This window comes from Seriola aureovittata, chromosome 22 (genome assembly GCF_021018895.1).
Source record: "Seriola aureovittata isolate HTS-2021-v1 ecotype China chromosome 22, ASM2101889v1, whole genome shotgun sequence".
Taxonomy (NCBI): Eukaryota; Metazoa; Chordata; class Actinopteri; order Carangiformes; family Carangidae; genus Seriola; species Seriola aureovittata.
The window spans coordinates 11,945,109-12,089,287 of record NC_079385.1 but is presented as its reverse complement, the minus strand read 5'-3'; the positions used below and the strand labels follow the sequence as shown (position 1 = coordinate 12,089,287).

The 144,179-nt window shown below is 40.1% G+C and overlaps 5 protein-coding genes across 19 annotated transcripts in view; 3 read left to right on the top strand and 2 right to left on the bottom strand.

Moving 5' to 3' along the window:
- The window catches only part of cpsf6 (cleavage and polyadenylation specific factor 6), a 17,233-nt gene extending 11,361 nt beyond the window's left edge, over positions 1-5,872 (top strand). For both annotated transcript variants that reach the window (XM_056367436.1, XM_056367435.1), the window contains one exon: positions 2,884-5,872. The gene's annotated coding sequence lies outside the window, so the exon portion shown is untranslated. The remainder of the gene's footprint in view (positions 1-2,883) is intronic.
- Positions 5,873-6,332: 460 nt separating this feature from the next.
- Positions 6,333-8,705, top strand: yeats4 (YEATS domain containing 4). Its single transcript, XM_056367437.1, has 7 exons — positions 6,333-6,563; positions 6,692-6,811; positions 6,976-7,042; positions 7,289-7,383; positions 7,721-7,810; positions 8,052-8,139; positions 8,320-8,705. The coding sequence occupies exons 1-7, from the start codon at positions 6,513-6,515 to the stop codon at positions 8,487-8,489; spliced, it is 681 nt and encodes a 226-aa protein (XP_056223412.1). The 5' UTR covers positions 6,333-6,512; the 3' UTR covers positions 8,490-8,705.
- Positions 8,706-9,435: 730 nt separating this feature from the next.
- Positions 9,436-19,576, top strand: napepld (N-acyl phosphatidylethanolamine phospholipase D). Of its 2 annotated transcripts, none has more exons than XM_056367597.1 (10): positions 9,436-9,691; positions 12,860-12,935; positions 13,238-13,348; positions 13,885-14,025; positions 16,215-16,439; positions 16,568-16,671; positions 16,834-16,999; positions 17,124-17,272; positions 17,892-18,006; positions 18,472-19,576. In XM_056367597.1, the coding sequence occupies exons 1-10, from the start codon at positions 9,549-9,551 to the stop codon at positions 18,601-18,603; spliced, it is 1,362 nt and encodes a 453-aa protein (XP_056223572.1). In that variant the 5' UTR covers positions 9,436-9,548; the 3' UTR covers positions 18,604-19,576. The 2 variants fall into 2 exon arrangements, with proteins under 2 accessions (XP_056223572.1, XP_056223573.1); XM_056367598.1 differs by lacking the exon at positions 9,436-9,691 and adding an exon at positions 10,562-10,867.
- Positions 19,577-23,783: 4,207 nt separating this feature from the next.
- On the bottom strand, positions 23,784-39,359 carry LOC130163412 (proline-rich protein 5-like). Of its 2 annotated transcripts, none has more exons than XM_056367595.1 (10): positions 39,107-39,359; positions 36,439-36,528; positions 33,669-33,854; positions 32,652-32,732; positions 31,600-31,706; positions 30,135-30,226; positions 29,902-30,042; positions 25,494-25,638; positions 25,013-25,309; positions 23,784-24,649 (listed from the first exon to the last, which is right to left on the bottom strand). In XM_056367595.1, the coding sequence occupies exons 2-10, from the start codon at positions 36,462-36,464 to the stop codon at positions 24,297-24,299; spliced, it is 1,428 nt and encodes a 475-aa protein (XP_056223570.1). In that variant the 5' UTR covers positions 36,465-36,528; positions 39,107-39,359; the 3' UTR covers positions 23,784-24,296. The 2 variants fall into 2 exon arrangements, with proteins under 2 accessions (XP_056223570.1, XP_056223571.1); XM_056367596.1 differs by having other exon boundaries at positions 33,669-33,851.
- A 7,869-nt stretch (positions 39,360-47,228) lies between these two features.
- On the bottom strand, positions 47,229-137,704 carry wnk1b (WNK lysine deficient protein kinase 1b). 12 transcript variants are annotated; one of them, XM_056366988.1, is made up of 38 exons: positions 137,115-137,704; positions 132,545-134,267; positions 98,334-98,506; positions 93,137-93,357; positions 91,961-92,118; positions 86,890-86,978; positions 85,917-86,056; positions 85,498-85,577; positions 85,072-85,344; positions 84,648-84,717; positions 83,623-83,816; positions 78,318-79,760; positions 75,518-75,610; positions 74,506-74,580; positions 71,377-71,634; positions 69,950-70,020; positions 69,622-69,775; positions 69,146-69,262; positions 68,681-68,791; positions 68,254-68,305; positions 68,020-68,160; positions 65,920-66,847; positions 65,400-65,728; positions 65,249-65,310; positions 64,840-64,896; positions 63,165-63,248; positions 63,005-63,041; positions 62,823-62,902; positions 62,396-62,680; positions 61,960-62,231; positions 61,667-61,742; positions 61,444-61,573; positions 60,632-60,829; positions 60,058-60,150; positions 56,349-56,390; positions 54,470-54,642; positions 53,528-53,584; positions 47,229-53,427 (listed from the first exon to the last, which is right to left on the bottom strand). In XM_056366988.1, the coding sequence occupies exons 2-38, from the start codon at positions 133,493-133,495 to the stop codon at positions 52,996-52,998; spliced, it is 8,199 nt and encodes a 2,732-aa protein (XP_056222963.1). In that variant the 5' UTR covers positions 133,496-134,267; positions 137,115-137,704; the 3' UTR covers positions 47,229-52,995. The 12 variants fall into 12 exon arrangements, with proteins under 12 accessions (XP_056222963.1, XP_056222967.1, XP_056222965.1 ...); XM_056366992.1 differs by having other exon boundaries at positions 60,079-60,150; XM_056366990.1 differs by having other exon boundaries at positions 75,518-75,607.
- Between the last annotated feature and the right edge of the window lie 6,475 nt (positions 137,705-144,179).

Here is a 144,179-nt window from a genome sequence, read left to right as displayed (position 1 = left end):
AGTATGGCTATTTGTTGTGTCCGCAGATATGCTTTAACACTGTTTTATCTGTTCATATTGCCATGGGGGAATGCACAGTGTTTGTACCAGGCTGAAATTACTTTTTATACTGGACTCAGTCTGATTGCAGGTGTATTTGTGCTGGGGATCACAGCATACTATTTGCTCATGTCAAACCAGGGTCAAACAGAGTTTCAGCACAAGGTTGACAATAAACCTTCATGCCCATTTAAATAACAGGGTGAAAATGAATGGTATAGTTAATATAGCTGACTGAGAGATGGTCTAAGGTAGAACAAGACATGTTTTAATAACGTTTCGTTACCAGGTTATTACAGTCAACAAATGTTATGTAATCACATTGAGTGGAATTGCAAGAGAAATTTAGTTATCATTAAACTATTTTCTGAAGATGTGATAATTGACAGTGGAAATAAAGGTGATACCCACAGAAACTACTACAATGTCAGAATGTAATCTGATTTTTTAAAGAAGCTATTTGTAAGTTTTGCTATTGCTACATAGCCAACATTAACAGCTGTTTACTTACTAGTCTATCAGGAACATCGCAAGTTCAGTGTCAAACTTTCAGTGGTGGAAAGCAACAATATTGTTTTGCTTCTGTTTCAGGCTGTTTAATGAACTGCTTGACCCTGGTTTGGCTCTGACCTGCTTCATTTCCTTGCTGTTAGCTGAAACACTGCTATACATTTGAATGTTTTCAATGAATTATAATATTCTACACTGATCAAGGGTTCAATAATATGGCATATCTTGTAATATGACAAAAGATTTGTTAGTCTGATAGTTGGATGCAATTTGACCATTGACAAAAGTTCAGTCATGCCCATACCCATTTGTACTGGATGTTTTAGCCACTTCTGAATAATGGTGTGACAAGCAGTACCATGTAGTTTGACTACTGTGATGTAAAATATTGTTATTGTTGGTTAAACTGTTTTTGTCTGCACCTTGTAAAACAAACACCCTTATACAGCAAAAACCTAAACAAGTTCAATATGCATTTAAATCTTTGAACCATGTAAAATTATCTGTACTGATTTGACCTGGTGCCTGTAAGTGAGGCCAGTTCTATTTGGCATCTCTGTACCCTGTAAAGTAAAGCCTCTTGTCATCAGGGTCCAATAAACTGGATGTTAGATTAATAGACACCTGACCAGTTAGAGTCGACTTTCTGTATCAGAATTGTTGTCATTTCATCTGAAAAATGTAACATTTCTGTTAAGAGGGATTTTGAATGGGCAGGAATATAATCAGGTCAGTTGATCATTGTTGGTAGTCCGATTAAGCCTTGTGGCTGCCATTTCGAATATGAAAAGATTGCCTTCCTAGTTACCTGTATCTCTCATACTGGACTTTGTCTTTTTCAGTGACTATTGCTGCTTATTCACTGGCATTATGTTAAGACCGTACAGGGGTATACTAAATCAAATTGACATTAAGAGGCTTTTTTCTGTTACATGTAAAAGTCCTAAGATGCTTTTGGCAACCACATCACCGTACCAAAGTATTATCTGCTGTGTCTGAGTCCGATGCGTGCCTTTTGTAGTTTTGTATTTTGATCTACTGTCCCTTTGCTGTGTTTTACTCCTACAATACTTAATTACCTAAAAACCAATCATGCTCTGTTTGTTGAAATGATGGTATTTGACACAGGTTGGAGGCACATTTTTCACATTCTCTTTTTGCTTGAGTCAAGTTAATAAATGGTGAGGGATTTGGGCGGGGTGAAAAGTTTTTAGGTCTTTATCTTGTTCCTAGCATTTCGATGGGGTTGAAAAATATTAACAGGGTGTTCCTGATGTATCTGGATCCATTTTGATTGGTTTGCAAAAAGGGAATACCATAAGAATATATTGAAAACTCACAATATAAACATTTAGGTAATAATGACACAAATAATTAAAAGCTTGAGGTTTTAAAATATCAGCTTTAAAAAAAACCCTAACAGTAAAGGGGAGGAGGCAATGGAATTGTTGAATAGAAAATAACATGTACATATACATGACTTGCCATAGATAATAAATATTTTCAATCAATTTCTAATACTTGACCCTTTTCCCAGTAAATTTCATAATTTGTGCAAAGCACAGTAAAAACATATGATTGTACATAAAGCAGAATTGCCCTGTGAAGCCACACTATAACTACATGCTCACTTAAGCTGTCCACAATGGAGAATGAGCCATTTTCACCTCAGCATAGCTTTTCTTTTTAGAACAATAAACTTTTCCCTCATGTCCATCCCTGATTTTGTAATTCAGTGAACACTGTAGACAGCTCTGTAACAATGTCAAACTTCAGTGTCCCAAGATAAGTTTTATATATGGATCCCATTGACTGTCTGTCTTCATAACAATGTAATCAGCAGACGTTTTTACTTCACATACAGAATGAATAGTTTATAATCCACTTTTCAGTAACGGTGATAAATTGCATTTAATGTTGTTGGATGTTTTGCTGTGTACAAGCAGATAGACTTCACCTCTGCTCCCTCGATATTTCCTGTTCAATTTTGCATGACATGTTTCTCTGTGTCTGTGCCAGGGTTGGGGGCAACACACATTCAACTGAGAATTTTCAGAGCCAAATGTTAATGTACTCAAAGAAAATTGAGACTGTGTTTTTCACTTGTCCTTTTTCCTGATCACTCAACCCTTGTCACAACAAAATGTTAAGTAAGTTTACTTGGATGAACTCCAGCCTTGTGACTCAAATGATGGTGAATTGAACCCAGCCCTGGCGTGCACTTTTTATGTGTAGTGTAGAGGTTTATTGGTGGGTGGATGGGGGGGGGGGGGGGGTATTCACTGTTGGGCTGCCTCGAAACCAAACTCCACCCTTCGTTTTGACACCTTTCAGCTCACGTGGATCAAGGATGGATGGAAGGAAAAGGAGGAACGCTTTCAGTGCACCACCACCACCACCACCTCCTCCCCACCCTGCATGACCGGACAGGATTACAACCGCCACCTCTCCTCCACCCCTCCATCTCTCTTCTCCTCTCCTTCTCCACCCATCCTTCTCTCTGTCTGTTCATCTTGTCTGCCTGACTAAGAGCAGTGGATGGAAGACCCAGACCTGTGTAAGGCTATGTTATCCAAACACCTGTACTCATGGTAACTAAAGATGAAAGAAAAGAAACTTTCCAAACAGCTCTTTTATTTTTATGATGTTTTATTTGACATGAAGATGAGTATGTGTGATGCTTTTTGCAAAGAAACAATAAAATGGCCTGCACAACCCCCCCAAATAGAAGACACAAACATTACATCCTATTTGTTTTTTATTTTCCTTTGCCCGCTGTACTGTGTACATTCAGTTTAGAGATCCGTTTTTATAGGGTACATGTTTGATGTTTTCTCCCCACCTCTCCTGCTCATTCTCATATATTCTTTTCATGGTTAGTATGTTTGTAAATGTCTCTGCTTTTGATTAAAAACTAGATGGTGTTGTAATAAAAACTGTTTACTGAGGTACATTTGGCATTTGGTGAATTCCTCTACATGTTTGGCTCATTTATATTAAATGTACATTTTGGAGTGCTAAAATGTTTTTCATATTGAATTTGTCTACTCTTAGATTATACTTTTTAGCTGTCTACGTGAGTGGTTTTATTCCTTTTTTTATTTTGCTTTGGTTTTGTTTTTTTTCTTCTTCAAACGGACACATTTTACCAGGTAAGAGAAATTAAAGAATGCACTATTTTGCAATGTGCTCTGATTGATGGATGGGATTAAACAATATATAGACCATGAACATTTGGAGGTCTATATGTTCTTGCACCTTTTTGGACGATTTCAGATAAACCAGTAAAAAACACATAATGTTCACAAAGTGGTGTCTGATGTTTGATGTATGTGTAATCACAGTGAATAGCCATCACAATATTTCTAAACCAAATTGTCTTTGAGTTCTGTTGTGTTTTGTTAATGTGAATTGCATTCATTCTTACACTTAATTCATATTCATTTAAGCAGCCATTGTAGTTACATCTTAGATGGAATTCAATTAATTGAAAAATTTCCATTTCAAGTGAATATTACTTTTTTGCTCTTATGTTTCACACGTAAAATGTTTTTGTTGATTTTTAACATCCAAACACAACAAAAGGAGCAAAGTCAGTACAGCTGGTAGTTCCAATGCAATTTGTTAAAGGTACTGCAACACTAACTTTGTCATATTATCCACTGCAACACATCTTTTATTCAACCACCCGTCATATTCATGTCTTGCATTTTTGTTGAAATAGGCTGTGATTGTAAACACTTTGTGATAACAAGCTTTTAGATTGTAATGTTGAATATAATGGGTTTGGCAAATAAGCACTGAGTTACATGTATGTTTTTTTTTTTTTTTTTTTTTTTTTTTACTGTCTCAGATCAAAACTTCAGTTATTAAAAAAAAAATATTAGACTTAGCTGTCCTAACATATATCTGATTTTGAACCATAAGCCCAGACAAGTTTCTGAAATTGCGTAAATAAAAATGTAAAAATTCTGTGAAGTTTTGCAGGAAAAGTGTTTTAACAGGGGTGCCATATTGCTGTTCGTTTCATTTGTTCTTCAAAACAATGGAATATGGACAAATTAACTAACACCAATATTAATAAGACGGCAAACAAACTTTTGTTAACACTCTACTGTTCAAAATGAAAAATCCTATTTTGCGTTTGTTTTTTTAGTTTGTTTTTTTTTTGTTTGTTTTACTTGTGAAGGTGAATGTTTTATATCCATCATGTCGGTTCAAATTTCCATGACCATCCCCTAAAATACTGCATCTCCACAGGTATTTGATGTAAAAATTGTGGACCCTAAACTCCAACTAGAGGAATCCCTGACCTTTGATAAATGAAAAAATGTTAATCAGATTGTAGCAAAATCCAAATATTTTTTTTTAAAACCGTCATGATTTCCTTGGAATGTATTTTTCTAATGGTATACTTTTAAGAGTGTTTTATATACACAAGGGTTATTGATATGAAGAACAATGTGGAAAAAGTGGGGCATGAAAGAGAATGCCATTTCTCTTGATTCCTTAAAAATGTTAATGCAGTTAAAAACCCCTACACACCCCTGCTTTTTAATTATTTTGGGTTGTGTGTGTGTGTGTGTATGTGTATGTATGTATGTATGTGTATGTGTGTGTACGTACAGATAATGCTTCTGTCCGCAGCACTGAAGGTAAGTGTTTTCAGGTCTACATGTACTGCAGAAGAAGAAACAGTCCAATCCAGACAATGTCTGGCCAATTCTGCTGCAGCAAGCCAGACCAACATTTTTACATCATGCAAGATATTGGAAAGTATCTTTTTTGTGTTTGATTTGTTTCTTTCAGTATTTTACTTGAATAGTATAATGTAAGATTTTCTCATTATTCATTAATTGATCTTCACCTACTTTTTCATTGTTTGGAATAGACTAAACAAATGTTTCAAAGTTAGCCGAGTGTGACCACAAACTAAAACTAACTAAGGTGTAAGTGGTGAAAACTATCAATGATTGGTAATTTGCAATTCAGTTTTTTTCTGGCTGCAAATGTAATAATTGATCAGCACAGTTAGTGCAGACCAAATCAAAAGCAGGACTACTACTCAGCAGTTTTACAACAGTTGAATGAATGCATTCGGTCTTATTAGTGCCTATGATGAGTTGAGCTTTGAGTTTGAGTTTTACATATTGATTGAGTTAATTCTAGTTTATTTTCGCTGTGGGGTTGTTACCCTTTGTAACTGCCAGTAATATCTAGTTATGATTACACTTTAACACACGTCCTGTCAGGGAGAGGCACATGGTTGCCAAAATAATCAAATGGTTGTTTTTGTCTCAAAAATAAAAACATTTTAAATTGATTTTGGTTTTGTGGCTTTCCTTTGAGCGTACATCTAATTAGCGTTATAATGGATGTAGGTTAATTAAAATGTAAATCAGATCAGATTTTGGTCCAAAGTTCTGCATTAGGTTACTGCTCAGTTAAAAAAAATTTCCCCCAAAATGCTTTTGTTGAGGTTTAATATAGGGAAATGAACAAATGATCAAAAATAATGGATAGAGATGGTGACATTTAGTAGAAACAGTCTCCTAAGTCTTGTGGGTAAACTTCACTTATGCCAAATACTGATAGAAGCTTGAACCTAACGAAGAACCTAACGAAAGCTAAAACTGCGTTTGCAGCTTGTGACAGTAAACTATTATCCAGATTATCCTATATTTTTAAGATGTGATGCAGGCAGTAGTCCTGTCCTGCGATATTGCCTCCTTTAACCCGGAACCTTAGTGTCTCTAACACACGCCTATCGGACAACGAAACCCGTTACACTTAATACTTCCGGCGCTTGTTTGGCTGGCGGTTTGAAATGAGATTGCTGCTGTAAAAAAACACACTTTTCGTGCTTAAATGGCAGGTCTATTAAGAGATATTATACGCTGCGGAGCAAGGAGAGTATTATAGAGCGTAATACTGGTTCAACTTCACTCTCGCTTTACTGTACTATGTTCAAAAAGATGACTGAATTTGGTCCAGATTCCGGGGGGCGAGTTAAGGTAATGTAACGTCACACTAGACTAGTTTGGGTGTTTTTTTTTTTAAATAATTAATTCACTGCATGACTTTTAAGTAGTTTATATAACCAAGTGGACACGTCCATGTGTTTTCTCTCTGTTAACTGCAGGGAGTGACTATTGTGAAGCCCATAGTGTTTGGGAACGTTGCCCGCTACTTCGGGAAGAAGAGAGAGGAGGATGGACACACACATCAGTGGTCTGTCTATGTGAAGCCTTACAGAAATGAGGTGAGACATCTAGATTTGTAACAGGCTTTAACCAAGTCTATTAAAATACTGCACTTCATATTCACGCACTAATTGGTTGAAAAGATCATGACCAACCACTGGCCACTGTCAGTGGAAGGTATTTACTTGATTTTATATATAAATACTTCCCATTGTCCTTCCAGGATATGTCAGCTTATGTTAAGAAGATCCAGTTCAAGTTACATGAGAGTTATGGTAACCCACTGAGAGGTGAGTAGACCTTTACATTAGTTTCTGTTGGCAAAGGAGAGGCATTATTTCCTGTAGATTGAACTCAGTTGTGTAAAAATGAAAATATAACGATTGTAATGAGAATAAGCAGAAAATATAAATGGAAATGAATAGTACGTCATATTAACAGATATATAATGCCTGTACCGCTTTTTTTTTCCCGCCTGCTTCAGTTGTGACTCGGATTGAATTGTCTGTCTAATTTACCATTTCTCTGCCTCCCAGTGGTGACAAAGCCTCCATATGAGATTACAGAGACGGGCTGGGGCGAGTTTGAGATCATCATTAAGATCTTCTTCATTGACCCCAATGAGAGACCTGTAAGAGCCGCAACTTGTAGACACAGTCATTCCAAATAATGTGCTCCAGCACCATACTAAATACCACAAATACACACTGTGCTGATCTTCATAGTGTTGCTATATGTTCTTAAATGTGATTAGCTGCTTTGCATCTTAAAGTACACTTGAATGTACTACATAGTTGACATATCAACATATGGTGTGAATTGGTATTTATTAAACACACAGTCATTTTACTTTAATTCCCTGTGTGTATGCTTTTTGATATTGATTTATCTGTGTGTGTGTGTGTGTGTGTGTGTGTGTGTGTGTGTGTGTGTGTGTGTGTGTGTGTGTGTGTGTGTGTGTGTGTTAGGTGACTCTGTACCATCTATTGAAGCTGTTCCAGTCAGACTCCAGTGCCATGCCTAAGAAAACAGTTGTCTCTGAATTCTATGATGAAATGGTATGACTACTTTTTGTGCTGCAGTCCACAACCCCAGTTACTATGCTGCATTAATGGTCTCTCCTCCCTGTTAATGGTAAATGACATTAATGATTAATGATTTTACATGAAGTGCATCACAATGGCATGACCGCAGGTAGTAAGTAGTAGTTTGATGTAATCGATTAAATGAGTCGTGGAGGTTTGGCTTTACAGAACTGTGTGAGAGTGAAAGAGATATACTTGATGTGTTTTCTTTCAGATCTTTCAGGATCCTACAGCCATGATGCAGCAGCTACTGACCACATCAAGACAACTCACCCTTGGTGCATACAAGCATGAGACAGAGTGTATGTACACAATAATAAACATAGAGGCACAAGTGTGTGCATAGAGACTAGTTTTGTGACATTAACCCAATTTGGAAATCTGGAACCTGGAAATCATAGCATGTGCCTCTGTACTGAAGAGCAGCATTTACATAATCACTGTCATCATGCTTATGTGTGTTTGTCTGCCTGTGTCCACAGTCAGTGAGTTGGAGCAAAGGACCAAGGAGAAAATGGAAGCGGCAAAGAAGAGAACCAGCCAGGAGATCGCAGAGCTGAAAGACAAATTAAAAGCCAGCAGAGAAAACATCAACCACCTGAAGTCAGAGATCAGGAAACTGGAGGAGGACGGAGACCACAAGGAGCACTGAGAAATGGACAAACACAGCACACACGTGAACGTGATCATTCGGCATGGCTCCTGACCCCATCTCTGATTTGAAAGAAACAAATGCATTTTTGTGATCTACTTTGTGTTCAAAGTAATGGTAAAAATTCATTCAATTCAATTTTATTTGTTGTTGTTTTTTTGTTTTGTTTTTTACTGATCTTGCCATTTTGTATCTAAAGTAAATATGTTCACAACATTGCTTGTGTAAGTTTCCTCTATTGTGACCATTCAAGCCCAGACCAGTGTTGATATGCTGGTCAAGGTCCATGAGAAATTTTCACCAAACCTTGTGCACTGCTAAAGAATGTTTTTCGGTCACATTATAATATAAGTAAAAGCTAGTCTTTAACAGCACATTACTTTCCAGATATACAGCAAAACAGGTTAATCACCTCATGTAAAACAGAGCAGAGTTTGACTTGCTTCTCTGTTTTGTTCCTTCCTAGGTTTACTTTGTAGAGTCCACCCATGTACCGTGGACAGTCCACATGTTCATACACCGGATAACTAGCTGGATATGAAATGGCTTTAACAAGCAGTAAGAAGGTTCCGGAATTCATAATCTATTAGCTGCTGCAGTGTGACGTTATATAACATAAAAAAACTGATTTAAAAGGTGAAATTTCTTGGTTCAAGTAACTATGATAATACCTAATAGTACATAGTGCTTAGTGCTCAAGAGTAAGAATCTATTAAGTCAATTCTCTTTAGGAGACCGTTGGTATTTAATCAACAGCTTTCTGTGTGCAAAAGCAAAGCAAGAAATTTACTTAAAATTTACTTTGAAACTGCGCTGTATCTTTGTAAATGGTTGATAAAAAAAACTACTTTGCATCAAACCCCGACATTTGAAGTGTCAGATTTCCGAGAGTCCATGAAGGCGTCTGGCAGGAAGTTCAAACAACTTGCTGTCCGGATTCCGCAACTTCCCTCGAGCTGTACACTCATGTAGCGTAACTGTCAAGTAACTTGGCCTCCACTGGCTGTTCTTTATTAAAAAAAACCTTTTAGCAAATATGCTGAAACGCAAAGACCTAGAATGGAAGCGTTGTTGTGCAGGTCTGTACGTTTGTTACTGGCGTGCAGCTGTAAGTTTAGTAAATACCCTGGGCTACTGAAAAAAGCGAGTCTTCTCGGGTCAAAATCCCCCCAGGTGTCTCTCATTAGGAGGAGGAACTCGAGGTAAGTTTACAATGTCTCGTTTTGCATGAATAGTACTAATACGTAGTGACATAAGGTCCTCCTGAGAGCAGAGTAGCCTGGCAGAGTGTTTGTCCAGGGTTTTGAGCCGTTATTCCAAACCTTTTCTCCGTAAGTATTCAAATTAAACTCATTCAACTAAATAGAAATGTGCACGAGCAACAAGTCTTTACTCTTTGACATTGCCAGTGCTGATGACACAACACTTAAGCAGTGAATGAGAGTGGGTATGGATTATTAGTTTACTTAAATGTAATGATTTATTAGAAGACCCTTATAAACGCCACTCATGTACAAGTAGATGAAAAAACAATGGCGATTAGACCCTTTCAAAAGTAGTGCTTTTTTGAGTGGTCACGCTATAAACTAGCACTAACTTTTAAATGTTAAACATGTACAGCATGAATATATGAATAACAAACTAGATAAGCCAAGATTAGAAAAGCGTACAATTTATTAAGAATGAATATATACTATTGAATTAAGAAGCAGTAAATGAAATTATTAACTGAGCAATGTATATATATTAAATTAAATCAGTCATTCAACTTTTTTTTTTCAAATTATTTCTTATTAGTAGTATCAGTTATAAGAATGGCAATTTTCTTTACAAAATTATTCGAGAACTTACCTGTACAGTAGTGGCGGTTGCAACAAGTAATGAGATAGTAAATTTAGAAAAAAAAATTTAAATAATGTTATTATTATTAATTTTACCGCACTACAAATGATTTGACTTTTTGTGACTATTTTTAGTCAGTTTTTTGATTATTTGTAAAACTGCCTGCAGTCATACCAGGAGTTTCTCGGCGGTCACGTGATCAGAGGCTTTTCGCTCAGACGTCACAGACGCAGAGCTGGTACCGACTAATGATCCTCACGGTCCTGCTGCATGATTCGAAACTCCACGTCTTACCTTCATAAAGACATCCTGCCGACAGCTTTTACTGCAGCCGTTAAGTTTCTTATTGATACTTGCTAAAAGATACGTTATTGTAATGTAAACTGTATTGGAAATGCTCTGCGAACCGTATAGCTCCTAATAATGATACCCTGCTCCTCGAATTAAAACAGTGTATGGCGCAAACGTAAATGAAACAAACATGTCTCCTTGCTGAGGTAACAACTGGTGGTATTCTTTTGCGTTCAAGTTTTCAGGTAAGTCGGCTGAAAATGGTCATAACTTGCACGATGTGTAACATGTACCGAAGCTTGTGGTACTCGAAAGTGAGTGTATGGTTGCCTCATGGTTCCCCCAGTGGCATTTTAATCTCTGTTTAATGCTATCACTATTGTTCCCCTAGGACACATTTTGCTTGGCTGGCTTTTGTTTAAATTTGTTAGTTTGTTTACTATATTGCTACATTACCTATCTTTGTTTTGTAAAAATGTTAATAATAGAGCATGTGTTTGTAGCAAACATCGTTGTTCTTTCCTGAGTGTGCAAACATGTCAGAAAGGAAATAATTGAAGAGTAAGTTAAGTTGTGAAACCTGTTGTTTATCACTTGAATTTACAGTCAGTGTCACTGGGACAAGACTAATTCATGTTATAATTCATATCCAGACTTGTGTGTGATACTGTCAGGACACTTTTAGAGACACTTGACTGTTTTCAGGAGGTGAATCTGAGTAGTATTTGAATGTGATTATCTGTAACTGAGTTTCATGCATATTTATGTCCTGTGTTTCTCTTTTGAAGAGCTGTGAGACAGCCCTGTCTGCTAACTCCATGCAGATCTTATTTAGCTTAACTTCAGAGATGAGAGGGAGTCTGACTTCAGGCTGTTAGTGTGTTTGTTGTTTATATGACCACATCAGGCATGCTTGGTTGTCTTCCACAGAGCTCCATTGTTGTCCCGGTGTCTGTGTGTAGTGTGTAGTTAAAGTCCATTCATGAGGCTGAGTGCATCATGAAGACACTATAGCTGTAATGTATGGAGTTCCCCAAAGAGGGGAAGTGCACAAATGACTTATGTTGCATTACTGTATTAATGCTTTTCTCCACCATCCGCTCTGTTAATGCGGGGTAGCAAACAAATGCATTTTCTCATGAAGTATAAGTGCATGAAGGAGTCACTCACAAGTGGAGTAGTTAGTGAGGGTGTGTGCTACAAAGTGATTGCTGTGGATAATAGCAGGATAAGGAAGGGCTGTGATCTAGCTCTGGAAAGTGTGAAGGTGTCAACATCTCTTTGTGTGTATATTAAATGTAGGTTTTTCTAAACTAAAATATCAGATTCACTCCCCCTTTTTTTTTTTTCCAACTTTTTCTACAGGAAGAAAAATTCCCTTTTACCACACATTCAGTTCAGGACTCATGTTTAAGAAGTTTTACCTGGGTCACCTCTGCTGTGAAGCAGGCCTGTAGCTTAGTGGAGGGCTTAACTCATGGTTTAATGTTGCACCACCATTTTTGAGGTGGACATGGTCCAAGAGGGAAGTAGCCCAAGCCATTTCAGCTGTTGCACTTGGACTGTACTGATGTAACAATATGAGTTGTATGAGTGCAGTCTGTCCTCATCACACCAGTTAATCATGTGCCCTTTTTTCCTTTTTTTTTCCTTTTTATTTTTTTTTTTACATGAAATACCTGCATAGATTTTGTAGCCTGCATGAATCAGCATGCTAGTTACTTCCTAATCAGTATTACCCAAGAAAAACAGTAACTGTTTGTGTCACACCCACAAGGAAACACATGTCTTAATCTTTCCTGTCAACAATATGTTAAGAGATAAAAGTAATGTTAAAACCAGACACATATTAGCTCATCTAGCAAGGTTTGAAACACAGTTTAACCATTGAACTTAGTGCACTGTGGAAGCACTAAAATGTCACGTCTGATAGTAGTTTGATTTGAATACAGTGAAGATGATCCTGCTGTCTGTCTGAATACCATCTTTCTGTTTCATATGCAAACCATTATGATTCAACTGTCAGCTCTTTAATGAGCTGTTATCATTGCAGTAGTGTTCGGTGGAGTGAAAGGAGCCAACTTTTGACTTGGTTGTTGGTGTGAACATGTATGACAGTCCCCACCCTCAGCAACTTCTTCTTTAAGCAAAGCATGTGACCCCTGACTGCTCCAGAAGAGCAGCTTGAGGTCCGCCAATGAAAAACTGAAACTTAAGTGTGTTTGTGTTCATGCCAGGTGCTGTGGTGTGCCCATGGAGAAGCCATCATCTTCAGGTAGAGCAGCTCTGGAGGAGAGAAAAAGCCTAGTGGAGGTAATGCATCCTGCTCATCATCTTAAAATGAGATGGTGCCAAGCTGTAGTCTGGCTAATTATAACTTGTTTGACAGAATAAAGAAGAGGTTCATTGCACTCAAAGCTGCAGCAGAAGCTAAAAATGATTAAAAAGTTATTATTAGTATTAAGCATTTTACAGGTCCTTGCTAAGATGTTGGAGCACAACATAATGGCTTAATGATGGCTGGCTATATGGTGCTCATTTCTTACACCTCAAATGCCTTGGCGACTTCAAATTGACTCCATCACTACATGTGTGTGTTTGTACCTCTACTGCAGGATGAAGTGATAAGAGGAGCTGAGGGTGGAGAGGTGGATCCTCAGACCCCGAGGAAGAGCAGCTCCTCCCGCTCTTCCCGCAAGAGCTTCCGCCTGGACTATCGGTTGGAGGTAAAACCTCCCTTTTCATTATCCTCCTGTTGCCTAAAACCTGCTGCTCACACACACACACACACACACACACACACACACACACACACACACACACACACACACACACACACACACACACACACACACACACGCTCTTCACCTCAACTCACCTGAAACCTCTTAATTTCCATAAACTCCTTCCGTCAACATGGCATCTCTCCAGTTCTCTGTCTATTGTGTGTTGTATAGAAAGTTTTATCTTAAACTCTAATCTGACTTTTGAAATTACTTTCTTTAACAAGCGCCCTACCCAGTACCTGGCTCTTAAAAGGAAGTTTTTACCTTGCCATTGTCACCTAGTGCTGTTCTTGGTGGGAACTGTTGGGTCTCTGCAAATGATATTATAGAGAGAAGTACTAGACCTGCCCTATTTGGAAAGTGCCTTGAGATAACTTATTGACTATTAACTAATTGGCGCTATACAAATAAAAATTGACTTGACTTCAATTGACTTGAACAAGTGGCTAAAATGCCATTGTTTACTTTGATTGCAGGAGGAAGTTACAAAGTCCTGTCGAGACAAACATGGCCGCTGGATCAACCCCTGGCCCACATGGCGGTTCCCTTCCTACTCAATGCTGCTGAGATTCTTCTTGTTGGATAAAAATCACAGCAATGTGCCAACTAGTAAAGAGGTGGGTATTTATTAGACTAAAATCTAAAAATATTAACCATTTTTATAAATATAATCACCCCAACTTAATATATACCTTACTATACACTCACCAGCCACTATTAGGTACACCTTGCTAGTACTGGGTTGGACCCCTTTTGCCTTCAGAGCTGCCTTAATTCTTCATGGCATAGATTTAACAAGGTGCTGAAAACATTCCTCAGAGGTTTTGGTCCATATTGACATGATAGCATCACGCAGTTGCTGCAGATTTGTCGGCTGCACATCCATGATGCGAATCTCCCGTTCCACCACATCCCAAAGATACTCTATCGGATTGAGATCTGGTGACTGGAGGCCATTTGAGTACAGTGAACTCATTGTCATGTTCAAGAAACCAGTTTGAGATGATCTGAGCTTTTTGACACGGTGCATTATCCTGCTGGAAATAGCTATCAGTAGATGGGTACACTGTGGTCATAAGGGGATCGACATGGTCAGCAACAATACTCAGGTAGGCAGTGGCATTTAAACGATGCTCAATTGGTATTAAGGGGCTCAAAGTGTGCCAAGAAAATATCCCCCACACCATTACAGCACCACCACTAGCCTGAACTATTGATACAAGGCAGGATAGATCCATGCTTTCATGTTGTTTATGCCAAATTCTGACCCTACCATCCGAATGTTGCAGCAGAAATCGAGACCATCAGACCAGGCAATGATTTTCCAATCTTCTATTGTCCAATTTTGGTGAGCCCGTGCGAATTGTAGCCTCAGTTTCCTGTTCTTAGCTGACAGGAGTGGCACCCGGTGTTTTCTTCTGCTGCTGTAGCCCATCTGCTTCAAGGTTCGACGTGTTGCGCGTTCAGAGTTGCTCTTCTGCATACCTCGGTTGTAACAAGTGGTTATTTGAGTTAGTGTTGCCTTTGTCAGCTCGAACCAGTCTGGCCATTCTCCTCTGATGTCTGGCATCAGCAAGACATTTTCTCTTTCGGACCATTCTCTGTAAACCAAGAGCTGGTTGTGCGTGAAAATCTTAGAAGATCAGCAGTTTCTGAAATACTCAGACCAGCCCATCTGGTACCAACAACCATGCCACGTTCAAAGTCACTTGAATCACCTTTCTTCCCCATTCTGATGCTCAGTTTGAACTTCAACAGATCATCTTGACCATGTCTACATGCCTAAATGCATTGAGTTGCTGCCATGTGATTGGCCTATGAGATATTTGCGTTAACAAGCAGTAGAAGAGGTGTATCTAATAAAGTGGCCGGTGAGTGTATAGCTGAGGGATATGAAAGACAACCTCACACAAAACTCAACTTCTGTAACACTTTCAGGAAGCTGATACACACTGAAATCTATTGTTACTAAAAGTATGGATTGGACTGTTGTCTGTCTGATAACAGAGCTGAAATTTAGTCTGATGGCAGCAGTCTCTCATACTGTCAGATGACTGAGCTGAGTTAAATATTTTAGTTTTTTCCATTTAAAAGTGATGCATCAAATTTTTTTCAAGCCTATGTAAGATTGTAGTATTATGAGCACATCTTTCTAACGCCTGTATGTAGAAACATTGCCCTTTGTTGACTTTCACAACCACACAGTATTTATAGCAACTAGTGGAAACCTTGCTGAGCTCAGTGGGGGCTTAACAGGTTTCAAAGGCTGCTTTCACGCAGCAATAGAAAACTGGTTAACCCCTCATTTGCACAGATTGCACAGTGTTTTGTTGTTGGATAAAACCTAGAAAAATAGGCCTACTAATCAACTACCAGAAAGGTCATAGGTCAAAACTGCAATGTGACAACATTCTCTAAGCATATAGTGTGTTAGGATGTAGCCTTGTAAACTACATGTACAGCATAACTACTGTAAAGAGAGAAGTTAAACAAGTCACACAAAAGTAAGTTGGTCATAAACATTTATTAGTGTATAGCCAGAGTATTCATGTAAACATGGCAACAAAAACATGATAACTGCTGTGTTTCAAGAGCAGTGACTTTCTTCTTAGGGTGAGAGGGGATAATGGTTTATGATTGAAAAGTATGATCAGACAAAGCGATCAGACTGAAACAATATATTCCTCATAATAAGAATGTGATTGTTTTATTTGATGCAAACGCTGCCTGCTTCCCCTTCATCTGTGTTTCTGTTTGCTTTCCTCTGTCAACCCCTTTCTGTTGCTGGTCCATCCTTTTCCTCCAGGTTCTGGACAGTGAGCTCCCAGTGATGGAACCGTACTTTGTCCAGAACCCAGACCTCTCTGACTCTGGTCCAGGTCTGAGAGTCACCTGGCTGGGTCACGCCACAGTTTTGGTTGAAATGGATGGACTCAATATTCTGACAGATCCAATCTTCAGCCAGAGGGCCTCACCTTTCCAGTTCATGGGGCCCAAAAGGTACAGAGGGCCTCCCTGCACCGTGGAACAGGTTCAGTACTTCCTGTTTTTAATTTTCCCTTATTTCAGCAATCCCCTTTAATTAAAACAGTAACAAAACAAAATTTGTTTATTTGATTCTTTCAGACCTGTGTTTTCTCTTGTCCTCTTCTCCAACAGCTGCCCAGGATCGATGCTGTTGTGATCAGTCACTCTCATTTTGACCATCTGGATGCTGGATCTGTTGCCAGCCTTAACGCACGCTTCGGAGGGGAGCTACGCTGGTACGTGTGATCGGCAGTCATTGTTGTGATCAAGATCCACACTCTACTGTATTTATTGCCTGTTGAGTTGACATTCTGATCCACTGTCAAAGTGCACTTCTGCGTTTGGGGAAAAAAAAAGTCAAATGTACCTTTTTAATAAGAGCCGTGTGTGTTTTGTAGGTTCGTGCCCCTTGGTTTGATGGACTGGTTGGTGAAAATGGGCTGTGAGAATGTGATGGAGTTGGACTGGTGGGAGGAGAACTGTGTCCCAGGTCATGATGAAGTGACATTTGTCTGTACACCATCTCAGCATTGGAGCAAACGCACAGCTCTGGATGACAACAAGGTAATTATTTTCTCTCTCTAATAAAATCATACACATATTTCTTAGGTCAATTTTAATCAAGTAGAAACTTTAAAGCAAATTCAGTACAATACAAATATGTTCATTTCCTGGTTGTCTCTTTCAGTCTTTATGGGGCAGCTGGTCTATTTTGGGTCCAGACCATCGATTCTTCTTTGCTGGTGATACTGGCTACTGCGCTTCCTTCCAGGAGATAGGAAGGCGCTTCGGGCCATTTGACCTTGCAGCAATCCCCATCGGAGCGTATCTGCCCAGGTATAGATTCTGTCTTACTAACTTAGAGTAATAAAGAAAGAACCTAGTAGAAATAAGGTAAAGAAGATTGTAAACTCTTATTTCCTATATTCTTGATCCTTACTTACTTTTCTGGATTCTTAATATCTAATTAGATAGTAAGAAAAGGGAACTAGAAAGAATATAGGAAATAAGAGTCTAGAGTTTTTTGGTTTTTTTTTTAGTATATTTTTTGGGCTTTTGTGCATTTATTGGACAGGATAGTAGAGAGAGACAGGAAATGGGGAGGCAGAGAGAGGGGAAATGAAATGCAGCAAAGGCCGTCCGATGCGGGACTCGAACCGGGGCCAACTGCAGCAAGGACTGTAGCCTCTACACATGGGGCGTCTGCTTAGACCACTACGCCACACAACGCTCCTCTAGGTTCTTTTTTAAAATAGATTCTTACTAACTTAGTAAGAAAAAAATCCAGAAAAGTAACTAAGAAATAAGGTAAAGATTGTAGACTCTTATTTCCTCCATCCTTTTTTTCTAGATTATCATTTTTACTAACTCACTTACTTTACTTACACAATATGACATTTATAAAAGGACCACACACAGCCAGACCTGTAACATTGAAATATTCCTGGTGTTTAAGGGACGTTATGCAGGGGCAGCATGTGGATCCAGAGGAGGCTGTTCTAATTCACCAGGACCTTCAGGCCAAACAGTCTGTGGCCATTCACTGGGGGACCTTTGCTCTCGCCTATGAGGTAGGAATGCACAGAGATACAGTAAGTTATTCATGTTTTGTCTCTAACAAAAAGGCACTACCGTTCAGCTGCACCACAAACTACCTCCTCTAAAATGACTACAGTTGAATCAATACATCTCTAGAACAGTTTACAATATTGAACATTAGTTCAGTGGCCCAAAGAGCTGCCGTGTGTGTGTGAGACTGGTCTCAGAGAGGGGTTATTGAGGTAAAAACATGCCCAGACAGTATATTATGTTCTGGCAACACAACATAACAAAGGTGTCATTGTTTGTAAAGCTGAAAGACTTTTCCTGCAGTGGTCGTGGTTTATTGGCCTCTGGCTCACTGCTCTGCTTCAGTGTTAGAGACTAGCTAACAAAAGCGCTGAGCTAAAAATTAACCTGTTTTTAGGTTCATATATGGCAATGTTCAATGATGGTCTTTAATACTCACTTTTTCCCTGGTCCCCTCCTTCGTCCAGTACTATATGGAGCCGCCGGTTCGTCTTAGAGAGGCCCTGGAGCAGAAAGGACTGAAACCAGACTCCTTCTTCACTTTGCATCATGGGGAGTCTCGCCTTATAGCTTCACGGGAAGGAGACGTCTTTGAATGATCCTCCACTCTGCAGTGTGCTGTGGGCTGAACTTACTGTAGATTTCTGTCTGTAACAAAGTGAACATTTTATCATATATAGATGGACTCCAGTGATTAAAGTATGAAGTGCATTTGTATGCAGCTTATTCCAACTTAAAATTAAAATGTTTGATACTGTTTACATACTGAATGTTTGCCCTGCCATCACATGGTCATTGGTGAACCGTACTACCTGGAGGAGCTGTGACTGTACTCTGTGTGAAAAAAAAAAAAAAAAGGGTTTGTTAGGTTTACACAATAAAAAAAGTTTTTAATTCTTAGCTCAGTCAGTGTGGTATGTACAGTTGAAAGGTTATTGTATTAGTGTGAGAAAAAATCAGTTTTTTGTAATCTCAAACTGTTATAAATAATCATATTTAGAACATGGTCTGCACACTGGCTGGAGAAACTTTTCAGCCCTGAGGAGAAAATTATGCACAAACAAGTTAAAAACAACCACTGAAAAGAAACCTGTGTGCTTAATATCACTGGTTTGTGGAAGCTTGATCATCAGTTGACCAGGATTGTTTTTCTGATTTTATTTACATCAGAAAGTCAAATCAGAATTTAAAAAAAAGAGATGCAATGAGAATTAAACTCAGATGGAGTGAATGGTGCTGGTACCAAGTTACTATAAATGGCTTGAACTTTTAAAATGGAGATATTCATGCAGGTGAAGTTTGGCATAGGGAACAATGACAAACCTTCACGATGAAGCTGGGCAGGAGACTGCAGGCACTGTGTTGCATCTTCATGTTCACACAGAGCTGGACATAACTTCTTGTGGTCTGAAATATCAAAGAGAAAAACTGTTAGAAAGTTATTTTCCAAGAGTGGTGATAGCTAATGCCAGATTGCAGTGCTATATTTTTGTTTGTTTCAGAATGTATCTTAGCTGATCCAAAACTACACAAGACAAAGTGTTAGAATAAATCTGTTTTTGTTGTCTGTGATCTTAACTCCCATCACCTGTATGCTTCTAGAAAATGCAGCTGAAGTGTTGTCAGGTTAACAAGTTGAGCTGGGTTCAACTTCGTGCATTGCAGATGTTGTGCACTGTTCCTGTGTCAGACATTTGCTTTTGATGCTCTGAAAACCACAGCACAAAAGACCTTTTTCTTTTCTTTTAGTTAACAGGTATGTTTGCTTCAGAGAGCAACAGCAGAATCATTTTAGTGCTTAAGGGATTTTATTATAATTATTATTTTTTTATGTTGTATTTTTTAATGCCACAACTTTTTTTTTTTTTTTTTAAAGCTAGAATGTAAGAACTGTGCAATGTTGAGTTAATTTAATAGCCTGGTTATAACTACATGGTCAAACAGGGCTAACTGTGGTTTACATTGGATCCAAGTCACTGAATTTCCCATTAAAGACACCATACATTTAAAATATTTGTCTTTTGTTCTTGTTGTCAACAGCAATATAGCGCAGGACTAACCAAACAGTAAAATACAGAATTATTATTAGAAAATATAGTTATGTCTAATGGAAAGAGATTTAGGATATCATAGAAAGTTATTTCAAAAATCCCTTTAAAGTATACTTTAGTTTTCTATTTCAATGAGTGCACTATTCTGAGTAACATCATTATTTAGCAGCAAATCTTCAGCCACTGTGATGATCAATGCCATGATGTGAAATTTAAAGTGCTACAATCAAAAAAGAAAAATAAGATCAGATAGCATTTTGAGTCAATCAGCAACAATTAAGTTAATTTTATATTTAACAACAAACCTGAGGTTCTACTCTTTCGATTTCTATTTGTCTCAGTATTTAAACTGTGGGGCCTGTACGCTGCCAGAGTAACTGCTCCATGTACTCATTGGGCTGATGTGTTGTATTAACACTGTTGGGACCAAACACACTAAATGAAAGCACTTCTGATTAAAGGATCTGTTCCTACATTGAGGAAATAATGTCAGAGGTTAAATCTACTTTAACAGAACAAATAACTGCAAAAAATGAAAGCAACTTAAGGAGATAAAATAATTTAAGTCCTTATTTTAAGTAGATGTACACTACATTGTAAAGTGTTGAACCTACAATGTGTGATTTTTCTTTCTTTGTGTTGTTTTACTGGCATTTTACTCTAATTAGTGTATTTATACAACACTAGATGTACAGAGTGCACTCTACATGTGTAGATATTAAATGTGTCACTGTTGCCATAGATATGAGGTATTTATCGGGTAAAGATTATAGTTTTTCTCAATCGCTTCGATGCAATTCACTCATCAGAAACATCATTCACATTGTCACCAATAAACTAAACCTAACCACCAGTGCCTCAAGACTTAGAATGTTTCGATGTTTTGATAAAAACATGAATGACTTTAGAAAAAGAGAATTGCAGAAAATATAGAGTAAAAAATGTTCAGACACAACACTGTACTAGTGTTACAACAGTAACATTTTGGGAAAAATTGTGTTTCATTTTGCAGCAGATTTGTAGCACTTTGCATTTTGTGTGTGCAATTTTTGGATTCGTGTGTAGGGTTTTGAAAAAATGAGACCTAGTTTAGAAAATGTGTGAAAGCAGTTGAAAAAAAATTGTATCTGTAAATTCACACAATGTAACTGCTTTAACTGAGGAAAGCTAAATAATAAACGTGGAACTATGCATCGGAAAATAGCACACAAAACATCAACACAATGAGAAAACACCTTTAGTAGTGAACTATGTGTGGATAAAAAGGAAGTTTGTACAAATACAATGAGAATTGCTTATTTGTGTGGGGAAATGAACTGTTTTGAGAATTACTTTAAGAATTATGAGAATGATGTTTCTGATGTGAGAATTGCTTCAAAGCAATTGAGAAAAACTGTCATACAGATGCATTTAGTAAGAGTGAGGTGATTATCATCACATACAGGTAGACAATTAAATGTTTAAAACTAGAAATTGATCAGTGTTCTCCAGTGTTACTTACATTGACTTCTCAGTTTGGTGTTGAAGATCAGATGCCTCACAACATTTTCTATGAACTTTCCTCCTGCACTTCTCTTTTAGCAGAGAGAAACTGGATAAACTCATATATCTTAAACATCTCCACAGTGCTCCCACTCCTCTTTGTACTGCATTTGTTTGTTTCCCCTTCCCCCGTGTCACAGGTGTATCTCATTAATTACTCACCCTCCTCTCCTGCCAAGGTTTTAAAGGGCCATGCCACCTTCTCCTCCTTTCTGCCACTCACAGCACCTGCTTGAAAGTAAAGAAAATACCACATACACTGTGCACAGTGTTAATGATGACACAAGGTGGCAGTGTCTGCAAAGTTTCCTCAACTTGAATTTAAAAATATGGACCTGAACAGAACTATTGCCTAACAGTATTGGTTTATATCAAGGTACTTATTTTATTACAAAGCTGATTATGAGGAGTGAACCATATGCCTAATATCTGTATGAATTTAAACACAATGTATAAATTATTACTTTTTACTGTTAACTAATAATATATGGGTAATATAAGGATATTTTTCAAAAAGTCTATTCTTAAATTGAAAAGCCAGATTTGATTATTTGGTAAACCACATTGATCTCATTGTTTAGAAGTATTAAATTGGGTCCATCATTTGTAGCACAGCACAGCACAGCACACATCACATCTCGTTAATGGTTACATTCATGCAGAAAAAGGAAATGTATGTGGTCTGGATGCGATTTCTTTTTCCCCAGGAAAAACAGTTGGTTGTCCCTGCTTGGACAGACTTGAGAAGAACACACTATAGTTGTATGAGAGACATACATACATACATACATACATACATACATACATGTGCCTGTCTGCTATTTTAAGTGTGTACCAATATAATGTGAGAAGAGCTGAGATAAGCCCAAGGTTCATTTTAGTCTCTGGCAACATACCTTTAGTCTGAGAGTCAGGAGTGGACCCTGCATGTTCCTGTGAAAATATCATCTTTCAGTAACATTTGAATTTTTTTTTTTTTTTAAAAACACACAAATAATTATCATTAAAATAAACAATAAAACACTGTCCTCTGGGGATAACTTTGTCAATACAACAAGTTCTAATGGATTTTTACAAAAAAACACTTTCTTACAACTAAAACAAGTCACCAATATCTACTTGATTGAAGAGACACTGACTGACTTAACCACCCACTCACACATCCTCCATGCGCTGACGCAGAGGCAGGTTTCAGTGAGGATTCGATTTGACAGGAAGCGGAAGTCCAAAGTCTCAAAACAGTAGAATTACACCAAAACTATGATTGGATGAAGGGTGGCTGTTGTCTTCTTGGCAAGCTGCAAAGACTGAATTCATCCTCATTTGATAACCTTAACTACCTTTAAGAAAATATCTTGCCCAAATCTTTATTCAAATGAAAGAATCCTAAAAAGTAAAAATAATCTTTGTTCACAGTGCTTACAGCTCAGGTCATAAGTTGTGATGAGGGCTAAGAAATCAAAAAGGTTGGGAACCAGGGAGAAGTTACTGTGAGACGAACGGAAGATGTGACTTTGATAGCCCTGTGTGATAAAAAAATAAAGTCCTGTCTCTTAAAATTCAGTTGATTAATTGGTCCGTACTAATTGAAATATAATTAGACCAAATGAATTTTTATGTCTTCTAATAAACTAGCCCCAGTTTGTGCCCATAATTTATCAGCATATATCGAATCAAAGACGTAACCATCAGGTTCTCTAATAAAATTTGATAATAATAACTAACTGGTGTTGTCTAAAAACCCAGACAATCATTCAAAAACACAAACATTTATCTGAACTTATTTCCAGAAACCCTAAAGACTCTTTAAAAGCTCATTTTAACTTAAACCTACAGTGACTTCAGCTTCACTGAGGCCAGCTTTTATTTTGACGGTACCAGGCAAAACGTATTTGCTCTGACATCAAAGCAGCATTAAAACGATTGGACGTGGAATTACTCATTCATCTTATGTAGAGGAGGTTTAAAAGCAAAGCAATTGAGATACAGTGGAACCATTTCCAGTCCCTTCTTCCCTTGAGATGCTAAATACACCATGAAGCACTCTCTCCTGACACGAGTACAAGCCTCTCTATAAATACTACATACTGTATATTAAATACTATTATCTTTCCCATGTGTAACTACTAAATAAGGGGTTTTGATTAAAAGGAGAAATGCAGAAACTAGCAGGTTTAGACTAAAAGTAAAAAGTGCAAAATACATATTTAATACAATATCTTAAAAATCAAGTAATAAAAGGTTCAACCAACAATATAGATATGTCAAGTTATTGGAAAGTTTGTTTTGTAATTGAAATGTTAAATGCTTCAATAGCCCAAGGAATTCAATAGCCATAGCAAAGGGGAAAATCACTTATGAAACAACCACTGTTGTCTACATTACAATAGTTTGAGTTATAGTTTAGTTTGAAAGTCAAGTGATCAGTGTGATTGTAGCTTCCCAGAGAGGCCGGTGCTGATGTTTCCAGGTGTGGGCAAACATCTCAAAAAGTGCCAAATTGAAATATTTACTGGTCATCATGAGTATGGACTCGTTTTTAGAAATAGAAAACATTACATAGAAAAATAATTCAGTTTGACAGAATCCCTGATGAAATGTCAGAAAACAGCAGGGGGCATCACAGGGTGTAAGGAATGTCAGTAATGGCTCAGCATTGTTTTCACATGCGTGTCTCCTTAGATAAATGTTTGTGTGTGTCACGCCACACTCTGCCTGCTGCTGTCTCTGCTGTGTGTTGACCCTCCAGAACAACTTTGTGAGAAGTCCACAAAGATGCCATCTTGCTCTGGCTCTGAGTCCAAAGACTCCAGGACGTGATCCATCATGATCTCCGGACTGGATGACGGACTGGGACCCGAGCTCGTGTCCTGAGCCAGCACTCCGGAAAACGTGGGGGAGTCCCACGCCAGCAATCCTCTGCCGTGTGTGTCCTCACCTGGGGAAGGTTCAGGGAGGATGCCTGGGGAGTGATGGTGTGGCTGGAGAAGGTGGGAGCCCGCGGGACTGTCAGCAACTCTGGGCTGGGGTCCCTGGCTGGAGGTCACAGTGTCTGAACCAAAGACAGTAAAAGTTTTAGAGGTAATTTAAAGATTAATATGTTAAACATGATAGGAAGTCTTTGGGGCCTTTGTTGATCAGCTTCCTGTTTATTCTTTCCTGTGGAGAATATGGTGGCATTATTAACTTACTAAATTCATAAATTTTTTGAAACATTTAAAGATAAAAAAAAATATGTTTGCATGAAGCTAATTCAGATGGAAACAGTTTTTCTTGGACGTTCTCAAACGAAAGTTTGATTTTAAAATCAGAAATTCAACACATCGCCAAAAAGGTCATCTGAAAAAATCTCTTCCTCCAGAAAGAGTTAACTATCTAATCTTGAAAGTTGCAGATGATTTGTTATACTTTCTACCTGAAAGTGCAGCAGATTCTGTGGAAGCTGGGGAGTGGTTGGCGAGGATGGATGTGCTGGTGGTACCGGTTGCGTTGGTGGTGGATTCGACCACAGAGCCGCTCTCCTCCACACAGGAAGTCATCTCACAGACGGAGTGTCGTCTGATACCTGTGCCACCTCCTATGGAGGAGTCCATGTCATATTCCACCACAGGGGTCAACATAGGGACATTGTAGCTTTTCGACCGTACCACTGGATTTTTGGCAATGGGGGAGTTGCCTGGTTTGGAGGGCCAGGAGCGCTGCAAACGCTTTTCTAAAGAGAGTGAGAGAAAAAAAAACAAGAAAAAAACGTTTTAATCCTGATTACTTTATACTTGAATACATACCACAAAACACCACAGAAAGCCTCAAGTACAAGAGAACACACAAACTCAGAAATGTGGATCTTTTAACATTTAGACGCACACACACACACACACACACACACACACACACACCTAATAGGCAGGAGGAGCAGTGCAGATTGGAGGATCCATCTCTGGAATATAAACCATGAGTCCCGAGGTAGGGAGAGACCACCTTCTGGATAAGAGACTCCAGACGCAGGTAGTCGTCTGTTGCACCTTTAGATTCGTGGACACCCTGCATCAAACAAACACACAAACACAAGGTTGTGTTAGCCAGTAATTGCTACTTGTTGGGCAGTGGTAATGGAAACTTCAAAAGCCATGGAAACATTTGTGGGAAAGAAAGAAAGAAAGAAAGAAACTTGGCTTTCTGTGATTTTATCAAACATTCGGTTTAAATTGGTCTCCATCAAAGGTTTTGGATAAGTTTGATGAATGTTAATATTGTTTCAAACATAATGGGGTGACGGCTGCCAATAGAAGACACTATGCTTTCATAAACCCAGCCAGAACACAACATGAGTAAAACAGCAGAGAGTGTTGAGTCAATTTCGTCCCAGTCTCAGACTTGTATAAACATGCTCGGATAAGAAAAACTTCAACAGCAGTGTTCAATTTAAATAAAGAGAGACAGACAAAATAAACTGATGTCACTGGTTCAATATTGACAGATTTTCTGTCTGAAAAGTGAACAATGGATGTAAACTTCATGATGAAAAACATCACAAAGAATGTAAACTTTGTACTGCCATTATCTTTCTCATTATTGGATTAAACTTTACAAAGCACTTCACTGCAGAAAGAATGATGAGTCCACAACATCAGAGCAGCGTGTGTTACTGAAAATGATGAACATCCTTAGACTAAAGAACTTAGTTTCCTGTGTGGTAATGGTGTGAAAAGTGTAAGAGTACAGGGAGCTTAATGACCCTCGGAGAAAGTAGAGTTCTGCTAACTCAAACCTAACAGGTCCCCTCTTTGGGTGTGGTTCAGTTTCATGTTTTTAAATTTTCAAATGTCTGTCTGTCTGTCTGTCTGTCTATGTGTTTCAGGTGTTACAAGTAGATGTGCCCAGCGCAAGAAGGGAAAGACACAAAGCGTATTAGTCAGGCAAGCAACACTGACACGTGATCATCACATAGAGTTGAAATCTTGATCATGTAAGCTAAAAGTCCCAGAAACATTACCATTATTTTGTTTTTCTACTACATGATGATGAATGTAAGTTATAATATATATATGTAATATTTACTTTCCTTTTAGCCCTGGTTTGGTCTCCATTCACGCTAACTATCTGGCTCTGTCTGGCTTTCGCTGCAAAATGCCCTGCTATGTTCACGAGCTCATCGCTAACTGTCTGTCTGTTGTTTGGTGCTGGGTATTTAGACTACAGTGAATTTTTTTTAGAACTTTTTGTTTGAAAAAAGCTGCTTCTACTGGAAACACTGCTGAGAGAGGTAAAATTGAACAAAAATTAAAAAAAAGTCGTCGCCTATAAAAACCAAAAAACAATGAGCTTACATTCATTAAGTTTGCTGAGGGGAACTGCAGAGTCAAGCTTCAATTCTCTATAGATTCATTATTACAGGTGACACCTTTTACATTACACATAGTCATTTGATCCATTGTTAATATCCAAAACATTGATTAGAGTAGCTGAGGTGTAAGTTTTAGAACCATGCAAAACACTACTATAAGCTAAGAAGATGAATAAGAAAAGCTTGGGACATCTGCATCTGCTTGCACACCACAATCACAATCAATTTCCTTAATGGAATAAAGGAGGCCTTTCTTCCACTGGAGGGAAGCCTGTACCTTTAGGATGCATCCAGCTTCACCGTACATCCACTCTGCATATATGGCATCCTTGTTGCCCTGTTTATTGATGGTTCTTTTTGTTTCATGGGACCGAAATAATTGTTTTCGCACTGTCGCCAGGAAACACAGGCATTACATTTACTTTCATCTCAACAGCAAAGCTCAAACCCACTGTGCATTTGATGTTAGTGTGTTTTCAAGTAGATCACTTTCAAATAAATTACCCTCATAATCAAGATGCTGCTGTTTTATGAACTCAGAGCAGTCATGAATAACAAACAAGAACTTTGCAGTTTGAAAGGTTCAGGCTCTTTGTTTCTGTCTAGTTAAAGCCACCCGCTCCTGATGCTGTATTTCCTAATTAGGCGACCTCATAAAAACACTTTTAGAAGTTGAATTTAAACAAATTTTCACATTGGAGGGGTGTAATATGTCTCCGGATAACAAAGCAGAGATCAATCAAATTTCAACATTCTGAATCACTGAGTCCATGCATCAAAACCACAGTGCAGAAACAAACCACATAAATAGAACAGACTTCAGTGAATTGGCGTCACAGCATCTTAACAGAATGAAAGGGAAATTACTAACAGATGAAACAAGAAGTAGCAAACAGCCAACATCCACTGCTGAATTTAATCTCTCTCAGACTTTTTTCTTAGCTGCCCTGCTTTCCTGTCTGCTTTCATATCCTAGACTCTACCTGTTTTTCTCTTCCTATTTCTCTCCTTTCTGTTGATTTTATGTTCATCACGGACAAACAAAAAACAGATCAATTAAAATTACTCTGCAGTACACATCTGTGCACAGTGCATTAAAGAAGAAAATAAATATATCCTGTTTTATATTTGTGTCTTGTCTGTTTTTTTAGTCTGTTTGAGTCTGGGAGCTGCAGATTTGGGTCAATGAGTCACTACAATGATGTCCAAGCTAACCCAAACACACACACAGAAACAGACAGACTATCGCAGACTCACAGCTCACACACACACTTGAGAGCACATTTAATCCACTTAATTCACTCCCTGACCCACATCTTGCCTCTGACCAATACATTTCGAACTTTAAAGCAATATACTCAGTTTTTGGAAGATTGGCATACAGGTTCAATTTTAGCTGTTAACACCAAAATCATCCACTGAACTTTGATGGGTTAGTCCACTGCTCAATAAACTATAGAGACTGCCTCTTAACCTTTAGTCTTTCAGAAGCTTAAATCCTACACAGAAAAACACTCATGGATGAATGTGCTTTTAGAGTTACTCTTAAAAAAGTTTCTACATAGCCTGATTCCCTCTCAGATTACTGAGTAGGTATTTCAAGATAATTTGAAACCCTTTCTTCTTCTTAATCATGCGGATGATTGTGGTGCTGTTAAAACATCAAAGGTTCACTGAAAAGCCATTTTATCAGCCGAGGTCTCTAGAGGAAGCCAGAGTTTGTATGCTTCGTTTCAAACTATAAGAAAGAGCTAAGGTTAGGGCTTGTGTTAACTCTACAAATAAAATCGTTCATTCTTTTCTTTCAATGCCTTAAATAAGATATTTAGGAAAATATTCAGAAATGACCTAAATGGGCATTCTTATTTTATGATTTTTACGTTATCTTGTTTTATATGTTCCAAGAAACGGGGTGAAATTCAGAGCGAGTACCTCACCTCTAAGCTTTCTTTCCACCTTAAAAATTTGCACTTCATCTTGATCTTGAGCAATTCAAACTAAGGATGCTGTGGTTATTTGGTGTTCACATGCTCAGTTTTTCATGTACTTTCTCTTCTGTACTCAGAAACAAGACTTTCCGTCATCTTCTGAGAACTGGAGCACTGACTATTGTGATGCAGTAGTTACAAACCTTTAATTTTAACTTTTGAAACTAGTTGTATGTCTGTATGTTGTGAGCAGTTCACTCAAATATGTGATTTTTCTCTTTTTGAATTATTTTACAGGCAGGTAAAACTGCATAGTTTTAACCTATACAGTTGAAAAGAATCATGAATGTATCCTTCAACAGTGAAATACGGATTTGATCAACAAGGAGTGAAAATCCAGGTATGGAAAGTGTGCACAGAAGTGTGCACAAAGAGTAGAAAAACACCATAGTTAAATGACAAGTAAACAACTCTTTCTGTTCCCATAGGAAATTAAGGTAATGGACAATTTACTGTGTGCAGCTGTGCATCACTACACAGTGGATGAGTAACTAAACCAAATAAAACTAGTTCAGTTATATACAGTACATATATATATAAAATTATGTGAAAATATCCACAGGGGACATATGAATGTCTGTGCTCCCATTACTTAAACAAGAACAAGACTCTTTGCTTCAACATGAATCTACATATAAGAATGAACTTTTGGCTAATGAGGTCTGATAAGCTCTATTCATAAATGACTTGCATCAAACACAAACTCTCCCTCAGACAGACACACACATATAGACAGACAGATATGGTGCAGAGGGTACTGCGTGGTCATGGGAAGACTGTGCTCTATGTTCACACTGAGATTACTTCCTGTGAGATCCCTTTGCAGAAAAAAAAAATCTCAACCTCTTTCCCCATCTGTTGTCATTTATCCTCTTCCCTCACCCCACATCAGTCATGGATGTGTGTTTGACTGCGTGTGGATGACAGTGAGGGGGGCATAAGAAAAGAGGGCTTGTGTGTGTGTGTGTGTACCTGTAGTATTAGCAGCATCTGTATGATAGAAGGAGGAACTCTGGCTCGGGGTCGAGAGAGAGCCTCATCCAGTTTCAGGTTTAGGGTAATGATGTTCCTGAAGTGGAGCAGAGCCAGCTGACGCACTGATGGCTCCTTTCCCTGAACACACATACGTGTCAACATAACAGAGACAGAGTTGTGTGAGGAGAACATTAATGTCTGAGTGTGTCCATGGGTATCTGTATCTGTACCTGTACAGGATAGAAAATGGCCTGCAGCATGGACAGAACATCACAGAAGAAGAAATCCCATGTGTCAGCCAGAGAGTCCAACAGCTTCTGACCTATTTGGCACAAATAGCAGAAAATAACAAAGTACAGCAACAAGACTTTCTGGCGTATGCACTGTCACAAGAAGATATTTAAGTCTACTTGTGGATTATTTGTGTGGTTGTCTGTCCCATACAGATACATACATGTGATGTCGAACATGACAAAGGCTGTAATTTGTTTAGTTAAAATTCACACCATGTGTAAACTGGCCTGTATTCCTTGATTTTTCTGTGCGTTTCTCTGCAGTGGAAACTGTAAGAGACTTAAGAAGCATGCATCAGCATGGTGACTCCATTCCACATAAACACACATGAACAACTATTGATTGAGCCAGAACAAAGGGTCTGTGAGACACTGTGGTCTCTCTTAAGTTTCATACTGACTGAATGATGTGTAATTGACGTAAAGCATCACTTCCTGTGACGATATCGTCAGTGTGTGCATGTGTGTTTTACAATTTTACAGGTGCTTCAAATAAAGGTCATACATTTACCACAACAGACAGAACAAAAAAAAATTCTTGTCAGTTCATCTATTCAGGCTCTCTCTTTCACTCTGACTGTGTCTGTGTGTGTGTGTGTCTGTCTGTGTGTGTGTGTGTGTGTGTGTGTGTGTGTGTGTGTGTGTGTGTGTGTGTGTGTGTGTGTGTGTGTGTGTGTGTATGCATACATACAGGTGTGTACTGCAAAAATGTCCTTCACTAGGAGCGATGGTGGAGAGATAAAGCCCTGTCTGTTCTCACAGTTCAATCTAATAGTTAAATGGTTTACTCTGAATCTGGAATTTTAGTCAGTTATTATTTTTCCCTGCTAGACGTGTGTCACGTTGAGATAAAATCTCTGAACATTCATGTCTGAAGTTAAAAGAAATGAATCACTGGCACTGGGAATGCTCTTTAAAGCCGGAAACTGGGTTAGTTCAGAAAAATCTAAAATGCAGGACCCTTTTCACCCCTTTTAGTCATCGAAATTTTGCTTCCCTGGAAATCTGCGAGTAACCGTCCTTTCAGATATATTTAACAACCGACAGACTCTTCGTTCCAATGAAAATGCTTTTATATATCATTCTTTACAAAACAGCAACAGATGTAGCTTTAATATTCAGATGTTTATATAACTACAGGCTTGTATGTACGTTTAATGTCTGTAAATTTGGCCCAGTGTCTCAGAGCTGAAACTCAGCAAGTAAGAGATGTCAATGAGGTTATAAATCTGTTTTTGTTCTTGTTCCTTTCTTTCTCTCAGTTATAAGAATAAGACATTTTTGTACGTTATATTTGTACATAATCGTCTTTGAACATAAATATATTACCTGCATATATATACCCTATTCAATGGATGTGAGTGGATGTGATTTTTATTTTTTTACGTGTGTTAATGCATACCTTCATAGAAGCGGATCTTGTCTCTCAGTATGACCATGCCTTTAGTGAGCAGCTGGTTCTGAAGGTATTCAGTGAAGAAGGAGCCCAGCTCCGTCTTCAGCAGCTGCCTGCAAAAAAGTGCATATGAGTGTACACATATGAAGAGAATGGCAAATCCCCACATAGACAAACAAGCCATCACTGATGCATCCAAAGGCTGAACATGAACCAGAAGTAATGAGATCGTGTACGCAAGCTGCAGTGTTTAAACAGCAGCAGACTCAGGAAATGAGAAAATATGTTCATGCTGAAAATAAAGGTTACACAAACATCTGAACCCTTCAACAACAGGATTTTACACTGATAACCATTTAACACACACACACACACACACACACACACACACACACACAGTGTACAGATTAGTATGACGGCTCAGTTGCTGTTATAGGAGAGGAAGAGTTGTTTGTCTCTTATCAAATACAGAACACAACATGATTACTGCTGTGTGAAGATTCATTCATATTGTGCGTGCATGTGCATACTTTATATCATGTATTATATTTACTCTACATGACTGGAGTCAACTTTGACAGTCCTGTGTCAACTGCCCTCAGCTACACTGTATTTAAACACCAAACACAGCAGTGACCCCTCTGTAACCTCAACCTGTCATTTCCCCTCTCACACAGTTTCAGGTGTTTCTGATTGAGTAGACAGTACATAGTCAAAAACAGCAGGAAGAAAAAAAAAAACATATTACACATGGTGCAGCTGAGAATGATGCCACCATAATAACTGTTACTGGGTATGTGTTAATGTTTCAGTGATGACTAAATTTAGCATGCTGAAGCTGTCATTGTGTGTATATGGGAGAAAGAGTATTTGTGCCTGCAGGAAATCTGCAGCTACAGTGAAGGAAGATGAGAAATTACAGAACAAAACATTATAATTTAGTCAAACGTCCTAAAATGCAAACCAGCTCAAGCTAAAAATTAAGCACACTTGTGTGAAAGTTGTGTAAGAAAAACGGACAAATGAAAAACAGATGGAGGAAGAGACGCGGAGCTAACCTGACACCTTCATTCAGAGTGTAGAGTTCATTTTCTCCCAGATCCTTCCTCTGGAAAACAGAGATCACTGCATTGTGGATGCTGCAAATTAAAACACAGGAAAGCATTAAGTATACACTTATTTACAAAGAGTAATGAATAATGTGTAGCCCATTTAGTTAATCAACAATATGCTGCTTCATGAGGCAAAATTTAATATGAAAAATCAAGCTTTAGAATCAAAAATAATTTTACATATGTGAGTGCAAATACCATATAGATGAAATACCTCAGGGAGTCTACTACTACACCAAATACAGAAGAAAGGGAAGTAAACCGTGTAAATTTAATTCTGCACAAGTGCAGAGCATTGAGCATGAAGTAAACAAAATCTTAAGTATAAACAAAGTAAAAAAAAAACAAAACAGCAGAAAACAAACCAGGAATGTAGGATATAAGAGGTCAGAGAGGGCATGAACTTGTCCCACTGTAGGATTCAGTCCAGCTCTTGTGGTTCATGCAGCTTTCCAACCACCCAGCAAACTGAGAGCTCTTGCTCTTCACTCAGTGCTGTCTATTTTCAAATAAAGCTGAAAAACCATAAAAATAACCAGAGAAAAGAGAGAGAAGAGCCAGGAAGAAAAGAATCTATGAGGCAGAATAAGATAAAAAGAGGAGTGAGAGATGGATGGAGGTAAAGAGTGATTGTGATGGACCCTGAGGGGAGCGAGACAGAAAGAGTTGATGCTTATGTGCATGAATGTGTGTTTGTGTGTGCGTTAAAAAAAAGGTTCCTATTCATAGCATGAATAATGGCAGCAAGACAGCTTTCTTCTGGTGATGTTTATTCCAACATGACATCGCCAGTAAAAAAGGCATACACACACAAAAACACGTGTATGTAAAAATAAGCATGGGAGCTTGAATAGGGACACATGGAGGACCAAAAAAACCCAACATATTTTCACATTCAAGTAAACCAACATGGCTCACACTTCAGACATTGAATACACACGTCAATCTCTCTCTTACACTGACCTGTTCCAGGTGGCGTTGGCCCCAGCCCTCCTCTGCTGGGTCCCTTTGTCCTTGCTGCACTCCTCTGCCAGCCCCCCAGCTGTCCCCCCCTTCTCCCCACCTCCCCCTGCTGGGATTTTTGCCTGCGAGAGGTCAGTCAGACTGGAGGATGAGCTGCTGCCCAACCTCAGTTTGCTGTGGAGACTCCTCGAAATCCAAAAGGAAGAAAGAGAGAAACAATAATAACCAAAGTGCATTCAGGGTTGGGACTGGACAACACCAATGTGGAAAGTGGAGTTGGTTTCATTCATCCGAGTTAAACACAATAGTAGCTGTATGTTTTTAAAAGCTTCGAGTGAAAACAGATGTTCTGTTTTAAAATAATGTTTCATAATGTAATTTTTCCAGATTTTAATAGCCGACAACATAAGCATTTATTGAGGAGTGATTAGTTTTTATTAGCCATCTGTTAATGTTTACACAAGCTGATTTTCTACACCGCTCTGGAGACATATAGTGAAAGAGCAGGTACAGGGAGCAAACCCCCAGAATTGTAAAGTAAGTCAACCTGAAGGAGGATAGAGAGAGATGAAGTTCAAGTAGAGAGCAAGAGAGAGAAAGGATGATGTAAAAGGGTGGGATGAAGGGAGGTGCGAAAAAAAAAAAAAAAGAGCGGGGAGAGGAACAGAGATTGACAGAGCGGACATGACAAGACAAGAAAGAAGAAGTGTAGCGTATTTATTAAAGAGGAAATCAGGAAATGAAACTGGTGTTAAACTGCTAAATATGTCAAGTACGCCTACTATAAATGTGAAAATATAATTATATATAAAGCTGGAAGCTTTAGTTGAGTGAATTGATAAAAAATTATCTGCATCAATTTTGATAAAAGATGAATTCGTTATCATGCAAAAAGTGGGGAGAAAATTGTGGCTCCAGCTATTTAAATGTGAGGCTTGCTGCTTTTTTGTTTTGTAGGATAGTGAATAAGTGAGTGATAGTAAGTGGAATATCTTTTGAGCTATTGGTTGCACAACAAGCAATTTGAAGAGGTATTTTTACTATTCTTTGTTATCTTATAAACCAAATGATCAATCAGTTAATCATGAAAATAATCCACAGTTGAATCGAAATTGAAAACAATCACTAATTGCAGCCCTGATGAAATGATTTTGGATTGTCTGTGTACTATATACTTTACATCTGCAGGTAAGCATAAAGATAAACACTAGAAAACTTTTTATATTACAGCTGCAGTGTCTCTACAGTCCCACGCATGAAAATTAATTCACATTCATTCATTAAAAACAACCAAAACCAGCTAAATCTGTAACACACACACACACACACACACACACACACAAAATGTACTTACTCTAATAACTGAAAAGGTACCACATATCCCCACTCCATGAGTGTGTGTGTCGCACTGATCTGAACGAGAGGTGGATGAAGGAGAGGGTGAAGACACTGGAGGAGAACAAGTGTCTTTGTCCTCATGGGTCTCTAACTTTTTCACATTCTCCTTTTCTCTTTCTTCCACTTTTAAATTCCTCTACATCTCTACTCTTCTCCACCCTCCTCTCTCCCACTTTACTTCTCTTTCTCCCTTAGCCAGTCTGTGCCAGTCGGTGGCAATGTGACCCTGTGAGCTCCTGTGCCAGGCGAACAAAGGAACCCTTTGAGGTTCAAGAGCTGCCAAATGGGGGGGGGGGGGGGGGGGGTTTTTTAAAGGTGACACACATTTCACTTCCTTCTCCTGTGTCTCTCTGTGTGGGGCCCAAGACAGATAGGAGTTGTATTCAAGCTGGTGACCTAAATCCCTGATCGCTGTTCAATATTTCTTTATTTATCATATTGATTTTGTCTGGTTTTACTGCCATCTGCTGAGAAATTATTTGGTTTTCAGTACATTTAATTATCCATACCCAATGAACACTGCTCACGTGGATGGAATTAACTGAACTGAACGTAACTTTGGACATAAAAAGCAGAAGAAAGAGAAAAAGAAGTGGAAGGAGAGAAAGTTAGGAAGAGAAAAAAATAGAGGATGGAAAATCAGAGGCATGTAAAAGAATATGGCAGGGAGGAGGAGAGACAGTGTGTGTATGTGTGTGTGTGTGTGTGTGTTGTAGGTCTGTCTGTCAACCTGGATCTTAGTTCAACTCCACATAAATAGGTCAGTGTGAGAAACAGGAGCCCCGGGCTCAGTCACACACACGAGGAGACATACTCACACTCACACACAGCTCATGTCAAAGTGAGAGAGTGTTTCCAAATTCTCTCAGAAAAGAAGGTGCAGTGTTGTACCTAGTGCCACGGAATCTAGAGACAATCAGTCAAAAGTTTTCTCCTGAAGAATGGATAATGCCGAACACAAAATAGAGGCAGAATATACAGGGACTCAAAAATGGTGAGTTGCAAAAAGTGTCTAAAGACAAAAAGCTATTTATTTCTGCATTTGCATGAATTAAAGGATGTGGATTTAACCCAGGAGTTAGATACTTTTTGTTTTTGGCTTTGAAACAACAGGAAGAGTTGAGAGAGAAAAGGCTGTGGTCTAATTACTAAACAAAAGAGGATAAGGGCATGTTTGCATGAATGAAAGAATGAATGAGGTCATTCAGGAATGTGTGTGTGTGTTTCACTTTCATCCATCTTTGTCCTTCCCAAAGGACCGAAACAAAGAGAGAAAAGGGAAAAGAAAAAGTATTACAGCTGCAGTGAAACTCCTGCATTAATAAGACCTGCTGGTTGCTGTGTGCGAGTGCGTACGTGCATGCGTGTTTACCTCCGGAATGAGCCCTCTCTTTCCATGTTAGCCTTGACAGACAGCTGCGACCTAGTGACCGCCCAGTAATTGCCACCAACCGAGCAGCATCTGAAAAAGAAAACAAACAGAACTACTTGTTGAGAACATCCTTGTCATCAAGTCTCATCATTTTAGTGATTTACACAAACTTTCACTTCTGGAAACCAGGAAATAAACAAGCTAAATGCAGCTAATGAACAAAGTTGATTTTCTAGTTTGAAATCCATGTGAACATGGTTTTTTGTCTGAGGATATTTGGAGATGTCACAGTGTAGTTTTAATAAAATGATTGATGGTTGACTTGGTTTTACCTGCTTCAGTTTGCTGCACAGAGCTGTCGTTAATGTTATCAGTTACAGCTGCATCTTTCATACTTTGTCAAGTTAAAATGTCTGCTGTGGAAAGTTACACCGCATATTTTAAGAAAACAGTCAATTCAGTTTGAGCAACTTGGAAAAGAAACTTGCTTTAAACTGGAAAAGTTTTGCAGAAAAAGATAGAGTGTAAAGGTGAAACCACAAACATCTACATGATGATCGTTCTATTTGTAGTTATGGTTTACCGACTGAAAGAGCTCTCCTACATTGTCTGCTGATCATGAAACTTAGCATGTTTTTCTATACTAGTGGTTGAGTTTTGGTAAAAACATTTTCATTTGTGAAAGATTTAACAGCTGAAAGCTGCATCTCAGTCTGGTTTTATTAAGCTGCTATGAATAGGATTTGAACTTTGTCGGATCCCAGTGATTCTATCAAAAAAAGACATTGGCAGCAGAATTGCACAGCGATACCCCTGTGGATCTGACCCTGGGATGAATGGGCTGAAAACTGAAAACTTGTCATAATTTGAAAGATTCTTTAATTGCAACATGTGCAGTGGCTTGAAAGACAAGTCCGTGTTAAAATATGAGATGCTGGGATGTAAGTGTTGCAGTAAAATACGGGCGTTCTCAGGGAGATGCAGTCGACTCACTGGAGACAAACAGGTGTCAACTCACCTAACTCACTGGCTAACAAGACAGTATTCTAATCAAATTACAGTAAAGTGGTTGAGAAAGACATTTGATCCTACCGCGAACTCAAATGCCCCTACTCGCTCATTCGCTCTCTCTCTCTCACACTCACACACTGATAGAATGACACATATTGTATATGAGGCAGGTTTGTAGTACAGGACCAAACAGTGTAAGGCTGATGCTTCCTCGTGACCTATATCCTGACCAAAACATTTTTGCTCTTTGTTTTCCTTGCTCCACACAGCCTTGTAACAAGACTGATAAAATATGAAACATTAAAGTGTTTGTGAATTACAGTGATAGTAAGATTTTTGGCTGAGCAAAAGCAATAATTAAAACTGTTTAATTTTTTACAATCAGGGCAATCATTGTCTGTTTAGATTAAAACGGTGATGTGTGTTTGGCTGCATGGCCAGTAATGACTCTCCAGGGGTTCAGGCTTTACTTCCTGGAAAGTGTATTTGTCGCTATGCAATATAAACCATGATCTAATGTGGTCTGGCAGCTGCAGTACAGATATTACCAGGTCTATCCAATTTATTCATTTTAATTTCTTAGTTTTCTTTTGATTTCTTTGTGAAGCACTTTGGAAACACAAATGTGCTCCTGACATAAATTTACTTGATCTGAAAACATGAAAATAACTTGAACCTTCTACTTGGAACAAGTCCACGTGAACCTGCTTTGAGACGCTGATCTGAGACCAGAAAGGCACCACTTTCACTTGTCAAAGTTTGTGTATGGTAAAAAGGTGAGTAATATTACAGTTGTAACTCTATCTATAGGGATGTCTCTGGCTCACTATGGCTCTGGTAAATCAAACTTGGCCCTGCAGAGTGAAATGATGACACACAATGCACTGCATACTTTCTCTCTTTCTTAAACCTCAGTGTTTTAATGCCTTGCTTAAGGGCTCTTAGACTGTAGTGACATGGAACATGGTTATGGGAATTTGAGAGTGATTCTAATTCAGGCTCCGGACAGATATTCATGAGCAGCAAACTCCCACTCATTTCAAACCTGACTTCACTGAGCATAAAGCCTCCTCCCACCTCTCTCTGAGCAGCAGACAGTTTACATTGTGAGTAGATATCAGGGACTCCACTGCTGAAAATTAACACCCATAATCTGCTTCGCGTTGAAAACAACGCACGCACGCACGCACGCACGCACGCACGCGCGCACACACACACACACACACACACACACACACACACACACACACACACACACACACGACAGGGAAATTACCACCCTGCACCAGACTAAAGTAAAGTAAATGCAGCAGGTTCGTCTGCTTCACCAGACTCACGAGCAGAAAACCAAACCACAAGTTGGAGGTCCTGCAGTAAAAAAAAACTGTGGGCAACTAGCGTTAAGTACGACACTTTCTGCAATGCACTCTAAATCTGGGCTATGGTACATGAAGCTGGTAATTAGCTGTATCAATAACACCTGGTACAATAGAAAATTCCCTTTAGGGAAATTCATATTCTTTTATGGAATTAAAATGTAAGAAGTTTTCGGTTACTTTTAGAGATTTAAGACAATAACAGGCTTTTCTTATCTGAGAATATCGTCGTTTTGTTCTTCTGTTATTTTAAAAGTTTGGAGTTGATACTGTATACTCACTTTTTCAGAAGTCTTCCTCGCTGCGTTTTATAGCTTCTGTGTCTAAATCGCTCAATAAAGCCAGAATTATCTCCCGTGTTTCTGTGAGGACTGGAGGTCTGTTCGCGGTGGTGAAACGTTCTACCGTCGCTGCTCTGTCAGCGCAGGTAACAGCGCGTGAAGGCTGCGCACGTTCTGAGAAGATCCGACGTCTGTGCTCTGAAGCCCGAGTGAGCTGCCTGCGAGCTGTCAGCGCGCCTTTCAGGACTGTCCGCGAGCGTCAGAGAGAGAGAGAGAGAGAGGGGTGGGGGGCTGGGGTGGGGTGGGGAGGTTTGAGAGAGAGTTAAAGAAAGCTCAGTTTGACAGCGACGGTGTATGTGTGTGTGGGTGTGTGAACACGAAGCTTTGTGTTTAAAGGGGTCGATGGGTGAGAATTAAGTCTATGGAACGTGTTTGTGGTTTTAATGTGTGTTTGTGTTGAGTGTGTGTGTGATAACACACTTGCTGAGAGCTGTGGGAAAAGACAGATGAATATCAAAAACAAAGAATTACCACGACTGCTACTTTTGTCTGCTAGCACATGTGACCAATAGCTATAGCCACATAAATCTGGCCTCAGCGAGTCCCTTCTCCTTTATTATACATCCATTCTCATGTCTGTACAGATAACTGTATCAACAAGTGCACGTGCAGTGGTTTGAAGGCCATAACTAGAGTTAAGAAAGTGTTCTGAAACTGCTACTTCATTTATAAGCAAGTGAACTATTTCAATATTAGTTAGTTCACAATATTAAACCATTCAAAAGCAATACTAAGTTGTGTTCACAAAAGTTGTGGATGGTCCTGGGACTCCCCTCACTACTAAGCCCCTGCATATGACACCTAATTCCAGTGGTGAAAAGTACCTATACATTTACCGTAGTACTGTAATACAATGTTGATGTACTTGAACTTAAATCAAGTATTTAGTTTTGTGTGGCAAAGGGGTAGTATGCGGTTGCCATGGGGGATGATGGGTGAGGCCTCCTAAAATAAAGACACATACTACTTCTGCGGTTGAATTACAACAGCAAATAGCCAATAACATGTTATTTTACCATGTGAAATGGTTTGTTACTGCACTGAGACCCACATAAACAGAGAGCAGGCACACAGCACCAATAGGTCAATCTGGGTTTGGATCAAATCAATACACAGTAGTGATAGCCTACTGGGAGCAAAAATGTTCCCAGTCTATAGTGAAGAAGTAGCATGTTTTTGTAAGGGGAGTGAGAATCTGTGAACCTGCCTATAAGCAAAGGTCCAGGGCTCACCAAACGCTTCATTCATTCTCTGGGTATCATGAATGTTAGTATAAAATTTAATGGCAATTCATCCAATAGTTGTTGTGATATTTCAGTCTGATCCAAAGTGGTGGACCAACGAAAAGAAGGAAAGAAATGAAGAAAGAAGCCTCCTCCTAAAATTCAGACTGCCTGAACTTGATGTTTTAGTGCAGAGTAGAAGCAGCTTTGTAAGCAGGTTGAAAACATTGGGAGTCTTTGTTGGTAGCAGATTGGACTGCATCATGTTTAATTCATAGTGAAATAATACACAGCCAGACCACTACAACGGCAGCCCACTGAAAACACTGGACATTACACTGAGCGCTTTTACTGCCAGCAGAGACGGCCACTCAGCAGCTACACAGGCTTTTGTGTGTGTGTGTATACGTGTTGCCACTTCAGAGCCAACTTGCATTTACAAGTTATTAGCTCTGGGTCCATTAGCTGCACACTGTGTCTAATGTACAGATCACTACATTAACTACAGAGCTCACTGTGTCGCATTAGACAAACTACACTCTTGTCTGCAGAGACCACATGCATATACAACTCTACTCTGCTGATAGTACACTTCCCTTCCTCCCACACACACACACACACACACACACACACACACACACACACACACACACACACACACACACACACACACACACACACACACACACACACACACACACACCTTTAGCCCTCAATCTCCACTGCTCCTCCCCCTGTAATAAGGAACAGGTTTATAATAACAAATTCTACTGGTCAAGGCCAGATTGTATCTTGAGGGTTCTTAGGACTATAAAACATAAAACACACACACACACACACCTGGAAAAACACAGCTCGCCCAGAGTTCACTAATCACTTAACATTATATAAACAGTGTTACTATAGTCTGTGTGCACGCACACACACACACACACAATCAATATATATATATATATATATATATATATATATATATATATATATATAAAATATATATATATATATATATAAAAAAAAAATATATATATATATATATATATTTTTTTTTTTTTTTTAAACTTGAGATACTTTATTATTATACCTTTTATTATCCTAATTATTGTGATTCTTCTGGCTATACTTTCAATGTTGGAGGAAAGGATTAAAGTTAGCCAGGAGAATCTGCTCATCTGAATTCTGATGGAAATTTATTTCTGCAGTAAAGTAGCAGTTACACTGCTTTTCTGTTTCTCTTTCACAACCTCTTTCTGATATGGTTTATGGCTGGAAATGCACACTTTTTACAGCAAGGAAGGTTTAGGTGCAAAAACCACAGTTCACACTGTAAGAGTGTTCGACACTATGCGGGATAATACGAGCCGCATTCTGCTTATTTCCTTCAGAGAAACTCTGAATATAACATCGTTAGATAATCACATGTGGGTGTTTGAGGCAGAACATTTTTGAAACTTTTGTGTGGTTCCTTATGCGTGTGAAATGTAACTCATCAGAATGAGTTGCTCTCACTCTTCCCAGGTTTTGTATTTCATTTCCTCTCCCTCCCTCCCACACACACACACACACACACACACACACACACACACACACACACACACACACACACACACACACACACACACACACACACACACACACACACACACACACACACACACACACACACACACACACACCTCACTCTTTAAAACATTTAATTTCAGGTGATTTCATACAGAGGGGGCTTCCCCTTCCTGGTTCTTGTTACTATGGCAAATGAAGTGAGGAATCAAAAGAGAGAGGAACCGTTGTGGATTTATGTTGTCATGATGTTTCAGCTGTGTAGAGAAGCTTAAAGCAGCTGTAACTTACATGTTTTTCCAGTGAGTTCACAGATGGAGGTTCAGTTCACTTTTGCATGATTCGGTGTCTGTTCCTGTGACCTCTTGGCTGCTGGATGGATGGTCTGTATGGAGATACACAGTGTTTGTTTGTGTTCAGCTACACTCCAGCTCCTCCAGTCTATTTAAACACACAAAAAAAACTCACATTAGACTGACACAAACAAACGCACATGGAGGACACGTACACACACGTTCGAGACCACAGGTGGGTTTTTTTTGTGCCAAAAATGTGCTGAAATACACATGTACACAGACACCCATTTAAAACCCAGTGCCATGTTAATCTAGGCCGTGTAAACAGACGAGGGGAGAGAAGCTGCTGCTCTTAGGCCACAGGAAACAGCAGCAGGAACTTGTAATGACTCCACTCAGGAGCCAACATTGCCACAGCTACGTGATTACAGTAAACAGGCCAAGGTTACCACATCATCGCTACTGCATGGGGGACGGATGGGATTTTGCTTAAAAACTAGTCCAACACACATTTTTTCTTTTCTGTGTTTTACATTGAAACACAGAGAGGGATGTGTCTCATGTTAACATTTGAACCAAATAATATGGGTATCTCATACCAATCACTCCACCAATCACATGAAATCTGCTTGGAGTTTACAAAAAATCACCCTAAGGACTCTCAAACTGTGACGAACAAGATTCTCTGGTGTGATGAAACTAAGATTGAAGTGTTTGCCCTCAATTCTAAGCGTCATGTCTGGAGGTAAACGGACATGATGCTTAGAACTGGTTGTCCCTCTGGAAGTTTCTCCATCTCCACACAGGATCTCTGATCTCTCAGCCAGAGTGGCCATCAGGTTCTTGGCCACCTCCAGTACCAAGGCCTTTCTTTCTCCAATTTCTCAGTTTTTCTATGTAGAGTCCTGTTTGTTCCACAATTGCTATTGGGAACCTTCAATGCAGAAATGTTTTTCTAGCCTTCCCCAGATCTGTGCCTCAACACAGTCCTGTCTCTGAGCTGTGCAGGCAGTTCCTTCCACCTCATGTCTTTGTTTTTGCTCTGATACACATTGCCCAGCAGTGAGACCTTATATGGACAGGTGTGTGTCTTTCCAAATCATGTCCAATCAACTGAATTTACCACCGGTGGAATTCAATCAAGGGGCACAAACATCTCAAAGATGATCAAGAGATACGGGAAGCACCTGAGCTAAATTTCAAGTGTCACAGCAAAGTGTGACATTTCTGTTTTCACTTTGTCATATCAGCTTGGATGAGTATGTAACATCATCAAGAGAACAAGAAACCAAGAACGAGAGCCGTTCTGCTTTCGTTTTAACCACTCCTGAGCAAAGTACTAACCTGCAGATCTTAAATCAGCAAGAGTGTTCCACTTCACTCACATCCTGGTCCACACTTGTCATGGCCCAGCTGTAGTTCTAAGGTTAATATTCTTTATTCAAGGGCAGCCGAAGGTAAGTGGAGGGCAGATGTCAGATTAATGAGCGACTAAATGAGTAAAAAGAGAGAAAAAGGGGGTGAGAACAACAAGGAAAAGACACTTGATTCCACACACTAAGGGCATGTTTGCAAGGACAAAAAATGCGAGGGTGATCGCTGTTTAGTAAACACACACACACATACACACACACACACACACACCATCATTAGACCCTTATGGAAACTCTCAGTCAGCTATAAAGGTTATGTAAGAGATATTTATCTGTGTTTATAAATATTAGAAAAATCAGTGGTTATTCTCACCAAAGCAACAACAAGCAGCTCAGACATATGACACCACTGTAGTGAATCTTACCAAGTTATCATTATAACTGTGACTTAGTCTCATGCTATTTGTGTTTAGCTGACGATGGAGTTTACACTGGAGTTACACTCACAAAATTATACTGCGCACTATTACATGTTTGTGTGTTATTGTTAAACAGCAAACTATCACTGTCAAATGAGCTGTAGTAAAGACTACCTCTCCCATAAAACCTGTCTCAAAGAGAAACAGATTGTTATGTCATGTGATTGCCTCTCCTGAAGAAGACATCATATAACCCACAGTTTCCTTTATTTGCTCCTTCATCTGATATTGTGAGGCAGTCAGTAAAGTAGCTGTCCGACTTGTTGCACACTGTGGTGTACTGACGCTCAGGCTGACTCCTTCTCCGTGGTTCACCTGGTCATTTTATAAAAAATATTTTTGGTAATATTCTTGGTAGAGACATTCATGTTCCCCTCAGGATGATTTGCATCAACTCTGATGATCCCCCCAGCAAATTGCAGTATGCTAACACGGAAAGCTAAGATGGTGAAGATTATACCATGTTAAGATCAGCACATTAGCATTGTTAGCTTTTAACTCCAAACACCACAGTACGGCCTCACAGATGTGATCGCATGTTGTCAGACACAAGGGCTTTTTGCTTAAATGCTACATAAACCTTGTTCTAACTGTTAATTGGTTGAACGAGCCTGTTATTTCAGTATGATTATTACTATTAAAATATTTGTTCATGCAGTAGACTGCTGACCTGGCTACAGGATATCACAGTGTTGTAGCAGTTATCTGGTGGATGTCTGATGATTACATGCACTTTCAGTTTATGTCATAAGTGAACCACACGTCTCTGCAGTGTGGAGTTAAGCAGACCTCTCAGCGGTGCTTGTAGTAGGGTATTGATGGTAACTGTAAAAGTGCTTCAATCGTAATATGACAAATATTTACTACTACTATATATGACAACACAAGACATAAGAAAGATGAAGAGATAAAGCATCAGACTGAGCCCTTCTGATTTACGTGCAGTCTCTAGATACTGTCAAGATAAGAAATAAAACATTTGAAGTTGTAATGCATTTATCCTGTAGATTCATACAGTGAAATGGATTATAACATTTACATGAACTGAAGCAAAGAACTGGTTGTTCTCTCTGTCTGCAGTCTGTGCATTTGTAGCTTCTCCCACACACATGACATCCAAAGACCCCCCCCATCTTTCTCTTTCGTCTTACCACCATCTCTCTCTGCTCCCTCGCTTTCTCTCTCAGAGTCCTTTCATTTCACCCTGCTGTAGAAAAAAAAGAAAAAGAAACAAGCCACTCTACTAATTGGCCATAACAACAAGCTGAATACATGATAAGTACTGTACACATACACACACACTTATTTAGGTTGACAACACAAGCTGATTTCCTTGTTTCATTCACATCCTGTTCATTCACTTCTCCTCTTTAACATTTTTTTTTTGCTCAATTACTTTCTTTATTCCCACATTCATGTAGTTCAATTATTCTTGGGACTTTGCAGAACAGAGAGAGATGACTTCCTGTATTTATATGTAATTATGTTGTGTGAGGGGACTGTTTACATGTACTTTGTGTGTGTGTCTCTCTCAGAGTATTTATCAGCTCAAGTCCTCTGTTCAACAGCAGATAGTGTCTCTGCCTTTTACTACGCAGTAAAGATCATGGATGATTACCTTGTCTTCAGTGCTCCATTAGGTGCTCAGTGACTGCTACTTAATCATTCACCTGTGTTTCTGGTGCAACCACGGTCATTGTTGTCCTCGGGCCACACAGTGAAGGGTAAATCCCAAAATTCACAAGCCGCTCAGTCCAACAGGACCCCAAATGTCTGTAGTTTTCTGCCAGATTTAGAAGCACAAAAAGGGATTTCCACGCATGAGTAAGAAGGCATCACGCCATTTTCTGGCTGCAGTCAGAGTCAAAATGTACCAGCATGTGGTGGATGATTGTTTTCTCTCACTTTGCGACTGCCTCCTGTAAAAGTTGACACACAGTGGAAAAAAAAAAAAAAAAAACCCAGAAGAAATATAATTTGCATTATTCTTCATGGATGCAAATGCCATTCTTTTGACCTTTACGAAGACAAATATATGTGGGAGATTTGTGTTTAAGGGGCAATGTAACACCTTGTTCATGGTGTCAGCAGCTCACATGTGAGTGAGAAGTTGTAGGGTTGGCTTCTGCTCATGATTGTCACATTTAGTCTCCATCTTATCTGATCTTTACTCTCTGTACAATCCAATGGAACAGAGAAGCCTTTGTTTTTTTAAGAAAAGTGGTTTTGGGCTGGAGGATTTAAATGGAAGTGTGTTTTGTCCTCAGGCTAAAAGATACGACTCTACATGACTACGACTGTGATTCACATTAGGCTGAAAATCAAGCCTTTCCCTGCAAAAAATGACCAACTACTCTCTGGGAGTCAGGCTCATTTTGCTTTTTACAGGTCATGTATGTGCAAAATTTCTTATATTAAAGTAAAAAAAAAAAACAAGTAATAAGTGTCAGTGTCAGGACAAGGTAAAGTTTCATTCCTCAGCACTAAAACAAATGAGTCTGACTGGACTATTGAGATGATTGGAGGCAATTATTTAAACTGCAATAAACTTTTTTAAACATAATTTTTTACAGTGAAGTATTCGTATCAAAGCAGGAAAAGAGCTTGATGGAAATTTATTGTTATAATCTACCGGTAAGTCTCACTTTCCTTCCTCCCTTCCTTCCTCAGGCCTCTTTCTCTCCGGGCTGACTATGTTATTCTCACTGTATCCATAGTGACAGGTAATAAACCCAGGATTCACACCTCACAACAAGCTGTTTCCTGATTGGCCTTGAAGCAAGAAGCTATTTGAAAGGAGACCAGACTATACAGTAAATCCTGCAGGATACACAGTAAATACAGATAAGTGCTGCAGCCATGTGGTGAGGACAAGTACTGCAATGACAGAGAAACAAAACTGTAGTGAGTTATTCTGATACTGTATTTATCCAGTTAGGTGTTTAAAGATGAGAAAAAGTTGTCATGTCATTGCGTACCTGTTCGTCCATCTGTTTGCCCTTTATCGAGGTTGTTGTGGTGCTTCATCGTGACCCCGGGGCTTGTTAAAAATCCATTGTTCTTCATATTAAAATCTAAAAAACAGACATAATTTCCTCTAATTCAATCACTTCATATAAGTCCAGTCACTCCCATTCATTTAAACAACTTTTATTTATTAAGTTTTTACAAATAAAGTAACAAATTTCATTGTATTGTAGCGCAAAGCGCAAAGTTTTTTTTTTTAATATGAAGCTTGAACACTCTATACTTAGTGCAAAACATACCATTAAAGGCTGCCGATGACTCCCTACATGTATTTTTTTGTTTTTCTTTCATTCATTCATCCATGTGTTGTTTTTTTTTATTCAACCACTTTTGTACAATGTCAAACACGATACAGAAAAATGAAACCACTGAATTAAGTCAGGTGCCGCTAGAGACATTAAAACTGCAGATAAAATGAGTGAGGAATAAAAAATAAAATGTGAGAACAGAAAAATAATCAACATGTTGAGAAAAAATGTTTTCAGTAACAGTCAGAGAAACTCGACATCATTCCACAGGAGGAAGCTACAAGAAACAGCAAGGAGATGCACTAAATGAATCTGTGTGTGTGTGTGTGTGTGTGTGTGTTGATCTGTTGGTGCATGAAAAGGCATTTTTTATTTAATTATTTTTTTTACATGAGGGCACTTCTACAGTAAAAAGCATAAAGGGTAAGCGAGTCCTGAACAGGCGAAAACTGTAAAACACCAACAGAAACTAAATCTGATCATAATGTGAGTGAATTAAAAACAACTACTGCTGCTACACTGTACGTGTGTCACCAGGAAATGAATCCCATTCTCCCAATTGAACTTCAGGAAACTTCACAATAAGAGTGCCCGCACTGGAGAACTCCCAAGCCTTTCACAGTAAGAGCCCTCCACTACAACTCCCAAAAAAAAAACTGAAAGAAAAAAAAAAAAAAAACTTGTTCACCCACTGAAGTCTAGAAGCCTCCAAACCTAACTGTAACCTCAGAGCTTGACAGCATACTGTAACTTTAATCAATATTGCATTGCAGCCATTGCACAGAAGGCATTCCTTTCATAGTAATTATGTAGTAGAGACAAACAGCAAATTATTGTCAAACTGCTACTGTTGAAATCATTTGAGGCTAGAGCAGCTGCAAAGTGTAAATCCAGGATGTTAACTCAAGCAAAAACAGCTCCAGAGAGTAACAGTAGGTAATTACACTCAATTTTCTTTTTTTTTTTATTTATTTATTTTAATCTTCACTTCTGATGGTTCCACTCCACTGACAGCAAGTCAAATGGCACTGAGTTGGTGGCATCATTAAAAGATTTGACAGAATGCTCATAACCAGAACTAAAGCAAAGTGGCTCAATGATTATTCACAGCTTCAACCAAACTTGCCTAGTAGTAAAAATGTTGCATTATTATTCATGAGAAATGGAAAATATCACAAAAACCAGGCAAAAGCAACGTTTTTTTTGTACAAACTTTACAAAGTAACCTTTTTGTAATATTTTTATGTGAATCCAGAACACCCATACCCAGCAAAAAACCACAAAAAACAGATGCTAGGTTTTTAAGTGAATGTCAAAGTTTGTACCAGATATGTTTCATTTGCAGTGACAAATGAAAAGAGAAAACAGGACTGGGTGTCAAAGGCCTTGAATCTAAAACCTCGATAACGCAACTATCACCATCACTTTCATCATTTCAACCACCATCCTCACTACCAGTACAATCATCACCACCACCACCACAATGCTCACAGTCACTTTAATCACCACTGCCGTTACCACCACCACCACCACCGCTTGTTAGATTTTTGGCAACTTTAACCCCCAATGGCGCAGCTTTAAAAACATACAGTGGGAATAGGAGTGGATGAGACAATATTCATACCTTTTGCAGACACGTTTGTTTGTTTTTTTTCCCCCAATAGCAGCAATTCTCAGATGAGGAGGCTTTCCCAAAAATATCTGTTAAAAGGACAGCATAGAGCTACTGGCCTCATAAATGCTTTTTGATTATAACAGCTGTAAGCATGACAATATCTGTTACATTAAACTCTTGACACTTAATGACAGATTTCTGTATTTTTTTTCTGTTTCTTGTCTCATTGGTTTGATGTGGGTGGGGCTTGGTTAGAAAAAGGTGATGTCACATGTCAAACCACACCCACACAGCCCCGATGAAGCAGATCTGGCGAGTTACTATGTTATGTAAAGTTTGAGTGCATTGTTTCTCTATGGAAACTGTCTGCAATCACCATTCATTAAAAATAATAAAATGGTGCACAAAAACAGAGCAAGACATTTTTTTTTTTATAACTACATGATCAGCATCAGGCACTCACATTATTTCACAAGCCAACTGCACTTTTACATCAGAGCACTGCTATTCCAATTAAACCCACTCATCTGACTGTAGAGTTAATCATTGCCTCCGTCACATTTTTGGCTGCCAACTGGAGTCAGTGAGCGGAAATGAGTATTTTAACCGTGGTTTCATCTAAGTTCACGTAGACGTAAAAGAAAAAAAAAAAAGATTTATGTCTTGGTATAAAATCTGTATGCCACTTGAGATATGTCAAGATTAAAATGAAAGTAACTTGAGATCCCTGTATCACTGTATCAATCCTCTCCTGACTGTATGCTGCACCGGGGCCAGTGCCTCTAAAGTACAGAGTGGTTCAAGCTTCAAATACAATCTTCAACAACTTCCTCCTTAAAACTTAACCCCCCCCCCCAACCCTCTCTCATATCTACATTTAAAACCCTGAAAAAATGGCACTGAAAAAGTATCACGCTCTCTCTATCTTTCATCCTGTTGGTGGCGTAACCGGGCCTTTACACACAGTCAGGCCTCATGCGTAGGTAAAGCACAGCAATGGGCCTCACTTCAAAAGAAACAACACTGACGTCAAATGGTGGCCTGTTCCAGTGTTCAGTGGTCAGTGTCACTGGTTTACATGGCGGCGGAGAAAGGATGAATTCATTTTTCTGTCAATAGAAAGTCTCCAGTTTTTCCATGGTTACATTTTTCATCCAAAGTTTTGCATTTTGAGGAAATTCCACTTCCACATGAAATTAACCACAAGCCCGCCACGGCAAACACAGCTAACAACAGCAGCCATTTTTACTGCACCCCTGCTCCACTAACCAGGTCCAGTCATCACCACTGACTTCAAAGCGACACCTCACAACTCTCCACACATGCTGTGCTTACTTTAACCCAAGTCCTTGACCCCAGACAAAGAAGCAACAGGAAGGATGCAAGGCACTAGTAAGTACCTCCAGTATTCACCGGAGGTCCTGGGGGAGGGTCAGGGGAAGCATAAGAGCGAAAATAAAAGACAGACTTTTTTTTTTTCAAGTACATTAAAATGGACACCATTGGTTTATACATTCACATTCATCTAACAAAACCAGGGGAGAAAGGGAAGAGGAGGGCTATTTAAAGTGTCTGATATATAAGTACTGTATTAAGAAAAAAATAGCTAGCATTACTTTATTATCTAAATATCAACTATCCTGCCGGTTTTTCTTTATAATTGGGCTTGGAGGTCAGTTTCAACTTTCAATTCAATCAGTTATAAAGATGAACTGAAACTGCAGTTGATTATTTGTTGGTAAGGCATTTGTTTTGGAGTATGTCCTTAGTAAATGGATGTAAGGACGTTTATTGAAAAGAGGGGTTTTCAATTTTCACATTTTGATGAGAATCCATTTGCAGAAAGCAGTGAATTGAAAGTGAAAGGACCCCAAACCGTTCTCTGTATGCTCGTTTTTTTTTTTTTTTTGTTTTATTTTTATTTGCGACATTTCACCCTAAAACTAATGTCGTCCAACAACATTTGCTAATAATAAACAACAATAATCACAGTGTTTCCACATCGAGCACCGATGTGTGTGTATAACAGGTCCATTGACAGAACACATTTTGTTTCTGTTTCTTTTTAAATAGAATAATAATCATTAACAACAATAATGATGATAATAATGTACATTGCAATCATTTCAACCCAAATGTTGAAACCAGCTTAATGATGACACTAAGAACTGAGACATTAGTCTATGAGTCTATGTCCGTTAAACAGCTGCTGCGCCTCCAACAATGTGTGTGTGTATGTATTTACATGAGTCCGTGCATGACTGTGTGTGTATCTTTATGAATGTCTCATGCACTGTGTATGTGTGTGTGTGTTTGTGTGAATGTTTGTTTGTCCAATTGCTAGCTGGCGGCGGCAAAGCAAACCAAACTCAACGAAACAAAAAATAAAACAACAAAATGGAATCATCATAGCTGACTTTCTAAAAAACAAACAGAAACTGTACAGGGACTCTGATATTATTCTGATAACAAGGCCACTTTTTCACACTGAGTTCTCTCATGTTTGGGCTTTTTTTTTCTCCTCTAAAAGGTTTCTGCTGTTATTGCTTCAAATGGCAACAGAGAGGCGGAGAGAGGGATGGAGGAAGAGGTGCTCGTGATGGTGAAGAGGTGTTTGGCGTGCAGAAGAATCTGTTGAGTCCATTCAGTGCTGGACAGAAAACAGAGGTGATGTTTGGCTGTTATGTCATACAAACACTCTCTTGCTGCTCTCCACCTTCACCTGCTTTCTTCCCTCCATCTCTCTCTCTCTACTTGAATGGTTTGTCTAAACTGGAGAGGAACAAGACACAGAAAGTGACAGAGGAGTAGCAATCATGACTTTTCTCAAGCTGACGAGTCACAGCTCCACCGAGCGCTGAGCTACACCTATTCTCAGTATGCATTAGTTCGATTTGTTCTTGATATCCTTTGTGCTTTTAATGGTTACGAAAAACTTCTGAATACTGAAGAAAAATCATTTCCTGAACTGATTAAACTTAAGATAATAATCGTAGTTTACAGTTCTAAACATCATTTTTTACTACCCTTGATATCAAAGCTTTTATCTGCTGACATTTACATCCTCCCTTGTAATCATTGCAGTGAGGGATGCAAACGTCTGCCAAAAACACTGCCACTGTTTGATTTCAGCCTCTCATGCACCATGATGTTGACAACGCTAAGCAAGACACCTGTAATGTGATGGCCAGCCATGCCCACCCCTCGTTCCCAGTGTCCACCAGTTTCCTTATTAAATTTAGTGGAAAAAACGACATTGTTGCATGTTTGTCTTCTTTGAGAGCTGGAAGGCTGCTGTGCTTGAAAGACTGAACACACACAAACAGCACAGGCAACAACCAGTTCTTCACACAAGAATATGGAGTAATAAGAAGTTATCATGAGGTACTGTGTGGACAGAAGGGCTAAAGTTGGATACTGTAAAAGCTGGCCACCACATTCCTCCCCTTTAACCTTATGTTATATCTTCCCACCATCATCAAGCAAGGACAAATGTGCGCTCTATCATGTACGAACTTGTTCACTCTATTTAGAGCATGAAATGGAACAAGTGTTTGACCAAGCCATAACAGCGCATACACAATACTGCACACACAAACAGTTATTAACACCAGTCCCACACCCTGTCAGAACCTCTTTGGCCTTTTAACATTGCACTCATCAGTCTTTTTCTTTGTCCTTGAGCATTTGGCTGACCGTCACAAGCCCACAGTTAAATACAGCAGACAGGAATATTGTGTGGCTGCATTTGTGTCTGTGACAGCTTCTCGCACACTTGGATGGAAGCAGAGGCAAGTGGAGAAAGCCAACTGGCACTCGTAAATTCTCTTTCCCGATTTCTTCTCACTTCTGCTTTTCCTTTTCTCTCATGGACAGGTTAGCTTCTGACATTTTAAACTCCACACCCCTCCAGTTCTTCTGTCCTCTCCAGCTGATCCAGCCCAAAACACTCCGCTCCACACCAGTTCAGTCCAGTCGGGCCGTGATTCAAAGCAGCCCTCACCCCCAGCCCTACGTGGTCCGCAGATTGGGCCCTCCTGGGTTGCTGACTGACTTCTGCAGAGCATTGGTCAGATGGAAAGCTTGGAGCGGCCCCTGCCCGGGAATTTGACCCTGTGGGGTGGAGTATGGGCCCAGGGGCTGGGAGGTGCTGACCAGCAGAGGCCCAGGCTGTGCTGGAGCTTGGTGTGAGGTTGACAAACCATGAGCCGGACCAGACCACTGTGCGCTGTAGGCGGCAGTGGGGGTGTAGTGGATGAACTGTGGAGGTTGGGGTTGGGGTGGAGTAGAGGAGGCAGGGGGGTGGCACAGCGAGCCCTTGCGGGCAGCCATAGAGGTAGCAGTGGTGGAGTTTGTGGGGAGGTGTGCAGAGCCTCCAATGCTGCTGGGACACAGCTGGCTGGGAGCCGAGTACTTCCTGCCCAGACTGGCTGACTGGATGACCTGGAGGGGGAGGGTTTACATTATTACATTAAAACATGACATTACATTTTTTTAAGCAAATTGTGTGTGTGTGTGTGTGTGTGTGTGTGTTTAGACTGACCTCGTAGCTGTGTCCCTGTGCTGGGGCTTGCTGCAGCTGTTTGGCACTCCTCTTACCCTGAAAAAGATTGCTTGTTGTTAATGCTTGATTTCATTTACTCACCTATATAAAATGTTATCACACACAATAAATCATCATATTTGTTTTTGAAATGTTATCAAAGGCTAAAAATTTGGCTTTGGAATATGCACTTGACTTCGCTGATTAACAAAAATGTTAGCAACAGTCTGGGACAACACACCTAATGCTTTTTTTTCCCACAACATGTAGCTAACAGTTAGCTGTAGCTCCATTAGAATTGCAGCCATTGCACACAGCTGCATCCTAATGAATACTACTAAAGCTAACACATGAATTATTGATTTAAAGATTGCTTTGTCAGCTAATCCATTCATTGCTTAGATTTTAAAATGTCAGTAAAAGGTGTATCACCAGTCCCAAAATCTTGAGTTGACATCTTCAAATGTCCTGTTTTGTCTATTTAACAGTCCATATAGATATTCAGTTTATTATCATATAAGACTGAGAAATGTAACTGACTGAATTGTTTCAGCACTATAATGATCAAAAGCCTCAGCTGCAGTCAACTATTGCTGTATCAACAAGCAATAAAAGAAATCAACTGGGGGGTGGGGGGTGTCAACATAAATAAGATTCTGGAGTTACTGGCTATGTTAACACTCATGAAGTGCCAAATGGATACAGGATGTTGTAGATGTTTTTGAAAACATCCCATCAGCCAAGTGCCAGGATGTTTTGGCTGTGGGTTGTTTATCCTACTAACCACTTTGGCTTTTAGCAAACTGCCATTTAGAGTTAAGTTTCTTTCCTCTATCTCTCTTGTCGGTAAGCTAATTACAGGAGCTGGTGAGTCACTGTGGAAGGAACATGTTCTGTGTCAAAACAACTTCTGCTAGCATGAATCATAAAATGGCAGTAAACCTGTGAGAGGTTCATGGCGTCTCTGGCCCAGTTGTCCACTAGTTTATGGAGGTCGTCGGTGAAGGTTCCTTTCCTCTGGTGTGGGGCTGACATGTTGGGGGCCAGACACTGAGAACCGCCCTGGCTCTGACCCAAACCACCTGAACCGCTCACTGCATTGGTGCTGTTAGTCCCTGTGAGGAGAGACAGAGAGAGGGGAGGAGAAGAACAAAGAATGTGAGATATTATTCAAACAATAACATGAAACTGACGTAATCTCAATGAATGCGAATGTATGTCCTGTCTTGACCATGAGAGGGATTGTTATATGGTGACAGATGCTGGTCAGGACAGAGTTTTAGGGCAGGCCAGCATGTTGACATGATCCTAGTATTATATTGTTCAGTTTTAATGATGGATATAATGATAAACAGGGACAAGAGACAAACTGATACTACAGCAACATTTTACTGCAGAACATGGGCACTTTTGCCAACAATTTTGACAAACTCTGAACATGTTTCAGTATATACATGGTATTAGATTAGGGATACACTGGGCAATCTGCAAAGCTGACATTCCCAGTCACATTCTCCTCCAAAATGCTCCTACACACCACTGAGTGTAGCTGTTGATCAGACTTGCCCTGTGTACCACTGATCTCAGTGCTTTAATTTATTTTTGGACCAGTAGATGGCACTCAAGCTCTGTAACAGCAGCGGGTAGTCTGCTCTTTACCAATCCTCAGCATCAAACTCATCATGGCAAATTCATTGCAGAAAAAAAACAGAACACTGCAAACTGGCTCGGGTGTCTGTATCTATACAGCTGCTGTTAAAGACTAAATAGCCATTATATATTATACAACACCAGTACCATTATAATACCATATCCTAAGTCTGTACTTCTTCATGTTAGTGCCTCTCTACTAAGCCAAGAGGAAACTAAATCACTATACACTGACACTGTAGAATACCTCAGCCAGAATCTCAGAATTAAAGGTTTCACTTCAATCAAATCTGCATTCCAAATATTGCAGATAAGGCCCAGACAATACAATGTACATCTTTCACATTGTTTCGTCTTATCATTCAGGCTAGTGAAAGAGGGTATAGGGATTAATAACAACTGCTATCTTTATTTTACTATGAAGAATACTGTAATACAATTACTACTTGTTTTCTTACTTTATTACCACCCATTTATTGCACAGTACCTCAAATCCAGACTATAATTACAAGGAGCTGATGCATTTCCTTTGCAGACAAATGGAAACCACCCAAGGCCATGCTGTCAAATATTTATATAATCTGCTCCTATCAGACATCACACCAGAAAGGACATAATATGCAGGGATTAACCAGGAGAAAACTAACCATACAGTTGGTCTGACAGAAACTGTCATGTCATGCTAAATAAAATGGAGGAAAATAAGAATGAGGAGACGCTGAGTCATGACTGACTGCAGCAGCATGGAATTCTGGGCAACGTAGTCTAGACCACAAGCCATGACAAGGGAGGAGAGGAGAGGGGAGGAAAGGGAGGGGGCAGAGTGGCAAACAGCTGTTCAGGTGAGTTATTGTGTGTTTGAACATGTGTGTAGGGGCTTGCATGTGCATGCACGGTCAGTTTGAATCTGTGATGGCTGGTCAGTTCAGTCATTTCAGAGCTCAGACTTCTCTGATCAAAATCGTCTTCACCAAAACCTTGAAATTAAAAATACAATGTTCCCATTAGCCCCACTGGCTGAAATAACTGAATTGATCTGATCTCAAATCTGAAAGTCAGAATTTGAATCTACAGGGCATAAGAGGGCAGGGGTAAGCATGGGAGAGCAAGTGCAAGGGATGGAGGTGGGGGATGGATGGAGGGAGGAAAGACCAAAAAGAGAGATAGTTACTACAGAGCTGGTTGCAGGGGCAGACTTTTTTCACCATCTTCCCTGCGTGGCCGGAAGACAACAATTGGAGGATTTGGAGAGAGTCAGAGTTAAACCCCACCCACAGCACCCGACAACCAAACACAATGCATGACTTGAACGTGAAGTAGTCAATAAACAACACTTTGGGGTTGAGTTGCCCAAGAACATCTTAACACAGACCAGTACCTGTCACACAGTGCAAACAGACCCTTGAAACCAAAGCAAACAGGAGATGAGAGTATGTATCTGCAATTTTTAAAAGTGTACATATGATATCTATACTTTTTAAAAATTTTATGTGTCATGATGTGCCTGCTGTAGGATCTGTATGCTGCACTGTGCGAAAGACTGACCCCAGATGTCAGGTTACGAGGCTGCCATCTTTATACACATAAACAACTAGGTAAAGATGCTCTCTACGACAATGCCGCGATATGTGGGAAATCTTCTGAGGAAATGCAGACACCAACCTTTTGCATACTTGGCTGACAGTTACTGCAGTAGCAACAAATGACAGGTAATCCTAGAATATAAATACTTTGAAATAAAATAGATCATATCGATATTTTTTTGATATGTTTAACTGGAAGCTAAACTGAGCTTTGCTTTCATGTCAACAATGACGTTAAACCACCAACAACTGTTGGTAAAATCCTCCTTGTACACTGCCTCAAAGTCTTTGACCATGTACCGTGGCTTTAAGATGCTTTTGGGTAACCAACACCTGATGATTCTGAGTCCTCTCTATAGCTCACAGGGCCGTACCAGAACTGGGTCCAACAAGGATTCATATATACAGACGGGTGACAAATTAAAGGACAAACCTGAATGAATGAGTGGAGAAACATAACAAATGCAGATGCTTCTACACAGGTGCACTGCATGGTGTAATTATGCAGTTGACATCCAATCATGCTCAGTGGCATGTATAAAAATGCTGAACAGGCCCAGCTGATTCTGATTTTGTACCACAAGGGCAGGTGGAAAAGATCTAAATGAATTTAAAGAGAGTATAATGTTGAGGCATGGCTGGCCAGAGCTTCAGTCACAAAGGCTGCTCAACTGGTTAGTGTAGAGGCACAGATGGGTAAGATGTCAGTCAATTGGGTCGGACTATGTGGTTCACATCACATTTGATGACTGTGATGCTTGTGCTTTAGTGCGATATGTAAGAAAAACAGAAGAGCAAGTCTTCCTCAGGTGAGTGAGAATGTTAATGCAGGATGTGATCAGACTGTCAGCAAGAACAGTCCATCAGCAGTTAGATAGAGGGGATATTACAGTAGGGTCACAGTACTTAAACCCCTCATTACAAAGGCAAATGCATATTTGAGAGTACAGTGATGTAAAAACCAGCAGCGCTGGTCTACACAGATTTGGAGAAAAGCGATATGGTCAGATGAGTCATCCCTCACCATATTCTCAACAAGTGGGCGAGGTCATGTGTAGTGAACACCAAGAGAACGGCTACAGGCCAGAAGGCCTGACCCCCTACAGTGAGGGGATCCAGTGGCCGTCATGCTATTGGGGCTATTTTACTGGCATGGTTCGGGTCCTCTTGTCCTCTTAGAAGGAAAGGGTACTGCCAATCAATACAAAGATGTTCTGTCTGTATCCTGTGATGAAATATTTCTATCCTGATAGGAGAGGTCTCTTCTAAGATGACAATGCCCCCATCCACAGGGCACAAGGGGTCACTGAATGGTTTGATGAGTATGAAAATAATGTGAATCAAATGCCATGGCCTTCATAGTCACCAGATCTAACTGAACACATAAGAAAGATTTTGAACTGACGTGTCAGACAACGTTCTTCATCACCATCGCAACGCCAAATGAAGGAAGATGTTCTGGCTCACATGGTGACACTTTATGTTTAATTCTAATCATTTTTAATTTTTAAAAATGTAATTTTTAATTTGTAACCCATCTGTATATCAAAGTAGTGTCATTCCAGACCTCTGAATCGCTTGTATGATTTGTTCAATGACTGAAATGGCAAAAACAAAATGGCATTTCAGGGGATTATCACACTGATATCAAACATCATTAACAGAGACTGTGCCAATTTTATGTACTTTTTTTTTCTAAGCTGGATGTTTACCAACAAGAACAAGTTACAACCACTTAGACCCAGGTCTGTCTCTCTCCCCTCCTGGCTGTGCAGTGACAGAGGGACAAGTGAAGGAGAGAGGGGGTGAGAATAAGAAGTGAGGTAAGGAAGGAAAGAAGAAAGGGAGAGAAAGGGTTTGAGCTGCAGAGGGTTCAGAAGCATTCATAATCATCCCTTCATCAAGCACAAAACATTTCACCAACACTACATATTATGATTATAATATGGATTAAGAACAATTTAATTATGAATAAACAATAAATAAACACAGCACAGTATTTGAACAAAACTGTGCTTAACCAATAAAGTTTAATTAAAAATAAAGAAAAATGTCCTGACAGAACTCTCAAGTCATCAGGTCTCAACTTGTCTTTCCTTGTTAGTCTGCTTGTTTTAACAGGGAAAAGGTGATTGATGGAGATGGATTCAGCCAGGATTTAAAATTCAGATTGAGACACAAACAAAACTTCATCATCTGTCTCTAGCTAATGAGGCCTAGAAATGAAATAGACTGAAGGTCGTATGGTGGTAATGCTGCTCACAGTGCAAGTTATCATGCACTTGAAGCCTATTCAACTGTTAACAGGTTTGCCATTTAGCATTAGCTGAATCACTAAAATGTAAATGTACAGCGCAATGAAATTATGACGTAATCTATGTGCATGCAATCATTTCTAGTTGCATTGCACTAATGAAATGAATTCATCCGTATTAATTTCATGAACTCAAACTCCATTTTTGATACAATTAGTGCTCAGTGTTTTTATTGTTAAAAATGTCTCTATAAAAACAGGACAAAGGTCACATTGTGCATTTTCTTGTCAGCAGATCATTTTTGAAGATTGCAGGGAGTAATGGAACAAAACCCCCAACTTCACTGTGCTCTGCTGTTGAAATTAGGTGGCGTGATGGAAAAAGACTGATTACTGACTGACTGATATACCAGCTGTTCCTCTGTTGTGTTTCTGACAACAATTGTTTTCTGTAGTATTAAACTGCACTTGCTGTTACCACCAGTAACCATGCTGTGTTCACCAAATCAACCAAGACTGAAATGAACAAAGAAAGAAATGAGCAAGTACTTATCTTTCATTTTTCCATTGTCTTCTGCATCTAAAAACTATTTCCAACATGCACAGTAAGGATGTCTGTGAGGTGGTTATGTAAATGTAACAGAAATAAGCCACTGATTTTAGTTTAAAGGCCCGATTTAAGCTAGAAATTTAGTTTGGCCGGTAATTTGGAGCAAAGTACTTCAACCTCAACTACTGCAGTGAAAAAGCTCTCAGGTGTGAAGGCGTGTTAAAGTAGGAGTATGTATTCTCAGCTAAGTTCCCATGGGAAAATAAATGTTTTCTACCAATTCCTGAAAGCTGGCTTTTTAGGATTCATCACATTTCTGCAGGACACTGGTGATATCAGAAGCAGAGGGTCTTCCTCCATCAAAGAACAAAACCCACAGGAAGACAGGATGACTGTGACTTGACGAATATAAGAGTAAAAAGAAAAAAATTGAACTAAGGTAAGCAAGGATGACGGATAAAAGAGAAGAGCAAAGAAATAAAGCGTTACACACAAAGAGCCAAGCAGGGCGTACTCAGAAAGCGCGTCCTCCTGCCGCCAGGCTTGAAGGCCAAACGCTCCGAACCCCAGCTGAACTTTACACAGCCTGAAGAGAGGAAGGAGGGAAGGGAAAGGAGGAGAGGGGAGGTGAGGAAACAGAAAAGGAGAGTGCAGAGGAGGCAAGAGAGAGGTGAAGAAGAGAGATGGAAAGAAAATGAGAAGAGAATAGAGCAACAAAGACATAGGAGAGAAGAGAAAAATAGATAAGAGGAAGACAGAAAAAGAATAGATGAGAGGGAAGGAAAGAGATACAAGTGAAGGATACACAGAAAGATTGTAACAGTCAGTTAGACGTCACACTGCTTTACACAGAGACAAAGGGAGAAATAGACCAAGAAAGTTAGAAAAAGATGTGAGGAGTGTCCTGTTGTGAGGGAGTGAGGACAAACCAACTGCATGCATTTGTGTTTGTCTGCATACAAATAGTACAATGAGTGTTTAAGCTCAAAGACTATGTGAAGTATTTCTTGTGTTGTGGGGATGTGATGAGGCCTGCTACATCCTGGAATTCCCAGCAGCATGCCTACCTGGGGTGGGAGCACACAGGCTGGGGACAGAGAGTGCTGCCTCGCTGGTGTAGGCCGAACACAGGTTGTCGCTGGAGGGAGAGGGTTTGAGGGGCTGGAGCAGTGTGCTGCTGCCTGAATCGGCTAATCCTCCTGGGGCTAGCAGAGCCAGCTGGCCGGGGTACATGGTTGGGACGCTCTGGGCGGATAAAGTGCTGCCTGGAGATAGCACAAGGCATAGGCAGGAGAGGACAGGGCAGGAACGACACACCACAGGAAACAGAGACACATACAAACACACACACACACACAAAGATAACAGACAGATAAGACACCCGTCACCCCAGACATTTACACAGACACCCCCAACACACACAACCACACACAGAGAAAAACAGACAGGGAAAGCAGTCAGAAATTTTTAAGCTCCGAGCCTGCTCCAGCGTACACCCCCATGCACGTGTAACCAAGCAGATAAACACACACACACATATGTGCACACAGATGCATAAACACAGAGACGGTGTAATGTTAGCGTAAATGTTGGTGACCATTTTGGCTGTAATGGACTTTGGGCTCAAGATTAAGATGCATATCTGTATCAGATTTCATGGCAATCCATTCTAAGGCTGTTGAGACATTTCACTGAAAACCAAATATCAACTTGTTGCTACACAAAAAGTCCGTAAGAGTCATTGTCTTGGAGCCATTAATATCTGAACCAAATTTAATGTGCATGGCTTGATTCTACTAGAGTGAAAAAACAGTTTTCTTTATCTTTTGGAGTTGGGGCAAACTGTGCCTTTACTATAAATGTTGAAACAAGAGCCTACCTTGCTGTAATGGACTCTTGCTGCCGTGCGTGGAGCTGGTTCTGGACGATTTGGAGGATTTGCTTTTGGTAGGTCGTCTCCTCCTGCCAGTCAAAGCTATAACTGGAGGGAGCACTGCAGCCGGAGGAACCTGCGCCAAGACCAAAGGAAGAAAGGCAGCTTGTTATAAACTGTATGTGATGCTGTTCAAAGTGTCTGCACTGATGTAACTGAGGTGAGTTACCTTTCCCAGCCTGGTAAAGAGACTGTCTATTTCCTCCTTTTGACGGGAGTGGAGAGCCTGAATTTCACGCATGTGCCTGGCGGTAAAAAGAAGGATTAAGAAATATTTGGAATAAAATGTTAACAGGCAAAAAAGAAAGAAACAATGAAAATGAGGGAGGAGGGCCTAGTGTTCTAGGAAGACCTGGGTGAGGAAAGGAAGAAGCTGAGCACAGCCTGCTGTTTTTGGGGCAAAAGAGGGAGAAGAAGGTGCATCTATTCTCTCAGATTTAAGAATAAGAGAGTATAATTTACTTTTCTCTGAGGCGGTTGACTTCACGTTTGAAGTCTTCATCCTCAAATTCAGAATCGTTGTCACTGCTGATGTAGGAGTTGTTGAAGGAGTTGTTGTTTAGACTCGGCAGGGAGGCTTTATGAGTGGAATCTGGAGTCAAAACCTGCCCGGGATCGCTGGGTCCATTAGCAGCCTGGGTGGCGGGTGGAGGGGTCTGTCTGGACTCAAGGCTCTGCTCCTGGGCACGACTGACTGAGAATCGACCAACACGGGCCTCAGGGTTGGTGGTGACCTGAAATGTAGGACAGTAGAGTTGTATAAGAATGTCATTTTGTACACATTTTTTTCAAGTTTTCCAGTCTGGAGGAGAATTTCTATACTTTGACAGGTTATTGCAAATCTACTAATAAAGAAAAGTTTGAAACAAGTTGTAAAATACTAGAAATACTGAAATACCTGGAAGCGCCCGATGGTAGTGGTGGGCTTAGGAGAGGGACAGGGGGAGGTGAGGGGGGAGGGGTGGTGGGATCCTCCCAGAGTCCTTTGGGGGAGCCCGTCCACAATGTCCCCTCCTTGTCCTCCTCCCCCTCTCAGAGGAGACGAGGAGTCCTTGTGCAGTGTGTTCTCCGGGCTGGAGAGACTGGAGGACGAGGAGGAAGAGGACGAAGATGAGGAGGTGGTGGAGGAGGATTCAGTGCAGGCCGGGTGTTGGACTGGAGGTTCTTCAGCAGCCAATGAGACCTAAGCAGAAGAGTTGGAAGGAGAGGGGGGAAAAGCAACAGGGACTTTTTTTAGGCCGGGATCCAGTGTACATTTATTATGCCACTCTTAGATGTGAAGTGTAGGTACTCATGTCTGGGCTGTAGCGTGGAACAGGTTTTACCTGGAATCTTCCGAGTTTAATTCCACCTGCAGAAGGAGGAGCAGGAGCGGATGCAGTTTCATCATCCAGAGAGAAGGGTACTGAAAGACAAATGTTACAATTATTAAACAGACAGATACAGAGACAGACAAAAAAAAAAAAAGACTAGATTTATTAAATTCATTTTACTGTAGTATACATACTTTGTTGTCCCACTGCAGGTATGCCACTATGAGAGGCCTGGGGTTGACATTCAGAGAGGAGAAAATGGATTAATGTCGAGCAGTGTGATTAAATCAGTATATATTGTACAATGTCAGTATGAGCTACCAGAGTAGGATGTCAAGGTGTGTGTGTGTTTACCTGTGTGTGTGTGCTGACAGGAACAGTCTCTGGGCTCAGTGCCCTCCTCAGCTGCGCATCCAGGTCTTCTAGAGGCTGCTGCGACTGAAGAAAGATACGCTTTTAGATACACATATTATAATAAGAAAACACACACACAGGGTCAGTCACTGTGGTTGGTTAGCAACATAATCACAGATCAGCAAGAAGTGTGGCAACTACAGCTGCAGATACGATTTTATCATGCTATCATTATATAAATTTCTGCTATTCAAATTAATGATTCAAAAAAAGTCAAAATAGATTTTTTTGTTTTACACACATGAAGAGTTTGGTCTTGTATTACATAACAGTGGAACACAAATAGCTGCTTTGAACATCAGATTAATTATTTTATGGGTGATTCTGGATATATTTGCCATATCAACACTGGAAAATATCTTTATCAACATAGTGATAAGAATTTCAACCATGTTGTAGAGCCCTGGCGGCTACACAAAGCTCTGCATTGTTATGCTCTGATTCAATCAACCATCACTAAAATAGGAATACACGTTCTATTTCTGTATATCTTGGTCCAAATATAACAAGATGTATAATTTCTGACAACACCAAAACTGGACAAAAAATGCAAAGGATGATTTTTCTACATCTGAAATTTAGATTTTTCATCGTCAAAATTCACACTGTACTCATGCATGTACTTTTCTAAAAGCTGCAGCAGAAAAAATGCATCATCTCTCCAAATGTCCTCTCTTGTGCCGACACACAAACACAGGTGATGTAGGGGGCACAAGGTTTTTTATTCACTTGAGCATTTTAACTGCAATTAAAAAATAAATCATTAGAATCCAATCTCTTGTGAGCTTTGACTACAGAGGGATTATCTTAATCAAAGAGGACAAGTCTCTCCCCTGAGAGTTACATAAGAGACGAGACATGAATATCAGTAACTTGGCAGGCCGGATTTTTCATAAAGGAGCTACAGGTCATGTCTCTCTGTTCAGTGTGCTGCTCTAGTTAAATGGAAAGTCTATTTTTGGACAATGGCATTCACAGCCACGGCAACAACAGTCTGGAAATTAAACTCAGTCCACTGTGTGTCTGCTCTGAAGAACCAGATCCTCAGCTGCCTCTCTCTCTGTCCAAATATGTTAACATGTCTCTCGCCCCTTTTTCGTCACCTTTCTCTCTGATTCTCTATCTACATCCTAATCTCTCTCTTTTATCTTCTATCATTATTCCTTTTTGATAACGTCCCTCTATCTTTTAGACTTATTTTTGAATCTAAGCTTTAACTTGTAGTTGCTTGATGTATTCATTTGATGTTACAAAGACCTGTTCTTCTCTTCTTTTTAAGTTCTGTTGTTAATTATTCTGATGTTTATTTAGTTGTTTGGGATGTAATTTTCTTCCTTTAGGGTTATGTCACATATAGTTAAGCTTTAATACTGTCTCTCTAAGTATAATGATTATAATATGCACTATAAACTTAAACACATTCTGAGCAGCAGAATTGGGATAAGCAGAAGCACTATTCACAAACAGCACATACCGATTATCAAGTCTAAAACAGCTACAACAAAGAACTAATACGACTATAAATATAATAAGCTCAGTATGAATGCAGTATTACATTGCAATGGAGACAGCACTTAAAATGTCTTAAAAATGAGCAACAAAAAAAAAAAAACACCTGTATTAGACAAGGTCCAGGGAAGGATGGCAGGAGTTCTGAAGGAGGAGAACTGGCCTAATCCCAGAGAAAGAGAGGTGATGAAAAGACAGAGTGGGAGAAAGGAGAGAGAAAAAGATTTGTAGAGGAGGTTATAAGAATAGTGTTCATTGGGGAGAATGTTAAAAGAAATTTTCATGCCAGATGAGTTGTAAGGAAAGTGAGTAGAAACATGTTGGAACACCTATAATTCCTCAATATTAAACTGTGACTTCTTAACGTTTAGAAGTGTAGTTGAGTAAATTATCTTAGCAGTTTCATCTAAAACATGCACATGCTGTCTGACCACATAATTAAATACATATTAATGACTTAACTAGAGATAAAATTAACTAATATTTCTATGTGATCAAAAAACTGTTTCACTCACCGGTACCCTGGATAAGGGGGTTTTAGATGGAGTGGTCTGGCCAAAGGATGAGGCAGGGATGACTGAAGAAATTGAAATCATAAAGTTAGAAAGCAACATTATAAAACTGACAACAACTTAACTAATACTGGCAACATATTCTTCTACCTACCAGTCTGTGCAGGGGTGGAAATAGGTGTCCCAGGGCCCTGGATTGGAACAGGTGACCCCAGTGACCCCAGTGCTAGGCTGGAGGGGGGCTGAGGAGGATTGGCTGGCAGGCTAGAGCCAGGTGTGGTAACAGATGTGGTGGAGGTAGAGCCGGGCCCCATTGGGGACGAGGTACCTGCCACAGGGGCCCCAGAGGCAGGGTCAGCAGCTAAGATGTCACCCTGGGTGGACGGCACTCCTCCACCGAGGTCCATGAAGAGAGACCGCAGCTTCTTCTCCAGAGCTTGGATGTCGTCCGGTTTGCCCTGGGACTCAGCAGACGCCTCACACCTGAGAACGATATTAATGAATGTTTTGCAATTTTGCTTCATAAATGACTTCCAAAATCCATGTCAGCCTTTGGTAATTGTCAATTTGATACTCAATGCTAAGGATACATTTCAGTTAGTATCAGACAAGTAGTGAGGTAGTTCTAATAAATAAAGTAAATAGACTAAATAAAGACATTGACCACCTCTTACCTTGCATCACATTCCCCACAGTGTGTGTGCGTCTGCCCAGGCAGGGCTGCTGTTTGTGGCTGGGAGTGGACCAAAGTTGGTTGGACTGATGTAACATTTGTGGTCACTGGCTGGAGCCCCGCAGAAGAGGAGGAGGAAGGGGGAGGAAGAGTGGGGTGGGAGACGGCAGAGGGAGCGAGCTGGGGGCCTGTGATGGCAGTAGTGGGGATGACAGAGGAGGAGAGGGAAGGAGTAGCGGACGAGGTGGGAGAGCCTGACGGATGATTGGAGGAGACTTCACTGGCTGTAAGAGTGGAGGAGGGAGGGGAGGATACGAGGGGAACGCTCTGGGCAGGAGGAAGGGAGGTGAGAATTGTTGGGGGGATGCTTGACATGCTTGCCGGTGGTAAAGTGGAAGGTACTGAAGTAGCAATGACAGCAGAAACTGTTTGGGACTGAGGCAGGGCAAAAGCCTGGGGCTGAATTTGTGCTTGTCCCTGGACCTGCACCTGTCCCTGGGTCTGGGAAAGTAATTGCGACTGAAGGATGGACTGACTCCCTACAGTAGGAGGAGGAGAGGAGGAACAAGGAGGACTGAGACGGACAGCGGCCACAGAGGAGGGGGTGGAGGATGAGGAAGGGGGAGGAAGAGAGGCATCCAAGACCTGCTCCTGTGCCTTGTTTAAATTAGATGGGACAAGCCCAGCAGAAGCCTCAGCAGTAGGAGTGACGGTGCTAGCCTGTGAAGGGACAAGGGCAGCTGCAGGCTGTAGTGGAGGGTGGGTGGAGTGAATGGAGGCTGGGGCGGTGCTGGGTCCTGTATCAAACTGATTCTGGTTCTGTCTGAGCTCAGAGAAGGCTTGCTGTAAGCTGATTGCTCCTGCAGACTGGGACAACACCAAACCTTGGCCTGGAGTCTGAGATGGAGCTGCAGCTGAAGCAGGAGGAACTAAAAGAAGAGAGAAAGGTAGTTTAAAGCCACAAAGCCCATCTTTTGGTGAAATCATGTAATTCCAGCACAGCTTCACTCAACTTACCCCTGTTTAGAGGTCTAATCAGCCAGTATTGAAAACACCTGTGCAGCTGTGCACAGCCTTTAATTTGCAATGTAACTAGTAACTACAGTTGTCAAATAAATGTAGTGGAGTTAAAAGTACAAGATTTCCTCATAAATGTTGTGGAATAGAAGTATAAAGTAGCATAAAATGGAAATAAATCAAATAAAGGACACACAACTAAAAATATTACTGAAGTACTACACTTTAGTAAATGGAGTGCCCACCACTGCAAAGCACCAAAAAGGTGATTGAAGACATGTGTGTTCCTTGTAAAATCAAATTAAATGTCACCTTTTCATAACAGAGACATTTAGAGAGACATACATAATAAAATCCTGACTTGCATAGGTACATTTCATTTATTCAGGAATGTCTAGGTATTACTGTGTTACAGGTTTCAGCAGGTATTGAGGTCAGAGTTTGGATAAGGGAATACAATTAACCACTTATGGTTAACTACCTGCAGTCTAGTGATCCTGATTGGATTTGCCCCAGTAGACATCTGCCTTGCAAAGGTATGTGAATCCAGCAACATTATACCTTATTTCTCCTTTGCATTATTCAGAAAATTAGGAAAAGCCAAAAGATGTATTTGTTCTTTTTTAAATTTTTGTTAGTCATAACATTACTGTGTAATACAAAAGGTATTTTTTGATATATTTTGATGATATGATGTTTAAATTCCATCCTGATAGAGGATTGGATACAGTTATTTATATTCTAGCGTTCTACCAGAAGATCCTATGGTATCAAATTAAATAAATGCCAGTGTGTTATTGCATTTGGACGGAACATTTCGGCAATTTCCTCTAAAAGCATAACAGCTTAATCTGATAAGTGTGCATGTGTGTGTGTGTGGTTGGAACACTGTCACAGAGTATACTGTCATTTTATGTGAATTTTCGGCATGTTTGAAGCTAAAACTTCACACAAGCACCGGAAGACCTCATAAGCGTCATCAACAATCCATCAGTACAACAGGAAAAGGGACATTAGTAGTGTAATGATCAGACATACATATTTGGGAAAAAAAATAATTCAAGCGCACGCACGCACGACTTACTTGTTTCAACAGGAGGTGCAGGGGCAGGAGAAGGAGAGGTGGGGAACATTTGCTCCTTCAGCCTGGCTTCAGGTACGGGGCTGACGATAAACCTCCGACCTGCTGAATGGACCACTTGTGCTGTCGCACTGGGAGTGATGTCTGGGACGAAAGGAACAGTGATACACAGCATTATTATACACTATTGTCTACTGCACTTAATCTGCAAAATATTTACACAACTGTTCTTTTTACCTGGCATGGGGACAGATATAGCAGGAATCTGCTGCTCCATATCTCCTGTCACCTGTAGAACAATAAGACAACTGTAAAGACTGAAAGATCAACTGTGACCAAAACAAAAGGTGCAGATAATTACAATTGTATTGTTCTGGGTTGAGTGTATACTGTGCAGAGTGTGTGTGTGTGTGTGTGTGTGTATGTGTGTGTGTGTGTATGTGTGTGTGTGTGTGTGTGTGTGTGTGTGTGTGTGTGTGTGTGTGTGTGTGTGTGTGTGGTGTGTGTGTGTGTGTATATATATATATATTATATATATATATATATATATATATATATATATATATATAAAACTTTTTCACTTTTAAATCAAAACACCAACTGGTACTACACATCAGAAACTTTCAACCCCAAATAAAGAAGTGTGAGTAAAGAATGTTTTTACCTGGCTGTTTGTGTCTCTTTCCAGACCCTTCTCATCAGCATTTTCTATCACCTCCCTGACCTGCTCAATGAACGACTCCCTCTCACTCTCCAGGATAAACTCACTCTGGACCTGGACACACACACGGTGAAAAAGTCAGATGTCAGACGTTTGTGAATAATATGTGACAGAAACAAAGCAATAGCTTGGTTCACGCCTCCGATGCCAGTGTGTATCCACAGAGGTGTAATTCTGCATCATGAGTGAGCCTGGTGACAACTCTCTAAATTAAAGCACGAGGACAAGAGCAAAGCAATTATGTGTACTTCAGTGGTTTCAGATGACAAAGGATAGAAGACACGCACACTGGCATGTGAAACATATTCCAGCCTAATACAGAGCCGTTAACAGATCACTATGACAGGAGAGAGAGTAAATTAATCAAAAGGGTGGTGGAGAAAATGAAACAAGAGACGGCGTGTGCACCATGATCTGAGCGATCTCCTCTGGGTTGTCGCCATCCAGGTCAAACCTGAAAGTCACCATCTTCCTGTTGTGGGTCTCCAGCTGACACTCTGCTACCCTGTCCCCTCGGTTGGAGATCTACACACACACACACACACACACACACACACACACACACACACACACACACACACACACACACACACACACACACACACACACACACACACACACACACACACACACACACACACACACACACACACACACACACACACACACACACACACAGAGAAAGAGAGAGAGAGAGAGAAAAACACAATTAGAAAGAAGGAGGCAGGATGTAAACAGATGAGTGTCTCAATTAGATGTTTTTCATTACTTTTACTGCAGCTCATAACACTGTAACAAGCAATAAATCCCATTAGTGGGTACAGTACAAAAGAGGATTTAATGTTTAATTATGACATTATAGGATTTATGGGATGTGCTATTACATTGAGAACATTGAGTTTCGCCTTGGAGATCTTCTCATGGCGCGATCGACTTCGTACAGAGCGTCTTTGATGACGCTTGGTGGAGCGCCCTTCATGACGACCTCCCCCTCCTCCCTCATTGCCGTCACTCAGACCTGAAGTCTCAGAGTGGCCACTGAGGTACAAAGGAGAAATGGAAGCCAAATTTAATAAGAGAAAAGAGAAGTAAATGGCACTGAGTGTGAGAAAGTGTCACAAAGACTGAATGTGATCAAGAACATTTGCTTTTGTTTGAGGATTGCAGTGCCAGTTCAGTAATTGTGTGTTTGCTTGTGCATGCATTTATTACCTCTCTATGGATGAGAGAACTTGAGGTGGCTGTAGTTGGGACTGGGACAGCTCTGAAGACTGAGAGGCAGACTGAAACACACACAGGCACATGAAAATGCACATACATACTCACTCAGTATAATCACCAACAACACAACTACCAACACCAGGGAAATTTCAAGGAAAGGAAATACAGCATGAAAGCATGAAATACAAGCAAAGTGTGACACAAGTAAGAGAGAAACCTGAGTAGACTGCAAGCAATACCTTCATGATTTTAGAGTAAGAACAACTCAATTGAATTAAAATATGAAGAGCAGACTTAAGACAAATCACATAGGAACTGGGTCGAACAACAACTAAAACTAGAGCATGGAACAAAAGAAGCAAAGCAAGAACTGCCAAAAAGCAGAAAATAAATTGTCTCGCATATATTTGATGCATACAGTATCTCCAATAACACATGCAACCTGGTCTCATAGGTAAGGTCCATAAATGATGACCTAAAAATAATAAAACAAGTGAGTTCCAAGGCCGGCACTTGGACTCTGCAGACAGTGATAGAGTGATTCTATTAAACACCAGTTAATTGTGGACCAATCACCAATTTTAACAGATGTTTTCCCTGGCTTAGTGACATTGCACAAACAACCCAGGAAACTTTTCAAACAGTCATTACTTGATTGTGGATTTTTTCACTGATAAACAAATCAATGTTGCAACACTCAAACTAAACCACACCCACTGTTCAACACGAAGCGACAAACTGGTTATTTTGAGTAAATGTGCTGGAAACCACCTATGAATCATAGCTATCATAAAATTAGACAAAAATTGTTTACCACTGGTGCGTCATTAATTATCACTCAAATTTATGAACATGACATGCAACGTAGACAAATACTGCTTTGACAAATGAGAGCAAATATGGATCCAAGTGGGATGCCCTAAGAATGGATGCTGCAGAATTTTTTACTTTCCGTTATCAAAATTGTACCTTATCAGTTCCACTGCATAAAACACAGTGCAAGTTTTCAAACATAAAAATGTTTTTTAAAAAAAACCCATAAAAAAACAAAAAATAAATAAAAAATAACCTTTTCAAAACCATGTTGAATATGCAGTTACACTACAGTTAAGACATAGTTAAGACACACATTCCAGACATAGTGTAGTCTGAAATAGTGACTGTCAGAGCAAGTGATGGAAATATTTGTTTTTAAACAGAGCTAAGAACCACTGATTAAGGTGATACTACTATTTTTTTGAGTTACCTATAATGAGAAGGGGACGCCACGAAAAAAAAATTTGTGTGAAGCAATGCTCTGGTTTAAATCAAGTTTGGGGACCAGTCACGGCACCCTGAAGCATTTAACTTTGAACTTTGAGTACATTGAACAGGGATATGACATCCACTTGGTAGGTTCGACCGTCTGTAACCAGTACCTGGGGAGGGGCTTCCATGGGAGTATCAGGCGGGGCGGTGACTACACTGATGATTGGCACCACGGTGGCCAATGGCTGAGGCACAGATGTGGGCACGGGAGGAGGAGGGGAAACAATAGTAGGCACCACCCCAACAGGGAGTGGCAGAGGAGAAGGTGGGGAAGCCACGACCGGTGTTGGCATGGTAATAGGAAGGGATGGTGACGGAGAAGGGTGCGTCACCAAGGAAACGGTAGAGGTAGACGGAGTTACACTGGGCTGAGAAGAGGAGGAAGGGCATGAAAGAGGAAGAGGAAGAGGCAGAAAGGAAAATGAAGGGGGACGGAGAGAGCAGATGAGGCGAGAGGGTTGGTAAAAAGTGAGAAAAGGAAAGGAGCAACGTCACAGTGAAGCTGACGAAGTAGATAAACCCGCCTAGTGATCAGCTGTGCACAGACAGAATCAATCACCATGGTAATGATACAGTGAGCTGAGGATGGTCTTTAGTTTGACTGTTGTTTCGTCTAAAATACAATAAAGGCTTCACATCAAAAGATGAATGTGCCTTGAAAAAGAGCAGATAACAGATCTGTCAGCTTGTGAGTCTTCATTTATCACAATAATAAATCATGTTAAAATCAAGCCTCCAGAGGAAAGAGCCATCCATAGTTCACTGACCCATTACTGACACGTTTGACTGTGAGACCCTCAACAAGCTGTTTTCCGAGTAAGACAACTACAACATAGATCAAGTCTATTAATAACAACGTCTCAAGCTCTTCAAACAACAAACTTTGTGACATGACAATCGTGTGAAACACACACCAGTCTAAGACCATGCAACCACAAATAAAACTTCTACAGACAGTGTACGGCACAGTGTCGAAGATGGTGCAAATCCAAGCAAATTGTTTGTGCAATGCAGATGGGCAACACTCTTCAATACCATATAACACATGGGGACACAGGGCTATATAGACCTTTCTTTACAGTGTGACTTAAAGAGCTGTGCTGAAGTTAGTCTTTAAGCTCACCTGCTTTACTTCGGGAAAAAATGTCCTATGAATCGATGCCTTAGAAGTCAGGATTTGGTGATAATACGGACATAAATAGTTTGCTAGTCTGCACTAGGTTGGTAGAATTAAAGCTGGGGGGACATAGATGAAATACTTACATTCTGCTGGAGGCATTAAAAGTTCTTGGTATTCTCTATGTTGCAGAGTATTATTACAACACTGGTTCTAAGAGAATAACAACTGGAGCACATACTAGTAAAAATTGTCAAAATCAATTTTGCAGATACAAAAAAAGGTAAGTGACCAAAAACCTCCAAATGTGTTGGAATTTGCTGCCTTTTAAACAAAACTTTGCATGCTATAGTCACTTCAGTAGCATACACACTATTTTTACTGTCTATTAATGCACATCAACTCAAAAGATAAATATTGTATTTCAAGGAGTGCAGAATTTCTGTTACTTGAGGTGGTCAATCACTAAATGCTTCAAACATCTACCTTTGGGAACCAGAAGTTTCTGCTACTCTATATACACTACTGACTTAAAAGATGCTGTTATAACCCCCACTAATCATTACATGACTGAAATATTTTTTTTATTTTAAGTATCTGCTCCTTCACAGTTCAATTTACAAAATGTGTTCTGTCCATAAAAGTGGCAACAATCTTAAAGACACTGATACTGTTTATATTTCTTCAGTACCACACCATACAGGATATTGGACTGGACCATTCATGTATACACATTTCAAGATTCCTCTTTTCCCCACTGTTTCCCATATTAACCTTTCACTGTCCATCAGTTCTGATCCTTGAAATATTACCTAAGCTTTAATCAGGTGGTTGATATGAACATCTTTGGGTGAACAAAGGATAACTACTATGGGCGTCAACACAAGGCAGAGCTATATCCAAAAATCAAAAAAAAAAAAAGAGGGATTCATTTGCCTATCAATATTCAGTTCAAGGTCAAACACATTCACCAATCTAATCATGTTGATACATAATTACTCACTAAGACACACACATACAAACACACAGGTACACATAAGGACAGACACACAGGCACCTACACACCCACATACACTGTGATACATCACTGTACCTGAACCAGAGCTAGATGAGCAACTTGGTACAGAAAATAAAGGTGTTCTATACTGGGAGACGGACTGAGGTCACACAACTAAATACACAAACACACATACATGCATACAGACCCATAAGTAGGCACGTTAAAACAAACCCGGTGATAGACAGGCAGCATGCCGATGAGCGAGCCAGAGAATGGAAAGAAAAATAGAAGAAACAAACTGAATTGAAGAATAAGTTTAAAGTGAGAAAAGAACCAATTCAGGATGCGCAAAACATGGAATAATTACACTTAGAACAAGAATGACAACATGATCTTTGAATTTCTTTTCTATTTGTTTACTGGTAACATGATTAACAAACTGGCTGAAGGGCAGAAAGTCAAATAAAAGGTGTGTGATTGGTGTGTGAAAGGATGTGTTGATCAGTTGTGAGACATTTAGAGACTATTGTCCACAAGTCATCTGTTTATTTATGTGTATTTATGCCTGTGTACATGTCATTGATTGTGAGGAATATTTGTCAGCCTTTTCCCCACACACCATGTACATGAGGCTCCAGCCATTTGATATAGGCACCTCCAAAGATCCTCCTGCTGAGAATCTGAACATCCATGTATAAATTTAGTGGTAGATTTCAAAATTTTATGTAGCGCTGCCACGTTTCCACTGAATGTGGAGCTAATCAACAAACTGTGTATGTGTAAAAGTCTGTGTATGTACATGTCCATATTTGTCTCTGAGGCCTCCATGTTCCCACATATGTATACCTCTACTGTAAAATATATGGGAAAACAACAGAGAGATGTTTGGAACATACATTAACTCTGTGGTGTGAGTCACTTCAGCTTAGAAATGTGCGTAATTACTGTATGTATAAACATGTAGGTAGGGAAGTGTGTCAATAAGATGAATGCGGACATAAATAGCAGATACTGAATTCAGTCCAGCACATGTGTTCCAGGGACTAGTGCCAGCTTGAGCGCATTAGGAATGTGTTTGAGTATTGTGCTCCGTTTATAATGAAATTAAAAGCATTGCTGTACCTGTGCAGGCGCCTGCGGCAGAGTTGAGTGCGTAGGGCTCTGAATTGATGTACTACTCTGACTGGATGAAATGACCTGGTGAGAAACAGAAACACAAACACAAACACAAACACAAACACAAACACAACACACACACACACACACAGAAAGAGTTTGTGAGGGTAAATGTAAACATTTACATGCACATAAACATCCTTTTTTGGTTTGTTCCTTTTTTAACTGGAGCAGTTCCCGATCACGTCCTGCTTATAATAACCCAGATAAACTCAAATCCCAGTTATGAAAAGAAGAATATTATATGTAAAATGTCAGCTGGGGAACATCAGTTTCATTTCAATACATTCAGTTCTATTTCATCCCCTTTATTGATAATTCCCTTTTTATTTGTTGACCTTGACCAAGATAACAATCTGAAGACGTTCCTAAATGAGATATTAATGTTATGATATCACTCTCACAAAATTAGCAAAAAATCTTTTATAAAATGTATAAAGATATATAAAGGCTTGGAACGCAACTGTTATGTAAACATGGTGAACATAACACACAGGATTGGCTGTTTTAGTTGTTCAAAAAAAGAAAAATTACTACATTCTATCTTATGCTGACAAAAAACATTTGATCTCCAATTAACATCCAATTTCATGCTCAATCAAATCAGTTTAAAGCTGCAATTAGTTCATAACAGTGGTGTGTGCTGGGGGCAAAAAAGTTCTTAAAAAGACTGTGGTATTACTGCAGGCAAAGTGCCAGCTCTGTGGAAGTGGTTACCTTGAGGCAAAGGCAACAACTTCAAAGAGAAAGCCGACATAGAAGGCATTACTGTATAAGCACAAAAATAGGGTGGGATCTATTTTTATCTTTATGGGGTTTAGACATCAAGGGATCATAAATGTGTGAAAACTGATAATGTCAGGAGAAAAAGGGAAGAGAAGTAAAAAAAAAAGTCTGGATGTAGAAAATGTGACTTGAATTTACTGGTTTCCTTCTGTTGTTTTTCTTGTAGTCTTACTTGTTGGGAGGTCCCAGGGGGAGCTGGCTGGGAGCTGGAAGGGACTAGGGGGGTTCCCACTGTGGGCTGGGGGGTGGAAGTCTGAATCTGCTGCTTAGAAACAGATTAAGACAAAGAAAGACAGAAAGATGGACAGAGAGGAGGAGACGTTGCACGATGTGAAACGATGGGGGGCAAAGGTGAGAAATCAAGAGGAGATTGGAAACAAGGAGAGAGAGAGAAAAAAAAAGTCAAAACATGTTTATAGCTTTTCGGATCAGAAACTGTACATGAGTGCAAACACAAGGTACTTCTGCAGTCTCTTCTCTAGTGATCAGTTTTTAGTCTAGATTTTCTTCTTGTGTATGCACACATGCACGCAGACACGACAACACATATGTATCTGTCCGGCAACAGATATATGCACACCAGCACCTACTGTATGTATATGCACATACACACAGCTTGTAGTGTAGCATGAACAGTACGGGCATTGTACTGGGGTTAGGCCGGGTGTAAGTACAGGGTTTTTTTCACATGCAGGTCAGGCCCTACGTGATTGGCAGTAATAATAAGTGGCTGTTACACAATCATTGAAGCACAGAGTAGAAGCTGGACACCAGACATTAAACTTGGAATATTGAACTTAAAGATGAAGATTGAAGATTTCAAACCTCTTATTGCCATTTTCTCAAACAAAGGCATTTTTAGAGACCAAGGTACAATAATATTTGGTACTTGAGTCATGTTTGATTTCAGTGGCAGATGCCACATTACCTGATAAAATTACTAAAGAAAGCTTAGATCCCTCAGATCACTTTATGATCTATCCTAAAACACTCTGAAATTTATTTTCACAAGAGTCCTTTATCAGGTTCTGGTTTAAAATGTCGTACAAATTAATTATTAAAATAAAATCTTGTATATGTTTCCTTTCTCTTTCCAGAAAGGTTCAATTCATTTGCATTTGATTTTTGATCCTGGTCCATTTCTCGTGAACATCAAGTCGTACAGAGCTGTACTTATTCTACCTGAATTTTATTAATGATCTACAACACTGACTACAGGATACAGGCAATTATAACCGATCTCACTTAACCCTTAGAAGGTTGTATGCAACATTATACTTGTCATGAAGCTCATCCTCACAGTTTGGTGGGAGCTTACAATTAAGTATAGTTGCACCACACATACTTCCACCTACCTTTTTCTAACATCATAGGCAGTCACATAAATTTCACAGCACAGAAACTGAATAAATCAAATGTATAGAAAGATCAAGAACTGAAGATAAATATCATGAAACAAAAGACAGAAAACAAAGATTGAAGAAATGAAAAGAAAGGACAGTGATCCTAAGTGGTTCAAAGTAAACATAGTATTATGATAATATCAGCATTCTAAGGGTTTAATGAATTTCAACTGCAACCTTTGAACCCTGTATGGGAAGTTGATTTCCAGTCTGAACAGGAAATGGCAACATAATATGCTAAAATAAAGAAATGACTTGAAGCCAAGATCAGCAATTACAACACAACTCAAAAGAAAGAATCTAAAATACACAAATAAAATGTCTCTCTGCACGGTTACATCGCCAGGTTTGTCTAAGCCCCCTCAGTTTTGTTGTATGTTTCTGTGTGTTTGTCCGTACAAATCAACAAAGTCTCACAAGCCTTATTATATCTCAATGATTTATTAAAATTCATTGTAGATTCATAACTAACTATTCAGTGTGTAGATGTCTACAGTATATAGATTAGATAGTTTTTACATATAAAATGCTTGTCAAGTGGCAGTTATGCTGATCTTTCCATCAAATGGACTTTGGATTTGTACGAGTAAATCCAGAGTATACCATACATACAGTATACCTGCACAAACACACATTTCTCATATACATTCATATATGAACATACACACAAAATATTACTTACTCATATTGACAAATAAATGAAATACACAACATAAAGACACAAAAGAGGGGCTTAGACTGTTTGCTTATAAAGCTTATACACTGGAGAGTGTCTCAAAGACTACCTTCTGAATGTCGCTTTTTAAGTTAATTATTATTTGACTGACAATAATGATTCATGTTTTGGACTTCAAATCAAATGTTTCTGGTCTTGGTCTTTCCCAGATGTGCTCTGGGTGGTGCACATCTGGGTGGTGCCTGTCTGTGTAAGTCCTTACTGAGGTAGCGCTGACAAAAGTCAAGCCGCTGACAAACATGTCTCTAAATTCTTCTTCTATAAGCAAACACTGTCAAGGAATGAATAATGGGACATTATGAAGGCAGACCATGAGACTCTCTCTGTGGCCTTGATGGGACTGGAGGGGGTTAAAATCACAACCAAAGACTGGGCTCCTGGGTGGGTAATGTATAAAAACAACAGGGACTGGTGTGACTGCCTCTGGGTCAAATTACTATTATAAATTAACTAATGGTACTTTTTCTAGAATGATTCATTTTACCTGATGGTTTACATTTTTAATTATTCTACTATTCTAAAGTTTCATATTTCAAAATTGCAGACTGGTAAATGACCTTACTGGCACAAGGTGGGGGAAGAAAATGAATGCATTAACTGTCTTCACAATGTTAGAGGTCAGTCGCCATGATTATAAAATTTTCAACCGATGCAATTGATAAAATTTGCAATCAAAGAAGACAGAAAGAGCACAGAATAACCTAATATAGCAATTACAATATATCCATCAATTGGCAGCTCATGGCAAACATTTGCTAAAAAAGCAACTATGTAATTTACAATAGCAATTGACCCAGGGGTCTAGGGATGTTTTTAAGGTCTAAACTCAGTACCAGAGTGGGGTTAGCGGCCTGCATGGCCAGCAGTGACTCATGGTATGTCATGTCGGGTTGGGAAGGTACCACCCCTCCATGCCGGGCCCAGGCGCTCTGGATCAGAGACTCCAGATGATTTGATGATGCTCCCCCAAGTGGGAGCTCGGAGGATGGGGTGGGAGGGAGAAAGCTCTGCATGGAGGGTGGATGTCCCTGGGGATCTATGGGATGCACTCCCCCTGATGAATCGTAGAGCGCAGTGATGGATGAATGAGGGATGGACTGAGCGGCTGAGGAGTCAAATGTGGGGAGGAGCGGTGGGGGAGGGGGTGACTGGAACTCTCCTGCGTCAGAGGAGGCCAAAGAGTCACTAGAAGGTTCTGGGCTTCTGTCCTTTATGGTTACACCTGTGTGGTGAAGAAGAAGGCTTCCTGGAGGTAAGGGGAGCTCAGGACTGACATAAGAGTACAGCTCTTCTGTCACCGGCTGGAGACGGCTGTACGTGCCTGAACCACTTGATCCAGTTCCAGTGTTGTCCTCCAGAGGGAGGTCCATGGAGCTTCTTCGGGCCCGGTAAAGTCTGGATGCCAGGAGGCTTGGGTCTCCAGCAGCAGCTGCAGCAGCGGCAGCGGCAGCTAAATGGAACTCAAAAACACTTCCAGTAGATGGTGGGGCGTCAGACATTACTGGAGGTGCAGAAATAGGAAAGGCAGATGGGGAAGCATGCTGTGGTGGAGGATAGCAGCCCTCAGATGATGAAGAAGAAACAGAGCCACCAGTGGAGGCACTCATGGGAGGTAAGGGTGGAGGGATTGGACTGTGTGCACTCATTCTTTGCATGATGTGAGGGTGCAGGAACCCTGGTTGAGGTGGAGGACCAGGATCAAAACCCAAACTAGCAGCAGCAGCTGCTGCTTGCCTCTGCTGATGGAAACTCAAGTGACCAAGCTGGTGTGCAGTCATTGGGTATCCTCCATAGGCCATTGCTTCATAATGGTCCAGTAAGGCAGCTTGATTTAGACTTAATCTCCGCACTGCTTCCTCATGCTCTGCTCTCATGTCTTTATAGCCGTACAAACTCGGGTCAGATTGTCCTGGGAGGTGCAGCGGCTCCGCAACGCCAAGTCTTTGAGCAGCTGCTGCAAAACCAGGATTTATCATAAACAGAGAGGGGGTCTCAACACCCTCCATCCCAGAAAAGGGGTGCAGGCTGCTCCCATAGCGAGGGTAGGCAGGCTGGAAATGTCGGGTGTGTGCCTCGAGAATGGACGTACTCTTGCGTCGCTGGGTGTTGTAGGCCTTTGGAGGCCCAGTGGGTGGAGGCGAGAAGGAAATGGGACGCTCAGGGATGGAGGGGAAGAAAATAGTAGGGGGGTCAGGGAGAGTTGGGAGGGGAATGCTCCCTCCTGCTCCTCCTCCTGCGCTTGTTCCTCCGCTGTAGGGGTGTGGCATTGAATGCTGCTGCGACAATGAGATACAATGGATTTAAGAATGAAACCCAGAGAATGAGAGAGAGAACCACAGCAAAGGCCCATATGGAATGGAGAAAATAGTCAAATAGTCAAAAAGAGCATCCTTCCAAAACAATACAAAGAGAAAAAATGACATATATTCTTTCTACACACTAGAAACAAAATGATGTGGTTAACACAGGACAGAATATACCGAAAAACTGTAGAAAGATGTAATGAGATGAAGAAATTTTGTAATGTAAAGATACAAAGCTGGTTACAACAGGCTGACAGAACAAGTGACAACACAAAGACAAAACAGAAAGAGAGACACACACACACTGATAGCTCACAGATAGATAGAAAGAGGAGACATAAATGCAAAGACAGGAGAGGCCAAATGCTGCCTCTAAGATCAACAATATCCTGACGCATCTGCACTTTCATCTTGTCCCTGCAAGCTTCTGCTGACCTGTTAACTGAGCAGCTGCAGCCAGCAACTTCAATCAAATGGATCAAAATATATATATATAAATAATTCAAGGCATGGGTCTACGTCACTTTGACCAAGCATACAGATAAGTTGCTTCCATTTTGCTTTTGAGACAAAATCTGAATGAGGGATTTGGATGCAGAATGTTTTTATAAATGTTTTACACATGTCATCCAAGAATAGACACTAGAAATAGGTTTATTTTAACTAGCTGATTCTAATTTTGAGAGAGCAGAATGACTGATTAATGGTGTGACGCTGATATTTTTTTTCTTTGCCAGTCCAAAAAGGATCAATGTTTCCTGAGGGTTATGGCATGTGCAACATGCATTTTTGCATGTACATCTTCATGCCCAAAAAATACCTACAGAAACAGACTGAGAAGGCAAGAGAGAAGGCTCCGGCAGCTTTTAGCACAGAAAAAAAAGTGCTACTAAACCTGGCACCTGTTCCAGTGTATAAGCCATGTCATTTATTCTTAATTGTTTCTATACATCTCGGATAAAGCAACTTTCTAATGGCTAATATTTTACACTAATTTCCCCTTGAAAACGACAATTTTAATAATTTTGGCTGCCAAATGAGCAGCTCCTGATGGCAGATGCACAGGATATTAGGCATTTGTATCTTAGAGTGAAGTTAAGGGTCAAGAAAGTCATTCTGTATTCAGTATAATCACAAGGTGGTCTATTAGAGGGAGAGAGAGAGGGGGAGAAAGAGAGGGAAAGATGGATAAATGGATGGGTAGAACAACAGACTCACAGCAGTGTCTGAAGGATTGAGGTCATATTAATCTACTTACTCACACAGGTGCCACTTAGAATGCCTTAAATTTAGAATATAGTTAATCTGACTGATTTAATCTTGTACAATTAGATTACAGTAACGGCTCAACCTACACAGTTTAAACGTCATTGCTCCATAGTTCGCTCTCATTATAGAAGACTACACACTGTATCAATATTCAGTAAAGGGGACTAGGAATGCCACAGTTTTACTAAACAAGTTCAAAATGTTTTGCTCCAGCTTCTTAACTTGCACTTTTAATTAACTCACAAATAAATTAAATTTCCGATTCTATGTGGTTGTGTCATCCATCAGTTAGAACAAATAATTGGTACTTGAATAGTACATTTAATTTGTCACGGGTTTCCATTTACAGCGACAATGGGCACTCTCATAATGAATGAAAAAAAAAGTTTTTTTAGCAGTCTTTTTATCTCTAATTTCAGACACCAGTGTGGCCCATGCCCTTCATCTTTCTCTCTCTTTCTTCCTCTCTGGTTCTCACCACCTCTGCCTCCTGGTGATTAAGATTGTGAACCTACAGGGGTGGAGAACAGGGCAGGTAGGCTGGCCCTCCGCTGCCTGGCCCTGGGCACAGAGGAGACAGAGTGAAGGGGTAGGACTGTCTCCAGGGCTTTGGAGAGGCGCCCAGCGAATGTATCCCTCTCAGCAGCGAGAGGCATGCAGGGGGAGGTGTTGATGTAGGAGGACGAAGAGGACAGATCTGGAGGAGGGGTGGAGGGCTGCTTTGGAGGAACTGCAAGGGGCGGAGGAGCATGGGAAAAGGAGTAGGAGGAGGGGGGGACGCAAACGGACATGCTACGACTTCGACGAAGGCGTGATGCAGGCTGTACAGGGAGCGGTGATGGAAAAGGGTGGGATCAACATGAAAAACAAACACAAAGAAAATAAAATACAAAAAATTACTTAAACAGAAAACACCAGTAACAGGATGAACATGAAAATTCAGAGATTAAGTGAAGAAAACGCACAAAAAAAAAAATCAACTATGTGACTGAAAAAAAGTTACCAAAGAAATAGTTACAGTCTTGACCTTCAATTTTTTGTTAAAAAAAATACTTGATGTTATGTTCCATAATTATAATAAGAATAAATTAGGAAGCAAGATAACAACTACTTAATTATTAAAAGATTTAGAGAGAAAATAATTCTCTTAGGGAAGGTCAATGCACCAGTGATGTTGTTAGAGGAAGTTTAAATCTTTCCAAAAGCAAATTTCTTAACGGGGCAAAATGTGCTGACAAAGACTCATAAATTCTTATGACCAAATGAAAGACAAACTGAAACACAACAATGACAAAAGAAACGTCAATATCATTTAAAACAAAATAAAAAATAAATAAACACAACATTGCATAAGGAAGGATGATTATCCAAATAAATCATTAAGTTGTTATTTAATACAATAAACCAAGTCTGCTGGCTCCAAGAAATGATATCTGATGAGGAAATAAATCTATTAAGAAATGTTGTGTTGCTTCAAAGACATATCTAAAAAAAAAAAAAAAAAAAACGTAATTGAATTATTCAATCAGCCTACAAATGGAATGATCATCCAGCTCAACAATAAATCAGTCAGTGTGGGTGCTGGTATTCTGGAACAATATTTGTAGCCAAAAGGTCACCAGATGGAAAGGTCTTGTGTGGAAAATTAAATGAGAAATATTCGCCTCTCCATTAGCAACTACTTATAAGGTGCCATTGAATAAGGAATTTGTCAGGGCAGCTAAAAGGTCACCAAGATTATGGTTAAAATAGAAAATATGCTCAGGAGACTTTCCCTGAGTGAATGAAAGAAGGTACATAAAAATATCCATGGGCCATAAAGAGTCGAAGTGTGGGTTGATATGTATCCAAGCAAATATCAATGTATGAAACAATTTAAAAAATATCAAAACAAAGAAATATACAACATAACAATTATAACAAAATGAATAGAAACTGAATAAACAACAGATGCAGGTGCATAGATGAGGGACCATAAAGAAAAATGGATTTTAACATCAGTATGAGGTTTGAGGGAAGGAGAAAGAAAGAGGTAACTGGCTGATAACAGCAGGACTTAGGGACAGAGATACATCTTGAGGCTAAAGACGCAGTGAATGATGATTTCTGTGATGAAACTCAACAGAAACTGAATGGATGGCATACTGTAAATAAGTGATTGACGGACTAGCTCAATTACACTGTAGATGCCTGAAGATTTAAATAAATATCAGACTGCGTTATAACTCATTGTCTAAATGGCTAAAATATTGTGTTTGACAAATCTGCACAATACCACAGGTGACATGCCTCACTGAGTAACCTCTGGTACTCTGCTGCTCCAGGTCAAAGGTCATCATCTCCAAATAAAAACCAATCACCAGCATGCTCTCATGTATTGCGTTCAACACACAACTGCAATCATTCCAACTCACTCCCACTCCAAAACATGATGCAGCGCTCACTTCAAACTGATGAGTCATTTTCAGCACATCTGTGAACACGGCACCACGCATACATGTGTTCAAAAGTGCAAATGAAAAGCTACACGTGCATAGTCTCACATCTGGACGACATCACAACTCACCATTGGCTGTGGCAGCTGGGCGTAGCCTGGGTGTTGCTGCGGGGTAGCAGAGGGGGTGGAGGGATAAGGGGTCTGAGGCTGGGAGGGGGGCTGGGTGGAAGGGGGGCAGCTGTACGACATAGTCAGCTGACCGAGGTGGGGGGAGTCTGAAGAGAAAACCGAGGAACCCTGGCCGCTGTCCATAGCTCCTTCAGCTAAGAGAGAAAAATGTTAAGATATCAGGAGGGTAACTGTTTCCCCCCTCCCTCATCATGCTAATACATCTCTAGAGTCTAATAACCTAAACACATTCATATCTCCATTCATACACTTCATATCCAAGTGATTTTTCTGCTGGTTTGACAAAATGCACAGGCCACAGTCAAGCACAGGTTGTTCATAAAGGGTACAACTTATGGACCTCACTGCCATAAAATGTTTTGTTAGATATATACGCCAATTTTTTTGGCTTAAATGGGCAAAAAACATCAAATTTCAGGGATGGACAGGTAACGGGCTGCTAACTTCATTCTCATGTATGTTGTTGTGTAGGTAGATTTACCATGAAAGCAGGCGATGAGTAGATATGCATAATGTTCCTAATAGTTTAGCCTTCTGCTAACAGTAGCGAAAGGCTCACGGCTGCAGCTGTGTTGCTTGTGTTACGTGAGTGGAGAGCTGGAGGAGGGCGGCTGTATCTACAAATTCCGGCTTTTCTCGATTTCTGCCTAACCCGGCTTTAAATCATACATTACATATGCTTAATATATAAATATCAAAACAACTTGAAACACATTTTCATAACTACTGTTCTTATGACTCAAACATAGAAATAAGATGTAATTAAAATACATACTAATTGTTTTTTTTTTTTTTTAAATATGGTCTTATGTGTTAATAAAAACTCATCAGGTCACAGACTTGATCATCTCAAGGCCATGTGTTAAAGAATTCAAGGGTCTGCACGGGTAGAAATACATATACAGGATATAACAATGCAGAGGTCTACTGTATTTACTGCGACTGCTGCTTGCAGTATGTCTTACATGTGTGTGAGATGCCGGTCTGTTGATAGTGAAGCTGCTGCTGCTCTACTTCAGTCTCTTCTGCCTCCGCCTGTAAACACACACAAGCTAAGGTTAAACTAAAGGAAGCAAAACAGAAAAAAACTCAATTTTTTTTACATTACACATATTACATGCTCCCAATGTACACAAGTCAACATTCAAATATAGAATATCACAGCTAGAATAAGGACTATGCGAGTGCCCGGGGAAAATGGCACTAAATTTGATCTTGTGATAAATGCGTAGGGCTAAATCATTTGTTGTCGTTGTTTTCTTACAAACTTAACAAACTTTGAAAAAACATCCTTACTAACTCCTGATCAGTCTGTTTTTCCAACATCAAATCAATCTCACAAAAGGTAAAATATACGAACAAACTGACTTCCAAACAAATTCTACAAACCTGTGTGTGTGAAGTTTTGAGTGTTTCTTGTTGCTGTTGATGCTGTTGATGTTGTTGTTGCTGTTGTTGTTGTTGTTGTTGTTGCTGTTGCTGTTGTTGTTGTTGTTGTTGTTGTTGCAGCTGTTGTAGCTGTTCTGCCTCCAGTTTTCTCTTCTCCTGTTCCTCTCGTACCAGCTGCCTCTGTTCTCTCTTCCTTCGGATCAGAGACACACGGTCCTTGATAGCCTTGGCCATGGTCTTATGGTCACCCTCAGCAACGTATCCAGACTCAACCTGAGGGGACAGATACTCTCATTAGCAAACATCTATCTCTTCTTACCATACAGTTCTTTCTATCCAATATCCTTGCCTTCAGTCTATTCTCTTTTGATTACTTCCCTCCCACCATTCATCCCTCCATTGAATTCTCTCCTCCTTCACACTTACCATTTCCTGGGCCACATCTTCAGGGACGTCCTTGTTCAGGTCAAAAGAGAACTCGATGGCTTCGTTGTCTTTGTATTTGCCTAAAAACAAATAATGAATAGGTTGCTGGTCCGGCAGCTGGCTGTCTGTTACTAATAAAATCTATAGTGTAAACATAATTTTATTAAACAAAATAAGTGCTTTGATTTTTCAATAGTTAAATTGTGATTTTTCAACAGCTAAAAAAAGGTGATACACATTAATATTTGCTAAATCAGGACAAAAGAGTTTAAGTATGTGTTTATTAGGTGTTTTACAATGGCACTGACTTTGGCCAAGACTTTAGGAATGACAAAAGATATTCCTATTAAAATGTCTTTCATATATATTTATATATATATAAGACTTTAATCAGATGGTGAAATAAAATAATTCTTTGCCTTTGAGCTTCTTGACGTCTTCTATCCTGAGCCAAAGTTTAATGGCGATCATTTCCCCATCATCCTCCTCTGCCAGTTCAACCCTGACCCCTGTGTCCTCCTGGAAGAATGCATGGTTCAACAGGATCTTTATGGCATACCTACAGGAACAAGAGCGAAAAAGACATCGATTTAGGACAGAGGATAAATGTGGGAAAGAGCCATGGATGGAGACTGAAAGATAAAAAGACTGCAAATGCCTTGTGAGCCAATGTCCAACTTATAAGCTAACAGGAGAGACATGGTGTTTCATTAATCTGCTGGGAATCAAAACATGTTGACAACATTTAGCCCAAAGACAGCCTTCCACATATATTTTACATTGTGTCATTTAGTTTGTGGGCTGTGAGCTGCTAATGGCTCTTGTAGAAAAAAAACCCCTAAGAAATCCTAAAACTGAACACCAATGTTGCTGGTGACAGACAATGAATCAGATGACTGTTCTTTACCAAAAGACCAGGGTAACTGGATTTGTACAATAAGTAAAAAGAAGATAAAAGGAGAGAGAGTGCAAGAGAGGGAGAAGGTTTAGCTTTGGTCAAGTTTCTAAAGAAGTAGACGAGAGGCTATGGTGAATATTTTTGGCAGAGCTACGGCATGTGGAGAGAGAACAGAGCACTTTTTATTTCTGACCAAGAAGCTGTGAGTTAGAACAGGATTTAGAGAAAAGAGGATTTTACTGTTCAGTCTTTCTAGTGTACAATATAATTCAATCATAAAACTCATTTGAATTCTACCATCAAACATTCCTGGGTGTAGTGATGGTAGCATGATCCACGTCATTTTATTTTTAGAGACATAATGCAGATATTCTGTGTGAATCCAAAAATATGATGAAAGCCTACAGGACCTCCAGAAATACAAATCCAAAAGAAATCGCTATATGTCAACAGATCCAGATTTGGCGTTGCCAGTTTGTGTTTGTGTGACTCACCTCTCATCCTTGTTTGTTCTTATGCAACCCTCTATAATTTCCTTCACCTCAGGAATGGCTACCTTGTCAAAACTGCCAGGCTTCACTCCCTGCAAAATCACACAAAGAGAAAAGCACAGTGAAGGCAAGGAAGGAAGAAAGACAAGGAGACTAACAGAAGGGAAGACAAACTTGCTGGAGTTTGGAAAGAACTAAAACACAGATTTGCTCTTTGTCACTTGTACACAGGAGAGATTTAACCTAGCCTGCCATCTCTGAACACACACAAAAATACTGTACATACATGTGCTGTAATTCATTCTCTGAAGCCCTGAAGGTCATTTTGTTCCAGAATTTACAATGGATTTGTTGTTTTTGTTTTTGTCTCTGTATCTAATGCAGAATAAAATTATGCACAAGAAAATATTACTTTCCAATATAGGAACATAAAAAACAGGACAAATAAAATACAGGAATGAATTAACAAATGAAACTAAAGATGGATGCCAATTTCTTATTATATACTGCAACATTTACTGTTGTTAATTCAATTAAACTGTAGTAAATCTGTGAAATACACATTGTAATCCAAATTAACAAGTCATACTAATAGAATATATTGCTGTAACAGGGTTGTATAAAGTTTAACTTTGTAGGCCTGTCCAGTGATAGTTTTGTCCAGGGTTAATTCCCACATAAATGCAAATGCATGACTTCTCAGGAATAAATAATTAAACACAACCTTTCAGAGCCATTGAAGAATACTAAAATACATTTTGAAGAATAACACTAATAAAAAGCCATCAGCCAGAACCCACTCTGTCTTTTTTAGTAAAGGCACTAAAAACAGGTAAAAGACAAAATATAAAACAGCCTGTTAGCATGACGCAGCACAGTGCGATGCAGGGTTTAAGTGCTGACTGATGCTATGAGAAATGAGGTTACTTTCAAGTGCCAAAAAAGTGTATGACTGTGGCCAAGGAACCTCTACAGGCACATTAAATTATGGGTCCACCATTCAGAAGCCTCCCTCTGAACAGAAGTTCAACTACACAGCTCACCACAAGGCATCTTAACAACCAGCACATTTGTTCAAACACTGTTAATGGAGGAACAAAATAGAGACTGAGGCAAAGAGGAACAAGTAGGGGTCGGAACCTAAAATCTGAATAAAGAAAGAGGGGCAAGTGACAATAAAATACTCCAGGAAACATTCATTCAATCTGTCAAACACCTGCATGGACATATAAAATGTCAATAAACTTTCTGGTCCATCATCACTTTCTGAGCTGATAGAGCTCTCCTGAAATGTAGGTGAAATAATCACTCCAACACACAAAAATTTAACTCAAATGAAAACTTTTTAACTTTTTCTAACAGATATATCAAGTATAAATGCACAAACTAACTCATAAAATATGATTGCAGATCAAAAGCAATGAAAAGCAGGAAAAGAAAAGAGCAACCAAAAGTAAAAGAGACAACACAGTAACTATAACTAAATGACTTGTTGGCTGGGTCACTATAAAATGGCTAAATGATAGTTTGGTGGAATGATAGATGATCAAATAAAGGGCAAAAACTTACCAAGGAAGCACTCAGACAAGTGGATTGGAGAGTTGTTTGACTGACAGATGTCTTTGAAAAAAGTTTTTAGTCTAAAGTCACTGCTTGCCAGACAGATGGACTGACTGTTTATCTCAACCTGTTTGTGCCAGCAAATGACCACCTCCCTCTGCTCTTTCCTCCAGCCTCGTCCCTTCCTCCTTTACTTTCTTGGCCTGTTTCTCTCCTGCAACCCCCCCCCCCCAGTTCACCATTACATAAGAACCCCCATCTCTCTCTCTCTCTCTCTCTCTCTCTCTCTCTCTCTCTCTCTCTCTCTCTCTCTCTCTCTCTCTCTCTCTCCTCTCTCCCTCTCTCCCTCTCTCCCTCTCTCCCTCTCTCCCTCTCTCCCTCTCTCCCTCCCTCTCTCCCTCCCTCACACACACTTAGATTCCCGGACCAAACAACATTAGGACTGATGGAGGAAGTAATGGTATTAAGTCTGACAGAAGAAGGGAGGATGAGGGAGAGGGACAGAGAGAGAGAGAGAGAGAGAGAGAGAGAGAGAGAAAGAGAGAGAAAGAGTTAGAGAAAGCTAGACTTTAGTTTAACAAGGTTGACTGGAGGTAAGGAATGTTCCCGAAGGAGAGGGACCATGAAGCACGTCAACAACATTGTATGTCAAGGTATTAGAGGATGAGCCTTAAAGAATATCTACACAATCCTGGCTCTCTCAGCCTTTCAGTCATACAGGATAATACAAAGGACCTCAGATCCTATAAGAATTATACAAAAAAGTGAAATATTTCAATGAAAATATAAACTATATATGCAGTTAAAATGTTTATTGAAGTGCATTTTCACTTTGTTGCACACGCTAGGCCAATTCCCAAACTGTTTAGCTTGTGACGCCATTAAAATGATAAATTAATTAAAAATTACCCACTAATTCACATGAATATAATTTTGTGTAGCATAAATATTTTCCGCTTGCCTTTCCCGTTAATCGACAACGCCTCAGTAATTTTATCCTGTGACCCCTTAAGGAGCCCCGACCACCAGTCAACTGACAGATCAAGCAGCCAATTCAGATTCAGTTGGTGACAACGTGAGAGTCTGAAATTTTTTTTACTGCAAAAGTTCCTAAAATAATTTGAATGGAACAACAGATCCTGTGAGCTGAGAAGACGGAAACATGCCAAATTACCAGGTAACTGTTTCATAACTGCTCGATAACTCATTTACAATAAACTGGTGTTGAAACTTGAAGGGTTAACTGAGGAGAGACAGAGGGAGCAATGAACGGTGGAAAGCTGGAAGCACGGATTAGGCAGCAAAATTAAAGGAAGCAGGTGACTAGGGCATCCTGGGGTTGTCACAAGTTTGTGCATGTGTATGCATGTGTGTGTGTGTGTGTGTGTGTGCGTGTGTGTGTGTGTTGTGTGTGTGTGTGTGTGTGTGTGTGTGTGTGTGTGTGTGTGTGTTGTCTGTGACAATAACGATTACAGACAACTGAAGTTAGCTGTTTGACTAAAGATTTTGCTGAATGAATACAACAACAATCTGGGCAAAAATGCTCTGTACTTCCAGTAGATGAGATTACTACTATTAAGTTGTCACTCAAACACATCACACACAGAGTTGTGAACCCAGAGGCTGAGGTCACTAAGATAATCAAATATGGTTTAATTAAATTGGGAAAGAAATTTCATTTTTTTGTGTGAGTGAGAGGAGGGAATATGGAAGGAGAGGGGAGGACCTGACAGACACACAGATTTAAATATACTATCTGAATTTATTCTGTCCATAAAGCTTTGTAAATTGAATTGAGAGATCCAGAGACAGGCAGACAGATGGTATGGATTGACACTGAGTTCCATTACTGAATACTGAAGCACTGGAACATTAAAGCATATGGAGTGACCACAAGAATTTAAATAACCATACTTCAAATATAACATTTATCAAGACTAATCACTACAGCCCTTGTCTGATTATCATTGTCTAAAATAATGTCAGTGAAGTAGAGGTAGGGTCATGTCTGGAACAGATTAATTAACACTGTACTCAGCACAGTATTCATTTCTGGTATACAAATTAAAAGGAAAAATTCCAGTGCTGCCAGCGTGTGTCTTAAGTTACCATTAAATTTGAATGTTAAGACTCGACTACCAGAGGTAACAGCAGCGCTTGCTTTAGCTGAAGGGGATGTTGCACTCATCTGTAAGCTATAAATAGCACTGCATTTCTGTTGTTTAGGAGACTGGTGTTAATCCTTCCTCTGTTTGGAATGAGTGCTATTGCAAAAATTGCATTTAACCGACCGAGTAAGTAAAAAGTGCCCACGCGTTTCTTGAGCATCTTTTCTCTTTTGCACTGTTTCAGTAACATAAAAATGATTTGGTGTTTCAAATAAAGCTTACCGAGCTGAAATAAGAGATGTGATAGGAGAGAGAGAGAAAAGAGAGAAAAGAGGAACAACAGAAGGGTAGACAGAGAAAAGAGAGAGAGATTTCTAGTAAATTCCAATGGTCCATTAACCATCACTGTCAGCCTCCACAGAGCTGAACTCAGTCCCCTGAGGAAAGGAGGGAGACAGCTTGCATCTGTGTGTGTGTGTGTGTGTTGGGTGATGACCTCAGCAGCACTTAATTTAAAAAAAGCCCATGATTGCATCTGTTGTCCTCTCTGTCTGTTTTTTTGTCTTATTTTTTTACTCTCAGTGTTTCCAGCCAACTGTCATCTAAATTTCAGCTCAGTCTGGAAATGTTACAAAAACTAAAGGGGAATTAGGAGCATATCAGTCAGATGGGTTGACGCAAGAGGCTTTTTGTCTGTCAATAAAGAGATCCACCAGAAAAATTGAGATTTGCTGATATAGTTTGTGAGCGGTTGTGCTGGAGAGGCCTTTTGGAGCCTTTCTGAACATTGACAAGAAAGAAATTTGATTTCAATTTTTGTTTTCGTGCAAGATATTTCTTTGGCTGAAAATGTGATTTTTCTTTTTACCCTGCAGTTGTTTTGAACTCAGTGAGAACAATATCTTTGGCCAATGAATGTGGCCAACGAGTGTTTTGCCCAAGACCAAAAAAAAAAAAAAACTGCTTTACATTAAATTTGGCCTGACATGACAAGGTTTTCTCAGTACTGCTCTCTAGTGGTGGAGAAAAAAATGCAGTCAAAGATTTGTTCTTCTAGTGCGTCTGTTATTTTTTTTTTATTTTGCAAAGTAGAGGTGGGGAGGGCTAGAGAACAAGAGAGAGACTAATCAGTGCAAAAACACTGTCATATGACTGAATCTCCTGCAGCTCATGCCAAACTTATTAATATAGTCAGTAAACAAGTGTGGGGAGGGAGTGGCAGAGAGAGCCGGGTGGAGGAGGATGTAGATTAGATACAAAAAAGACAAACGTGGCTTTTAGATACACCACATGAATGTCAAAACTTGGCGTGTCCACAGTATCAGCGTGCAGAACAGAGGCATTCCAAAGAAAAATCATTTCACTCTTTCTGTCATACAGGCACTGCACAGGTGAGTCAGACTTACACTAGTAACCCGCCTGTAGATCTGGGCAGCATTTTGACATTCAGAGTAGGGGTACTCTGAGGTAGCCATCTCCAGCATACACATCCCGAAGGCATAGACGTCTACAGATTCATCATATTTCTCTTCATACATCTCTGGAGCCATAAACTCTGGGGTACCTGATGAAAAGGAGAGGAGAGGAAAAACAATGATATTTCGCATTCTACTGATAACTTTGATCACTCAGTCACCATACTGCACATCTAAGGTCCTGTAATTAGGAATTTCTTTATTTTATTTTTCCCTCTAAGAAACACAAACTATAGATCATCATTGCTATGGAGAGAGTTAAATGAAGTGTTAAATTGGCTGTTTTAAGTGTTTCCACATGTGGGAATGTCTCTACAACTTGCAGTAACATAGATAGAATATAATCTGTCCTGAATAAAAACAAATATTTGTATACTTGTTTAGATTCTGATGGTTCCATTACATGTATTTTCTTGCTAACCAGCCATACGGCACAATACTTCCACACCATGAGATTTAAGTAAACAAGCTACAAACACACCATATAGGTACTACATAGTAGCCTAGTAATGTTTGTTGAGTGTGGATGTCTTCATACTTGAGGTTTACCTAATTACTACAAAGCAGCTGTGAGATTTACTAAGCATCTCATTCTTGCCCAAAGTGCATGAGAGTATGTGCATTCATGTACTGTGTGTGAAGAAAATGTGTGAACCAGAATACCTGTGGTCAACTGGAATACTGAAAGGCAGCCAAGTTATTACATGGAGCAGAACAGACACTTTCACTTGTGTATCATATGCAGGGTGTGTGTGTGTGTGTGTGTGTGTGTGTGTGTGTGTGTGTGTGTGTGTGTGGCGTATCTTTGGTGTGTGTGTATGTAACCGTCACATCTCCAGACAGCTTAATCCTTTCTTACCAGCAGACTAACTGGTGTGTGTTACAAATACCTGCATGCTTTAACAACCAGACCTTTAGAAGCAGCAAAGTTAATCTACAGTAGGTGTGTGGGGTGTGTACAGAACGTGTCTGTGTTCACGTCTTTGCTTATACAAGAACGTGTGTGTGTGGACATGTAACGTAACTAACCTAAAACTTTACATCTGGTATGTCTGCATGCAAGAGGTTAGGAATTTGTGTTTTCACTGGGCACATGCGTCTTCTTACCTATGACACTCTTGGCAAAGGAGGCCCTCTTTAATGTGGCTAACCCCAGGTCCCCTATCTTCACGGAGCCCGTGGGCCCCGTGATAAAGATGTTGTCGCATTTCAGGTCTCTGTGGATGATGGGTGGAGCTCGGGTGTGCAGGAAGTGAAGGCCTTTGAGGATCTGTCTGCACCACGAACGCAGAACTTTAATTTTCATCACCTTGAAACGCTTCAGGTAGCTGCAGGACAAAGACATCAGACAGAGGAGAGCATGTCACTCAACAAAAACTTAGAGAGAGCGGCAGTTCCAACCCTGTAACGGCCAATCAACAGCTGTGTGTTCTGTTCAAGTGGCCTCTGTCCTGACATAATAACTGTCTTCTTTGAGAGATGCTCCAAACAAGCAGACCAGCAAATATTATAAATGGTGTAACATCATTGAATTGAGTTTTAGCTTTACTGTGATGACAGTTTAAACTGTTTGAATTCTACGGTAATTTTATTGCAGGACACTGAAATCCCACCAGAGCAAGACATCCAGCGGCAGACCATAGTCAGATAAGATATAGACGCAGTAGAAACATGGATATATCATAAATTCTCACAAAGACATGAATCTACACAAAAACACAAAAAAGACAGTCAGTCATTGACAGACATTCTGGTGTCTGTCTGGTAAATAATTTAGATGCATTTTATCTATCTAAAAGAGACATCTATTTTAATCTGGACATAAATACCACCTGAAAACATCAAGAGTGACACAGACTTAATACATGAACCGGCATTTAACTATTTTAACCATGTCTTTTAGTCACTATTTTTACATTACATAAAGCAAATTATAACCTTTTCAAGCTCATGTACATGTCACATTTTTAGCTTTTGATCTCCTAATGAACATCATCAAAGATTTTTTAATGTGGTGTCAAAGTGGGACACATAACAGTGCAAATGTCCATTCATCTTTTGGTAAACATTAGTTGCATACCTTTTTTTTCTTTACATTATTACTTATTTTATTTTATTTTTGACTAATTCTCTAGAGGTTTAGGGGTTAGAATTTCTAAATAGTTGTCTATTGTCTTTACACATTTATTTTTTTTATATTATACTCTTTAGTGCAATCTAAGTAGAGTGCCAAACAGACACAGTGAGACGTGGTAAGTAAGGTGTGCTCCTCATCATCTTTTTGATTTGCTTAACTCTGCAGGTCCGTGTAAGTTACACTGCATCAGACTGGCAAGAGCAATTTGATTTGAGTTAATTGTTGTTATTCAGTAAAGCACTTTGGTTCCTAGAGCTCAAAATACTCTTGTCCTTGTTCTATTTACTGCATTTAATTCTATCACCAAGCTTTAAACTTAGCTTGGACTGAATCTGCCCAGGGTCCTGCTACCAGAGTAGACTGTGTTCATTTAATCAGATGCTGTACCTCATCATTCTAAGGTACTACAGTATACTTATACTCCATTTAATTTTACTGGGAAATACTACAGTTCTTACAACAATACAATTAATAACAGCCATACTTAGATGTGACTTTGAAGATAATTTCTTTTCACTCAAGCCATATGATCAATTTATAAAATATGATGAAGTAATGCATATGATGCTTCCACAACCATCATTAGCCCAATGCCCACGGAAAGCCTTGAGAGGTGATTTCTCATTGGATGCCGCAGCAGCATCGAACACACCCTCAGATACAGAGGAGACTAAATGCAAGTCAGGCGGCATCTCTGCTGACTGGAGGGATCTAAATAAACAATGTGAATTGTGTCCTCTCTTCTGCTCTAGGATGAAGTAGCTATACAGGATTATCAGTCATGCTACATAGTCTCCACCAGGTACAGTTAAAAAGGTGATATAGCTAGGTGTTGCCATATATAATTTGAATGCAGCAGTGCCCTGCATTGTTAATACTAGTAGAGCATACCTAGAAATTTGTTCTCCTATTGTTCAGTTCCAAAATAAGAGAAGACGGAAAACTAACGCACAGCAATTAAATATTCATAACAATAAAACTCCTTCATTTTGTCACTTCCTCAATTATACAGTGAAGTGTCTCCTCTGACTTTCAATGATGAGTTTGTTTCTTATATAGGCCACCATTTCTCTCCGTCTTAAAAAAGTTATACGGAGGAATTTATAACAGCAAAATATCTGGACAGATTCACATATTTTCACAAGGAGTTTGCCTTCAGGGCATGGAACAAGTTAACAGACAGAAAATAATCTTTTGGGCAATTTTTTTTAGAAAAATCCACATCTGCAAAACTTGAGTGTTTACACTAAAACCTTTTTACAGCTATCCCTCTTCCTCACACCCAGCCCCAATTCCATCACACTGCATTTCTCGCATTTATTTCTTCTTCTCACATACCCCTTAAGAAACAGAACACTCTTCTTCCTCCTTCTGTACCTTCCTCCCCTTTACCTACCCGTACTCCTCTACCTCGCCTCTCTCCTCTGCGTTCTGTCTCCCACTCTCTGAAGTCAGAACAGTGCTGACAGACAAGTTAAACCCTGTGGCATGCGATGTTTGAGTGACACTGCACAAAACATCTACACACAATTACTCGACTGTGCTCTTTTCAACACACATACCTTAATACATAGATATGGATTTGCACTTTGAGAATGTATATGTATGCAGATATACATGTATGCAGTACGTGAACAGTACATAGACGCATGAGCGGATGAGCATTCATACACACAGAAGCATGAACACACAGACATACAAATGCCACAGCAGCAGTACACACACACACACACACACACACACACACACACACACACACACACACACACACACACACACACACACACACACACACACACACACACACACACACACACACACACACACACAGACACACAGACACACACAGACACACCTTTCTGCCTCTTTCTCTGTTTCACACACACAAACACACACCCAAGGACACACACAGATAAGGGGTCTCTAATACTTTGAACCCACGCTGGCCAGTATTTCCATCCTCACCATCTCCCTCCTTCCCTATCAGTCCTCCCTCTTGTCATCTCTCATACTTTTTCCACCACTTCACTGCACAAGGGATCCGCTCCTTTCTGAGTCTTCATCTGGCTGATGGCCAAATCGCTCTGCAGCCTTGAATCTGTTCATATATGTACATGCATGCACCAAACAAACTTACATACATTTATTTTGTTGAGGTGAAAGCGTTAACAGAAAGTTATCTTGTCTGTCAAAAACAACTGAAACTGGCTTTAAAAGTGAATAATTGCTGGTTTTCTTAGTCTTCTATGATTTTAAATTGAATAGTTTTGGGTTACAGACTGCTGGTTGGACAAAACAGCACATTATAAGACACTATCTTAGGCCCCTGGAACCGTTTATGTTATTTTATATACATTTTTATGGATTTTATAGACCAAATTCTCCCTTGAGCTATTGAGCAATACAATGAATCCATTCATTTTTGATTTATCATCCAAATAATATTCAAACGTTGTCACACTTGCAGTCCAGGAGCACTTGTCTGGCTTTCCTTTAGCTTTTGGATTCTTTGTCTGCTTATTTTCATCTGAATATTAAATTCTATCATGTTAAAAAATAAAAAACCTGTCTAAACTAAAACTAAATCCTATGCTCAATTTTAAATTGTTAAAACGAAAATGTTTGAGATTGCAGTAGTGTGCTGGAAAAGGTTTGTTAACCTCACTTCATTTTACTCTTCAACTTGCTGGATAGATATTTGTTTGAGAGCGTCTGCACAGTTTCTCCATTTCTTAACAAATTCATGAAGCTTTTTCACTCTTCCACTGGAGGGAGCTACTGTCCTTGGTAGTACTGTGCTGCTGGATTAATTCTCTCAGTCTGTGGTCACAGGTAGTTCATTAGTTTGTCAGGCACTCTGCCTGGCTGCCTTTAAACTGGATCTCTAGTTATCTATTTGTCTATGTGTGTATCTATCTGTCTCTGCCTTTTCCTGTCTCCCTCTTTCTGCCTCTCTGATTGCAACTAACTGTAAATATGAGTCCGGTCATCCCTCCACACATGCCTCATTTGGTTCCTCCCTCTGTCTGTTTCTCTGTCAGGAATGAGAGGAATCTGCAGCAGAAGCAGCAGCTGGCAGGTGGGCCAGTGTCCCACGATGCACTGCATGGGGCACGCCGTGTGCCACTCGCCCCACATTTAAGCTTTTATTGTTTCAGGAGCTCAACAATCACTTTCGCATTCACAGTCGCACATCTATTCTCTACAGCAGAGAGACTGGCATGCGGTCATGGCATGGACAATGACCGTCACAGACACATTAATTCTCCACAGTGAGTTCAGCAGAGGGGGGCAAAGTGATGAGAGAGACTGACAGACGCCCCTGTTATTGACATGCAAACCACAGATGTACAGTTTGTAACACACATAGAGAGGAGTCTACCCATGATTCCTGAGCTTTACCAACTTATTCTCTGTATTTGAGGCTGAGATCAAATGAAAATATACTAAACACTGGGAGGTGAACTGATGCTACAGTACAGAGTGATTGTGCAGTGACATCATTTCACTCTAAAGTCACGTAGACAGGCACTCAGTCCATAAATACTGTACAGAACACACATAGACACATACGGTAATAAGTCATGCAAGACTAGATGACCCACTAACAGCTGCACTTGGCACAGACATCATGCTGGGATGTGGTGCTCATGTCACTGCTCTGAAAGACCATTTGAAGACAGAGAAGAGAGTGCAGGCCTATGTGTGTAATTTTTACATTTTTAAATAAAAAAACTTCAGGTGAGTCATCATCTGTAATGACAGTGCTCTTCAAAAGCAAAGGAAGAAATAGGTGATGTGTAATTGACTGTGTGTGTGCTGTGCTCAAACACCAACAACACCGCAGATGTGGTCAGATAATTGTTTTGTTTTCAAGTTGAGCTTGAACAGCTCTTTTTTCTTGAATCAGTTGAAAGCATCATTATTAGCCAGATCCTGTTATTGTGCTAATTTTGTCAATTGTTCGCAGCATCTTTTGTTTGCAGTGACACCTTCCAGTCACATCCTGTATAGCGTTCTGTTTATTCATCTCATCTGTGTGGTCATACTATGTAATTATATCCAGTAGCTGAAGTAAAAGTGGTAGAAACTAAGGAAAAGACACCACACTTTGTTTGCTACATTTCTTCCCCCTCGGAAAATTCATGTCATCTCTAATGTACTCACGTTTTGAGCGTGCCAGATGTCATGAGCTCAGTGACCAGAACAATACATTTCTTTCCTTTGCATGGTCCCTCCCACGAGTCGTAGAAGCGGACAATGTTAGGATGCTGGAGACCCTTTAACATCCCGGCCTCTTCTTTGAAGCGCTGTCGCTCAGACTTGGACAGCTTACGATCCTAGACACAGGACAGAGGGAGAAAATTAGTCATACATCCACAACACTAAGGAAATGTTGCTCATCTGAAAACTGGATGGAAGAAGTATTTACCCAAACGAAACATGTTGTGTTAATAGTAGAACATGATTACAGTGAGTGTGATTACAATCAAGTCAAGCAGGAAGAGGTTTTGAGGGGCGGAGAGGAAAGCTAATTAAGGAGAGAAAAACGACGTAATACAGAGGGAGAGAGGAGGAGAGGAGAGATAATAAATGCCAACAAAACATGAGTCCGACTGTGGTTTGACAACAGGATACAAAACATCTCTTATATCTATCACTGATGCAGCATCTAAACATGCCATTGAAATACAAATTCAGGTGAAATGTGAAACCAGGTACCAGGTGTCAGAAAATGTTGCCATATTAAATTAAAACACAGCTCTAGAGAAGGATTTGGATAGGGATGAAACGATAGACTGTCTTTTCATCTTAACTCAAAGCAGCCACAAACATCCATTACCGTGAGTCTCAGGCTGTATTTTCAGCTGTCCTCTTTTTATCTGCACAGTACCTGCTTCATTTTGTTGTGAGGCCCTTGGTGACAAACACGTGTACAAGGCGGACTCATAAATGTGAAGCAAAATTAGTTAAACTACTAGTGGAACAAAAGTTGATCTGATGATTATTTTTTGATTAATCGATTAATAGTTGGGACTATAAAATGTCCCACAAAACAATCAATCATAGTCTTATCAGCTATGATGCCTCCAGCTGCTTCTGCCCACTTGCGAGTGAAAACTTTAACCAGGATTGATAAATTGCTATCGGTTCAGATGCCACCTCCCTCCATATGAGCAAGGACACGATCCCTCGCCAGCCCTCACCACCACTGTTCAGTGGAACACACACATCAAAACCTGAGATACTGGCTCCAACTACTTGTGTCCATATATTTGTTGCTTTAAATTTCACACCAAACTTTAACTGAGTCTTTATTAGTGGTGGTCGTGGGCACCCAGTGGGAGCTCGACCAAAACAGGCAAAGACAAGAAAGTTACGGTCTACATTCTTCCATCCTGTGCAAGAATAGCTTCGTAGAGAAGTCTGCCACATCTACTCACACATACAGTTTAACGGGCATTCCAGCTCTGCCACTGATACGTCAATAAACACCAATGCAAAGGGCAGTGTGGGCAGGCTGGATCTTGTAAAGAAGTGTTGGTGTGTGCATGTGTGCGCATTTTTACATTAACGCCTGCATTCATTTATGTCTAGCTTGTATTGTGTGTTCGTTTTCACATCTAATAATTCATTATTATTATATTGTGGGTTTTACTTTTTTGCTTTTAGTAAACAATTACCTCTGTTGGAGTTTAAAGGAATATATTCTATGGCAATTTATGAAAATTTGTGTGTGTATGAGCTTATTGGCTTTTGTCTGTATGTGTTTGCACATTGATGTTTCTAGTTTCTTCATCAGCTCTGTATCTAACAGTAGCTGACACATCCAGCACGTCAGTGGACCAAAAATAAACGAAATCAGAGCTGCTTGACAACGATAAAATAAGAGGACAAAACCTCAATACTCCGCCAAAATATGGTCACGACTTCCTCTGTGAATGTAAATTAATAAATTGTTCATGCCAAATACAAAGTCTTCACAGCTAGCCTGCAGTTACAAGTAGGGTGAACGAGACATGAAAAAAACAACAGATTAAAACAAATATGGAGGAGATGTTCCAATTAACCTGGAACAAACAGAAATTTGTGCTTTGAGATGAAAATCATGACACACATCCAGAACGTTTCATAATGTCTATGACCCTTTTAGAGGATGAAATTACAGGCAAGTGAACAGACGGCCTGGTCTGCAGACAAACACAGACAGAGCAGCAGCACCGACACAAAGGTTAAGTGGGTAGGTGACAAAATAAAGTGAAACAGAGTGATCATGGAGCATGAAGAAATTTTGGTTGCATTTAACAAAGCAACAGTGTTTTTAAGGTGATGCAAGATCAGACGTTGAGAGGTTAGACACCTACTCCAGCAACATTATCAGGATTATCACCATGGCAACCAGTTTTAAAAAGAGATCCAATGAAGAGCAATTCGGCTCCAATTCAACTGTGTCATTGTTTCATTCAATAAATTAACAATATTCTAACATATTTCAAGTGTACAGATAAATTGTTGTGAATCCCTGCCATCCCTTTTTATAGCATTGTAGTGTTTCATTTGAATATGAATTACACTAAAAAAAAACCCACACAAATGCATCCAGTGCATTAGTGCAAACCATCCGAGGAAGAAAATGGTCGCCATCAATCGTTCAACTGGTTTAAAGCTACACTCCCTGAATTTGTAACCCACCCACCGTACCAACAGACAACAACTCAGCACTGAAGACTGCCTGGTCGCAGTGAGAGAGTCTCTTGAAATGTTATAAAGCTATTAGAAAACCTTGTGAGCTGCTTCAGAGATTAGGACAATCTCTGAGGTGATGATCTCATATTGTCATATTGTATAACCTGGGGCCTCATCTATATCATATGACTTACACAGAAAGAGAGAGAGAGAGAGAGAGAGAGAGAGAGAGAGAGAGAGAGAGAGAGGGAGAGAGTGAAAGCTTCAGCATGTTTCTGAGTGCATTAATGTGCGTAGAGTGTGTTCATAGAGTGTGTGTGTGTGTGTGTGTGTGTTTTTAGGGCCCGTAACAGCTTATCCCTTTATCCTACAGCAACCCTTTCACTGATGATGGCCCATTAGCGACCGACACACAGAAACATCCACATGTGCTATGCGCTCACTAACCCTTACTCCTATTCTCCCTCACTGCTCTTCTTTTCCCTGTTATGATCACGTGCCCCGGTGGTCACATGACAATAGTCGTAGGTCACCTGACTGACTGGAAGCCAACATTCCATTTCCCAGCAGCACTTAGAAAAGACCCTGACCACCCATATCACTGTTAGACACCTCCCTCAGGACACTAGAAGATTACTTCTTCCCCCCTGTCTTGCTCTCTTACTGAGTGTGTTTGGGCTTGTGTGTGCGTGTGTGTGTGTCCACAGACATGAGCAGACAGTAAGTCTAGGGGGGCTTCCTAATCCATTATTAATGTTTCCTTCTTCATTCCTGAGTATAAGTGGGTACACATCTCTCTCACACACAGTGTATGCTCTTCATCAAATACAGTAAACGTAGATCTGGTAGACGTGTATCTAAAAAATGCAACTGTTGTGAGCATGTGGGTATTTAAGGCATTAATTTGATCCAAGTCTTCTTGTTGAGTGGTTGTTTTCTCTCTCTCTTTATCCCTTCTTTTCTGCTCCAAGCTTCAAAACATCATGAGACTTGAATTTGTCAGACTCAGAAATACCCTCTCATTCTCCATCCAAGCCCCTCTCTCTCTCTCCCTCTCTCTCTCTCTCTCATACACACAGGCTCACACAAACACACACCTCAGTAAGACGAGCCTATTCACTCAAATCTGCAGCTCCTTATCTGACACTCACACACACTTCTTTTCGACATAAGGACTTCTCACACTCTAAGCCCTGCATTGCTTACTCACTATCTCCCTTGCACCTATCCGAGGACTTGAAAGCAGCCACCTATACATCCATGTGTAAGTGACAGTCAGTTCTAAGTCTGTCTGCCCTATTTCTGCACATCCACACACCCACATGCAGACAGGCAGCCAGACAGGCGGGCAGAAACAGAACTGGCAGTGTTAAAGCATTATGCAGCTTCCTGCAGAGAGGCTGAAAGCTGAAACCCTCTGATCAGCTCATCTAGTCTGGACAGCCCACTGTGCTTTAACACTCTGTGATCATCTGCTCTGGTCTGCTGCACCCCAGAGAGTGAGCGGCACTCCCAGCACCAGATGGATGGAGGTCGCAACAGAAGACAACACCACGAGTGCCAGAAAATTCAGACAGTAAACACACTGACATGGTCTAGTTCCTGGGTACCAAACTCACAGGATGTTGTCCACAGTGCCTAATCTCTCCTGGGGACAGTGGAAGTCTAAATATAGGATAAATAATTGCATATGATCCGTTTCTCAGGCTTTCCATAACATGAAACCTAATTTCTTTAGAGAAGGGAGAAAAAAACCCATGATTGAAGGAAGGGAAAGAAACCGTCTGACTCACTGGTGGGTGAATTCACAAAATCATCAGAAACCTTTACTGTGTCAACAGGAAGTAAGTTTTAGATTCAAGTAAGTCCTGTTACCTGGGACTGAGAGAGTCCCGATCCTACCAGACAAGTGTTTATTAGGGTTGAATAGTGAGAACTGAGATCTGGGTATTTCCTAGGAATTCTCCTCAAAACCTGTTCCTGTTTCTCAGGAAAACACCTGCAGGATGACAGGACTGTCAGCATGCACATGCTTGTGTTGTGTGTATTCAAAAACTGAGTAACATCCTACCTACTGAAACAGACGCCTTTGCCTGCTTCTCTGTAGCTGTCATAGATATGGTCGGACCTACAGTAATATAACTGGATCAACTTTTATATCTGCAGCAGTTTCTCCCCACAACCTTTAATCCCACAATGGCAGCTGTGTGGTGAAATATTTTTTGATTAAATGAACAAAATTAAAAGTCATTAAACATAACCATGCACACAGAGGTCAAAGAGGGACTTCATCAGATATACAGTCCTGCACTCCAAAATAAGAACAGTAGGGCTGATTGCAGAGCAGCAATCAACAGATGAAGCATTGAGTACAGAAAATCAGAGGATCAGATTATTCTGTATGGTTGGCGTTGTGTTTTCTACATCAAACATAGTGCTCTATTTAGAAAATTGTCATTCTCCTAAAAAATTATTACCACATAATCTAACAATTATAAACTAATTACTTGAAATTAAAGACATAATTGTGCACAGCGATGTTAAACAGCTGATTACTACGGACTTCAGTGATACCATTCACCCTGTGCGCCTCAGGGCAATATGTCAAATATTACAGTGTGCAACATGCATGCATGTGACCTCAATGAAAACCAAGTTAAGAAAACTGTGTGCAGACCATCCTCAAGTAGCAAAGTATGCTTTGGGTCAAAGATGCTGATGAAAATCATTTCTTGGAGCCTGTTTATGAAAAGCTTTTATTGCTGAAAGCATTTAGAGATGATTTAGTTTAAAACCACATGTTGAAAACACACAGACTCTGCCAAGGTCTGCAGCTGCACCCTAAAATAAACGTTGTACATGAAGAATACAATTAGGAGTATGAGAGGGAGAGTAGTAGTAGGACTAGCTGCAGAAGATTTGAGAATTACTGCACGGCAAACAAAAGTGCAGTTTTATTCCCTGAAACGAATCATGACCTTGTAGCTTTGCCTTAAAATCATTATTCCAACACACAGCAGAACAACTGGCAGCATCACGTAACCCTTTTTGGGAGCCCAATTGAACTATAAACTTTTCATCCCAGTTTCTCCAGAATGTGTTGTTGACCTAATTTGATTTTCCTCTGATCAACCTTCGAGTCCTGACCCACATTTCCAAGAATGTTGATTTGTAATAGAGAGAAAAAAATCAGGACCTGCAAATCTTTATTACATTAAGCCTTTCGTTTCAGTGAGTGAGCTGATTTGTTTCTATATACAGTAAAGACCCACAGTGGTGGTAGATAGGGGCTCATGGTAGGGTTGAGTGAGTGTGTGTGTTTGTGTGTGTGCGCAAGTGCAATTGCATGAAAAAAAAAGCCCTGGTGTGCTCCATTAGTATGTAGCCAAAGTGTCTCTCAGACCCCCCACACTCTGGAAACACTCTCCTGCAAAGAACCACAAACCCCCTGCAGCGCACACACACACACACACACACATCTAATAAACATGTACACAAAAAGACACGCATATGTACTTGTTTCACTTACACACACAAACCAAAAAATTTCCAAGACCTCTACCACAGCTTGTTATGGTTAGACAGCATATATATATATATATGAGAAAGAGAGAGAGAGATAGAGATAGAGATAGAGAGAGAGAGAGAGAGAGAGAGAGAGAGAGAGAGAGAGAGAGAGAGAGAGAGAGAGAGCATCTGTTATGAATAAGGATGATTGAAAGGTGAATGAATAAGTTCCAGTAAAAGTCAGAATGGGAGACAAAGCGATAGAGACTGATCTCATCATTTAAACAGGGAAACAAATGGCAACACCAAGATGAGAGTCCACTCCTTTTTCTTTTTGCCCTCTCCTTCTTTCTACTCTGTCTGACTGCCTCACTCCGCCTTTGTTTCTCCATCACCACCCACCCTCCCTCCTTCTTCCCTCCTTTTTAGGTGGTTTTTGGTTTCCCATCAGTCACCACTCTACATATTGCAGTAACCAGGGCCATGTGTGTGCACATGTGTGTGAGCTGTAGTTTGACCTAGTTGTGGCTGAAAATCAATCGTATCTGCAGGAAATGTGGTGAGATCCAAACATTATGGTTTTCCTTCTTTGTTCTTTGGAAATATGGTGATTGTTGATGTGTTAATTGTGTGATTTAACATGTTCTGGTTTTCTTTTTGTGAACAGTGAAAGGAACTGTGTGTTCCACAAAGTATGATCAGGTATCTTCTATAGGAGGGACATACTGATCGCTTTTCTTCTTTGTAGTTTGTCTGTAAAAAAATCACACAAACAAACCCATTCATCAGGATGGGTTCAATAACAAGCCTTGTGTGTGTGTGTGTGTGTGTGTGCACACATGCTGTGAACTCTTGTGTTAACAATAGGTGCCAGCTCTGCCTGCCACTCACTGTGCACCCTATTGTCTCATCTCTCTGCGCTTGTGTCTGCACACACACACACACACACACACACACACACACACACACACACAGCATCCCCGTCGACCACCAACAGATGCACCATGTGCCAGTGCAGCCATCACCCTCTGCTCTGCTGGTCACGCCTCATCTCCCCTCCGCTTCCCCGTCTCCTCACCGCTCCTCTCTCCTCCTCCTTTTTCTTTCTTTCTTTCTTTCTTTCTTTCTTTCTTTCTTTCTCACTCCTCTCCTCTCGTGTCCTATCCTTTACTCACTTCTTTCCTCTTTTCCATTCATGGGATGGCCCCAAAATACAAACAGGTTGCATTTAAAAAATGGCCTCCCTCCCACATCACACCCCACAGTTCAGCCACTTGATCCAGTCATCTTGATCCAAGGGTAATGAGAGGAAATCTGAGGATAATGAGTGGAACTTCTGGTGTAAAGTTGTTCCCTTCTAAAGTATAATCCTTAACAGAACAGCACACCGTGCACAAAGAATCACATTACACCTGGAATAACCCCAAATTTGGAGCTAATGAGAAAAATATGGTGACACACCAGGCTTTCCGAAGTTCAGAGACAGCTGAAGAAAAAACTTTAACATTTATATCACCTTATAAAACTCAGAGCTGTTAGGATTCAGTGCTTTGGTTAAAACATATCTACGAACCTCTGACCTTTAAGATACTGAACATTTTATCTTATTCTTAAAACAATAATCTAATACCAATGTAATACCCAAATCCTGAATCAGCTGAGAAAATCTGTGCCAATATCCAGGGCTCTAATAAAGCTCTATTCATTCATTGATTGTGGTTTTGATTGAAATGATTAGCAACAAACAATGGCCTCCTTTGTCACTCATACAGGAAACAAAGATCCAATTAAATCACGTGAAGAAAATAGGAATCCAAGGTTTTATACAGTTTTGCATCAGAGGGCTTTTTATTTCTTGCGTCAGCTTCATTATTACATTAATATAACCGGAAGATTATCAGGGGTAATCTTAAACCGAAGGTTTGGAGGAGTCTGAAATCAGAGTTCAGGGGATTCGTTGTGATGACATGAGATATTTATAAGTAGTTAACAGTTATAATCTGTTTATGTAGGACAGAAATAGACACAAAGTTTTTGTATATGTGAGAAAAAGGGAGAATGGAGGCACAGGATATCGCTAAAATTAAAAAAAGAAAAAACTTCTTATTCCTCATCCCTAGAAAAAATATTAAGTAAAGTTTGTTTTCTTAAAACATTGATACTAAAAAAACAAGTAAATGTAAAACTGCTTCATGTAAATTTTTGCTTGTCTTGTTTGATTGATTTGGCAGTAAAATGCTCTTTGAACTATCACAAAGATTAATTTGAAACATGAGACATTCGGACCTAATGACTGTCATATATCAGCAATCCTGTCTGCCTTGAAGGGACCAAAAGCTCTTTGAACTTGTAAGGATTTGACCCTTTTTTCAGAGAAGGCCACACCGTGCTGCTACAACGTGTAAGTCATGTGTTTGAGTTAATATGTGTAAAGCAGTAATGCTTCTGTGTGCAAGAGTATATGTGAGCTTCAGACTTTTTAAGTGTATACATGTTTTTCCTATGACTGTGTGTGTGTGTGTGTGTGTGTGTGTGTGTGTATCTTTGATGCAAAAGGTTGCAGCCTTAATATAGCGTACGTCCACCTGCCTCTCTATTAACACTTCATAAACAAACAGATCCTGGAGATACTGATATGTGACGGGCATGATCCATTCTCCATGTGTCTGAATGAGTAACATGTCTAATGAGAGACTACTGAGCAAGTCTTTATGGTCTGAAGCAAAAAGAAACATCCCATATGCTGTAGGAGGATCATGGATAAAATCCCTGCTAAAGCCAACTAAAATACCAACAGATACTACTGGCAGGGGCTCATTACCAAGAAACACTGTGCGTGTTGCTATGTGGTGTGTGTTTCTGTGTACTTATGAGCAAGTCCCCCTGGATTCCACAGGGTGTAAATGACGTCTTATAGCGAGGTCCTGACACTGTTACAGTAACTGATGATCTAACAGAGGGATAGGGCCAAGGCTAGAGAGAGGACGAGGGCTGTCCCAGATAAAACGATTACATAATCTGGGAGGACTATCCCTTTACACTCCATTAAATGTAGGCCTCCACTATTAACGCCCAATCTGAACTTTAGCACTTCTCAGGATTCATTTTAAAGAGCAACAACAGCTATAGGCAGCCAATCACGTAGCAGCAACTCTGTGTGTCTGATGTAGTGCTGCAAACAACATGGATGCTGTAATGAAGCATAGAAGTTACACTGACAGTGTGGCAAAAGCTTCAACATGATTTTTATGACAGTGCTCTGTCCACTCATCTTTTCTCCTGTTAGAAAGCTGATAGCAGGAAGTTAATAAAGCCATAATAGGCATTTCAACCACTTGTCTATGAAGCAATGATTTGATGACTGTGTCCCCATTTTTTTGGGATCTTGTCTGCATATGAACAAGCTTCAAACTATTTTATTAAAATTAAAATATGCACTCAACATGTACATGTTACAATACACAAAATACCAATAGGTGGCAATTATTGTAGACATAACTTTGTTCATACTTAAAAAACGTAATTTTGTGCAACTTTTATTTTGATCGATGATCATGGAGACAAGAAAGGTCGCCAGTCTAAATTGTCTCAATCAATTTTTTACCCAGTAACATGCATCATTTGTAGTTTTAACATAGAACTGAGATTTTTAGGTCACAGACAGAGGAGAGAAGTAAGCAATTAAGACAGTGGTTTGAATATCTGAAGCCCTAAATATTTATGCTTTGTCAGCCTCAAAACCACATTAGTGACAGTAACCAACTGTGTGTTTACATATACACAGTGTAGCTTTGGCACAAACAAATACTGACTCTAAGAATGCTACACACTATGTCAGTGATGCGTGTCAGTGTTCGTGTGATCATGCTTGTGCTGTGGTCTCGTTTCTAACTCCTCCCCCGAGGTTGTCAACAGATTCAACAGCAACCATGAAGACACAGACATGGATGCGCATGCACAAATGTATGAAAATGAATACACAAACTCTGCAGACCAACATGCACATGCGCGTAAATACACAAAGACAAGCATAAAAGGGGGATTAGTTTATGTCAAGAGAAAAGGAGAGTGGAGAGAGGGAGCGAGACAGAGGGACAGCTAGAAATGAGTGGAAAAGGAGGTGAATTGAAAGAGAGGGTGAAAAACAAAAGTCAAAACATCAAACTTCAAAACATCAAAATCACGAAGCGTTTTTCCTCCCTCTTTTTCCCCCTCATAACTCCATGCCCCCTTCTGTCTTCCAGTCTATGTCCCTACCCTTTTCCCTTCCCTCTCAGTGGCCTATATTTCTTCTGCAGCTGGTTAGTTGAGACAAGGGAGAGGAACTGATTTAGGCTCCAGCTCTGACAGGGTAACCAGAGAAGTTAAACAGATACAGGCTACCAACAGAGCCGCACACCAGAGACCGAAGTAATCTGTGACACACAACTGGATGGGCTCCAGAAACATCCAGCAGCCAAACGGACATGTGTGTGTGTGTGTGTTGGTGTGCATTTATGCCGTGTGCATGTTTGTGTGTGTTTCTCTGTGGGTCTGTCTGTGGTTTTGTTACATGCAGGTTTTGGGGTTAATTTGTTCCAGATGAGAGCCCATTACTGCCAAAGCGCACACTGTTACAAGACATTAGCCTAGTTTTTCTTGTACTTTTCTCCATCGCGCTCTCTCAGACACACATGCGCACACATTTGATTTGAAGCAGACATGTTAAACTGAGAAATGTTAGAAATCATCTCTAACATTACAAATGGTGGTATGGGTATACTCCAATATGCACACAAGCAGAAAAGAGCATAGAGAAATAGATGACAGAATGATTTCGCTTTCCTCTTAACACGACACAATAAATGTACAAATAATTATGTAGCATATACAGATGCAGACACTGAGCACACACGTGACCGACAAAACGAGGGTGGGAAGTGAGGAGGAGGGGTGAGAGCAAAAGTGAGGACGGAAGTGAGGTTAGACGAAGAGGAAATGGGCATATTTGTCCTCTGAAGTCTTTCCTGTTAGGATGTCACACAATGCAGAAATGTTCCATACAGCAATTACTCTTTCTCACCCCAACAGGCAAAGCAATACTCATTTGAATAATGACATTTCACAGCAAACTAGACAAGATAACAGTTTTGTTGACAGCTAAAGTTCAACTGTGCAAGCTACAGCAGATTTAGATGGAGACAGGGAGGAGAAAAGAGGAGAGGAGAAAAGACAAGGGAGGCAGAAATGGAGGTCAGATTATATGACACAATGATGCAATAACTGTGAGAACATCATGTACACAAACACACACACACACATACACACCGTGTAGGGTTACTGCAGAGGTGCCTGTGTGTCTCAGTATACCCTCACTGAGAGACAGATGTCAATGTCACAAGGTCTGAGTCAGACTAACGCTTACATCAACTAAACACACACTGCCTTTGTCAAGAAAAATCACTACATCACAAGCACACTGCACAGACCAAGAGATATCTGCGTTTCCCGTACATAGGCTTACTTGGGAAGCCCGCCCAGGAGCATGCACTGCAGTAACTGAGTGGAAACTACAGGCTTCTGTGCGCAGCAAGTTAGCTGGCATCTACCAATAGCTTATATGTGAGGCGTTTAGGGGTCATCTGTAAATTGTAGCTGAAGAAAATAACCTTGGTTACACTCTAAACTGCAAGCACCACCAACACAAGTAAATTCTCAACCAGTGTTTGAGACACTGGAGATGGTGCTGCTGCTGGATGAAAAGCCAGTCACCCCAGTTTAGATTTTCTTTTGCTGGATTGAAATTTTATCCAAAACCTTGGAAAGGTGTTCTGTGAATGAATAAGTAAGAGAAGAGGGGAGCAAATGGTGTAGTAGAGACAGGAAATGAGTGAAGTGAGGTTCAAGACCAGCAGGAGGAGAGGATGAAAGTGAGGGAAATGGGGAAATATGTTAGGAAAGTATAAATAGGAGGGAGGAGGACAGATGGGAGTATAGCAGAAGAAGAGATGAGGAGAGGAAGATGAGAGGAACATAGGAGGGTGACAGATGTTAATGGCTGATCAGAAGTAGGGAGAGGGGAGGTAAGAGAGGACATGTTGGAAGATGTGATTTGAGGAGGAGAGGACTGGAGATGGGGGGGTGGGGGCTTATGTGAGAGGAGGTGGGAGGGAAGAAAGCACAGATAATGAACTGTCAATTGACACAAAAGCAGAATTGTATAACTTTGTAATGAGTCTCATTCTCAGGAAAGATAAGTGTAATAATGACAATGAGGCCTCACTGATGAGACTACTACACTAATTCACACACAATGTAACAACCTTTTCCCGAGCAAGCTATTATACCCTGATAACCACGGGCCCAGATTAAAACTTTTAACAAAGACACTTTCATAAAGGAAGAAGTTAAAAAGTTTATTCATAAAGTGATGGCCAAAATCACTCGTTTAAAACATGAAAGGCACAAAATTAACTTCTTTTTTTAAGTTACAAAGGTTTGTCCTCATTATAGGACTCCTGGTTTCCTCCACCAGGCCTCCAGACCCACTCCCCTCAAACAGTCATCTGCTTTTTTAAGTAGCCTAGATTTAAGAATTAAGTGAAGTTTGTGAATTCACTGAGCTCATCTTAGAATTTGTTCTTTATTCATGTTGCATATTGTTTTGAGACACACAGTATCCAGGAGTGGACATGTAAACACACATAACATTTCACCTTCTGACTACAGGCTTCAAAGTTACCTTAATGCAAACTGTTCTAACCACTTTTTTCAATCGGGTTGACCAGAGTTCAAACTGTGACCAATTTTGGACTCAAAACTTAAGAAACAAGTGCCTTTGTTATTTCACCTGCCTCTGCTTTGGTGTAATGGTTGGCAGACTTTCTTATAAGGAGAGAAGCAAGATAATTACAATAATGTACAGCTCTGTCGCCTCTGAAAGGAAACACTATAATTAATCGCAAAGTACATCTGGCTACAATTAGCTTTACAAAGACTACTACAATAGCCAGGCTTTGTCCACACACACAGACACACACATCTTTAAGGATCCATGTGCACACACACTTGCAAAAAATCCACACACTGTACAAAACACACAAAGGCAAAAGTGCACACACACACATTAACTGTAACAAAAACTTTCATTGTGCCTATACCCTATTTTACACCTGAATGTGGTTCAGTATAAAAGATGTCCAACTTTCTGTCTTTGGAACAATGGCAACAATGAGCAATGATCATGCCGTTTCCAAACCCAGGTCGACACAATTACTGCCTAAAATATCCATACAATGAAGTATAAGATGGGTCAGGCCAAAGAGACACTGAATAAGACACTGGTGCTTTTCTTTTCTCTTGTCAGATTCCTCAAAGTACAGTAGCAACTGCCTGAGGGTAAGATGAGTAGGGCTGTGAATGTTGCTGGTTTGAATTTCTAGTAGATGAGGTCAGTACAAATCTTAGCAATGACTGTAGACAATGATTGTTGAAACAGGAGAAAAACTGTTATTAAGTTACATAAGTATTTTTTAAAAATCAGAGAGAGATCCCAGTAGGTCTGCACCTAACAAATATTTCATTATCATTGAGTCTGCCGATTTTTTTCTCAATTAATCATTTGGTCAATAAAATGTCAGAATATAGCAAAGAAATTTCCATCACAATTTCCCAGAGCCAAACATGCCAATAAAATGAAATAACATGACAATTAATCAATTATCAAAGTAGCATTAAAATTTATTTTTTGATAACTGACTGATTGTTTCACATCTAGATCCAACATCTGATATCCATTGGTGTTTGGAGGTGTGTGTCTGATTCCAAAACACTACTGTGACAACAAGTGCAAAAGGAGCGGATTGTTTTCCCTGTGACAGATAATCAACACATAAAATACATGACATAGGTCAAAATGTTCCAGACGTATATATATAAATACACACACACACACGGATGGCAAAAGAAAAGAAGAAAAATCTGGATAACTTGTCCAGCAAGAGAGGGGGGGGGGGGGGGGGGGGCACGAACAGAAAAAGAGGGGGTAATGTCAACAGAAATGCCTCTACTAGGCTTTCTGGCTGCGATAAAAAACACACAAAAGCATGTGTACACACACACAAATGCATGTTACATCATGCTGCTGGAGGTTTATGAGAGGTCAGAAAAACAGGTTGAAGTCAAAGGGAAGAAGAAAGTAGGTAAGAAAGTTCAAGAGTCAGGCAGAAACAGAGTAAGAGTGAAACATGCAGTGTACAGTAAAAAGACAGGCAAACACAGCACGTGTGTGTGTGTGTGTGTGTGTGTGTGTGTGTGTGTGTGTGTGTGTGTATAGCTAAAGGATGTGCTGCTCCAGAAGGATGTTTGCACTGATGAATACATTAGGGCTTTGAAAGGCAGCTTCACTGTAACTGGCTGCCTGTTCAAACAGCTTCTGTGGGTTCACACACTTGATGTGACAACTGGCAGCAATTCGGATTCATTCAGGTGCAAAGCCTGAGAGAGAAGACAGAAGTGTGTGTACTATGATATGATCCATCAGAACCGCAACTTCAAAAGGCTTCCCACACCAGTTTATACTAAGTACGGTGCCAACACTTACAGCAGCATCAGTGTGTATGAATGTTGTGGTTGGAGGTCTGAGGTAGATCATTAATTTCTCTGATAAAAACCTGAAAAACACCCTTTCACTCTCTATCAGTCATGTTCTGAAACACTTTGACACTTATGAAAATATCTGTCTGCTATCAGAGCTATCATTAGCTGCTGCTCACAAATGGGGCCCTCTTCAAAAGGCACTTAGTGTATCATGGGCACAGGGAATTAAACTTCTAACTAGGCCTGTGCTGCTGTCTGAACCCCCACCCTCTTAAAACATTTCTGCCATGGTTCACCCGCTGAGCAGTGAAAGTAAAACCTGACCTAGTAGCATGTCCTTTCCATTTCTAGCTCCACTGTCCCACAGATGAGGAACAATAAAAAAAACCTCAGTCACATGTTTTCATGTGGCAATATTGTGCTTTGTTGGGTGCAAACTAGGGATGTTCCCCATGAACAATGTTTCCATCATTAAATGATCATTTAAAATTAGAGAACTCAACTAGTCTTAAAGAAAGAAAACAAGACAGTCAAAATTGAGCACAATTGAATTGGGAATTACGTGGGATCATAGCATCTGCAGGTAAACAATGTCACACTGGTTTGCCGAGTGTGGCTAACATTAGCAGTGCTAGCACCAGCAGCCTTCCTTTCTGAGATGTCATCTCTCTCTTGATAGAACAATGCAGAGGTGTGTGACTAATCTCCACAAATCTTTCACAATGTACCGGTCAAATTGCTGCTACTGTGCACTGACATAGTTCACTGACACATGCTTCTGTGACTCCCTAGAGTAAACTGTCATTATCTAGATTTATATAATTAAACAACCCAGTCATAAAAATACTTTGGAACTAGCAGCCATAGCTGCCAATAGCTGTCATGTTGTTGATCTCACTATGACAACAGAGGTTAAAACAACAGGGAACAGAGACTGGTATCTTTAAAATTAATCATAATAGATGAGAAAAAAAGATTACAAACCAGCGATACAAGCAGTTTCAGACAAAGAAAACTGAAAAGGAGGAGGAGGAAGAGGAAGGAGTAGGAGGGGAAGAAGAAGAAAAAGAAGAAGAAAAAGAAGAGGCCAGTATATGAGCAGAGCAACAAACTTACAACACCTATAACAGAACGTCTAGATAAAGATGGATTACTGGTCATGGTTGAAGATAACATGGAGAAAAACCCAAATTTACCAATACTTCACTGAAAACCAAACCATCTGCCAGGGGCCAACAAGTGATAATGACGAGTGATGAGGGATTGGCATGCAAACACACACACACACACAAACACCAGAATCGACTATGAGATTGCACGCTCATATCCTGTGTAGTCAGCACAGGACATCAGATATGATTCATGTGTTGGGTGAGTTTTTCCCTCTCTTTTTTCTTTTCCTCCTTTTCTTCTTCTCCTTCTTCTTCTTCTATCTGTCTCTGCTAATCTATCATCACTGGGAAGGCCTCCCCCAATGGACCCCTTAAGTGACCCAAACGCTGACCCTAAATCTGACCTCAGACCCCTCTACTCAATGAGACTCTCAATCCATCTCCTTGTGTATGTGTGTATATATATGTGTGTGTGTGTGTGTGTGTTTCCAAGCATGTCAGCGTGTGAATGCACTAATGTGGATGGTTGCACGTGTGTGAATCATAGTCTGTTTTTGCACATATATTCAACTGCATACATCATATTTACATAAATATGTGTAGTATGAGACTCTGCCACCACCAGAGTGCCACAGACGCTATACGGTTTACATATTTAAAGGTTGATTAAAAAAAAAAAAGCTACTGCTCTTACAAACAAAGTGGCTGCCTGTTCATTCTGTCCAACATTTTTACCCAAGCTCCTCTGCTCTCTGTTCAGGCAGTTCCTAAATGAAACATTCAATAATTCTGTGAAATGGCATCTTTGGCATGAGAGCCAATTCCCTCACACTGATATGCCACACCTTAGCCACATATTAAACATGTCAAGTGTCCAGTGTTATAAATGTGCTAACACAATCAAGTAGCTTGGGGTACACTAAAGAAGCACCGGTATAAATTGTAGTTTTTGTCAAAAAACAAAAAAAACACACACACACACACACACATTATTGGCCAAACTCCTCAAACAAAGTCAAACAACTGTCAACAGCACAATTCAATTCAATCCAAAGAAAACAACTGTATCTGTCACTTCTGAACAGATTGTGTGCCAGATACCTCTGTGTGATTTTCAGTCAATGAAGTGGGAGAAATAAACTTTGCTGACAGAGGTCTCTCTGTCACAAAGATCTGCTGAGACTAACTTACTAGCTGGACATTCACACATTTATCTTTCCCATACAACGTTTGACCACTAAGCAGTTGTACGAGAGCAGTTGGAAGTTATGTGGGAGTTTAAAAAGGACACTGCTTGATGAATGGTGGCCATGATTGTTCATGGCCTCTATTCAGGGAGAACACTGACACACACAGAGTTTACTGGGGTGAGAGTAATTTGAATATGATCCAGATGCCTTCATTTGAGAAAAGAAGAGAAGAGAAGAGAAGAATGAAGGTACATAAAAAGGCAGGATATGAAATATCAGAAATTGCTGCTGCTAACACCTCCAGCCCACGAGACTGCTATTTATAGCCAGAGAGAGAGAGAGAAAGAAAGAGAGTGAGCGAGATCAAAAAGGTAGCAGTGAGGAAGGCAAGTTCACAGACAAACAGCATAAGAGAGAGAAGACAGCAGGAGGAGCAGTGAAAGTCTGAGAAAAGGAACAAGGGACAATAAAGGAAAGCAGTGAAGAGAAAAAGAACCCGTTAAAGGGTGAGAGCTGCAGACACAAGAGATAAACAGAGAAAAGTGTTGGAGAGAGAGAATGAAGAGATGGACGAATGATTGTGCACCAGACTGAGAAAATACCTGGGTCAAACTGTGGTCGTCTGGAGGATGACTGGAATGACGAACCAGTAGTAAAAGACAGAAAAAAACATGGAACTAGCAACAGAAATACAAGAGAAGAGGCTGGGTGTGGAAAACATCTTTTAGTTTGTTCCTAAAAACTGTACGTACTTTCCCTGAGATAGGTGTATATACCTGTCATAGGCTGAGTCAGTGGAGGAAGGTTTTCTGCCAGGAAAGAACATGCAATGACAAGATACTTTTTATATAATTAATTTGTTTGAACCAAGATTCAACCTGTCTGATTAAATGAAACACGTATATGATGGAATCCCCACATACTAGAACAGGTGAAAGAGGTGGAACCACTGAATTTTGCTTGAAAAATTAATCAAATGATAAAATGATTATCAAAATAGTTGCTGATTCATTGTCTCTGGATCGACTGATCAATTAATTAACCAATGATTGCAGCTCTACTTTAGAGCTCAGTGCATAAAAGCTGTCTAAAAAGTTTGTCTAAAAACTAGCACTAAACCGATCAATCAATTGGGCTGATATATTGATACTAGCTGATATTAGCTAATATCTGTATTGATACATATTTTGGTCAATAAGTGACATGTAATGGCAGTCCAGAAATTCCAAAGATGTGTTTATGTAATAACTTCTCTCTGCTCATGAACCCTTATCTGATTATTTGAAACTCAAATATCAATATGGGCCTAAAAAATCCAGTGTGAGTCAGGCTTTTAACTAAAGCGATTCATCAGTATAAGAGAGCCATGAACAAACACAATGAGATAAGTTGCCCACACATGCGCAGCTTGCATCCATGAACACACCCACAAAAACATTTTCACACACCCATTTATACCTAAATGATGCATCTGCCCTTTTGAAGTATCACTCACTTCATGGTTTGCTCCCCAACGGCAAACTGAGCTCAATGTTGCCAAACCCCCTTAACAAAAGCAGGTGTGTATGCCTGCTCACATTGTTTATTCTTATTACATAAAAGAAGGGATAAGAGGACTGAGCACCTACTGTCATTTTGTTTTGTTAGCGAGGCAGAAATACTTGCTGGCAGGACCTGTTTGGATTAATGAAAAAATGGTCCTTCAATAACAAAAGATATATTTATGATCTGGACAAAAGAGGAAAAAGGACTGAAACGGCTTAAAAAAGTAAGCAAGTTTTTAATCATAAAACTGAACAGTGAGGGATTCCTGGAAAAAAAGCTAACCAGGGATGTGTTTGGCTGATAAGAAACAAATAAGTCACAGACATGTTGAGACACGGTGGGTGACTACAGGATTCATGGTCACAGTTTGGCTTGGGTGACGGCCATTCCCATAGTCAACTGTTACGTGTTCATTCCCACTCTCTAACCAATTCACACACAAACAGACACAATTGGTTATTGCCCAATATATAGCCAAGCCACACAGATTGAGTTCTCAGTAATCCGTGATGAAAGAGGGGCAAACCTGATGGGTGAAATGCAGTATCTGCTCACCAATGTTACAGGTGTTGACAGACTAACAGGTGCTAAGAAAATTGCATTTAAACATACGCAGGTTGAAGTGCTGAAACCACCAGATTGGTGATTCAACCGAGATAGCATCAGCATTTGGTAGCTTTCCATCTTCCCCTCTTTCTTCCCTCTCCTCTCTGCTGCCCTTTTTTCACCCCTTTGCCCCTTTTTACCTTCTTCTTCTCATCCTCCCCCTTGCCCGCTTCAAGCTAGTGAGCTGAAACAGAGCTAATGTTTGGGCTAATTAAGGACATTCCCCACCACTGCAGTCTGAGCAGATTTGCTGTTTCAACAAAAAGGAAGCCTTCTAAAGAGTTTAGAGTTAAATCCTCCCTAAAATGTGCTGGAAGATACTAGAAATGCTAGCAGTTCTGAGCCTTTTTGGCTCATCACCCACCAAAAAACAAAGCCATGCTCTGTTGCAAGCATAATCACGTACAATGGCAAAATTAAACACCAAATGCTCTTTTTATATTGCCACTCCATATGCAGTTTTACTAGATTATTAATTCGAAGATGCTAAGTAGATGCAAATTCATATTTCTAACAAAAATTATTAACAAGGCACAAACAAAACAGCAAATGCAAAAAGCAGATCAGTTATTTGATCAAAATAATCTTGCAACATTCCCAAGCTGAGAGTCTGTCACTTATGCTCAATATTCCAGAGGAGCCTTTAACAGCTGACATATTTCATAACACTATCATATTATGACCAGTGGTGTTTCTCATGCATCTCGCAGGTGGCTTGGATCAACCTGTTTGGATAAGCAGCTTCACGTAATTTCATAAGGCCAGAGAGAAATAGAAATGCTGCACTATGTGGTGAAAACAAATTTAAAGTCCAGCCGTCCATGGTTAGCAGATCAGTGGTGAACCATATTCATACTCTTTTCTGTATTTCTGTGAGCCTGTTATGTTGTCAACAGTGCTGTCTTAGATATTCAGCACACAGTACTAATCAGTGGTAACAAAATACAAAATACTTTATAATGCTTACTGGCATAAACACAGGGAGGTATCATGTACCAGCAAGAGCAGCATGTTCCAATGAGGAGTATCATTCACATTCACTCTCTTTACTGTCTGTTAAATTTTAAATCAGGCAATTACAGGGATTTTTGATAAAGAAAATAAGTGAAGGGTTAAATATGGTCACAACTCTATGTCAATATGTCTGTTGGAAGGAAAGTGGTGTAAAAGTATAACAAAGCTTTGTATCTACAGGTAACAGATAGCTGGTGGCTGACCACACACTATCTGAAATATGCCTCTGAACATACAGAAATAGCACCGTGCAAAGCCTCTGTGTGCATATGCAGTAACCACAGAGCGCGGATGTGCTGTAGACTGTGGTGTGGTTTGGTGCCACCTGCAACTTAGACTGCATTGCTGCAAATTTTAGGTGCCTTTACTTTTTTTCCCCTCTTATTTTACACCACACTGGAGCATGTCAGCTTCTCTGGTTCTGTCACATGAAGGTACATAGCACCACTTCTATTATTAATTACTGTGGATAATCAATAGGCGATATAGCTTTGTGTCCCAAATATTCATAGAATTCAGGATATGAAGAACACCCTAACCTGTTCTTCTGCAAGTCACATGGCCATATGCATGCATGGCCACCCACACCTCAAACACACAAACTGTTTAGACACACACAGAGGCTCAGTGAGGCATTATCAATATGAAGTACAGGCATAATGATGCCAGGATCTCTTTAGTGAATGGGTTTGTGGAGTTAATCTTCTTTAGTAATTCACATGCCATGTTTTTATTTATAATTTCTGGAACTAAACTGGTTTATTACAAGATACGAATTCGACCAAACAAGTCAAATAATTCCCCTCCAAGTAGAAACTAAACTGCAGCACTACCATGGACGGCTGTGTGAGCTGCCCTATGCTCTTCCGCAAAAGCCCCAGGGTTAGGGAGCATCTGGATATTGAATATACAATGGAGCAGACAATGTCTAAAGTACACAGGTTGAATGGGACTTCCATCAGACCACAGGGGATCTACAGTCCATTACCTTCTAAAGCTCCCATTAATTTGCTGTCTCACTCTCTCTGTCTGCGTCACCCTCACTTACTCTCCCTCTGTCTCTCTCTGACGTTGTCTGCATCTCTTTTTTTTATCTTCCTCTTTCTGTCTGTCTGCATTTATCTCTATGAATATCATACTCTCTTTCCGGGTTGTTTTTTCCATCAGGCCTTTCTGTCTCTTTGAATAGTCCGGTGCTCTTTCTGCCCTTGTCTCTGCCTTCACCCCTCTCTTTCGCTCATGACTTATCTCTCTGGTTATTTTATTGTCCCTTTCCCTCTGTACTGTGCTCATTGCGATTTTGCCACAGTTTCTACCTGATATTTCTCTGTGGCTGCATTTATCTACTTGTTACAGCCAATCAATGTTTTCTTCTTTTTTTTGTCTCATTTTAATTTCATTTTAGTTAGAAGGCCCAAGTTCATGAGTTCTCAAGCTGTGTATTCCCTTTCAACAAGACTAATCTATACTGTTTAATAGAGGTGAACTGTTTATGGATCCATTTTATCACTGAATAATACAATGTACCCCGCATCAGTAGGCACACATTTCAGGCAACCTGCGTGACCGTTTGTATTACATGTAGCTCCATTAGCTATAATGTGCACACATACACATGAGAAGAACAAGAGATATTTCCAATCAAATATTGATGGAGTGAGAATGGATGGAGGCCTTCTGGTAACACACACACACAACCCCTCAAAAAAATGTAACATCTAAAACAAGATCTGCCTCTCCCTCTTTCTTCAGATGGCTGTACATCTTTTTCTCTCTGTTTTCTTCCCTCTCATCTTTCTCGCTCTCTTTCTGTATTTTCTCCATCTTTTATATTTCTTACACCTGCATCTCTCTTGCCTTCTCAGCGCCACCTTCTTCTCAGTGTAACTTAGCCTGAGTCAACAACAGGGTGACAGAGGTTAGCTGTTTATCACCCATAACACAATGAATAGACAACGCAACCCAACCCACACACATCCACACACACAAAGGAAGGACAACAGTAAACAAACAGACCTGACCTCTCGGTCAACCCTGCTTTGTTATAATTTGTGCGTGCATGTCTGTGTGTGTCACAGCACACATGTTTGTGCGAGCAGGAAATCACAAGAACTCATTCCATCTCAGCTGCATGAGTCCAGGAAAAAGTTCCCTCAACAAAATCTCATTTTGAGTCAAGACAGAAATTCACCTTAAAAGGACAATTTAACAGGACATGGTGTCTGCTGCAAGGATCCAACATTTGACTTTTTGATTCTAAGATAAGACCATAAGGCAATATTCCCACATCCTGTCTTATCTCATCACAGAAACCTCTTCCATGTAAAAACCACTTCAGGGGAACATAAACCCTGCAATCAGCTCAGTTCGTGACTGAAACCTTATTGGTTTATTGGTTCAGGCATATAATACAGGCATGTCGTAATACCCTCACGAGCGATGGGGATTGACAATGGCACGTAAACTACAAGAAATATTTTATACCATAAGCATTTAACATTTTCAGTGTTTTTCACAGCATGCAGCGCTTTAAAAGCAGAAAGTAATACTGAGATCTACTGTTGGCAAACTGTCTGCACTGTCTCACAATATCACGGTTTTATTACGCATTAAAATGATTTGTGGCAGATGACGGTTGCAAGTCATGCAGCTGTTCACCCTCGCACCCGACCACAGCATTAAAAGGACAGAAGGGGCTTTCCTGTTCAATTCAAACAGCATTGAGGGCTGCATACCATCCATGTGACCTGGCTCTGCGGTGATTACATCATGCAGACTGTGGCTTATGAGGGATTGACTCCTAATCTGGTGGGGAGAACTTCCTACCTAACTGACCACAGAGTGATTGTGTGTGATTTTGTATGTGTTTATCATGTTTTCCATTGACTCATCATTGTGTCAGGCTGACACTCTCTCTCAAACTTTTTAAAAATTAAAACTTGTGGCATTCATAGGATGTGACACATACAGAGGAGACTCAAGTTTACCCCTGATAATGTATATTTACAAATTAACAGCATAAGCAACAGGTGTAACTGGAATGAAGATTCATTTAGTATATATTGAACAAACATGCAGCCAAGGAGCAACAACATCAACCACTACTTCCTAAGAAATACTTAACAAACTGGATAGATGTTAAATCATGGTCTGTGCAAATACTCATAGGTGTCAAAATAAACAAGGCCTCTGTTTGTTACCATTTTTAAAAAGCATACAAGCACATAACATTTTGTTGAACTAATAATCATCATTAGGGGATATTTTCATCTTGATAATGTGCTTTCCCAACGAAGATTTAGGAAAAAAAATCCAACATTGCTCATCTCTATGCTCATTTACCACCGCCATCATCAAAATATGGCAAGTACAGCTCAGTGAAGGAGCAGGCTTGATAGTTTTAAGCCAAACATTTTATCCCAAAAACACAGGTTCTGGGTGGAAGATTCCTCTAATTAAACATCCAAAATTTCCATCCAACAATATGCTAATAGCATTTTAAAAAATAAATTATCAGAAAACAAAGTAGCATTTCTCTAATCTCCACCTTTTAACTTAAAATCCGTTATTTTTTTAAATGAGGAAAGTGTAGAAAGTCGACCCTGTACACACAGAATGACACACATATCCACTTTGACACATGCAGCCACACTCATTCTGCTCTAGTTATGGCTCAGCAGATGACACTCTGCTGCTCTGCTGCTATTTATAGAACAGAAAGAGAAAAAAAAAATCTGAGGGAAAAATCCCATCTCTCCTCTCTCTTTGCTCCCTCTCTCTTTGCTCCCTCTCTCTGTCTCTGTCTTTCTCTTCTCTTTTCCCAGGAGGCTTTAGTTAAGGTCATGGAGGATGGAGAGAGCGAGACGGAACCAGAGAGTGAGAGAGGAGGCCAGAGACAGAGAAGGAGAGTGACAGAGACAGAAAAAAAAAAGTGTGACAAACACAAAAACACACACACACATGAACACAGACAGAGAGTATTGGTACAACACTTTCTTCTCACTCAATGTTCTTCAGTTCTATTTCCAGACGTAAATGAACCTGTTAAACCCCAAACCATTTCTGTTCTGTACACTTTTTTATCTTGAGCATCAATTGGTTTTACTTGAATTTTCTCTTAATATAGACTGATCACATATCAGAGACAAATGAGAATAATTACAATCAGTCTATCTGCATGTCTATCTAAATTTCAGACTATGTTGTCAGTCCTAACTCTTACCTGCTGTTTTTCACATGAAATATTTGGTAATTTATAAATACAGAAATCAGTGATTTTACATGTAATAATAGAAAATATTTTTAGCAAACTGCCCAACAACTTAGAACATGACAGAAATTCTACTTATAGCTTTCTTTTTTTAACTGGCCTACAAGTCCTTAGCTACAGTAGGTACCTGTAGATAAACTTCATATGAGCAGCACTGCACACCACTGTGGAATAAAGGAAACATTGATAACTACTGAAAATTTCAGCTTCGTCAGAAAATCCAATAAGCTTCAAATCTTGCTGGGGTACATATCATACCTCATTTCCTGTCTCCTCTCTACTATCAACTATCAATATAAGGTGAAAATGCCCAGAATTATGTAAAAAACATCCACTGGGAAAGTAATATCATCAGATAAAAATATGAACTGTAAATCTACAGGTAGCAGAGATTTAGGCTTGTGAGACATCCCAAAACAAACACAAAGATTAAGCAGTCTCCCCAGCAGAGACATTTATTATGGAGGTGGGGGGGCTAACATTATGATGGGTCCCCCACCCCACACCCCATTCCGCTAACAAGATGACATCTTATCATTGGAATGTGAGGAATCTGGGAACCATACAATGAAACCAGGGAGCTGCCTCCCCAAACACACACACACACACACACACACACACACACACACACACACACACACACACACAGAATAAGATGTGAACACAAAGAAAGAAAACAGGGGCTCACTTGCACATGCACACACATTTTCTATAGACAGTCTGAGCAACACACACACACAAAGCAGAATAGTCTGTGTGCAGAGTCATTTCACAGACAAAAGCCAGAGCAGACTAAACACACAGAAAAAGAAAAAACACACAAACAGACAGACACACACACACACACACAGTGTTGTAGAGCAAGCAGTCTAGATGTGCAGGCCAGGTCACTTTACGCTGATGCAGACAACCGGCAGTTCAGAGACTTGATCTATTTTAGACTGAGGTCACACTCACACAGTCTCCTACACCCCTTTCCTACTGGAGATGCACTGGTCTATTGGACACACATTCAGCCCTGCTGTCACTGGTTCATCTGTTGTATCAGAGACAGTAATCTGCAACTGCAGTTTCTCCCTTTTGTTATTTTGAAGTCAGGAGTCAGTTAAATATTGTTTGAACTTTATTAATATTTGATAAGACTTATCTAATACTTAATCAAATTCTATAGCAATGGCTGTTTACCAAACCCAAGCGGCATTCAATCGACAGTCCATTCCCATCGACACAGTCAGTTTTATTCATAGAGCACAAAATCACACATTTTCCACATAGGGCTTTACAATCAATGACACCCTCTATCCTTACACCCGTGGTTCCAATAAGGAAAATTACCCCCAGAGAAACCTTTTAACAGGCAAAAAGGGAAGAAACTTGAGGACCCCTCTTCCAGTATACGAATGGATAGACGCAATAAATGTTGTGTACTGAAGAGGCAAAAAACCTTTGAGTGAAAAAAAGAGAAACCGATGTATTCAGAGGGAGCTGAAAGAGAAATGGAGGCAATAGACTGAGAAACACAGACATAAAGTACTTCAAGTGGATTCTCAATATTTCAGTCATATTGAGGGATGACACTGTTTCCCAAGATTTGGAGATAAAGACTTCGAGATAAAATTTAACAAAGACACTCTTTGCTATATCTGCACTTTTTCTGATCTATCTACCATTTCATGCAGTTTATATATAAAAATGTGTGATTTTCCTTTATTCTAGTGGTTAAAGACAATACCCAGTAATTTAAGGGCCAAGGTTTAATTTCAACCAGAGCCACTCTGAATCTGTTTGTAGCAACTGGATAGATTGGTGCAGTTTTATATAAACACTGAATTCCTACCAATTAAACTGAAGAAAATAAAGTATCCTTGAGGAACTTCTCTAATAGTTTCAAGCTAAATACTATAACATTTTCACTGTATGATTTGGTGTCTAAGCTTTTGTTTGCCAGATCCACTGCATCCGTCTGAGAAGGAGAAACTGTCCACCTGATCCCAGATTTGTCATTTCTGGCTCAAAACAACGTGACCCAATCCCCTGTCTGCGATCTGCAGCTGTCGGCCAATCGTTGCTCTGAATTTCCAGGGAGTGATTATTCTTACAATGTCAGTATTGTTTAGCAGCTTCCTGGCAAAACATATTAAAAATGGGAAAACCATAACCCTCTTTTCGCTAATCAGGTGCACACTTGCATTTAGTCAGGCTACTGTGAGAGTGTGTGTAGGGTTGAATCTGGGTTGCAGTTAAAATTTCCTAATTACAATAGAAATTCAGGCATCCTTGAGGACAATGCTGGATATAAGCATCGTGGGTTTAATTCAGGTCCTGTATTTCACATATTTCACACACACACACACACACACACACACACACACACACACACACACACACAACAATGTTTCTATGGCTCTATCTCTCTCAGCAGTGTAGTATCTAGCGTCAGCTTGAGATAATCTTCAAAGTGGACATTACAAAAAGATCAATGATTGGATGAATGAGTACAGTGGAGGAGGAGGAATCAGACAAAAAGTTAGTCCTCCTCTTAATGTGTGAAATTCAAGGAGGGAAAGATTGATGTCAGTGGACGAGAAGGAGGGATTAAGATGGAGAGAGAAACAGAAGGGAGAGAGAAGGAAAATGAGAAGAGCAGGGATAGATGAGGGAGATAAAGGGAGGGAGGAGTGAATCTGATTGAGAGAGCAAAGCTGGAGCAGGAAGAAAAAAGCCACAACGAGCAAAGAGAGAAAAGAAAAACAGAGAGAGAGCATAAGCTATGTCATCATGTCTCACTGTGCAAGTCATCTAACATCTGCATGATGCATTCAATGTCCCCAACTCACCCCTCAGCACACACACACACACACGAGCCCTACATCAACTGTAAGCACACATTGCCTTTCCATGAGTCAACAACATACACATACAGACAACCTGTTTCCAATTAAACCGCGCTATAATCAAATAAAGCACACTTACCAACACAAACACACAAATTCAGTCACACACCCTCAGCAGTTTCTAAAGCATCCTTCAGTCTCTCTCTCAGCTCTTTTCATTCGCAGGATGACTTTATTTAGAAGAGGGTGCCAAAACACTTCAGTGTCTTCATCTTTGTGACTTGCAAAACCACACACACACACACACACACACACACACACACACAAACATACACAAAATGTTAGCTCAGGATTACACTTGCTAGTTTTTTTTCAAAATAAACACAGAGAGTGGGAGGGAGGAAGGTCAATAGAGTTTTCACTCTGAGCGCACACTCAGTCACACACACATCTCAACTGTTAACACACATATCTAAGGCTTCAAACCTCTCAAGAGAGATTTATGTGTGTGATAAAATGCTGCACTCCCATCGGTGGAAGGTCTAGACTTCATGCAGTATTTTAACTATGTTTCAGTGACCGTGCACAAACATATGTCATTTTAAAATAGTAATTTTGTTTATCACATCAATTACACCTCAATTCACACCCTCCACTATAATCAATACTAATTAAATTCTTAAAGGCAAGGCAGCCTGACCCTATTATTCATCATTAGGGGAAACTCTGGTGTAAACACACACACACATACATTACACAAAAGGAAGTGCAGGGATGGTTTGCATATGAGGAAGTGTCAGCTTCTCTGTCTCCCTTCCTTTACTTCCTCACTGACAGAGCAACGTAGTGAGAGAATGAGTAATAAAATGAATGAAAAAGAGATTTCCTCAGTAACCTCTTCTAATCCTCTGTCATCTTCAGGTTATCCTGTATCAGAGCTGAACACTGAGTGATCCATAGCATGTTTATGTTTTATCACTCATAAATCCAACTGGCTGGGCCTTGGGGCCTTCACATATCTGAGCTACACGTCTTGCTGTTAAGTGTTTATGCATGAGTGTGTGTTTGACAGTTTGACAGTAAGTCCTAATGATGAACTTGGATAGCCATCATCCCCGCAGTTTACGTAGCAGAAAACAAACTTGTTTGGCCATGGTGACTGCTAGATTCCTAAAATGAGATGCAACATTTGCCCATTTTACAGCCAGTTTTATTAGAGAGGAATTAGAGCTTCATGAGTGATGTTGTCATGATGATTGATGGCACATCTACACATACCTACAAGCCATATACCGACAACTACAGGGTAGCTGGTGTTGATTTTCCAATCCTGACTGTAGCACAGAAAGGGCTCAATCCTGCTATAAATTCTTTTTTCAGGTGGTTCTTAAATTATTAGTCCACAAAACCATCTGCCTGTTTAACACATTAAAAACACAGGAAGTATCCTGCAAGTTTAAAAAACGTTTCCACTTTAAGGTTTTTATAATTAAACAGCTGAGCTCATCTGCAGTGAGGCTCAGCCAAATGAATAAGTTAACAATCCCCAAAGCTCGCTGCAGTGTGCACACACCCACACCACCACTGCATATCCACACATGTATTCATATACAGACCCACATTTACATGCACATACAAATTAGCTTAATTGCTATTAAGGAAAAGGAACTGAGTAAATTATTTGTAGCCTGCATTTAAAACATTTACGAGAAAATGTTTAAGCTGCAAACACAGTTTCCATTCCTTTTTTTGACTGTCTGTGTGTGTGTGTGTGTGTGTGTGTGTGTGTGTGTGTGTGTGTGTGTGTGTGTGTGTGTGTGTGTGTGTGTGTTTTAGGGGGTGCTTTTTAGCAACTTCAGTATCAATCAGCAGTGAGAACTAGCCTTTGCTGAAGGCCTGACACAGCTGCAGTTTGCTGTTTTGTCAGGGAAATCTGAACCTCTGGAAAGTCGAACCATTTCACCTCAGTTCTGCTGCTCTAGAGTAATCTGGGGATATTTATCTTTCAGTAAAATACTTTCTCTTTTTCGTACACATGTATTTATATACATAATCTCCAGTTCAAACATTTTCACTATTTCCAAAAGCATAATTTGAATGTGGAAGATGACTTTGGGAAATAACACTTCCCAAAAGTCTTCCCAAATGCCTGATAGAATCAATCTCAACAAACATCTCTGTGTCCTCTTTCTGCCTCTTGCTCCCCATATTTTGTGCCTCCGATGTGATCTTTTCTGCCTCCCTCTGTCCTTTCACCGACACATGGACAGATTTCAGGCCAGTACCAGGTTAAAATGGGTCATCACTATCAGCAAAGTGCAGCAATGCTAGAATTGGACTCTGTGAGCCATATTTATTACCCCCGTTAAACAGGACTCATTATGTCTATTCTGTGGTACTACAGTGATATTTACCAACATAAAATGATAATGAAATTGTGAAATAAAATGTACATATGATTTTATAATCACAAAGACACAAATATTCTACACTGGTGCAATACTTGATCACACCAACAGAGCTGTCTGAGCTCAGAGATCAGTTTCTCTCTTATGGCTCTGACTGAATAACCGTTATTGAAGGAGAGGCCTTGGAGCCCCAAAAGTGTGTGCATGTGCTTGTATATGTGTGTGTGGGGAGGGGGCTAATCCGCCTTGTGTTGCTGTTGAGAGAGAAATTTCAAGGTCTTTGAGTGCCAGTAGAACTAAGAGCCTAAGGTCACACACACACACACACACACACACACACACACACACACACACACACACACACACACACACACACACACACACACACACACACACACACACACACACACACACACACACACACACAGGGTCCCTCCTCTTTTTGTCCTCAGTTCCTCTGTTTCATTCCCGCTTCTCTCTCCTCCTCCCCCTTTTCACTTTGTCTTTTCTCTCCCACTTTTCCTCCCTCCCTCCCTCCTCCCCATGTTTCCCATTTCTCTATTCTCTCATTGAACTCCCTCCGCATTCACCTCCCTCTTCCTCAAACCCCAGCTCATGATATTTCTAGCTGCCTTCATGCTCCTCCTCCCATCCGCCAACCACCTGTCAACCAAACGTTCTCTAACACTAAATATTTCTGGTTTTGCCATTTGTCCCATTTTATCTCCATTTGGCTCTTTACCTATCTGTTTCAGCCAGAGGAATGAATGGATGCTAGGCAGGCTCCCAGTGATCGCCTCTAACACAACAGGCTGAACTTTGACCTTTAACCCTCCTTCCTCCATCTCTGCCCTCTTGTATGGCATCATTTTCCTCCTTCCCCTCCCTATGTTCTCCTTTCTTTTTACCTCTTAGTTGACTCAAGCTTCTAACTTTATCTCAGCTTCATGGAGTTTGTACAATATGCAAATCTGTTGCCACTGACTTGGGGGGCATCCTGATTGTGTGCTTCACCATAACAGTTCACGGCCGTCCTCAAGTGCTTTGCATTTCAAGCAGAGACCAAAACAGTTTTTCTGTACAAGCCACAGTGATGGTTTCATCTCAGAAATCTTTCAGCACTTTCACCATTTCATGAGCCACACAGACAGAGGTACTCCAAAACTGATGTTTGTTTCCTGCCAGTGAGACTATTAACAGTTTCAAGACAACTGAGGGTTTTCAAATAATCTTAAATAGTTCACAGAAATAATAAACACTATTGTAACCGCACTGCCTCAAGAATAAACTGAACCCAAACCTTTCCCCTTGTCCATTTTCTCTCATTCCAGGAGAACTGCATCAGCCTCTTCTTTCCCATCCATCATCTACCATCCAGTCTAACAAGGAACCTTAAGATAAGCTACTGGGTGACCTTCCTCCTCTTTCTCTACTCTCCCTCTATCTATTCATCAATCTATTCCTTCACTAAAGCTTAAGTAAACTATCTGCTCTGTCTCTTTTCTCCTTCTCCTGCTCTGTTTCCATTCATCTATGGATTCCACAAGTTAACCTGCTTTGGATCAGATGCCAAATAACTTAAAGACACAACCCCCCAATCACAAACCCCTATCTCTAACAGGCCACTGAATTTAAACAACCGCAGGTCACTTACATATGCATATTGTAGTAACTCAAGGGATGGAAACATACTCACACCACGTGCACACATACATACAAACACACATTTGCACATACAGAAAACAGACAAGTTCCAGATGATCCCGACTCCCACAGATCTCCAGTTGCCATGTGCACCCAGTGAGAGAATGTGATTGGTTGTAGTGTGTGTGTCTTGTGTGTGTGTGTGTGTGCATGTGTGTGTATGTAACTTTACTCCCACCATTCTGCCACATGTCAGCAGTTGCTCAGACATCTTTCACTCACACAGGATTACAGCCAAGCACGATAGAAAAGTACTTGTCTCTGCATGCATATAGCCGAGTCACCCCAGGCCTTCAATACCTTTATATAACACATGTTTAATGAAAAATTTCACTCCAGTAATCCTGCGTATACCATACACATATTAAATTTGCCAGTCTGTTTACTGTGATTGTTTAACCAAGTTACAACTTAACCAGTTTTTAACACACCATCAAAATCAATCTGAGGTCTGGATCTGTCCTGACAGAGACCTCCTTGACACAGAACACTAGGTTTCCTCTTTCTGACAAGCAAGTGAGACAGAAAGAGAGAAAGAAAGAGGCATGTGTGACAGAGAGCGAAAACTCGACAGAGGCTAGACGTTTGTTTTCTGATAAACAAACTGCCGTTTCCTAGACGCTGGGCATCAGGGCGAAGCTGATTTTAGCTCCTGGGATTCAGGAGGACTCGAGGAACATCTTGTGATGGAGATGACAGGAAAACAACCTCACAGTCCCACAGGAAATAATCACACACTGACAAATATAAACATGTGCAGATTTGAAGAGATAACATCTAATTACACTGTCTCACCTTGTTTGACTTTTTCTGATTCTAATTAATCAATCAGTCATGGAAGAGACTAAACACACAAAAACTAGCTTATGTTACCCATGCCTTTCAATTCATATGTCAAAAAACATTTCTTGCTTGATTTCTGATGTATTACAAATTACAAAATACTCTCAGCATGTGGCTAATTATGTCATCTCCCTAAAATTTCCTGTCATTCTGCAGAAATAATGCAGAATAACAGATTCAAAATCAATTTTCTTTTAATCTTGTACATTTGTTTCTCTGGTTCAGTGTTTCATCAGGACAAGCAGTTCCACGTGAGTCTATGTCACTGTTTTCTTCCTCTGCTAAAACCTCAGCTCAGTCAGTGCCCTGGATGTCATATGACTGTGAGAGTTATTATTCTACATCTCCGGCAACTCAACACACCTCTGCCTCTGTGCTTACTTGTCAACAAGACAAGCAGCAAAGGCAATCTCCATTTTCTTCGCTTTCTGTCACCACCAACATACATTGATCTCTTCTGCATGTCTCTTGTTCACACTTTCTGTCTCTCTGTCTTCCTGACACACACTCACTGCAGATGTTGCATCAGTGAACCATAATGTAGCAATAGCATCCTGTGGTAGATTGTGTGCCATCCTGTCTCGTGTTTCACCTTTTTGTTAACCCTTATGTATCTACATACTGAGAATGACAGCTGATTGGGAGCTGCCCAGCACAACTTGTCCTGTTCCAGCCACAGAGAAACTATACTGGAGCAGCTAGGAAGTCATCCGTCCTGTTCAAGGGCAACATAACCTGGAGAAGTAGGTGAGGGATGCAACAGTTTTACTCATTCACTTTCGGTAACCTGAATTTCCCAGACAGTCAGGGGATTTTGAACAGAAAGTTTCTAGTTATAACCTCAATTCTTTAACCTTTGAATGATACTGTCCTAAATAAATAAAAAAATCACCCTACATTAGGCAGATTTATGAGTCATCTGAATATCAAATCCACGAGTTTAAACCTACATTTAGGCCTCGACTGTTCGGCATCCTCTTTTTCATTTGATACTCATTTAGGCAATACGTAGTAGTGGTAACCTGATTCACCACGGCATCCGTTCACATACAAATCAACCGTTAACACTGCAGGGTCAAAGCAGGGTAAATGAAGGGATGTAGCAATGAAAAACAAAACCACGATGTGACAGCAAAAGAAGTGCTTCAGCTACAGTGGCTGGCAGATTTGCATCATTCCGCCTCAGTTTGTAAGGTTGTTCTTTTACTCATGCAAAATCAGCAAAACCAAGGAGAAGATTCTGAGAAAACTTGGAGAAATTCTGTATCTCACAACTGTGTTTCGACATAAACGTAGAAATACAGATTCGGCCCAAGGAGCTGCTACAACTACATGTCAATATTTTAATTTAAAATACTTTTTTTTTTAACAACTACATATTTTTGAGCAGTGCAGATCAAGATGGAATCCATAACACATGGGGAAAAACAACAGTTTGAGCATCTTTAGAAAACAAATATGACAGCTATTGTGAGCATTCACAATGCACTCACAGTAAAACTCAACCTTAACTCAAGACACACAATCTAAGAAGAATTGTGCAATTACATCCAAAGCAAACCAAAATTAATCTTGAAGGAGCAAGTTCAGAACACAAACTACCTCATAACTGCTGCTTAAAATTACACACAAGCATGTTGTTGATAGGCAACATCTGGTATTTCCCCAGTGTTTCACTTTGCTGGCTGCTGGTAGGACTATGGCCCTTCTAGACTTGTCACACTTCATCTAAAATTCAGCAAAAATGAGAGCAAACACATGGATCTTGAGCCAGAATGTAATCTGCAACAGTATCTCAACCTCAATCTGATTGTGATCCCATTTTGTGAACATTTATACAGGAAACCAGTTGGGTGAGGAGGAAGTTCTCACATAGAAGCCTCAATATCTCAAGGTAAAAATAAGACATACAGTACAAGAAAACGTAAAAAGACAAAACACACTACCTGGATGGATTTCAATCACCTCAGGGATGACAACAACCACAACATGGCATTTAATAAAACACTTAGCCAGATGAACAGGAGGAGACATAGCACAGACACTGAAGAGGTAAAGAGGTTTTATGAGTCTGGACTTACCTGGAGTTCACACCATGCCACTTCCACAGTAGTCTCCGTGTCCAGTCCCTTGTACACAGTCTTAAAGGACCCTCTTCCAATCTCTATGTCAAATTTTAGGAAGCGTCCATCAGGTGAAGTCCCAACAGCTTTTGTCTCTACTTCCTCTATATCATCCTGCACCCGTTTCTCAGCTTCTCTCTGCTCTGCTCGGGCTTTCGCTATACCTTTCTCCTCCTCTGTCTCCCTCTCTTTCTCTTCTGCCGGGCTACTAACGCTATCCACATGTTCTATCACTTTTCCATCTTTTCCCACCTGCTGTGTGTTCTCAGACCCTCTGGGACGCAATGTGACATCAGGCTGTTTGCCTACTGTTTTGTCTGTAACATCCAATACTGTCGGGCTGGGCTCTTTTACTGCCCTGTCTGCACTAGGTTCAACACTGCTACTGGTGGGAACGGCAACCGTGATACTGCTTACAGCTAAATCTTCCTCAGAATTTTGTACATGTCCCTCCACAACTGCCCCACTGAGCCCAAGACAAGGCTGAATGGTTGTACTTTGCAAATATGAACCTCTCAGGGCCTCCCTGTCCTCAGCATCGTGCACCCCAGGTCCAGGCCCTGAGGGCTGTGGAGTGAAGAAGGTGGGAGGCCCCTCACAATCTGGGGGTGAAGTGAGTATCACAGCTGCTTTGCTGGGCAGGTCCAAAGCCGTGGCATTGGAGTCACAAATGACACTGCGACGGAAGAAGCGGTGTTCGGCTGTTTTAGAGTCTCTGTCCATCGTGTGGCGCCGACGTCGGACCTCGGGGTGTCCGCCGAGCTTCTCCACCACGTGCGAGTCTGAACTGGCAGAGCCGTTCACATTCTTGTGAGGGGTCTGGGGTGATGGACAGGGGGAGGCAGAAGAAGGGGGGGGGGCCGGGGCAATGAATTTCACTGCTTTGCTGCTGCTGTTGCTGTCAGACATTCCTCCCCGAGGCTCAGACCACAAAAGAGAAATTCTATACGTATAAATAAAGAATTTTTTACACAAGTAATCAGACCAACCTATGTGTAAACTGATTGTGGGTGCAAATCTTGACCAGCAAGCTCCTTTTTCAAATGAAAAGCTCTTCAACCTCTGATCAAACTCCAGGAGAAGCAAATTGGACGGCTTAGAGAAAATAAATCAATCAAATCAATTGACTGCAGCGATCTTTGTTGTGTTGTGTAGTTTTTTGCAAGGATTTATTACTTCTACTTCCTCTTTGCAATGTCAACTTGTTTCAACAAGACAACTTACAGTTCCTGCAAGGCCTTTCCATACAGGGCTCAGGGAAGCCCCAGGAGAGGCAAAGGGGCTTTCTCTTAAAGATTTGGGAGGGAAGGGACCAAAGGCAGTCAAAGGAGGGGGAGTGCAAGCACTGCAGTGAGGTGACACCCGTCAAATTAACACCCGAATCCATCCTGCTGCCAACATCCAGAGAGCAACCACCACGACATGGAAGAACTGGAGATCTAACAGACCAGTATGGCCTCCAAAAGGCTGATAACACAAAATATGGTTGGAATCCAGTCTGTTACAGCTTGACTTGGAGGTCAGGTGAAGTGTTTGTAAGGACAGGCTGAAGCCTCCTCTGCTCACTGAAGGCAGGACTCCTTGGAGAGGTTGCTGGCCTGCCAGGTAAGGCCAGACAGAAGGCTAGGTAGGCCACGCCTGGCCTAGCCTGGCCCAGCTTGGTCTGCTTCTGTCCTTGTTGCTGGAAATAAAAAGAGAGGTTTTCTTTATATATCTGACCATACATCACAAAATTCAGCATCTGCTTTCACTTGACAACATCACTGACTCAACCACCTTCAAGGGACTCCAAAATGATACTTGGTTCCCTGCCAAAGTGCCTAGTTGAACATCCAAGCTGTCAAATACTGTGACATTTTACCACCATTTGGCCCACAATCAGTGATAGTGACACAAGCAGGGTGGAAATGAGCACCAGCCAAACGCTGCTTCAAGTCTGGTTATAGTTGACAAATCTGTCAGTTTCTCTGACCACTAAGCAGAGATCTATCCCTCATTTGGATGTTTGTTTCATAAGCAATTTGGATGGTAAAATTGTGAAACTAGGTCACTGATGACAAAGTTGGGTTTCTAATAGCCTACCAAAATGTGAATATTCATATTTATTAAAGCTAAAAAAAGAAAAAAAGTATTCATTATTCAAGATTTGGCTGTTAGAAGATTTAGCCAGACTTTTGGCCCATAAAAAACTCCTTCACTCTTGGTTTTAGATTTATTAGAGAACATTTGACTTGATCTGAGCCTGGCACAAGCTTTATCTCCAACTCAAGCTCATTGACAGGAGAGAGATCTGCATCCCACCCCAGTCTTTCCCTCCCAATTGCCCCTGTGGAGTTAATGCAGTGGAGGGATGCAGTAGAGTGTGCGCCTAATTGCTCCACGTTCCAAATTTAGCCCAAAGTCACCACAGCCTGGCTGACCCCAAGGTTAGGCTACTCTGTGGCAATTCAGCAGCTTAACATGAGAGGAGGGGGCACTCAGAGTGACAGAGATAGAACCACTGCACAGAAACTAAATGCATATCTAAGGACAGTGTACATGCATATTACATTAGATATTTCATTACAGAAATCTTATTAACTTATTAGGAGGTAAGAAATGTGTTCACTGAATTTGCAATTTGCCTTATTTAACATCCTACAGATAACAATGTTATCATACTGGCAATGGCACAGAGGAGCAGCAGCTACTTGGGTGAATGATGTTAGAAATCATTCACATTACATTAATTCATGTTGAAAACAACCCATAATAGGTTTTCACAAGTCTTATCAACACAGATGCACAAAAAAAACATGCAGAATAACTGTCCTATAGATTTTCTTTAATTATGTCCCCTGTGAATGGGGATTTAAAATTGCACTGAGCAACTGTGTGCAAAGTGTGTCAGTGAATTGAAAACTGTACAAACCACTCTCACATCAAAACAACACAGAAGATGTGTGACCACATCATATGAAAGCATATGCTACAAAAGATGCAAGATAGCCAAAGATGATCTCATGTTGATAAGCTGTGAAGTTTTCTTTGCATGGAATATGAGTTTGATTCGTTCTGACGGTTTCCTATTAGGAGCCACACACACGCTACTAATATTGTCTCAATCAAGGGAAGTGGGTGAAGGATTGTAATGAAAAGGTCACAGTGCCTTGAAGCCATCAGGTAGAATCTGATTTGGTTTTTAGAAATAAAAATCTGCCCTCTGCAGCTTTATATGTTGTTTTATTATTTGTGTGTGTGTGATTTTAAATTGTGTCAGAAAAAATCCCTCAGATTATGGAGCCTGGACCTATTTTGCCTGTAATGGCACCTGGATGCCCTAGAGGTTAAGAGAAGTAATTTATTCACCCAGATGTCTCAACTTCCAGTCCAGGTGTAGACTGTATAGAAAGGACCTGCAATGATCAATGAGGTAATATATTACACAATACAGGGACACCAATTGAAGAGACTAGACTGATGACTTATGTATGAAACAGCGGTACTCACTGAAGTGTATTACAGGGTGTGCTTCATCTAAGTCACAGAAAAAAATTCTCAGATCTAAATATTTCATTGGACAGCCGTACACTCCCAGTGCCCGAACTGTATCTGTGACCTGAATTGGATAGATATATCATACTGTTTATAACTTTAATAACCCCAAAGGGACATTGAGGGGACATTAATTCAGATCATTGCACCTGAAAACATCTGTCTCTCTATGGTTGTTATTATGACATGTACCTTATTTAAGAAATCACAGGTGTCCCGCAACGACCAATTAAGGGACAACCCTTCAATAACCTGAAATTAGCATTGCTAGCATAGCCGATATCACTGAAATGTTTAAATATATTGCAACAAAAATATATGAATATTAATTTAACTCAACGATACAATGTTAAGTTGTGTAAAATATTCGAAAAGCAAAACACTTTTTCTTGTTATTAGATGTTAGGCTCATTGCCACATGTAACTGCCATTATTTGATGGTCATACTTGTTTTTTAAAAAATAAGTAGATGGCTAATATTAAAAAAAAAACACGAAGGAATGATACAGAATTAAGTATCAAAAATATTAACAAATTATGAAGGTTTTGTCAAGATTTTCTCCGTGCAAATAATAAGAAATTAATTACATTTGTTGAGTTTCGGTCATTAAAAGCTAAAGAAAAAAATATGTTCGTCTTGTTAAAATGAACACAGGAGGCACGAGACTCCTCAGCTACAGTCAAAGTTAATGAGCTTTTAGGCTAACTCATGACAAAATGTATCTCTAAGTTACGTGATAATATTAATATTATATAGGTTGCAAGTTACTAACTGGAAAGGGTGCAAGCTTTTTTCTGAATGTTCTGAACCTTGGAGCTTTGTGGCAAGACTGAGCAGCAAACCGTGCAGTGAGGGGTTCACTGCAGCCTGTTGAGGAACTCAAGAAAGCCAGGCTATGCAGCTAACTTTGCCCACAGGCAAAAACAAGACGCCACCAAAAACCACTCACGATTTAGACAAAACGTCATCATAAAACAAAAACTGTACCTTTACCTGTTACATCGGTGTGGGCTGTACTGGGACCGTAGAAATAAGAAAAGGAAAAAACTTGATTAAAAAGCCTTTAACTCCTCTGCAGTGGGGGTCCGCTCCGGCACACAGCACTAATGTCAGTATAGTGCGTCACGTTAAAGCCACAGTTGGTTGCTGAAAAACCCCGAAAAAGACGCTGTTTACAAAAACATAACTTAATCTACAACCGTATCCTTCTAAGCAGGTCCGAGCAGCGACGCTGTCAGCGGAACGTGCAGCGAGCCACAGCAGACAAACAGACACCTCCCACAGGGCAGAGAAGCCAAGTTCGCTCGCTGGTGTCGCGGCAGCTCTGGTACTTCTTTCTGTCTGTCTCTGTGTTGTCTGTGCCCGGGTCTGCAGCGGCTACCAAAAGGCAGCAAGCCTCACTCAAAGAACGCCAACATCCTCATCCGTATCAGCATCCAGTCCGCTCCTGCGACCGCCGTTTCGCGGCTCTTGGCTCGTGTGGTGCAGTAAATCCGCTGTGATCCACACTTATTCCCTGTTTTCAAGCCATCAGACAGCGGCTCCGTCTGCTCCGTGCTCCTCTCTAACGATGACTCGACAAGGGCTTTCACACAGAAGTGCCGCGTCAAGACAGTTACTGTTAACCCGGATGATACCGGAAAAGAGGCGTTCTTTCAAAATAAAGCAAAGACCACAAGAAACGACACTCGTATATACTCCTGTATATATTATGGAAAGACCAAAAGTTAAACCCTCCTACGCATCAGTCTAGCAAACAGTTATTGAATTCATAAGCCATTTTTCAGGTTATGTGAAAAAATACATCCTACAGCTTTCACGCTATTTACGTGTGCCACACCTCCTATTTGTCCTGTGTTATTATTTTGTAGAGGAGTCAGCAGTCTGCATCTGTTTGATCTGATGGAGATCCAGCTGTGGCCCTGCTGTGTATACTTGTCCAATCTCAGCAAAGCTGTGGGCATAAGAGAAAACATCTCTCACCTTTTCTCTAACTTGGTACAACAGTTGTGAGCTTTCAAAAAATGGGAAACGAATCAGTCATTGTGGTCCGTGTATGACTTTTAAAACCGACGTTTTTTGTTTTGTTTTTGTTTTTTCAATATTGATCGGTGGCTATCATTTCTTATTTAAATATTTTTGTTTAAAGTATCCTTTTGAAATATAGGTGTGGTTTTCCTAAACATATGTCATACCTATAATGGCTAAATAATCTTGTAGGCTACACATCAGACCAGTAATAAAACATATTTAAAATGTATTAATTTCCTGGAAACCTATTTAATTAAAAATCGTATAAAGTTGTGTCAAATCATAATTTGTTTTAGTTAGTGACATAATTTGTTTGGCAGCAAAACGAGAGTGAAATTGAGCTCCTGAAAAAACATGTTGCAATATTAATTAACATGAATCTTATATTGACAGATCAAACCGGAAGTGCTATTGTTTATCCCACCTGACTTGACGCCAACAGCCAGAGGAAAACTCCAGTGTCCTGACAGAGCTAGTCAACAGCTGCAGTGTGAGCCAACACATGTCGTTCATCATGCTTTTATTTTATGTTTCGTTCATGGTCAAAGTTTCTAATGGATACTTATTGACTATGCATGCATGTGTGTGGACTCTCACTCTCTTCCTCTGTGTGTGTGTGTGTGTGTGTGTGTGTGTGTGTGTGTGTGTGCGCGCGCGCGCGTGCGTGCGTGTGTTTGTGTGTGGTCCTCACCTGCTTACCAACTCACTCTCTTATGTGTTATAACTTTAGAGGAAGTGTCAAGCTCCTCACCCTTAACAAAAACAAAATACAACTACAACATATTCTGATAATATTTCAGGCTTATTACAATGAGTCTTTAACAGTGCTAGAGGGTTGTATATTGACCCAACTTTGAGTAAATAAAACTGTTCATATAAAGAACAATGAGTCTGACCTATCAATTAAATTTGTTTCACAGCTTAATTGATAAAAATTAACCTGAGATTCTTTTTCAAAACATAGGCTTGTAATTATCCTTTTTGTTAAGAATAATGACTATTTTTCCCTGAAGACTTTTACATTAGCAGCTGGTCCACTTTAGCTCACACAACAGCCTTTTTTTATCTTCCATTTATTTGACGAAACTTTGTATTTTTACTAATTAAGAAACATACTTCACGCTTGCTTCCTTCTCCAAAATTAACTATTACAAATCATCACAGACCTATGTGCTGTAAACCTTACTGACTAATTTATACAGTCATTGCAGTGTCTTATCCAAATATAGCTGTTATCTAAGCGTCCAGTGTTAATAGCAGGATAATTTACTCAGTTTTGCAGATTCGTAATCAGCAAACACTCCTGGAATGATTAAGTATTTCGAAGAATGTAGTTGTACCTGAGATTCCCTGCTAAGCAGTGGGTGGAGACATAAACTGGGTCATGGACTTGTTGTTTTGGGTCTTCACATGACCACCAGGAGTTTAATATTGCAGCAGAACATGAATGAACTTGTGTGTTTCAGCACAGGGCACATCATTTAATTTGGGTCCTGATTCCTCCTGACCTGAAAAGGAGTTTCAGTGTGTGTGTGTGTGTGTGTGTGTGTGTGTGTGTGTGTGTGTGTGTGTGTGTGTGTGTGTGTGTGTGTGTGTGTGTGTGTGTGTGTGTGTGATGCTGTTTTGCCTGTGTGCACACATGCTGTACATGTTTATCCTGCACTTTGCTTAAGGCAGTGGAACAATATGTGAGGTTGCCACAACAAAATGACAGCGAGTGAGGACTGAACTTAACACTTTTGGAAAGTACTCAAAGACATCACTGAATGCATAAAATGTGCATATAGTGTATGTACAACTGCTGAGAGATAGTCCAACTATTGTATGGCTTACCCTAAAATTTGTGCGTGAGATTCTGTTGCTCTATTTTTATCGGCACAGTCTCCGTAAATACCATCAATCTATATGCTGGTATTCACTATACAATTTCCTTCCTTTCTGTTTGCAGCCTCTGTTATCTATGTGTAGAGGAAGTATCATTATTATCAGTCTTATTGAAATCTACATACAACACCTGGCTGCACACACAAACTATGACTATGTAAAGCAGTTTGAAACACATGATATATTTATAACTGACTTCATTGTTCTTTTACTTTTGTAAATGCATATTTGAATATTTGTTATATTAAATAAATTGGACCCAAAGGTCATGGGTATAAGAGTGTTTATTGGACAACAACAAAATCCTGGAAAGAAACATGCATGTGTGTAACACCTTGAGCCCTTTTCAACTGACAGCAAGTAGCATTCCTTCAGCACACACACACACATACACACACCTCAGCACACCTTAGCCCCCTCCTTCAGAAAGCTGTAAAACTGCCGCTGAAAAGTGCTCTGTCAGAATGAATGATTTATTCTACTCCCTCTCTCTCTTTCTCTCTGTGTTCTGACGTGCACCTGTGTTGACCTGAAACCTGAAAGATTGTCTGCATCCTAGAACACCGCATTTTAGGCACCAAAGTTCCAGGGATACCGAACTGAAAGAGAGACATCCTAGGGCACCTGCTCTCAAAGTAGCTGTGACGCATGAAGTGTCATTGAGGTGACAAGGGTGCGGAGCTGTGACGAGAGTGATAGATCCACATTTCTCTAAGCTCATGGAGGGGACACCCTGACCTCACACTATATTGTGCAACTAATTTCCCTAAGTTCACATTAAAAAACAATAGAGGGGATTTGTAAAGGACTAGTTAAAAAAATAAAAGCTTATACATTTCGTTACTGAGAGTTATATCAGAAGATTTATACCACACTTATGTCTGTTTGGTGAATACAATGCTATATCCAGCAACCAGTTAGCTTATCTAAGCATAAGGACTGTACACACGGAGAAACAGCTAGCAGGGCTGTCAGGGGGGTAACAAAATCTAACTAGCAGGGCCTCCAAATGTGGCCAAATAAGATCTTATATATTTTTCATTTAATCCCTGCAAAAAACAAAGTCTATTCAGATTTTGTTGTCTCTGCACAGAGCCAGCTGAGCTAGCTGTTTACCCCATTTTCCAGCCTTGATGCTAAGCGAAGTCCCTTCTGGCTGTAGCCTTATATTTAACGTACAGACTTGACAGTGGCATCGATCTTTGTATGTAACTCTTGACAGGGAAGCGAATAACCCGATTTTCCAAAATGTTGAACTACTCCTTTATCCTAAGGAATATCACAGTTTCTCTAGTTTCAGATTTCAGGACGGCTCCAGATGTGACAGACGCTTGTTTGCATATTTCAAACACTGACTATAAAGAACAGCCACTTTCTTAAAATGACAGATTTCTATTCCTATGGAAATTTGCTCAACAGAGCAGAACACATACTGTAAGTGTGAATTACACTTCGCCGCTACAAATGCTTATCTTTGGCTGAATCAGCAATGAGCTATCGTTGCCTTATACTCTATTTGAGCAATCCTGAAACTGAAGCTTATTCCATGCTTGCAAATTTTAGACTGTGTGTCACTTTGGATGTCAATGTAATGCCTGTAATCTAAACATCATTGACATTTCTTGAAGGCTGTTGGTGGTCCCAACAGCCACAGGACTTTATGTTCAAGTAAGTAAACAGGTCACATTGACTGACAACTGACAGTTGGAATTCATTAGCGGAGAGATTGTGACAAGTGAAGCTTTGACTCACAGATTTGGACTTCTCTCAGTAATAAACCAAAAGTGACATTTTAACCTCTTCCTCATTTGTCATTGTCTGGCTGTGCCCCAGTCACCTACCTTTAGCTCTCTTTCCTTCAAATTCACAGTTAACTAAACTTTAGTCATTTTTTCCATATTTCCATAGTTTGTAAGATATTGTTCAATGAATAGATGATTGAATTTGTGCCAACACTTATGCATGCCAACCTTTAGCAGTTATGTTTACATTAAAGACTGGATTATCTGCTCAAGTTTTTTTTGGTGGATGAAAATGATGGAAATTCAACAACTTAATGTTAAATTCAGAAATTCTTCTAAAGCAATCTGGTTTGCATGGTTGCTTTTCCACCCTTTGGCCATATTGACTCAGTGACATAAATTTTGTATATTATAATATCTTCACGCCTCGGTGATGAAAGTGAGATATTTCGAATTTCTTGACCTTTTTGGTGAAAAGAATCTGTTCAAAAATGCTGTTTATTTATTTGTATTTAAAGAGGGAGGTTGTTTGTAGTGCTGTAGTGCAGTTTGTATCTCTTCTCCTCTCTCCTTACTCTTATTTGATGTTAGCAGGCGGTTGTATTTATTATAATGGATAATTGCATGTTTAGGAAAAGCACCTACATGTTCTGGTCCTGTAGCTCACCAATTCACACACACAAACACACAAACAAGATAGAAGTGGGCAAAAGAGGAAGCTTGGGTATGTTGCGTATGACTAAGAATATGCAGAGGGGAAATATGCAAAAAAGAAAGACTGCTGACATGGCAGTGTGTGTGTGTGTGTGTGTGTGTGTGTGTGTGTGTGTGTGTGCGCGTGTGTGTGTGTGTGTGTGTGTGTGCGCGTGTGTGTGTGTGTGTGTGATACAGATAGAGAGAGAGAGATGTGTAAGTGTATCTGTGCGTGCTGCTCTGACTCTCATATCAAGCATGCAATCATGCAAACTCTTTTTCTGCACTTCAGCTGTCATCAATCAGTTCTCCATGGGTGAATTTTCATTTCACCTGAAGAAAAAAACATGGTTATTGATAGCTGTGTGTTCTAGCAGAGATCTGTGAGTCTATTTTAACCTTACTGATTCCCTAATTATCTAAAGCTCATGGTTTTATGTCCATCTCTTTGTATCTCCGTTTATGTGACAATCTGTCTTTGCTTGTTGAACATGCTATGGTTTCTCATTTGTCCCTCCATTTCTGCGTATGTGTGTATGTGTGTGTGTGTGTGTGTGTGTGTGTCTGTCAGTGCAGGTTAGAGAACTGACGAATTGCCTCCTCTGTTAAAGGGCAAAGTGTGACCTGAGAATCTGTCCTTCCTAACGAGTTATAACAGGTTTGAGATCTTGTCAAAACTCAGCTCAAGTAGGTAAATGAGGTCTCTCTCTCTCTCTCTCTCTCTCTCTCTCTCTCTCTCTCTCTCTCTCTCTCTCCTCTCTCTCTCTCTCTCTCTCTCTCTCTCTCTCTCTCTCTCTCTCTCGCTCTTTCTCTTTCTGTGCATGTCTTTCTTTTAACTGCTTCTCTCTGACACTTCTCTCTCTGTGTGCTGACATAGTCCCTTTCCTCTGTTTTCTTTCTCTTCATCCTTCTTTCCTCCTTTTACTTTAAGCTGACTTTAATCATAAGGCATCATTAGCACATTCTGTGACATATTTACTGCATTGTAGCCAAGAGATTTTTTTTTTTCTTTAATGATCAGAATGTAAAGACTGTCTACCTTTCATTTGTGGCACATACAGTAGATATTTTCATGTTCCTCTGTCACGCACAAGATCTGTATAATACATTCTGGGACATCTGACATTTAATTCAATTCATTTATAAGGTGACTTTACCTCTAAGCATTTGCAGAACAAGAAGATAACATATCCAGTACACACTGAGCCTCCCTGGCTTTGACACAAGTGACCAGTCCGATGATGGCTGTGGGAGAGTCAGCCACTGTTTTCATTCTTTAAATACAACAAATGCACTTTTAATAATTTAATTAGCTGGATAATTATTCAAATCACCTACTACTCTAGATACGGAATGAAACTTACATGTTATTCTGCTTCACTCACATGTTGAGACACTCACTCCAAAGAGCTTCTTAGTCCGACTAAATTCAACAAGTGGAGCAGCTGGTCGAGTGCCTGTATCAAGGACACTTCACCAGAATTTACTGAGGCACAGAACAGAATAATAAACACTTTTATTTAATTCATATTCTTCTGCGGTTGACAACTTAAAATCAAGTCCAAACTCTGTTGAATTATTTCTGGCATGCTAGTAACTCAGTGCAAGTACTATATCTATGTATGAGTGTGTGGGTGTCTGTGTGTCAGAGGATGTGCTTTAAAAAGCTCTCATGTTGCAAGAGTGAAGCTGCCACTTCCCTTCTCGG

Bases quoted from the DNA above. Each gene is read 5' to 3' on its own strand.
- LOC130163412 (XM_056367595.1), bottom strand. From the start codon at position 36,464: ATGGAAAGAGAGGGCTCATTCCGGAG. The intron at 32,733-33,668 runs GTCAGTGTAAGA...TTTAATTTGCAG, and splicing joins GCCAACGCCACCTGGAACAG to CATCCACAATGCAGTGATCT. The intron at 25,310-25,493 runs GTGTGTGTGTGT...CACTCTCTTTAG, and splicing joins CTGCTCCTCCTGCCTATTAG to AAAAGCGTTTGCAGCGCTCC.
- yeats4 (XM_056367437.1), top strand. From the start codon at position 6,513: ATGTTCAAAAAGATGACTGAATTTGGTCCAGATTCCGGGGGGCGAGTT. The intron at 7,384-7,720 runs GTAAGAGCCGCA...TGTGTGTGTTAG, and splicing joins TTGACCCCAATGAGAGACCT to GTGACTCTGTACCATCTATT. The intron at 7,811-8,051 runs GTATGACTACTT...GTTTTCTTTCAG, and splicing joins CTGAATTCTATGATGAAATG to ATCTTTCAGGATCCTACAGC.
- wnk1b (XM_056366988.1), bottom strand. From the start codon at position 133,495: ATGTCTGACAGCAACAGCAGCAGCAAAGCAGTGAAATTCATTGCCCCG. The intron at 92,119-93,136 runs GTAAGAAGACGC...CCTTTTCATCAG, and splicing joins CTTTGCCAAGAGTGTCATAG to GTACCCCAGAGTTTATGGCT. The intron at 63,249-64,839 runs GTGTTTTTTTTT...ATCTTTCTTCAG, and splicing joins CTGGACCTTGTCTAATACAG to TCGCAGCAGCCTCTAGAAGA.
- napepld (XM_056367597.1), top strand. From the start codon at position 9,549: ATGGAAGCGTTGTTGTGCAGGTCTGTACGTTTGTTACTGGCGTGCAGC. The intron at 12,936-13,237 runs GTAATGCATCCT...CCTCTACTGCAG, and splicing joins AGAGAAAAAGCCTAGTGGAG to GATGAAGTGATAAGAGGAGC. The intron at 17,273-17,891 runs GTATAGATTCTG...CTGGTGTTTAAG, and splicing joins ATCGGAGCGTATCTGCCCAG to GGACGTTATGCAGGGGCAGC.